The sequence below is a fragment of the Ceratotherium simum genome, chromosome 23, assembly GCF_057802395.1.
Source record: "Ceratotherium simum simum isolate JZ-2026a chromosome 23, ASM5780239v1, whole genome shotgun sequence".
Lineage (NCBI taxonomy): Eukaryota > Metazoa > Chordata > Mammalia > Perissodactyla > Rhinocerotidae > Ceratotherium > Ceratotherium simum.
The window spans coordinates 36,055,394-36,199,572 of record NC_141922.1 but is presented as its reverse complement, the minus strand read 5'-3'; the positions used below and the strand labels follow the sequence as shown (position 1 = coordinate 36,199,572).

General features: G+C 44.1%; 1 protein-coding gene across 1 annotated transcript; it reads left to right on the top strand.

The window, feature by feature from the left end:
* Positions 1-45,932: 45,932 nt before the first annotated feature.
* Positions 45,933-143,971, top strand: BAALC (BAALC binder of MAP3K1 and KLF4). Its single transcript, XM_087447116.1, has 3 exons — positions 45,933-46,119; positions 128,460-128,626; positions 142,026-143,971. Exons 1-3 carry the CDS (start codon positions 45,960-45,962, stop codon positions 142,125-142,127), a joined length of 429 nt encoding a protein of 142 aa, XP_087303242.1. The 5' UTR covers positions 45,933-45,959; the 3' UTR covers positions 142,128-143,971.
* The last annotated feature ends 208 nt before the right edge of the window (positions 143,972-144,179 follow it).

Genomic DNA, 144,179 nt, shown 5'->3' with positions numbered 1-144,179 from the left:
CCTGTGTCTAGGCTTCAAGGGGTGGCAAGGAGTTGAATCCAGAGCAAATGCTGCAGTTAGCCCTGCCCAGGAACGAGTGTGGAATGTGTCCCTCCCCGATGCCGTCAGCTTGATAGCTGTCCAGGAACCTCCTCTCTTTGAGGAAGCTTTATCTGTGTCCTGGGACATTAAAATGTAGGTTATAAAGGGTCCAAGTCTCGGGCACAGACAGGTGCTGTAGGATCCCAAAAAGGAAACCCCAACTCCAGTCTCGGGAAGGCGCAGACCCACAGACACAGAAGACCGAGCTTGATGCAAACGCAAGAGGTTTATTAAGCGGAGCTCCGGGTCGACACGTATCTCTCGCAGGAGACAGAGGAGTCGACCCCGGACCTTAAAGGGCAAATTCTTATATAGGGTTTGGAAGCACAAAGCGGGAAAAGGTTGGCGTGGTCTTACATGATTGGCTAATTTAAAACATTTAAACAGTTACATTTTATGGCGCGAATTGCTATGGCGCGAAGCGATTATCAGGTTACACACACGCGTCCCCATCTGGACCCCCTCCACCCTGACCCTCCCAAACTTATCCCTCTGGAGCACTCTCTTGTTCTCAATTTTTCCCCGAACAGTTTAGGGTGGGTCTTTCATGAATAGAGTCAGTCAGGATCGATAAACGTTCCCCCCTATACCAGGAATCCTTAGGGTGTGGAGGTGCCTGTCTCTAAGGTAGTAACTTTTTAATTTTTAATACAATTTTACTTCCTTCATTCCCCACTTCTTCTTTTGTCCCTAGTTCTAATCTTAGAACTTAGTTTTCGGTGTCTGCTATCAGTGGCTCATTGTGTGGGAGAGCTTGGTAATGGCGTTGGAGCATCATAGCATGCACTGCATTGACCCTTTTTCCTATGAAAGCAGTAATTCTATTGAAAACACACGGTCCGAAGACCAAAAGTAGACAAAGAATCAGCAAGGGTCCTGCTAGGGAGGATAGTAAGGTCGTCATCCAGGGGGACTTAGTGAACCAGGATTCAAACCAGCTCTGTTGCGCCTCCCTGCTTCGCTGCCTCATGTCTAATCTTTTCTTTAATCTTTGCATTGAATCTCGGATTACCCCTGTGGGATCTGCATAGAAACAGCAGTCTTCTTTAAGGGCCGCACAAAGTCTTCTCTCTCTTAAAAACAGCAGATCTAATCTTCTTCTATTCTGGAGCACTACTTCAGACAGGGAGGTGAGGGACTCCTCTAATTTAGAGATGGACTGTTCTAAAGTCCTGAGGTCTTCATCTATAGCATTGCTCAAGGCAGTTAATCTCCTTTCTCCTGTGACTAAGGCCGTAGTGCCAGTCCCTACGCCCGCGGCAACTCCCAGTCCCAGGAGTACAGCCAGGGTGAGGGATACTGGTTCTCTTTTCTATAATCTGGATCTCTGGTCAAATTCATCCTCGAAACTATTGGCAGTATGATAATAAATTCTAGGCACCAACTGCACAAGCACGCAAAAATCTTGTGACGAATTGAATACGCCAGTTGAGATGCAGGGGGTCAGGCCTGTGGAGCAAGCCCATCACCTCTTGGGCCCTGGTACCAAAAAATAACCAGGAGTGGTCGGAAGGCTGACTTCAGTCTTATTATATAGAGCCTGGTAGCCCGGGGGAATTTTTCCTAAGCATAGTCCTGAACCGGTCCCCGATACATCCGTTAGGGTTAGCCGCCCTTCTTTGCCCCAAGGACAAGTCGTGTGGTCTGTGGTGTTATTATAGACCCCCATGGTGGCAATTCCTTCATAATAAGGGGGGCTGACCGCTAGGCATAGCCAGCATGCTTCAGTCATTTCAGGGTTGGAGCCATTTAAGGCGTAGTAAGCTCCCCGTACTAAGTTAAACAGTCTATGCCATCTTTGCCCAGTAGGTACTGCGGGAGGTCAAATGTCCTTCAGAGAAAACAATCAAGGTAGAGAGATATATTTCAGGGTGGCCAAATCTTGATCTCCCACAGTCCCGCCTTTGAAACTAAAAGTTTCACAGTCCTTTTGAAACTTAAAGAAGTTTCATAGTCCAGAAGCTGAGTTGGTAGATTGTTTCATCTCACTGAACACATTTCATAGTCCTGATGATAGATCAGTTCAATTGAGTTCCTTTTGGAAGGTGGTGATGCAGGTGGGCTCTCAAGGTTACGCCTATATTATGGTATCAAGTCCATCAGCTTCAGTTTGTAAGGCTTCAGGAAAAAGGGCAGGTTCAGTTCTCAGTGATTCCAAATGAAAATGATGGAAAAAATCAAAACGTTAGTTTGGAGATCTGTTGCCAGATATTTCAGGAGACTGGAAGAAATCAGGATCCAGTCTAGTCAACAGATATAAAATAAAAACCTCAAAAGACAATTAACAAAACTAGGATCTAATATCTGCAAATGTATACTATAGTTTTTACTGAAATATAATTTTTTTCTCTAAAATCACCCTCATTTTTATTAAGATAGCAAAATTAAAACTAACTAGTTTGCAAAATAAGTCTAGTTCTAATAGAGTTGGCCCAATTATTAACATAAGTACAGCAAGAATAGCAATTGATCACATAGGCTCTTTTAAATCTGCTTTGCTGGAACTTTTTATAAGGAATCTCACATTGAACTTTAAAGGCCTCTTGAGGCCAGGAAAGCCAAGCCAAGGATTTTGTCACCAGACTTTGCCTGCAATACCTATAAATTTGGGTGAATTCCTCTATTCCGAGGTTTCCCCAAAATATTTCAAGGTTCCTTGTACCTGCCAGATAAGTGACATTCTTTACTTATCCTGGTAAGTGCTGCTTGGAACACAAGGTACCAGGCCAATATTTCCACGTGGCTTTATTCTATAAAGTCCAATCTTCATTCCTCAAAAGCTGTATGGTTATATCGCAAATATGATGTTCCAGTCACAACCTTGGTAATATAACCAGTGTTTCCAATTGTGTCCTGTTACAAGGAGAACAGATTCTTATTGAACTTATGCAAATAACTATATTGCCATGAAAACAACAATACTCACTAAGAGTTTCCAAATTCGAGGGATCAGATAGAGAGAAAAAGATAAATATTTCAATTTTACTTACAAAAGTATTATTTACCAAATTGCTATAAGTCATAGCTAGCTCAGGAGAAAAGAGAAAAAGTTTTCCTTAAATCTGAAAAAACAAAACATTAAAAATTCAGCAATACTTCAAATGAAAAATCATAAAAATTATAATCAGTTCATTCAGTCCTGTGTAATCCATTCTTGATCCCAATCTTTTGTTAGCAGCTTCATGAAGTTATCAGTCTCTCCAACAGATTTCTGTAATTTCTTATCAAGTTCAGTTTTATGATCAGAAAGTTTATCAGAAGCCTGTACTTCAGTGTAAATGTCAGAGTCCTTTCTATGAATTTTTCTGAAGTTGAAACATTTTGCAAAAGCATTAGAGCAAAGAAATAAGTCTGTAAAGAACAAGACCTCAAAATGGCAATTGACAGAGAAATTTGGTTAATTTTGTGACATACAACACTTTAAAATAATAATAACCAGAATTATGACTGATAATCAGGACAGATCAGCATTTCAGTAATGTTGTATCAATAACATTTACCCACATAATAGCACCTAAGCAGACTTATCATCACTTGTCTGAAAATCCTTTCCATGTAATTTAACATACTGAATCAGCCTAATAAGTTTAGTATCTTTCCCCTTATAGGAAGAGAGCAAATTTCTTTGAGAAGTTCCAGGGCCCTTTGAAAATTCTCAAAGAAAAAAGTAAAAAAAAAACTTTAAGATATGAATTTTGGGGGAGCTTGTCAAAAATATAAACAGTCAAAGCAAACATAGCATTAACAGTCCAAAAAGCCTTAATAGAGAGACCTCAGTCTTTTGAACACAGGAAATTATTTTAACAAAACATAGATTTTTTGTCTTTTAGGTAGACTTACTCAAAGGTAAAGAAAAATCTTTTGTAACCTCTTTATCAAGTTTAAGAAAATTATCCTTTTAAGAGAAATAAGACCAAATTATAATTTTGTACCAGCTTACTTTTGATATTAAAACTCATTTACTTAATTAAATTTATTTTAATCTTAGCCAACTTGACCATGTAAAAACTCTTTTTCCAGAATTCCTCTTTCATAAACTTATAACAGTCTTTTTACATTTAGAATTTGTCCCATGTCTTTCTTTTCCCTTCTAGTACTTGAGGACAAATTTATCTTTCTTAATCGACCAAACAAAACATTTCCATTCTTTGTTCCTTCTTTATACATCTTACTTTCCTTGTACACAGACATATTTTTCTTAATTTTTTTTAGTAGCTTCAATCACATATATTAATTAGAAATTTTAACCCTTATAGACTTTGACTTCTAAGTAAAAACTAAGTAAGCAGTTATAAACTTTTTTACATTAGCATTTTGTGGATTGGAAAATTTATGAACACTTCATAACTTCTAGAAATATGTTACTTTATAGTACAGTCTTTTAATAAAACACATGTTTACCAATAGACCTAAAACACCTTATAGTTTTTCTGTAATGAAAAGCCAAAAGTAGACAAATGTACATTTAGCAGTCAATGTCTAATATCTTATCTTATTTGGAAATGATGATACTCAGAGAATTTTTATCATAAAATTTAGCAAAACTCTAAAGTTTTAAGTTACCAGAAAGAGTTTGGAAGCTGTGACCACCATAACACATAATTATTGTGTAAAGTTCATCCAACGTTCATCTTTTTCACAACTATTTAGTTACTTATTCCCAATAATTATTTAGATTGCCTACAAGACTTCATAAGACTTTAGATAAAATTAGCCATCATTTAAATTACTATTTTTGTTAACCAGTTCTGTAATAGAAATAACATCAGTTTTTTCCTACAAAATTTCATGCAGTTTTCATCACTTCTTATACCTTTAAACATAGTTATCATTAAGATTTTTATCAATAGGTCTTGGTCTTATAATTTTGGACCAGGGGAGCATTCCCAGTCAGACATTTTAAAACATACTCAGGCAAGGTTGATGTAACCTCTTTATATAAAATTAGCTCAAACATTCCAACCTTTATAATCTTATCAACACTTACACTTTTACATGTTCTCAATTCAATTGTAACCTGAGTCAAGGTCTTAAGACTAGTCAAATTTTTTCTTTCCTTTTTTTAGCCTTAATTCTTAGGTACCAATTAAGCAATTATGTGAGAGCTCTCAAAACATTTCTTTTTTTTTTTCAATTTAGAAGTTTTTCCAATTTAAAGGATCCGTCGTCTGGCCATTGACGAGTAGGATCTTCACTTGTATATTTATTCCAATAGTGACTCAAACCAATAAGCCTTTTTAAGGAAAGACCCAGAGGTAACTTTCCACGCTTAGAATAAATCTTTCCCATGGACGCAAGAGGCGTCCCTGGTGAGGGCGCAGATGATGTAGCCCCCATGATCCACAGAATTCACTCCCAAAGATATTCAGACTCCCCTGAGAGCTTGGCACAGCCAGACAGAGACAGTTCGGAACCCCAGTGTACTCGACTGGCCACCAAGGTGCACCCCGGTAAATGCACCTTCCGTATGGTGGAGACCAAGGAGAATATTCTCACTGGTCACAAAGCCAAGTTTTCTCAGGACACAGAACAAGACAGAAGGAAAAACCTCATCCGGTTTTTTGTTTTTTTTTTTTTATGTGCACAATGACAGCTTTAACCACGCCACGCCTTAGGTCTCTTGGAGCCAGAATAATACCTGGGGGGGAGGTGCCGCGGGGTCGGGGACTGTGTGCTTTACAGAGTACCTCGTCGTTGCACGGACATTTTCTTGCAGTTGGCGGGGGACCTGTGTCATCTACCCCGTTCCGTGACCCAACTTATCCTGTCACGGGAGTCTTCTGAAAGTGGCGAGCGCCCTAATGGCTCTTAACTGCTCGACCCGCGCCCACTTAAATTTGCGGCCTTTTTGGCTTCCAAGATGCCCTCGGCAATGACCTTCACTTCATGTGCATAATAACCCACAGCAAAGTTTGTAGACGCCGGTCTGGTGAGACCCGCAAACTCACCAGTCTGTGGGGCCGCCTGGACAGCAGGCTAATAGGGCCTATGCCTGCGTCCTACCCTATGGTATTTCCTTCTTATGACAAAAGACACAGACAAAAGAGAAAAACAGAGACTACCTTTGGGAGGAAAAGGGATCAAGATCAAAAACCAAGAGTACTCTTCCAAATTTAAACCAAGAGTCACTAAAAGCCCAAGAAACTAGTTTCCCAAATATTTTCTCCTGCCAATCTAAATTTAGAAAGAGAAAAAATTCTCACCATTTCCTTCCGCTGGACTCCGCAGATAGAGATTCCGGGAGGCTGACGTGGTAAGAAGTCTTACCTTTTTGCCGGCTTTTGTCAGGCGTTCCCGTATCTCACCATCTGCAGTAGTCCAGGGAGAAGGCAGGTCCTCCAGCTGTAGGATCCCATCCCGTCAAATGAGGTCCACGTGATGAACAAAAACAGAACAACGAACACCAAAGACACACCAAAACATAAACAACCTTGCCCGGTTGGCGTCTCTACAAGCCAACCGAAGGCGGCTTCAGACGGGAGGGGTTTTCGTCCTCCCTGGGAAAAGGAGTGCCGTTTCTTTTCCCACCTGAAAGGGGGTGGTCAGGCTTTCCCGACTCCCCTTGTCCCTTGGGGCGTCCCCCAGGGTTGCAGCCTGCAGTTCCCAGCACGTCTGCCACTGCAGCCGCTCGGTCCTCACGGCCCGAAGCGGCAGCTGCCCAGATACGGAAACCAAAACAATGCTTCGCGGCGCCGCACACACTCACACACCCAGTCACTCAGGCTTACCTCCAAGGGGTCTTCGGAGTCTGGGGTGACCGCGCAGATCCCGGACGAGCCCCCAAATGTAGGATCCCAAAAAGGAAACCCCAACTCCAGTCTCGGGAAGGCGCGGACCCACAGACACAGAAGACCGAGCTTGATGCAAACGCAAGAGGTTTATTAAGCGGAGCTCCGGGTCGACACGTATCTCTCGCAGGAGACAGAGGAGTCGACCCCGGACCTTAAAGGGCAAATTCTTATATAGGGTTTGGAAGCACAAAGCGGGAAAAGGTTGGCACGGTCTTACATGATTGGCTAATTTAAAACATTTAAACAGTTACATTTTATGGCGCGAATTGCTATGGCGCGAAGCGATTATCAGGTTACACACACGCGTCCCCATCTGGACCCCCTCCACCCTGACCCTCCCAAACTTATCCCTCTGGAGCACTCTCTTGTTCTCAATTTTTCCCCGAACAGTTTAGGGTGGGTCTTTCATGAATAGAGTCAGTCAGGATCGATAAACGTTCCCCCCTATACCAGGAATCCTTAGGGCGTGGAGGTGCCTGTCTCTAAGGTAGTAACTTTTTAATTTTTAATACAATTTTTACTTCCTTCAGTGCCACCTGTCTAATAGTGGGTGGAGGATGGCTAATGGATGACAGCCTGGTATCAGAGAGGTTAGTCATATACTGTTGGTTGTCTCTCAATAGAGTAGTCCAGATTGCTTTTCCCTTCATACCCTGTTGGAAGAGCTTATCTCCCACAATAGAAACTGAATATGCCTGATATTGTCAGCTTCCACTGCAGCTAGAAGAGGGCACGTAACCCAGTCCTAACCAATGAGATGTAAGGAAGTTCTCCTGGAGAGAGTCTAGGAAAGATTTTCCTCCCTGCTAAAAAGCAGTATGCACAGGAAGACTCTTCTTCCCTGTCTCCTTTCATTCTGTCTTTGGATGCAGTTATATGAAGATGTGATGCTTGGAGCTCTGGCAGCTTTCTTGCATCCATGAGGTAAGAAGCCTAAGAAAAACTCCAGTTTTCTGAGATAGCAGAAGAGAGAGCCTGGGTCTTTGATGACATTAAGCTGCCAAACCAACCTTAAGACTTCTTTCTTAAGACTTCTTGTAAGATGATTAAGTGTCTCTGTTGTTAAGCTATCTTGAGACAGATGTATTACTTGCAGGCAAAAGTGTTGCAACAAGAGGTTAGTGAGAAGGACCTCTGAGAACTCGTCAGCCCTGGTGGTGTTTGGTGCTCACTGGGGTGGGGGCTGAGGATGCTGACTTATCTTCTGAACCAAAGGTTCTTTAAAGGCCCCTTGTCCTGGGCTCCTCTGACCTCTCCCTTTCTTCCTTTCATCCCTGTTGCCCTCCTAGTCTCCGCCTCCAACAGCCTGGGGAATCCTTTTCTGGGCTGAGGGTATAAAAATCTGCCCCATTTTCGTTATTTTTCTGTGCTCTGAATTTTCTCAGAGGCTAGTCTTTTAAAACTAAAAACAGACTCCTTTTTTCCTTCCACTGTAGCATTTTTTAATTTACAAAATAGTCTAGATGCTTAAATGGGGAGAAAATCCAGAAGGATGTGTGTGTGTTGTAGTGGAGGGCAGGGGTGGCACGGGGGCGGGGGTGGTGGCGGTGGAGAGGACCAGGCAAATAGAAGAAAAGAAACCAGAAAGAAAGCAGTATCAGTTAACATTTTAAGCCTTGTATCCGTTTCTCAAACTCTAGCCTTTTTTGAGATGCTTGTGATAAACACTCATAGTATTAATTTTTCGAGGAGGACAAGGGTAAAAATCATGAATACCATTTAAAAACTTGTAAACTTTGCCCCTTTGTGATCTGTGAGAAAGGTAAAGTCAACTTTCAATTCAAATAAATAATCTTCATTTGCTTCATCCACTGAAGAAATATTTTCAGAGCCTACTGTGTGCCAGGGTCTAGGTCTATGAATATTGCGTGTACAAAACAGAGAGAAACCCCTGCCCTCAGGAAGTTTACATTCTAGAGGGGAAGACAGCAAGCAAATCAAGTGAAACAGAATGTGAGAAGATGGTGAGTGCAGTGGAGAGAAACAAAGCTGGGAGAGGTTCAGGGAGGGGTTGTAGCTTTAAATAGAATGTCAGGGTTCCTGAGAAAGCGAGAGATTTGAACAGAGTTGATGAAGGAGGGAGCCATACAGATACCTGGTGTAGGAGCCTCCAGGCAGAGGGAAGAACACGTGCAAATGCCCTGAGGCAGGAGATGACTCAGCAAAGTTGAAAACAGTTTATGTCTGTGGGGCTGGAATGGAGTGAGCAAGGGGCAAACTAGGAGGAGACCGGGTTCCAGAGCTAATGGGCAGCCAGACTGGGGAGAGCCCTGCTTTGGACCAGGGGAGCTTCGAAAAATGCCTCCTCATTGATGCCCCAATAGAACTGATTGTAGGAGGTCCCACCTGCCTCGGGGCCTGTTCTATGCTGTGGTAGATGGCAAAGCAGAAGGGGGCTGCTTTTAACGTTACCTGCACAGCCTGCAGCTGATGTGTATGGATTTCTGGAAAATGCTGAAAATTCGGAAAGCATCCCCTCGGGGACTGGGCAATGGAATGTTGTTTGGCTTCATTTGAAGTCGGCCTCAGGTACGTTTCTGTCAGTGACATTCCCTCTTGCCCAAAGGCAACAGTGACATTGAATATATGACATTGAATATTTTTGCTGTTGCAGATAAAAGGAAACCAAAGTTTGCATTTTAAAAACTTGATAAAATGATATTTCATCAAAACTGTACATTTATCCTCAGTTATTTTAAAAGTGGGCCACTTCACCTGGCCTCTCCGGGGCCTTCAACTCTCTGTGCATTGACAGGGCGCCTCCATTATCCACGTGAGTTTCCCCTGGGGTGACTTCTCTCCCTCCCTTTCAAAGGCACAGGCTTTGCAGGTAACCCTGCCGCTCTCGACCTGGCTCATCTCGCCCTGTGCATTTGTCTTGTGAGCCTTTCTCTTGGGCGTGTGGGTGGCAGCTGGGGCTCTGGCTGTAGGAGATGGGTTCAGGGCTCAGCAGAGCTCGCTCTGGGGAATTGTAGGATTCCAAAAAGGAAATCCAACTCCAGTCTCGGGAAGGCGCGGACCCACAGACACAGGAGACCGAGCTTGATGCAAATGCACGAGGTTTTAATTAAGCGGAGCTCCGGGTCGACACGTATCTCTCGCAGGAGACAGAGGGGTCGACCCCGAACCTTAAGGGGCAAGCTCTTTTATAGGATTCGGAAGCATAAAGCGGGAAAAGGTTGGCGCGGTCTTACATGATTGGCTAATTTAAAACATTTAAACAGTTACATTTTATGGCGCGAATTGCTATGGCGCGAAGCAATTATCAGGTTACACACACGCGTCCCCATCTGGACCCCCTCCACCCCGACCCTCCCAAACTTATCCCTCTGGAGCACTCTCTTGTTCTCAATTTTCCCCGAACAGTTTAGGGCGAGTCTTCTATGAATAGAGTCAGTCAGGATCGATAAACGTTCCCCCTTATACCAGGAATCCTTAGGGTGTGGAGGTGCCTGTCTCTAAGGTATTAACTTTTAAATTTTTAATATAATTTACTTCCTTCAGAATCACACAGGTTTTTTTGCACAGGGAGCAGCTTCATTTATTCTCCCATCATCTGTTACTGACCCCTCAGGGGCTGCCTCTGAAATTCTGAGCTGGTGTGAAGTCCTTGAACTGACAGAGCTTCTAAAGGACAGCCCGTTTCTGCCCTTGTCTCAACACGTCTGCCCTCAAACTGTCCTTGGCGGATGGACAAAGGATTTTGTAATTCCGCCATGTCAACGTATTTCTTTTCCATGATCTCGCTACTCAGTTCTTGGTGTCAAGTTCTAGTCAGAAATGCCCACCAGCTGCGCATCAACCACGTTCTAAGCCTTGATATTCTTGAAGGGAGGCCTGACTGTGCTGAGTGGGACAGTTACATCATTCATTCATTTCCAGGGTAGGCATTTCTTGGGTGCCTGCTGTGTGTTGGTCACTGTTAGTTGTAGGAGATACAAAGGGAAGGAAAAACTGACCCTGGAGAAGCTCATGGGTTTCCTCTTTAGCAATATTGCAAGAACTCAAAATATCATTTACTCTCCAGCTCGGGAGTCCATTTCGAACCTTCCCTTGTGGACTTAGGTCTTTATGTCCTGCTGGGGCCAGAGGACAGGAAGGCAGCTGTTTAGGTTAGGGAGGCTGATGATGATCTAGAAAACTGAGGCTCAGAGAAGGGAAGTGCGGCCTCGGGGCCACCTGGTGGTCTGGAGATGGTGCTGGGGAGGAACACCAGGCGTGCAGGGAAGCAGAACGGCTGAGCTGCTATGAAGCAGGAACATCTCGGGGGAGATGGGATGGGGTTCCAAGTTTGAAGACATTCTAGAAAAGAGAAAGCTCTCGCCTTTCCTATCTCCTCTTATCTGGCTGCTTCCTTACTCTAGGACCTGGAAGGAATTCAGACTGTCCATCCTGGGGTCTGAGGACAGAACTGCAGAGTTAATGTACGTAATGTGCTTGGAACCGTGCCTGGCCCAGAGAGAGTGCTGTATAAACGTCTGTCTGTCTATTGTTGTTATGTCATTATTACAGTTCCCAGGGATCAAACAGATGGACCTGGACTTTTCATCTGAGTAGCCACTCGTCAGCGTGGGAACTCTGGTCTGAATGCTCTGCAGGCCACTTTTTGGCAGGTGGCTCATCTCTATATGCCAATGTCATGTGACTAGACCCTTTGTTGCCTGTTTTAGAACTTACTTTCTAAAGGGTAGGAGGCTGGGGGAGACTTCCAGGCCCCAGCCCTTCCTCAGATAATGAGGCTTCTGCCATGGGTAGTTCTGGTTGGTATCTATGTAGCAAGGAGCCCCAAAGAACCTCAGGCACAGACGTGCAGTGAGAGGAGGCTTGACTCTTTGTGAGGAAGTGAGGAGGATAGAGGCTCTTATGTGGGGAGGGGGCTCTAGAATAATCAAGAAACATTAAGAAATCCCAACTTACCCCACTCTTGGAGAGCATGTCCTATTACTATGTGAGGGCAGATTTTCTCATGTTCTTAGCGGTGTGGGACTTATTCTTATGGGTTAACCAATCCTTCTGAGCCTTACCAGAACTCCTAGAAGTCTCCTAGGAGTTTATCTGGAAATTGGATGGAAAAAAACTGAAAAACCAGGTAGTCAGGGCTCCCCCGACAGTAGGGGGCTCCAGTCACCCATATGACAAATGTAAAATAAATGTTTTCATCATAGGAGATTTGTTTTGGTAGCGTATTGGACATAGAATTTAAGATACATGCTTAAATATCTTTTACAAAAGAAATCTTAAAGGACCGTCATTATTGAAGGTGCTTAAAAAGACCGTAGGGGCTGGCCTAGTGGCGTAGTGGTTAAGTTTGCATGCTCTGCTTCAGCGGCCCAGGGTTCGCAGGTTCGGATCCCAGGCGCAGACCTACGCACTGCTGATCAAGCCATGCTGTGGAGGTGTCCCACATATAAAGTAGAGGAAGATGGGCACGGATGTTAGCCCAGGGGCAACCTTCCTCAGCAAAAAGAGGAGGATTGGCAACAGATGTTAGCTCAGGGCTAATCTTCCTCACCAAAAAAAAAAAAAAAGACCACAGCCATTACTTACAGTATCCAGTATCTATCAGATATGTAGCATGAGATAATTATTGAAAATGTAGAATATCATTATCATCAACATTTATAGAGGGTTTAATAAATGTCAGAGTCTGTGCTAACTGCTCTACATTCATTATCTCCGTTAATCTTCGTAACAATCCTGGGATGATGATAACCATGGTCACCTGCCCAGACAGGGCTCTTCCCAAGCCTGCCTCCGCCCCAAAGCTGTGTTCTTAGAACCACTGGAACTCACTACTTGGGAAATCATTCTTTTTTTTTTTTTTTTTTTGTAAGGAAGATCAGCCCTGAGCTAACATCCATGCCAATCCTCCTCTTTTTGCTGAGGAAGACCGGCTCTGAGCTAACATCTACTGCCAATCCTCCTCCTTTGTTTTCCCCAAAGCCCCAATAGATAGTTGTATGTCATAGCTGCACATCCTTCTAGTTGTTGTATGTGGGACGCGGCCTCAGCACGGCTGGAGAAGCGGTCCGTCGGTGCGCGCCCGGAATTCGAACCCGGGCCGCCAGCAGCGGAGCGCGCGCACTTAACCGCTAAGCCCGGGGCCAGCCCCGGGAAATCATTCTTTTCTTTATAAGTGGTCACAGGTCTTCTGGAAATCAGCCACGCCTTTTATAAGGCTTTTGTTTTGGAGTTGGAGGGGCAGGGAGTGAATATTTATCATAGTCTGAGGTGTGAGGAAAAAAAAGAAATGTTCTCATTTGTCCTGAAATCTGAAATCAAATGTCTGATGGTTGAATCATTTCAGCCAAAGTGGGTTTTTGTCTTGTTTACTTGGCCTGCGGCAAGTGCGTTTTAGGGCTCCATGTGTTCAGACTCAAAGGTCCTTTTTCCTCTCTTGTTGGTTCAGGGTTAGGCCGGGAGGCAGGAAACCTGGATTCCTGCCCAGACTGCTCTCCAACTACCTTGGATCAAGCCCCTTGGCCTCCAGAATCTTAGTTTCCTGCCTGTGAAGGGGTGGGGGTGGGTAGCAGCACTGCCTCCCTCAGAGCTCAGGTTGGGAGGGTGAAGTCTGCACAAACGGGCTGCATCACCATTGTCAGGCAGATGCAGGGGGAGAATTCAGGCACCTGATGGAGAAGGAGCTGTGTGCAAGATCCGAGCAGCTTCCTTTTATGGGGCCTGAGTGAGGGAGCAGGCACGCTGCTCGAGTGGAAAACTCCGCAGGGGTATATTTTTGAGACTGATGCAAAATCCCAGGCAGTGACATTCCAGTGACTCAGCCCAGTGGGTGGAAGTGATTTTAAATAATGACGGTATCAGCTGTCTTCCTCCTCCCTCAGTGTCACACATCACCAAACACACACCCTCCAGCCCTGCTCTCACTGAGTCAGCTACTCTACGCAGGGCTGAAGCGAACGGAGCGACGCGTGTATGTCACCGTGCGCCCCTCTGACCGGTGGGGTAAAATAACACATCTGTCCAGCAGTGTCCTTCCCACCCCCAAAAACCAAGCCCAGATAAACAAGGGGTGACAAAAAGGTCACCTTGTAAATCCCCCACTTTTAAACAGTCCTCTCCGGGTTAAGTGAGGCATAATTATAGCCACCACCACCAGGGAAGAGGCCATTTGAGTTAATTAGAAAGGGAAGCCACCCAATTTCAGTTAAAAACATTTAGAAATTGGTAGCATTTTAGAGAGAAAGAAACTGTAGTAATTGGACTGGGCAGCTTACAGATGTCTGTTTTCAGACAGAACAATAGGGGGATCAGCTCAGGAAAGAGGGCGCAGGTCATGGCCGGGTTGGATCTAAGGAGTCTCTCTGTGACAGGCAAAGAGGTTGACTCATGGAACCAAAACAGCGCCCAGCCACTGTGCGAATCTTGTGTCATCCTTGACCCTGGGCGCCTCCAGGGACTTTGTGGGGGCTTCTGAAGGATTGCAGGGACCCAAGCAAAAATCAAAGCCCTCGAGCTAGCAGTGAGTGGTCTCTTAGGAGCAGCCACTTGAATAAAAATGAGTCAGAGTTGGGAAGGGTTGGATTGAAGAGCAATGCTGAGCATGGAGTCCATCACATGAGCCAAAGGTTGCCGGGGTTGGAGCCTTTGGGTCCATCCCTCACCTTTGCTCACCCCAAAGCCTGAAGCTCCAGATTGTGATTTATTTTATTTTAAGGAACATTCATTGTGTACTGTCAGGACAAATGTAAAAACAACCAAGTTCAATTCTCCCTCTTGAAAATAAGGAAGAGATTTCTCTTTCCTTTTTCTTTGAGCATTGACTTTAGGAAACTTGTCATTGTAAGTACCTTCTCCCCTCTTTGAAAGATATATAAATCCTTTTGAAGATTAGATTGGCATTTTGTCAGCTTTTTGACCCAGGAATGTCTTCCTGGGGACCTGGGAGCCATCTCTTTGAAATACAAACATCAAAGGAGAGAGCGCCCCTGTCTCCCAGCTTGGGTGGGAGGGTAGGAGCCTGACTTCAGTGGGTGCCTCCCTCCGAGCTGCAAAATGACCTCCTGTCACGAAGTAGGAGAAGTTTGTTTTCCTCAGGATAAAGCCAATTAGCTAATACAGATGGTCACCCCAATTACCAGGTAAAGTGAGAATGAACTATGTGTGGCCAATGGTGCCGTCAGTCCCCTTACTTGAGGACTAGTCATGGTTTTTCTTGAGAACATGTATGGAATGAGTGGTATCTGTCTGGCTCTATAAGAGAGTGAGATTTCTTTCTGTCTCTGCAATTCTCAGTGAATTGCCTGTACTGTGCATCACACTCTGGTTTAATGCTTATTCAGTAATCAAACTGATTTTGCTCCCTACTACCTTTGTGAAGAGGATTTCCGGGTTGGGAGACGATTTTGTTTTTAATGATATTTCCCCAACAGTACCCACCATATGTCTGTTCTGTGTCTGTCCTTCCGCACTCAGTCCATATTTGTAAGTACAGTCTGTGCCATCTTGGCTTTTTATAGCTAAAGTTCTCTTAAAGGACTCAAACATTTTCCAAGAGATGATCCTAAAGCTCAGTGAAGTAAGAATCAGATATCACTACTTTCATTTAGTAATGTGTTGGTTCCAGAAGGTAAGGGGCTTGTCCAAGCTCATGCAGACTGCAGAAAAGCAAAGACTTGTTAAATCCCTGTACTCCAGGATGCTCTGTACCTGCTGCCGTATCGCCCATCCCACAGGAACCCACACCATTTGGATTTTCACTGTATTATAGTATAATTTTCTTTTCTAATCACCTGCAATATTCACATTTCCCCCCAAATTCCTGGTCATGGTCTGCAGCATCACATTTGATAAATTCTTAAAAATGCAGTTTGCTCTACTTCTAGGTATGTGTGCAAGAGAAATAAATGCCTATTTCCACAGAAAGACTTGTACATTAATGTTCATAGCAGTTTTATTCATGATAGCCCAAACCTGGAAATAACCTGAACACCTATCAACAGGTGAATGGACAAATCAACTGTGATATAGCCATACAATGGAATGCTACTCAGCCATTAAAATAAGTAAATGACTGATACATGCAATAACATCAGTGAATCTCAGAAACATTACATTGAGCTAAAGGAGCCAGACACAAAAGAGTGCACACTGTGTGATTTCACTTACTCCAAATTCTATAATAACCAAAGCGAATCTATAGCGATAGAAAGCAGCTCAGCGGTTGTGTGGGGTGGGAGTGGGAGACACTGACTGCACATGGGCACGAAGGAACTTTTTGGTTTGGTGGAAATGTTCCATATCTTGATTAGGGTGGAGGTTGCATGGGTACATCCATTTATCAAAACAAACTTCGTACATAAAACGGGTCTGGTTAATTGTATGTAAATTATACTTCAGTAAAGCTTATTCACGAAATAATAAATTTTTCCTTTACGCACAAAATTTGAAATAAAAATGAAATGCCATTTGCTTTCTCAGCCAAAGCGGCCTGGTTCCTATGATGATGGAAGAACCCTCTGAATACGTCTCAAGCTCAGAGCTGGCGTTGAGGTTGTCCTAGTCCGTCCCCATCTCTGAGAAAAAGTAAACAGAGGGCCGGCTCAGAGCAGCACGCAGCTGGGAGTGGCATGTTCCCAGAGTTCTTCCCTGCGGAAAGCCGGCACTGTCGGAAGAGTCATGTGCAGCCCGCAGCTGGCAGGGTTCTCGATGAATCACGATGCTTTTACAGGAACAAAAGGGCTGTGATTCACACGTGTCAAAGTTGATGGGAATATTAAGGGCTCCCTTCCCCAATGTGGGGGGAATAGAAAACTCTCTCTTTAAATATTACATTTCTTTTTTAAAAAAATGGCACTTCAGCTCCTCCCCACTGATTTCCCTTGGGAGAAATACCTGGTAGGTTTTGTGTTTGGTTAAGTCAGATCCTTCCTCAGAACAAGACAGTGTAGGGTGTAGGAAAATCACCTGACTCGTCAGTGTTTACTAAGGTGGAGAGAAAACCCACTTATCTTTTTCACAGGAGCCATCGCTCCTGCTAGGTGAAGGCAGCAACCTCGCCCTTCTCTGACTGGTTTTCCCACCTTCAATAAAGGGTCAGGCACGGGAAGATGGGCCTGAATTGTAATCAGTGTTTTAAAATAGACATCATGAAGCTGGCAGACGTCAGAGTGGGATCCTAGAGAGATTTTTAAAGAGGACTTTGTGCATCAGATTTCCATCTACCATAAGTGTGGGCTTCCTTGAAGGCTTGGGGGAGGAAAGTGACAGAGCAGAGGTTGGAGTGATGCATCTATAAACCAAGGAACATCAAGGATTTCTGGCTGTCACCGGAAGCTGGGAGAGAGGCATGGCACAGATTTGCCTCCAGAGCCCTCAGAGGAGCCAACCCTGCCGACACCTTGATTTCAGACTTCCAGCCTCCAGAACTGTGGGGGGATACATTTCTGTTGTTTCAGCACCCAGGTTGTGGCACTTGGTTCCGGTAGCCCTAGGAAGCTAATGATACAGAAGTGCCAGCAGGAGAAAGAGCTTGTAGCTCACGTTTCCACTTACCTCATCTGTAACATGGGAGGATGATCTTGACAGTGCTTGGCCTGTACCTCTCTCAGGGTGCTACCATGGAGCAGAGGAAACTGAGAGCCTGTTGTGAATCATAGGTACCAGGGTGTTAAATGCAACTTCTGTTGCTTCAGAGTTTTAGCCAAGACCCCAAAAGGAAAGAAAAATAGGTAGCTGCTTATTTATGCAGGATTAATCTCATTAAGAAATTATAAAATCATGTTTGAGGACTTTAGCTCGTCTCTTACCTGGAGACTACTTAAGAAGAGGCTGGGGGCCACAGCAAGAGCTAGGCGGAGAGGAGTTGTTTGGAGTGAGCTGTTGAGGAATGAGGTGGGTGCGTCTCCCCTTACCTCTCTGACTGTCCCCCCCACCCCCCCATCCCTACAATAATCCTAGTGAAACTTTGAGTCTCCAAAATGCCCCACAGAGAGCTCGACAGGTGCCCTCTGGAGCTGGAGGGACAGAGGGACTGGTACTTGAGCCACATTTCAAGCCATAAGGGCAGAGCCTGGTTGGAGTGGCCTGTGGTGGCGGGACGAGGAGCGCGGTCCATGGCGGTGAGCTGCAGTCACAATCACTCAAGAGGGCATTTCCCACGGCTGCATGAGGACCCCACAGAAGAGAGCTGGCACTGAGGTGCCTTGAAAGGGACTCCGCCCCAAAGGACCCTCTGCAAGCCAAGGTGGCCTCAGCAGAGTGGCTCAGGGTGGGGCAGACGTCACAAGCCAGGGGCTGGGGGGCAGTTATAAGCGAGCAGCTTGAGGAGCATCACCTGTGTCTAATATTCCCTCACAGAGGGATCTCTGAGGAATTTGCACAAGCTGCACGTGGGGGAGAGTAAGCATCTGGGCAGGCCACACCCAGAGCACTGAGTCCAGAAATTTCCTGGATTGACGAAGTACGGTATGGGAGCTTTTTACCCTCGACTGTCCCCTCTCTCTGCTCCAAGTCTGGAGGAGCCAGAACAGTATTTGAGCAAGGTAAGGAACTGGGGAGAAATCTACCGTACTCCTCCTGCCCTGTTTTCAGTTTCTTAGCCTGAGTCATGCCTGAGTTGTAAATTGGATGTGGGATTATAGCTTTGATAGTGGACTGAACTGGACTTTCCAATACCCAAGAAAGGAGACTATTCGTTAATATGTAGGGTAATTGAAAAAGCTATGGGACTTTTTTAAGAATTCATCCAAGGACAGAGAAAAACAACTTGACAGCAGTTGCTTAAAGAAGCAGTGGTCAGAAAGAATCAAGATTTATTCTGTTTGTACCACACTGAATCTTCCTCTGTTAACAGAGGTTGTGGTTAGATAAATGTTAACCTTGGAACCTCCTTTGCTAGGAATGAAAGGGTCAACAGAGCCCACTCTCCTTATTGAGCTAAATGAATATTCACATAAGGGACATATGAATATTCACATAAGGGACATATTTTAAATAATTATCAAATATGAGGTGCTAGAAACCATTGTTCTCTTTCATTAATTTTATTTAGACTGAATCCTGAGTTAGCAATAAAAAAGTGGGTCTCAATTTAAGAAATGCTATTTTCATTCAAAGAAGGAAATGAGACCATTCCTTAAATTGTACTTGGCTATGATGTTTGTGAATTGGGATGACTGGAAGAGATTACATTTAAGTTATATAGGTTTTTAGGGACTTTGAAATTGATAGGAATGTATTAAATTGTAAAATATTGTTACAACAGCTTCATAGTTTACAAAGAATCGGATGTATCTTGAGTCCCACAAATTCTAGTGCTTGAATCTGATATATAGTGCTCTCGGTGTTAGTCAGGACTTCTGTGGTTAGAAGTGACAGAAACGCAACTCAGACTAGCTTGAGCTAAAGGAGCTAAAGGAGAATCCACTGGGAAATCCAGAGGTGAATTTTGTTTCAGACATGGCTGGATATAGGGCTGCTTCTCTATCTCTCAGCTCTGCTAGTTATGCTTCACCTCATTCAACAAACTTTCCTCATGTGATGGACAAGATGTCTCCTGGTCCCCTCTGTCTCCCATACTTCCTTCTTCCGGCTCAGCAACCACAGTCTCATCAGTGTCCACATAGCCATAAACCCCAAAGAGAACTCAGGTCATATTCCTCCCCTGAACCAACCTCTTTGGCTAAGAGCTGGGAAGCTATGATTGGCCAGCTTGGGTCATGTGGCCATCTCTATAGAGGGGGGCTACTGCACAATGGTTGACAGTCCCATTAGGACCTCACAGAATGGGCAAGAACTTCCCCCAGAGGAACTAGTAGAGGGGGATGGAATAGCATGCTGCCTTAGCACACCACAAGCTCCATTTTCTTCTTTATTCACAAAGAGTATTCAGTTAGCACTTTCTAGGCCTGGAGTTGAAGTGATATCTCTTCACCCTGTGCCACTATTCTCTCCTCCACTCAGAGTCAGCTTACCTGTCTGAGCTCAAATCACGGAACTGCTGGCCTGGAAAGAGAACCTATTTTGAGTATGTGTAGCTTTCTCCTTTAGGCAGCAGAGTTTATTTTTTTAATCCACCTATCAATTTCTTTTAAATTATCTATACACTATTTGCTTCTGGAGAGGATTTAAGGCATCTTATAATAGCACAAATAGAATATAATCAGTAAGATGAAGGCAAAAACAGCAAACACCAAGTAAGAAAGGCACTGGAGAGAGAATCATAAAAAAACACTCTGGCTAAAGATGACTACTTGCAATAATATATCTGATAAAGGGTTAATATCCAATATATATAAAGAACTTATACAACTCAACAACAAAAAATCAAACAACCCAATTAAAATGGGCAAAGGATCTGAACAGACATTTTTCCAGAGAAGATATACAGACAGCCAACAGGCACATGAAAAGATATTCAACGTCACTAATTATTACGGAAATACAAATCAAAACCATAATGAGATATCACCTCACACCCATCAGAATGGCTATTATTAAAAAAGACAAGAAATAAGTGTTGGGGAGGATGTAGAGAAAAGGGAACTTTCGTACTTCTGGTGGGAATGTAAATTAGTGCAGCCACTATGGAAAACAGTATGGATATTCCTCAAAATATTAAAAATAGAACTACCATATGATCTAGCTATCCCACTTCTGGGTATTTATCCAAAGAACACAAAAACATTTAAAAAGGTGTATGCACCCCTATGTGCATTGCAGTATTATTCACAATAGCCAAGACTTGGAAACAACCTAAGTGCTCCAATCAACAGATCCAATCAACAGATGAATGGATAAAGAAGATGTGGTGTATATATATATATAATGAAATACTATTCAGCCATCAAAAAAATGAAATCTTGTCATTTGCAACAACATGGATGAAGCTTGAAGGTATTATGCTAAGCGAAATGTGAGACAGAGAAAGACAAATATCGTACGATTTCACTCACGTGAAAGACGAACAAACACGTAGATACAGAGAACAGAGTGGTAGTTACCAGGGGGCAAGGGGAGGGGGGAGGGTGGAAGAGGGATGAGGGGAGGGTGAAAGGGGTAAAGGGGGCATTTGGCAACTAGACTTTTGGTGGTTAACAGGATGTAGTCTATACAGAAATCAAAATATAATGATGTACAACTGAAATTTGTACAATGTTATAAACCAATGTGACCTCAATAAAAAAAATAATAAAACAAAAATGACTATGTGCAGTTCTGCTTCTGATAATGGTTGAGTAAGCTCTCATCAGACCAAGCCTTCCACAAATTGCACCTATAAACAATTACCTGGAGGAACTGGAAGGGAATTAATACTTGGAAGACAGTAATGGCATGGGGTTAGTTTTTGGTTTTTATGCCTTCTAGACTGAGGCCTCAGTCTGCCCCATGCAAGGTGGCTAAAATGCCAACAGAAAACCTGATGTCTTTCTGGCCTGAAGAATCAGATGATAGAGTTCAGGGCAACAACAACTCCTGGAAAGTGGGGGTGGGGAGGAAATCCAGAAATGGAGAGAGCCAGAGAGCCCAAATTCTGTACATAAATTTTTCCCAAATCTTGATTGATTCCTAAACCATGCATGCACAGGGCAGATTTCAAGCAGCCCAGTGAAGGGTATGAGAACTGAACTGAAATTTGAGCTGCAGCCCAAGAGACAGAGTTTGCAGTTTGAATCCAACCAAGTTTATTTTCCTGCTAATTGACACTGATTGAAGGAATATAGCAGACTCCGGAATCTCCACAACATAGTATTGACAATGCCTGGGATACAATCCAAAATCACTTAACACACTAAGAAATAGGAAAATGTACCCCACTCTCAAGACAAAAGATCATCAGTGGAGGCTGACCAAGAGATGCCCCAGATGTTGGAATGAGCAGACAAGCCTTACAGCAGTTATTATAATTATGCTCAAGGACATAAAGGAAAATATGCTTGTAATGATTTAAAGATAGGAAATCTCAGTAGAAAAATAGAAACAGTAGAAAGAACCAAATGGAAATCATAGAACTGAAAAATACAATATTTGAAGTAAATAAATTCGCTGATAGGCTTAACAGCAAAATGGAGATGAAAGAGGAAAAATCCGTGAATTTAAAGATAGTCCAGTGGAAACTATTTGATCTAAAAATGATTACTTCCACTTGGCAAAGTTTAGCCTAAGTTTACTGTCAACCAAATCACAAAGGGAAACCGGATGGATTATCAACTGAATTACTCACCCGAAGAGCTGTCACTTTATGTCTCAGGAGGCTCCCACAGCCAGTTTCTGCGTATCCTGAAACACACCTGTGCCAGTTATTAATCTGCAGTCCCTCAGCTCCAACGCTCTGCTCTACTCTGCTCTGTGATGCTGGGGTGGGTACTCTGCAAACTCCGTTTCTTTTTTGCCGGCTGGTTGCTTGTTAGGTTCTGCCTCTAGGGAGCACAAGAGGGAGACTGGAGGGCTGGAAGGTGGAGAAGGGACTTCATTTCTGTTTGCTCACCATTCCTGTTAGCAATTCTCCTGGCCCTTTCCCCGGGCAGTTGCAGTTTCTGGTCTCCAGCTTCTTTCAACACTTCCCCTCAGAGGCAGCAGCACCAGCTGGGTGGTGTCTCCTTCTTAGCGCCTGTTGTTCTGGCTTTATGGGGCCCCTCTTCTAAGCACTTAATTCTGATAACTCCAAACTCTTGTCTTTGTTCTCCTAACCTTAGGGATGATAGCTGCTTCCTCCATTTACTATCTCTGTGTAACCTCAGTTTTTCTTTTGAAATGTTCAGCCTTCTAATGCTTGTTTTAAATTTTCTGTAAGTACAACTCATGTGGTTTCTGTTTTCCTGACTGGCCACCAACCGATACACATCTCTTTGAGACTTACCACCACACATAGGGCTGGCTGTGAAAGATGAAGTTTGTTCTTGGATCCAGGACGCCTCCTTTCAGGGCTCTGACCCCCAGATACTGCAATTATGCAATGTCCCAGGCTCCACACCATCCTGCCAGCCTTAGACTCTTTCCTTTCCGTCACCTATACCCTCGGGGACCGCATTCTTATAGGTAGCAATGCGTAGCCATGGATTTTGATATGCTATCTAGTTGAAATGTTTCCTTACCAGATAACCTCTTCCTTGGCTTAGATAAGCATTCTTCTTAAGAAGACCTTTAGGGAATGTCAGAAATGGAAGAAATCTCAGACCCAATGACTGACCAATTGTTTTTATGCGCATGAACACGGCCATCTACTCTGTCCATGTGTAAGGCAACCTGGGGGTGCTTGGATGTTCCTTCTTCCTTTGGGTCATCTGGGCCTGTGGGAAGGTTAAAGGAACTCATGAGTGAGGGCACAATCAGACTAATGCATTCCAACATTGCTTGGTATAACAAAGAGAGGCTGCTTGAGCCTCAAAGACGCTATTCGTTAGAAATACAGCAAATCATTTTTAGCTGGTACAGATAAATTAGTTTCATTTTCTCAAGTAGTCAGTTTAAATAAAATTTGATAAGCTTCATTTGAGTAATTAAATGCAATTCGAGTTATGGGTTGTGTGTAACTCGTATATTTGATAATGAACAACTATCCCTACTTCCCCTTTGTGTGGAACAGGATTTTCTTTTCTGTGATTCTCTCAGATCCCCCATATTATGTATATTTCCATGCTCAGCTCCTAACCCTACAATCTAATCAACCAATCCAGTGCTTTCAGATGTTTCAGTATAACACGTGGAAGTCACAAGGCATATGGCAGGTGCTCAGTAAATGGTAACTATAATAATACTGTATCAGATTGTATTTTCCCCAAATGGTCATAATCTTTTCTACTCCACATATTCTTTTAGAACCTTGCCACTCCCCATCAAGAGGTGGTGTCTAGGGGCCGGGCCAGTGGCCTACTTGTTAAGTTCAGTGCACTCTGTTTCAGCGCCCTGGGGTTCACGGGTTCGGATCCTGGCGCAGACCTACACCACTCATCAGCCGTGCTGTGGTGGTGACCCACATACAAAATAGAGGAAGATGGGCACAGATGTTAGCTCAGGGCCAGTCTTCCTCAAGCAAAAAGAGGAGGATTGGCAATAGACGTTAGCTTAGGGCCAATCTTCCTCACAAAAAAAAAAAAAAGAGGTGGAGTCTATGTTCCCTCCCCTTGAGCCTGGATGAGCTTTTGTGACTGCCTTGACCAAGAGAGTACGGAGGAAGTGATGCTCTGAGACTTCTGATGCTAGGTCGTAAGAGGTCTCTCTCTCTCTTTCCATCCCTATGTCTCTATCTCTCTATCTCCTTTGTCTCCACTTTCTTTAGAGCCCTGAGCCTCCATGTAAGAAATCTGGCTACTTGAAGCCACCCTGCTGGAGAGTCCATATAGCAAAATGACGTAGAGATAGAGCATGATGCTCGAGGAACCCTACTATTTGTCCATTGGCTATTTGAGTCTTCTCAGCCCAGGTGCCAGACACATGAGTGAATCTTCAGATGGTTCTAGCCCCACTCACCATCTGACTGTAACTGCATGAGAGACCCTGAGGGAGAACCCCCAGATCCATGAGGCAATAATAAATTACTGTTATTGTTTAAAGCCACTGAGTTTTGGAGTGATTTGTTATGTTGCAATGGCTAACTGATACAATATTTAATATTTGGCAAGTACTGTCTATGAGTCAAGCAGTATGCTAAGTGCTGTATGGGGATTACCTCATTTAATCCTGACTACCCCTATGAGATAAGCATTTTTACTCTCCCTTAGAGAAGTTAAGTGATCTGTCCAAGGTAACACAACAGTGAATCTGGGATTGCAATCCAGACAGTCTGATCTAGGGTCCAAGCACCCAACAAGTGAGACCTACCACGTGCTGTGTTCCCTGATTCACGACTTTTCTGCTGGGGAATAGCATCTCCTCTGGTCCTCACACACCTATTGCTTTGTCCTCGAGCAGCAGAGAAGTGGAGGGAGTGAGCAGAGGAGGGGCCAGCAGGGCCTCACGGATCCAAGATGATCACTTCCAGCCAATACCTGAACCCCAATATTATAGTTTTATTCCTTTAACTTTAAGACTGTGCATTGTGTTTGAAAAAATCCCCACTAGCGGCGATAGGGGGTAGAGACATATTATGTCTTATCAGTCATTTATGTTTAGTGAGGATGAGTTTATAGGAAGCTTTCCTACTGGAAGATTTTAATGGCAGCTGAGGTAGAGGAGGGAAAGAAAAAGAATGAAGGAAGGAAGGGAGGGAGGAAGGGGAAGAGACTGAAGGAAGGAAGGAAAGAAGGAAGGAAGGAAAGAAAGCCAGCAGTGAAAATGTGGAACAGACACCTGGAAGGAAAAGGGTTCAGAGGAGGTTGGGGTGCCAGAGGCAAACATTCATTTGTGTACAAATGCATTCATTCACTGTCATTCAAAAATTGTGTTGAATGTCCACAACATGCCAGGCCCTGCATTAAATGCTAGGGATGGATATTTCCTACCCTCAGTTAGCTCTTAGGAATAGAGATGCAACCAGTGTATTACAGGAACACTTACTCCTCAATAGGTAGAGAGATCAGGGAAAGCTTCCTGGAAGAGGTGACATCTGAGCTGAGGCTTAAAGGACAACAGTTAACCAGGCAAACAGGAGGTGGAAGGGATCAGGTGGAGGGAACAGCATGAGCAAGGGCCTGGAATGGTGTATGTGGGGGGCCAGGAGCAGTTTTAAGGTGCTGGAAGGTAAAGTGCAAGTCAGATTGTGCTAAGAGATGAGCCTGGCCTGGAGGTCACAGAGAGGCTGCGGTGGTCATTACAGAGCTTGAATTTTGTCCTGTGGGTGATGCGGAGCCACTGAGGGTCTTCAGGGGCTGTGAGAAATAGCTTATTGCCAGCCCTCCCTCCTCACTTTTGCCAAGCTCTGCCCAGCAGGATTTGTTGTTTAAATTCTGCAAGTTGAAGAACTCCCCTTAAACCAAACCTGTTCAGATTCCAGTGACAAAATCAGAGGAGGAAATGGCCTACCAGGGTGAGAAAAACTTCCCAACAGTGTCTGCAGTCCTTATTCTGTAGGATCAGCAAACCCAGCTGGGCGTTCTCCTGTCAGAGGCGTCATTGCTGCCACCACCAGCACGAGTCTAAGGGCAGGACTTCATTGACTTGAGCAGCACTCAAATCCTTGGTTAGAAAAACAAAACAGAAGTTATTAAAAAACAGCAGCAAATGTGAGATGAGGAAGAGCTGGTCGGTGTCAGGCCAGGATGTGGATCCGGAGTTGAGCCACACACCGACACAGGGAGGGCTGGGCAGAGGGAGGGGAGGCCCTGGCTGCAGGCCCCAGCTGCTCAAGGGTCGGGAGGGAAGGAAAGGCCTAGGGTCTCAAGACTGTCAAGGCCTGAGATTGGCAAGGCCTGGTTCCCACGGGTTTAGTTGAGCAGGAGCGATCCGGCCTCCTGGAAGCAGTCTCCGTGCTGGGGTAGCTTGCCTGGCTCCTTCCCCTCCCCCTGAGGCCTGGAAGCTAGTGAAGCAGGATGGTGGCTGCAGGTTTCCTTGGCCCCCTTCCTCACTGCCCCTTCTTTGAATTCCTTTGACAACACCCCAGTCACTCCTTTGGCACCTATATCGTGTCACCTTGTATGGTTAGTTGATTTTTACTGTATAAATACTACTTTTGGACTAGACCATAAACTCCTTCAAGGTAGGAGTCTTGCTTTGAACATTTTGTGTCCCCCTTTATCATTTGTTCAAAATGAGGTGTGCCAGGTAAGGTGCTAGGGGCTGGATGTGGAGGTAAGCGACCTGGCCCACCCTCAGGGAGTTCACCGAAGGCCTGGGGAGCTGGGAATTAAACAGAAGATTTGGGCTGAGTTTGCTCTGGGCTATACGCTGACGGTTTGGGCCATCCTGTATCTGTCCGCTCACCTTTTCTCTTGGGAACGATACCTTACCTGAGAGGCTGCCTCCTCCCAACGTCAGAGGTGGCATCTGTGGTCTAGGCCACAGGTATCTGCAGTCCTGCACTCATTTCTTCAGGTATAGTGATGAGGCATGTGACCAATGAGAGGGGCCTGCTGAGGGAGCCAGGTGTCTGCTTTCCTGCTGAACGTGGACCAGGGAGGGAGTAAGGCAGGAGCTGCTGCAGCAGATGCCTCCAATGCCTGAGCCTATAAATTCTTCTTTGGCTCTAGTCAGACTGAGCTGAATTTTGTATCAACCAATAGAAAACACAGAGAGGTATTATGAGTTGGGGGGGGGAGTTATGGGATCGTATATAATTACATGTCACAAATGTGTGTGTGTGTGTCTGATGGCTTCTAGGAGGAAGTGACAACTGAACCAAATCTTGACCGACCAGCAGGAGTTAATCAAAGCTGTTCCAGGCAGCGTGGCAGGTCTGCGCTCGCATCCTGACATCAGAGTAGGTGAAGTTCCAGAAGCCTTTAGGGCCTCTGCACTCTATTCCAGTGCTTCCCCAAACGTCTGTGGAGGGAAAACTCTCTCAGAAGATGTTGCTAAATAGATGTGCAGAGAGAAAACTGTGAACACAGTTCCTAAGAACAAAATCGCTCTCCTTTCTGTATTGCTGGTTTTCTCTGAGCCTGTAATGTGCTCATATGCATCCGACAAAATCCTTTGTCTGCAGAGCACAAATTATGCTCTCTCTGTTGAACAGTTGTGGAAAGTTGATGAAGTGCACTTCTCTGTGAGGTGTGGAGTAATGAATCACTTAGTAACACTTACATCCTGCCATCCTGGGTCTAATTGTCTACACTGTCATAAAACCAAATTGCATAGTAGCAAAGACAATACAAACACAATTTATTGGGTAAACAATAGCATGATGGATTACTGTAGACTTGTCAATAGTTCCTGCATAATTCAGCCTTTCTCTGTTTTGCATATGAATGGCTCTCACCCAGGCATAAAGTTCATTGGAATACAGTATGGATGGCCTGGATCAGGGCAATGTCTGATGAGAGTATACGCATACTGGCTCAGCTAGTGGAAACCTCCGAGAGATGAGCCCATTTTTATTAATTAGGCCACGGGCATTTGCAGAGACCCAGCAGGAGATCACCTGGATGGATAGGCAGTGGCGGAACAGGGAGTTGGGATTTCATCCTCAAGGTCACAGGGAGCCTTTGGAGGCTCTTAGTCGGTAGAGTACAATGATCAGGTATAATTTAGAAAGCTCATTCACAGGGAGAGAGGATTCGAAGTGGGGTTGTTGCTAGAGACAAACTAGGCAGGAAGCTAGTTCAGCAATGGAGGAGAAATAATTTAGAGGCTGAACTAAGTGAGAGAAGGCATGATCTGAGAACCATTTAGGAGGTAGATTTGATTGACTAGGCTCTGGAGCAGCTGTGGGGGTGGGAGGTGGGGGTAGGGATGGGGCAGATAGGGGGAGGGATGACCCATGACTTCTGGCTTGTTCATCAGAGTGGACAGCTGTGGCCCTACAGTTCCCAGACAGCCTAGGACAGTGGGAGCCATGCAGAATAGCACTCAGCTTGAATCCTGGCTCTGTCAACTACTGAGTGCCATGGTCTTGTGCAAGTAAGTTAACGTCTCTGAGTAGGTTTCTTCATCTGTAAAATGGGATGACAATACCCCCCTATCTTGCCAGTGTAAAGTGACTGCCACATGGTCTGTGCTTAAGTGGAAGCTACTGCTGCTGAGATAGAGAACACAGAAGAAGCAGCTTAAGGAGAAAGAACAGTGAGTTTCATTTTAGAAACGTTGCACTTGAGCCACGTGGAGGTGTCCGGTGGGCTGTTAGATATATGGGGATGGAACTCAGGAGAAAGGTCTGGGCTAGAGAGAGAAACCAGGGGCCGTCAACCTTTTGGAATTAGAGCAAGGCGAGGAAGTACATGAGAACAACTGGAGAGAGTGCGGAGAGGGAGGGCTTGAGGGAAACATTAGGAGCATCAACATTTGGGAGCTGGGTCAGGGGGTGAGTGGCAAAGGCTAGTAGCTATGAGGAATCAGAAGGAGGAGCACGCTAGAGTCAGAAGACATGGGTTTGAGTCTCAGCTCCTTTGCTTACTGGCCATATGATCCCGGGCAATCCATGTAGCCTCTCTAAGCCTCAGTTTTCTCATATGTTAAATGGAAATTCTACTGATAATGCCTACTTCAGGAGACTTTGGTGAGCTGAGGTATGTGAAATTGTTTTTTAAGCTAGAAAGCCTTATAGGTGGTTCCATGTGATCATTTTCTCCCCCAGACTGAGTCAACCTAGATCTAAAGACAAGGTAACTTTCAGAGGGACTCCGTGACTCTAGCCTCACTTCCTTGGCGGGAATTCCAGCTCACTCCTCCTCAGAAGTTCTGGGATTCCTGGGCAGGAGGTGTTACCAAAGAGTCTATTTTGCTCCGAGCAAGGGGCTCAAGCCTCTGCTGAGGAAATGGGCCCGTATGCACAGGCCCCCCCCCCTCCCATTTTCTCCCACCTGACCCCACCACCTTGGCTACACCCCGTGGGACTAGGGGTGGGCCCTGCTCCCAGGGCAGCTGACAGGCCAGCAGCTCCCCAAGCCTGCCCAGGGAGCCATGCACTGGAGACCCTGCCCCTCTCCTGTGCAGAAGTTTGGACTCAGGTGCACCAGAGGGAGCCTGATAACTGAAAGGGGTGGGAGCCTTGGTGGCAGCGTGAGGGTAGCTGATGGTACACCTCTCAGCTGGTGGGGGGCCGAGGCGCCTGGTGCCAGGGCAGAGCCGCTCTGCCTCCTGCCTTTCTCCAGCTGTTTTCAGTTTCCTTTCTTTCCTGCCTTCACAATAAACTCCCACTGGTCAGGGTAACCTGAGAGTGTTGCCGCATCTTGCAGCTCCGAGGAGCCTAATGGTCATAGGAGAATCTCAAGATCCCTCCGGAGCGAGTGGGGTTTGCTCGGAGTAAAGCACATCGGCTACCTACTTGGGGAATGGAAATGCAATTGAGTCTATTGACCCAGGACTGGTAAACAGGATCGTGGCATCCACGCAACAGTGAAATCCTGCAGCCGGAAAACAGAACAAGGAAGCTCTTTGTGTAGTGACATGGAGCCATCCACAGGATGTCTTCCTAAGGGAAAAGTGTGAGGTTCTGAACGGTGTGTATAATCTGCTCTCACTTGGGTAGCAAAATGAAATTCATAAACTATCTCTAGAATATCACACAGAATCTAATGACGCTGGTTGTCTATGAGGAGGGGGCTGGGTGTCTGGCGGCATTGGTAAGAGAAGGAATTTTCACTGAATATCTTGTAATAACTCTTCTAAATCTCGAACTATGAGATTAAATCACCTACTTAAACAATCAAATCATAAAAAAAATCTTAAGATGAAGATAAAGTTGAGCAGTCCTGGGTTTGAGTTTGGCTCCATAATTTATTGCTGTGTAATGTCAAACAAGTTACTCAACCTCTCTGAACTTGGTTTTCTCATCTGTAAAATAATAACAGTAATGCCTGTCTAACACTCTAACTTGTGTGACCCGCAGTAGCCAGTCAACTCTGATTGTCTGTTGTTGTCACGGCTGGTTTTCTCACAAGGCATTTTCCGTTTCCCTCTTAGCCTGTCCTGTGCTCTTTAAGCTACAAAACGTCAAAGCACTGCTATCTTTTATTTGCATTTTTGCTCTTTTTTTTTTTTTTTGTCCAATATTCTCTCTAGGATAAGGGCCATGGGGGTTGGACCAAGTAAGTCAGAATCAGCCTCTGCGGGACTCAAAATTATCTCTTCTATTTGAAATGGGCTCATTGTCTTTGGACCCAGCCTCTGCCTGACTCTCTCTTCCTTCTTCCTGTAGAGTGAGCTCTTCTCCCAGCCCCTCCTGCAAAGAGTCTCCTGACAGCCCACCAATGGATTCTCTCGGCACTTCTAAGTTCCTGCTGAACACAGTCTATATTAACCTATTATGTTGGTTATTGTTATGGCCTGCACGTCCCGTCATCTTCAGTCACAGTATTTTGTACATTGTAGTCACTGAAGTGTGACCAGGATTCCAGCACAGCGATGGCTCCAGGGCACAAGGCTGGACAGACTAGGGCCATGCTGTGTTCTGACAGGAGACAGACAGCATGCAGGCCCACTCGGTTCCTATGTCTTGCTGACACTAGAGGGTGCTATCCTGTTTAGCTACTGCCTTAGTTTTGCTGTAGCTTTTGAAGGGATGGGCCTGCTGTGATGGGCCTGCTGTTATATCTCAGTGAGTAGACAGTCAAACCTACAGGAATATGATCATGGAAAGGATCGGGTCTGTGTGTCTGGTTTCCCTCTGTGGAAAGTGAGTGTTAACGCAGATTCCTAGGCTCAAACCCAGAGCCCAGTTCAGTAGATCTGGAATGGGGCCCAGGAATGTACATTCTAGTAATCATTCAGGTGATAGTGGTACGTGAGTTCCAAAGGCCAGACTTGGGAAAGAAACACAGAGGTTTTTTATTTCCATTTCCTATCTTTTCATTAAAACATGTCTGCTGACTCTCACTCATGGTGGCGTTGCCCCTCCAGGGCCTGCTCTCTCTGAGTGTGTGTTTGTATTTGTTAGATCTTCATCTGTGGGAATCTTCCAGGCTTAAATTGGGGGTGCTGTCTTCAGGGAAGATTTGCATCTGCTTCTGCCAACAGCGAGGAGGCACTGCCAACTTGGAAGTACTTAGCCCTCATCCAGGGTTGTGGCCTAATGGAATAGACTAAGGTTCCTCCCCTCCTTGCTGCTGGCCCGAGGGTGAGTGCCTGGATCAGGCCACTGCTGCCATCCTTTGCTCCCAGGGCAATTGTTCCTCCCTGCTTGATCACTGCTTCCAGCTCTATTTCCACATAGAGTTTGCTCCTTTTTGGGGAGAGGTCCCTTGGCAATTTCCCCTATTTCCTGCAAGCCCAACATTGCATTAGTAAGTATGCTTTATCTGGGATGGAGTTTTGCAGCGTGGGGGCCCCACCAGAATATTGAATCCAACATGTTTCCGGTGGAAGTCTTTGTTTTCAAACGTCGATGTGCTTACGTCTGTGAGATAAGAGGGTAATACCTCCACCCTGGGAGAGTTATTCATCAGGCAGAGGCAGTTGGACGTCCCACACTGTAGGAGGGTTGAAGGAACACGCCTGGTTATAGTTTGTGTGTTACTTCTCGTATAATTGCCAGTGTACTGCATTGTGTTCTGCTCTGGGTATCTCGTTGAGGCCTGACAAGACAAGCAGAGTCATGACAAATTCCACAATTCTATTTGTGTCTGCACCTATCTTTTCCTTCCCTCTTGTTTCAGTGAAGGAGATGTTCCTCCCATATCAAAGTCCAACTCCACCCTGTGGGTTTTAGATCCCATTCCTCTAATCTTCTCAAAGACTTTGCTTTTCCTGGAATCCTCCTTCTGCTGCACCATTGATTTCTCCCTCTTGGGTAGACAATTCTCATCCCAAATGTGCTCTATTTCCCATCTTTAAAAAACCCACATTTGACCCAAGCTACCCTAACTCACTTTTCTATTCTCCATTTAGAACCAGAATCTCAGAACATTGGTCTATACATGCCACCGTTACCTTCACTTTCCATTTACCCTTGTTTTTATTTGGTTTCTATTGTTAGCGAGGTGCTTCACACACATATTTTAAAGAGTCAAGTAATTCTAGAAGACTTGTTATGAAAAACAGCAGTCCTCTGCTCTGCTTCCCCCATCAGAGACGACTACTTATAACTCTTTTAGTTGATTTTTCTTTTTGGCGTTTAGCTCTGTGTTTTTAAATAAAATGCTAGTATTGTGCTACTTCTCAATCCCTCAGTTTGAAGTAGTATCCACTGACCTCCCCTTAGAGAGGACGAGGCTTTAACTCTCCTTTTCTCCCCTTCCCACAGCACACACTCACCTCTTCCCACCCCTTTACCCTTCCTGGACGGTTACATCAGAATTTTGCTTAGTTCAGTAATCAGTGTTTACTTTATTGATTCTATAGTGATATCGAGAGCTGGGCCATGTAGTAAATTTAAAATACTTTTCCTTTCTTATACAACTTTTAATTTTCCTTGGGAATAACTTTTTTTATTTGCTTAGTTTTCTATGTACTTATCACCAGTTCAACTTCAAATTGTCACTATTTAACTCTCCTCTCAAAATGTTTAGATTTAGCTGTCAATTTTATCCTCTAGAAGAAAGCTCTTCCAGAGCCTTCAGACTTTTTCCAGGTTAGATCTTCTCCAGTCTGCCCTCCAGACCCGGTGCAGCACTGTCTGTTAGGAGGTCCCTTCACCATCATCCTGGAGATTCTCTTCATCTTTTTCTAGGGTCCTGACTCCAAACTCTTCTTTCCTGTTTTTGTGGAACACATCTTCAGTTACTTCTTGAGAAAAGTGTATGGGAGGTAAATTTTTTGACACCTTACAAGTGAAACTGCCTTAATTATAACGTTTTACTTTATTGATGGTTGGACTGGGAATAAAAAACATCTAGGTTGAAAATAACTTCTTCAGAATGTTGAAAGCAATGTTCCACTGTGTTCTGCCTCCAGTGTTGTGATTGAGAAGTCCAAAGACATTCTGATTCTTTTTTTTTCTTTTTTGTGAGGAGATCAGCCCTGTGCTAATATCCGCCAATCCTTCTCTTTTTGCTGAGGAAGACTGGCCCTGAGCTAACATCCGTGCCCATCTTCCTCCACTTTATATGGGACGCTGCCACAGCATGGCTTGACAAGCGGTGCGTCGGTACGCACCCGGGATCCGAACCGCGAACTCCAGGTCTCCGCAGCGGAGCGCATGCACTTAACCGCTTGTGCCGCCGGGCCAGACCCAGACATTCTGATTCTTAATCCTCTGTATGTCACCTATTTTTCTCTTGGGAAGCCTATAGGAGCTACTCTTTGTCCCCAGTGTTCTGAAATGTTACAGTGATGTGCTTTGGGATAAGTTTACCTTCATCCGTTTTTGACAGTTCACTTCTAGAAAATTCTCTTGAATTATTTCATTGATGATTTCCCCCTGTATATTTTATCTCTTTCTGGAACTCCTTTTTTGGAGGGTATTGGACTTTCTAGATGGGTCCTCTAATGTCCTTGTATTTTCTTTCCTGTATTCCATCTCTTTGGCTTTTTAGCTTGTTTTACTTTTCTAGACTTTCTACTGAGTTTTTCATTTCTGCCATCATATATTTAATTTCCAAGGGCTTGTGGTGGTGGTTGTTTGTTCTCTGAAGGTCCTATTTTACTTGTATTCTGTTCTTTTTTCGTAGTTGCAATATCTCCTCTAATCTCTCTGAGGATATTAAATATAACTTTTTGGAAGTTTTCTTCCTCTTGTATAGCCTCTATTTTCTCCAAGTTGCTCTTTCATATTAAAGGCTCTCTTCAGATATAATACTTGCTGTCTGCTTATGCTTGACAGTGGGGACCAAATAGCTGATTTGAAGCTTTGTTCATGTGGAGCTTATCAATGGTGAGCCTCACAGGAGGGCAGTCTGAACAACCTACACTAGGCTGCGCTAAGGAGCATCCCTCTTTCTGACAACGAAGAGCTTGTTTTTTGAGCAAGCTTGCTTTCCCCGAATCTTCCTCCCAGGACGCTTCTCAGTCTCTCGAGTAAACAGAGCCCACCCCACCTTTGTCCAGATAAGTTGGATATATTTGAACAATTTAGCTTTAACTTGTTCCCTACCACCACTACCTACTTTTCTTCAATTCTCTAATACCTGCCCCCCACACCTTTTCCCCTAGAATGTCTGCATACATTCTTGAGGGACCAAAAGAGACACACTGTTCTTTCTGTATAGGGCTTATTCAGTAAGGAGCTGGGTTGTTTTTTTTCCCCCACACAATCCTAAAATTCTCTTCTTATTTGAGATGCTTTGATAAGAGTGAAACCACCTACTTTCTGACCTGCCTGATAGCAGCAATTCTCTGAGATTTATAAGTGAGTTGCTTGCTGATAGCTGAGGACTTGAAGTGCACATCAGTTAATTTAACCTTATGAAAGAATCTATCAGGAGGTAAAATCAACAATGCAGATAATTCAAAACGTTCTATCAGCCCACACCTAATTTTTACTAGCTCATTTCTCCCCAGCGCCACCAGGATAACACCCTATGCAACATAGATAATAAACGAAATTGAATCATCGTTCTTATATTCATGGCCTGTTCCTGGATTTGGTCATATGATTGTTCATAAGGGAGTTCTAAAGTGTAGAGGGAGTATTTTTTACCTTATTTCCAGTAACTGTTCTATTTTTCTCAATTCTGAATAGGATTACTCACAGCATAAACACTGCTTGGAACTGGAAAATTGCTCCCAAGGCCCTTAAAAATCTTCATTTTTTTCCTCCTGTGAACAGTAGGAGAGTACATGTAGATTTCCCATGATGGAGTTGCCCTTGGAGAAGACCTCACAGGCTTTCCTTCTGAGTCCGTGACACGCGCAGCTCCTTAGACGCTTGTGGGTAGCCAGTCCCAGGGGAATAGCTCTCAAATAGGAGAAATTGCATTGTGATCGATGATGTTGTATGGACTTGGGTTTAAATCCTGGCCTTGGTGTTATGGTTGACATGGGACAAGTCACTGAACCTCCCTAAGTTTCAGTGTTCTCATTATTAAAATGATGCTTTTAATAACACCTACTTCCTAGCGTTGCTGTGAAGATTAAATGAGCTAATCCATGTGCAAAGTGCTTATTATCCAGAGACTGGGACGTATAAGTGCTCCATAAATGTTAGCTATTATTCGTCATAGGGGCTGGGTGGAGGACCACTGCCTCCCTCTGGGTGTACCTGTTCCAGCCTGGGAAGCCTGTCCATGTGCAACAAAGGTCCATCTGATCCACTGTTTATCAGAAAGGGTGTCCTTGCAGGGCTGGACACCTTCCAGTGTCCCCTATTGGTTTCCATGGTCACCTCTGGGTGCAAAACCCAGCTGCATCTGTGCAGAATCCTGGTCCAGCCTGTGAGCTCTGCCTGTCTGGCCAGAAGTGGAGACACAAAGAATGGGAGAGGGGCCTCCACACTTTCGGAGCCACATTGGGGGTTAACTTAGCTTGTCCCCGCTTTCTGTCTTGCTCTGAGGATGCCAGGGATTTAAGGACATTGTGAGAAAGCTCGCATGGTCAGCCCTGGAACATCGAAATCAGGACAGAAAGAAGACCTGGCTGTCCCAGTCAGTCAAGGAATAATAAACAGTTTATTTTATTGTTATTGTTATTTTAAAAATGAAACATTCTTAAAGAGTAAAATAATAGCTACCATCTATTGAACACTTGCTGTGTGATACGACTCTGTTCAGAACTTTCCAAGCACTGCCCCCTCTTCCCAGCAACACTGTGAAGCAGGTACCATGCTTGTTTCCATGTCACAGATGAGACTGAGGCACAGAAAAGTGCCTATGGTCTCACAGTGAGTGTCAGAGCCAGAATTTGAACACAGGTTTGTTTGAGGGGGAAAAAAATGCAAAAGACTGGGCCGGCTCCGTGGCTTAGTGGTTAAGTGCGTGTGCTCCGCTGCTGGCGGCCCGGGTTTGGATCCCGTGCGCGCACCGACGCATGGCTTCTCCGACCATGCTGAGGTCGCGTCCCACATACAGCAACTAGAAGGATGTGTAACTATGACATACAACTATCTACTGGGGCTTTGGGGGAAAAATAAATAAAATTATTTCTAAAAAATGCAAAAGACATTCTAAATCATTGATTTAATTATCCACAAATACAGGCAGAGGCGGCTCAACCCCCCTAACGTGCAGTGTCCCGGGAGCCTCATGCGTGTTGACAACTTCTGCCTTCAAAATACTCTGTGGGCTGCCTCGGCTTCTTTTCCATCAGCTCCTGGGCAGCCAGCTCTCTCAGGAGGCAGTGTTATCACTGTCTGCCCTGCTCATTTTTTTTGCTTGCCCCTATTTACTGTAATCATGAAGTCATGTTTTTCATTTAGGATAAGGCAACTACTTTTCTGTTGACTGAAGACTAGCAGAAAGCAAACTGAGCCTCATTTCCGCGGTAACTTTATGGGCACAGCATTGAGAATGGCTTGACTTCCCAGCATCTCATCCCCTCTCTTCTATATCTTTACCCTATCTAATGAAGGCACCAATCACAATAGCAACAACCAAAGCATCATTGACAGTGCAAATGACTGTGGTCCTTTCCCCTCATCTGGGAAATGATGAATAAAAGTCACCACCTGCCCCCCTGAGCTTTGCTGTGGTGGGGTCTAACTTATACAGTTAACAGCCTGCCCCACTCTAAGGGTATAACAAACCTGAAAATAAATTTATATGTTTTCACTTGCCTGAGACTCATTTTTATTTGCTCTGACTGAGTAGGCAAATGACTCTTTGTAAAGAGAAATGAATAAGATACAGCACATCTCTTTAATGATGGGAGCTCCAGGTTAACTGTTGTGTAAATAAGGAAACAGCAAACAAAAATTGGCTGAAAGTGCTTTCTTTTCTTTCAAAGAATCTCAATTATCTGGCCTATTGTGTGCTACACGAACATTTCTGAGAGCCTTCAAGAGCCCCAAGAAACAGTTTGCCTCCATGCTCCAGGCCATGGAGGCAAATGAGGAGAACATTCTGTTCCACTCCTCAGGCTTTGCCTTAGAAACCCAAGCACTGCAATCCTAGGCTTCTGGCACTGTAAACTAGCAATCTTCTGCCAAAAGCATCAGCCAAAATCTATTCCATCTATTTCAGTTCTTCTCTTTTCATTAGAGTCTATCCTAACAGGTGCCTGACAGTTCTCAAACTACTATCTTCAGATTCACATGCTGTCAAAATCTTCATGGGTTCAAGGTGAAGGTACAATCAGAGAGAGCTGATGCATAGACATGGGACCTTTGGTCTTAATAAACACTGTAGAAGGCACTATTCAAATCCATAGAAAATGCTCTTTCTCCAAACTCAGGAAGAAGCAAGACTCTATGTGTATGGACTAAGAGATCTAAGCTCTAATCTTTCTCCTCCTGACATTTAGAGTAACCTTTGGCAAATTACGCAGACTTTCCTTGTTCCAGGTGAAGAGGAAGTGCAGAGGACAATATTATTAATTCACCCAGTACAACGTTATCTATGTTAGAAGACATAGATAATGATGACTCTAAAAGTCCTTATGAATATGTAATGCTAAGTGGAGGTTTTATCAAAACCTTCTCTGGATTTTCAGAATTAGTCCTATGAGAATATGCTTTTCTGGATCTGTTCTTGCCCCTACAGTTTGCAGTTGTTCTGTTATTTTAAAAAATCACCCAGCACCCTCATCATCATCAGATTTTCCTCTCTGGGCCATTTCCAGGAGAATGTGGCTCATACTGCCTCGTGAGAGTACAAATCAGTTATTCATTACATCTTATCAATGAGGTAGTACTACACCGAAGGGAAGCATAATGAAATCAGAAATTTGGAAACATCAACAACTGCTTTGTTCTGGGTTTTCATTTGGGGCATGATGAAGTGCCACAGGACGTTAATCAGGCGCTGAGAGAGATTCTGAAGCCATTGAAAGGACTTGCTGAAACTCTCTAGAATTAACCCAAAGGAGCTGACCTCTCTTCTCCTGAGAATTTTTTAAAGATTAGTGGAGGGAGCATTAACTTTATAGTGTTTAGTTTCTCATTTTAATTTCACTTTCTATATAAATATTTTGTAATAACATATCTAATTACTTTCTTTTTTTCTTTTTCTTCTGCAACATATTTTTTTCACTTTTCCTAACCTCTTAAACCAAGTCAAAAATTCATTTGTCCTCTTGTCGTTTTATTATTTCAGTTTCCCTTTATGATTTTCACCCTGGGGGTCATGTTTACCTCAACTGTCTGCAACACCTGAGTTCTAGGCAGACCACACATTTCCCCGGGTAAGGAGTCATTCTTCAAAGGTGAGAGATGCATGAATGGGCCCACGTCAAATGACACTTTCTGACTTTTTACCCCTAGATGTGGGGAATGGAATCAGATTTTGTGTATTGGGGTGCTAACTTTGAGTTCTCTTCCTTTACAGCAAAATTACAATTTGTAGATCAATGAGGAGGTGTCAGCTAGGCAAGATTGGGGACTGGGAGGGGTGCTCAGTGGAAACGGCTTTAAAATCCTCCAGAGGAAGGCACAGGGCCACAGTTCTGGATTGGCTGGAGTTAGTGCGGCTATTGCTCCTCCTTTGTATTACCTTTCCACTTGGAAAAATTGAGGCTTATAAGGCAGTGATTCTGTCTTTACTCTTTTTCATATGACTGACCCTGATGGCAGGTTTAGGATCCCACAGAGCTTCTGTTCTGTCCTGGCCCCTGCCTGCCTCACTGAAGGTCCCCTTTCTCCAGCTCACCGTTGTTGGGCAGAACCCAGTGATGCTGGGCCACAGAAATAAGACCTGGAGGTGGAACGGCTTTGGGCCCTAAAGCCCTCTGCTCCAGTTTCCACAGAAACGAGCTACGGGTGGTACCCAACACAAGGGGTCTTAAGGCCATAGATCCTTTATTTTGAGAATCCCATCATGTAACAAATACCACTCAGCAATAGTTTTTAAAGGCATAGTCTACCTCATGGCTCTGGATGGCCTTGGCTAAGGCTTTCCCATTCCCTGTTGCAACCCTCCCCACTTTAGAATAATGCAGTTTTTTGTTGCTTTCAGACTTGATAGAAAAAGATGACCAATTCATGTCAGTTGATTTATAGATTGTGAACAGATGGTTTAAGATAATTTATTACACTTTACATATTTACATTTAATTTATTACATTTATTCCTAAAGTTTTGGGAGAAAATTCAACACCAACTAGAGAGTTGTAATTGAAAGATCACAGATCCAGCAGTCAGATGCTCTGAGCTCCTGTTGCAACTTCAGTTGTGCCAGAGATAACACCTTACTCTGTGAGTTTGGGTGATTCCACAAATCTCTCTGAGCTGTGATTTCCTAGTTGGTAAAATCGAAGGACTGGATCAGCTGATCTCTAACTTTTTCGAGATTCAGAATTTCTCTGAATTTATGGTTATATAATAGCAAGAGGAGATTTCATGAAAAAATAGACTGTTGCTCTTTGGATAATGATTATCAACATTAGGCATGATGGTAAGAAATTTTATTTGCAGGAAGATCATCAGCAGTAACATCATAAAGGAACAAAGAGAGAAGGAGGGAAAAGAAAAAGACTACCATTTACCAAACTTCTGCTGTGTGCTAAGCAAACTCACAGACATTATCTCATGTGAAAGCACATAATTTCAGAGATTTCCTCTTTAAGGGAGAGAGAGAGAACACTGTTGCTCCTTGCCCCCAAAGTGCAGCGATAGCTAACACTGATTGAGGGCTGTCTATGTGCCAGGTACTCTCTCAAGCACTTGACACACACTCACACAATTATCCCCATTTACAGATGAGGAAAACTGAGGCACGGAGGTTAAGTATCTCGCCCAAAGCCAGCCAGCTGGTAAGTGGCAGAGCCAAACTCCAAACTCAGAGAGTCAGGCTCTAGAATCTACTCTCTTAACCACTTCCCCATATTGCCTCTTGTCATTCATTCATTGTGCAAACATTTGATGAGCACTGACTATATGCAGGCATTGAATTAATCCTTTTTAAGGATTCCAAGCTGAATGAGAAAATGTCCTTGTCCCTGAAAAGCTTAAAATATATGTGGTAGATGTTCAGAAATGTGTGTGGAATGAGTGACCACACTCAGCCCAAGAACTTTACAGCTATCTCGTGTATTCTGGACGTGTTCACAATTCCATTCAAATCAGTGGACAGTGCCTGGCAAGAGGGACACCTGCTCCAGGCCCCTGCTCCAGAGGCCCCACTTGGGTCCTCCCGCACTGGTCCTCTCTACGGGCAAGGAATCCAGGGGCCATAAGAGGCACCTACCTGGATTCTTGGCCCCAGCTCCTTCTAACCTCCCTGCTGGGTACCTGGGGTCTTGCAATTCCCTGCCCCAGAGTCCCTGAACCTTCTTTCAGGGCTGGCTTTGGAAGCAAGCCCTTTGAGGGCAGACCGCATCACCCAGGCACAGATTCTTGGCCAGAAGAGTGGCCGAGGTTAGCCATTTGTAGGAGGGGAGTGTAAATGGAGCTTGGACTTGTGGGCTCACAAAGACATGTGTCCGCAAGGACCCTGGCAGAGCAGGACTGACCTGCGGGCAGGAAGAGGTGTCACAGACTAGGCCAACTCTGCCAAGTCTGCCTACTCTGCCACGCTTAGCGCAGCACTCCAAAGACTCAGAGAATTCTACGTTAAAACCTGGCCTTTCAGGTTGTTATGAAGACAATTTGTCAAGGTAAGAGGAGATAACATATCTTCCTTAAGTTTGTTAACTTGGTTTATAAACTTTGAAGACGTAGATAAACGGTATGTGGGTTTCCTTTTGTAGTCTTGTCCAGGCCCCTCAGGCCGGTCCGCAGGTATCGAATGAGCAGGTGCCTGGTCTCAGCACTTCTCAGGGCTCCTTCTACATGGGGCTTCAAAGTCCTGCTGCTGCTGCTCTAGCCATCACCCCCTCTTTACGCAGCTTGCTGCCTGAGGGCCCCCGCAATGAAAGCTCCTTGACCTCCATGGGCCTCAGGACCATGGCTCTCACCACACCCTCCTGCCCCCATCAGCTCCCTCCCATCCAGCCTGGGTTCCATGTGCCACCATTTCAATCGCTTTCTGGCCCCTCTGTCCTTGCACATTATCTTCTCCCAGCCGTGGCTGAACCCCCACTCACCTGGAACTTGTACCCAGGTAGCTGAACAATGCTGCGGAATCTCCACAATCGGCAGAATGAAGTCACCGGCCTCCACTAGGCTGAAGACTGACCCCCAGATCTTACAGCTCAGTCTCCCAATCTCTGTAACAGCGATAGAATCCTTCTCTATTTCCCTCAGTCTCTGAAGCCCCCTCTCCACCTCACTTTCAATGGCTAACTTTGCTTCTTACTTCACAGAGAGCATAAAACCCATCCCTTTGGAAAACTCTCAATGTCCTAGTTATAAATCTGAAAACTCCTCCAGCCCAGCATCACACCATTCCTGTTACAATAGTGCAAGTAGAGGTGCTCTCCTCCCATGGGGGCCAATCCCGTCGCACTTCTGTGGCTCTCCCCCTCCAACTTACACACTTCAGGATCCTCACTCCCTCCCTTAGCCCTAAACGTGCTCTAGTTTCTTCAATTAAAAAAAACCCTACCTTGGCCTTTCCCTCCAGCTGCTACACTGCTGTGTAATTCCTCGCCTCTCCTTCACTCCTGAACCCACTTCAGTTTGGCCTCCACGCCCAACATTCTACTCACACCTCACCTCCCTGATGTTAGATCCCACAGCCACTTCTCAGTCCCCATGTTACGCGATCTGCATTGTGTAGATGCACAGTCGAAACTCTCTCCTCTCTTGGAGTCTTTGACACGCCACTCTCTGCTGACTGTTTCACCTCAATTTCCTTTTCTGGCCCTTTCCCTCTACTCACCTTCCGAATGTTGAACATCCTCCGTGGTCAATCCCAGCCTTCTCTTCTCATGCCATCTCCCTAGGATCTCACTGACTCCCGTGGCCCCAGCCCGGACTTCTCTTCTGTGCTCCAGCTTTATATTTATCTGACTGCTGACTTGACATCTCCTTTCGGACGTCACCTGGTCAGCTTAAAGTCAACATAGTCAAAATTTCACTGCACCCGCTCCCTAACCTGGTTGTGACGACCCACACCCTCCTGAGACTCCGTCTTTTCACACTCACCGCTCCAGCTCTCTTAGTTTCACTCTCCTCCCGGAGCCTCAGGAAGGCTGGGTTGGAAGAGTAGCTTTCTGAGGCACCAGTCCACACAGGGCGCTGGAACATCACTGGAAGAAATCAGAAACGTGGGGCAGGTTTACGCAGAGTTCCATTCCTGTCTCCTGTAACTGGCAAAATGTCAACTGGTCCCATTCCCAAGTGGCACATATATTACATATCTTGTTTTGAATTTGGATATGTGACAAGAAAAAATGATTATTTATTATCCTCCGCTGCCTGGTAATGGAGGATCTTTCATAGGTGTGCTTGGACAGTATCTTCATCCTTCAAGTCTCTGACATACTGGAGGAAAGCGTTACACAGTGGTTGGAATGTCAAACTTGGAGTCAGATGCTGGGACAGAGATAAGCTGCTTTTCCTAGGAAAAGGAGCAGATTGGGGGCAGCAGAGATTGAGCTGGAAGTGGGGAGGCAAGGAGTTGGGAAGGTTGAGCACTAGAAAACAAAACCAGGAAAAGCCATGTTATTTGGGAACAGAGACATTTCCTCAGATATCTTTCATATGCTGATGCCTCCGAAATTTATGTTTCTAGTGAGACCTCTCTCTTGAGTTCCAGACTTGGAGCCGGGTGATAACGAAAACTTGCATTTATAAAGCTACTTTTGCTACCTTCTGGCAACTAAGCTAAGTGCTTTACATATGTGAACAAAAGTCTCACAGGCATCTCAAAGTCAGCCCAAAGGGTATTCTTCATCTACCCGCCATTTCCAGACCTCTCCACCCCACCACGATCGCCTCTAGTATCCCTCTCCTCAGTATTAGCAATCCTATCCACTCAACTCCTCACGTCCTCCATCATCGCCTCTCTCTGGCCTCTCTGCCACCTGTTCTCCATCCGCCTCCTGAGTGACGGTTTAGTGATGGTTTGCTAAAGCAGATCTGATGCCGGCAGTGTGTGGCTTAAAGCCCTCCAAGGTTTCCCATTGCTTTTAGGGTAGAGACCAAATCACTTTCTATGTATGGTCCTTTCCATGAGTGCACTGGCCCAGCCTACTCCTCCACCTCCTCTCATGCTCACCTTGTTTCCTTTGCTCACCATGCTCCAGCTCCAGGGACCTTCTTTGACTTTCTAGAACTCCCTGGCACCTTCTCAACTCAGGCATTCTTTCTGTTTGGACTGCTCTTTATTTATTTATTTATTTATTTATTTATTTATTTATTTATTTATTTATTTATTTATTGCTGAGGAAGATTGGCCCTGGGCTAACATCCGTGCCCATCTTTCTCTACTTTATATGGGACACTGCCACAGCATGGCCTAATAATTGGTGCGTAGGTCAGCACCTGGGATCCGAATTTGCCAACCCTGGGGCCGCTGAAGAAATGGAGCACGTGACTTAACCACTACGCCACCAGGCCGCCCCCTGTTTGGACTGCTCTTTAGGTGATGACATTACAAAGTAGCTGGTTATGAAAGGAGCACTTCACCCTAGAACTGAGGGAAGCAGAGGCTCCGCTAGAGATGTTGAGAATTCTCTGTCCCAGAGAGCTAGTTCTTCTTAAACCAAAATATTCAGGGGGAAAGAAAAAAAGGCACAAGGCATCTGAATTCCAGTGGGCTGGGGACACTACCACATCCTGTATAACTGCACCACCTCCACCTCACACAGCTGGAACGAGGGTCAAGAGACCTGCTGTGGCCACCTTCAAAGGAGAAGCAAAGCTGCAGGGGAGGGGCCCGCCTGGGCCTGGGCTCAGCATGAGGGAGAGGAGCCCCGGGTCTTAGCTGGTGGGTCTTTGTTCACTTATGCATTACGGAATCTTTTTTTCTTTTATAATTTTATTTATTTATTTATTTTCCCCCATAGCCCCAGTAGATAGTTGTATGTCATAGCTGCACATCCTTCTAGTTGCTGTATGTGGGATGCGGCCTCAGCATGGCCGGAGAAGCAGTGCATGGGTGCGTCCCCAGGATCCCAACCCCGGGCCCCCAGCAGCAGAGCACGTGCACTTAACCGCTAAGCCACGGGGCCGGCCCTACATTACGGATTCTGATTAGTGCAGCCAGAAGGATATCTAACAGCTCTGCCCTAAACTGGATCTTCTTTAGCCCAAATTGCAATAATTAAAGTGAATTGAATTACCACAAAATGATTATTTATCATTCAGTGGATGTTTATTGAGGGCCTACTATGTGCCAGGAATGCCCTGGACTTGGCCTATCTACTGGATGCTACATACTAAATGTTATAGACAATTTTCTATGGCCTACGTCCCATACATTGTATAGGATGTAATGAATACTATACCTATCTTCTGTAGACTTTATAAGATGTATTAAACAGTACACACTACAATCTATATACAATGGGTAATACACACAACATATTAGATGGGTATTATATCTACCAGCAGTGTTTTGCCATAATAGGTACTTAGTAAACATATGTTGAATGAATGAAAACAATATTTATTCAACACCATGTTCTCTTTTGGCAGAGCCTGGTCATTGAGGATTTATTCTTCCAACCTTCTCCTTTCTTAGGTGTCTCTTTAAGGCCGTTTCCTTCTTTTACAGTGTTCTGGCTTCTTTGGGACAGGTAAATTGGTTGGCCCACCCAGGCCTGGGCTCTAGCGTGCTCACATGGAGCACAGGAGCTGAGCGTGCACCAAGGAATGAAAAGCCGCCGGCTGGGCGGTGGACCCCGGGAACGTTAAGGCCGCCCCTAGGCTCGGAGGGAACCAGCCACGCCTTCCAGCCCCATGCAGAGAGTGTGCCATGTCGGATGCCCTTTGATTCCTGGCTCTCTTTTTCTTTCTTGAGAGCAAAGTTCGAAGTCGCAGAACTGGAAAGGATGTTAGTGACAGAGAGTCAGCCCAAATCTCTCAGAAATCATAGGCCTTACTCCCTGCTCCCCAAACCAGCTAAGACGGGCATGGCTCCGATGCCCCCTTAATTCTTAAAGGGGCGTTGTCTCCAGCTTCATTGCTTTTGAAACAAGTGGCCAAAAAGCTTGGGGTCCCTTCCTAAGCGCTCCAGTTCCCCCCAGGATGGATGAATGGAACGAAGAAGGAAGAGAGGATGGATGATTGGATGAAGGTGGGGTGGGAGGTGGATGGATGGATGCGCAAGAGCCTGGGAGCGGTGACCCGGGCCGGCCGGGCCGAACCCCTCGCGGGGCTCCCCACTCCCATTTCCAGGCTGCCGCTCCGGCGACGCCCGCGGGCGCCGGCGCACCGAGGGAGGGCGCGGGGTTGCTGCGGGACTTGGGGCGGGGTGGGGGGAGCGGCGAGGGCGAGGGGAGGTGGGAAAGGAGCGGTGGGGAAGGGGAGGGCCTTGGAGGCGGAGAGGAGGGGCGCGCGGGGAGAGGGCGCGGCGCTGGGGGCGTCGGGCGCGGCGGGAGCTCGGCGCCTGGCTGCGGCGCGGGCGGTTGCGGGGACGCGATGGCGCCGCCGCCGCCTCCTCGCCGACCCGGGCCGCACTGCCGGGGCTGAGCCGCCGCCCGCGCCGCGAGCCGAGCGGCCGCCGGGCGCGCCCGCAGCGCGGGAGGATGGGCTGCGGCGGGAGCCGGGCCGATGCCATCGAGCCCCGCTACTACGAGAGCTGGACCCGGGAGACCGAGTCCACCTGGCTCACCTACACCGACTCGGACGCGCCGCCCAGCAGCGCCGCCCTGGACAGCGGCCCCGAGGCGGGGGGCCCGCACGCGGGTGAGTGAGCCCGGCTCCCGCAGAGCCCCCGGCGCTGGGAGGCCGGACGGAGCCACAGGAGGGGGAGCCGGAGGGATAGGGGGCACTAGGGGCAGCCCCATCCCTCAGAGAATTCAGGGGCAGGGAAAGGAGGGAGAGAGACAGACAGACAGACAGGACCTGCCTGCCGACAGACTGATGGAGCCAGGCGCAGGGAGCCGGGTCAGCGAGAGACCCTTAGAGACCCTAAGGCTGAGCTAATCCCCTGAGCTTCGGGGAAACCCAGCGCTCCTTTCCTCTGCCAGTGCAGGCTCATTGGCCGGGGGCCGATGGGCTAGGAGGACAGCCCACCCGGCTCGCACACCTGCCCCTCAGCCCGCCCACGTCCCCGGCCCCCCTGGGTTTGCCTCCGCCTCGCTTTGGACCATTTCCCCCTGAGGTCCTCTGGGTCATTTCTCCATCCACTGGCCGCCTGGCCCCTCTCTCCCTTGACTTATAGATACGGCGCCCTACCCAGATTGCCTGGGTGGAGACTTCCTCGTCGCTTCCCCTTTTCTCCCTGTTGGCAAGGAGTCCCCTCGCGGTCTTCGAAAACCAGAATTCTAGTTCAGGGCAAAATAAACGCCTGCTGGCCCCATCACTAGCTCTGCACTTCAGCTTACTTTTCCAGCAACTGTTTCATAGCAAGGACTCACCACCCTACCCCACGAGGCCTCGAGGCTTTATATGATGCAGGGCATAAAAGTGGATTAGGACTGTAAGTTACATATTCTGACCATTCCCCATCTAGCAGAAATCTGATAGAAGGATATGCAAAGAACTTTCTGGTCCAGTCACAAGTCAGGATTTCTTTTTTTTAAGCAGACACTAATAATTGTATGATAGAGATGAAAATAGACTAACCGTTGCCACAGACTGACCTTGAATCATAAAGGTGTTGGTGATGTTAAAAGGAAAAAAACCTCACTGCTTATTATATGGATGTTGTCAAAAGCCAGATCAATATTCAGATAAAAATGTTTTAACTATTTCCAGACCCTTTTATGTGGTTGGTATTTTTGAATAATGAAATCTAAAATAGAAAATGAGGTTAATTTGAAGCATAATGTATATTATAAGGAGGAGGAAAGAAATGTGAACTACTCTTAAGAGATTAATAATTCTAAATCCATGCCTCCTAAGAGCTGGCACTTTAATCTTGACAATAGGTCTCTCCATCTTTTAGGACAAAAACTGGCTCCTTTTTCACATTAACTCTGTGATTCCCTTTTTTTAAAAGCAAGAACAGTCAGCCAAAGCTGTGCAAAGCATAACACTATATTTGTCTTTAATTTTTCTGAGTCACAGTAGCAATCGTAATGGCTGTTTTGTGTTGCTGATGCTTTCAGCAAGTTTCCAAATGATGTGTTAGCTGAATTCAGTGTCAGAATGAGGATAAGCCATAAGCCTTCGAAAGGGACCTGCTAAATGTTAGATGTAACAGGATTTCCCAAGGAGGTGTGGTACTTCTCAGCAGAATCAGAGCCAGAGCCGCACTCCAAGGAAAGAAGGTTAAAAAGATCTAGTGTGAAAAAGGACAAAGTACAGCTTCAGGGAATGGTGGCCTTGGTGATAGAGTATATGGTGTGTGTGTGTGTGTGTGTGTGTGTGTGTGTGTGTGCGCGCGCGCGCATATGGATGGGTATGAGAGTTATTATAGGATGGCTAAATATGTACATCTTTATTCATTTCCAATGCTTATTCATTTATTACTCTGCCATCCTGAGTCATATCCCATCATGCATCATGATGGGTTCCTGCAACAGGTGGGACCCTGGACAAGTGCACTTATATGTGGTCCTCTGCCAAACATGGGACAGTCCTGCCAGGAAAGTGGTCCTGAAGACCTGCATCATTCACAGGGAGGGCTCAGCTCCAGTCCCAGGACAGTGCCCTAAAATTGGCAAGACTCTTGGATGAGAAGGACATTTCAATTCTCTAGAAATTTCCATCAGCCTCAGGGGAGAGGCACATTTCTGAAGATTGAGATGGAATTAAGGCTTCCCCTGGAGTGCATTGGCATTCCCTAGGGCCCTTAGAAAAGTGGCTTGATTCCTGCGGATTTTTCAGACTGGGAAGTGGACATCTTTAGTCAGAGTGGGTATCCGAGGAAGCTACAAATCTCCTGGGTTTCAGCCACCCTAGGAGATTAGCCAGGGTTCTTTATTCTTTTCTTCCTCCCTGCTCCCCGGCCTCACCCACTCCCTGCCAGTGCTCCACCTGTGAATTCAGTCCCAGGCTTCTGGGGGGCACCGAATGGTCCACAGTGACTGTGTTGTGATAGGAAGCCAGAATGCTACATTTTCCTGTTTCCATCAGTGCTTTTCTGATGGGGGACAAAAGGAAAGGCTGGATTCAGGAGAATCCAGATTGTGAAAGTCACAAAAATGGCTTCATTACTAGAATTCTAGAGCTGGAGAGGGAATCTGGAACCTATTCAAGGCAGGTGGAACTCAGTTAAATTGTCCCGGTCTGGACATTCTCTCAACCACTTCACAGCTCTTATTTACCCCAGTCCTCAAGAGTCCTTTCTCTCTGGGCCTGATCACTCTCCTGTAGCGTCAAATTGAAGCCACTGTTCTTCTGGCCACCCAACCTCAGGAGCTGTGAGGGCGGGGAGTGGACTAATTCATCCTCATGTCCTCTGTGCTTACACACAGTGGAGCACGTGTGACCCCCGGTTGGGATTTGATGAAGGTTTTCTGAATGAATAGGCACTCTGTCTAAACCTACCCTTCATTCCTGTCAGCTCTTCCTAGATTCTCTCCTCCTTTTCTCTTCCTTGCTATTGAAATTTTCCCACTTGAATCAGTTTAACCTAGATTCTTCCAAGTGCCGTTCTGGCACAAGCCCACGGCTTCCCTTTAAAAAGTTCCTCGATGTTTACTCCATTGAAACACTCGGCCCAGCTCAAAGATTCCATTTCTTCTGTATCACATAGCTCCCCTCCCCACCCCACAACTCCACACCCATGTCTACTGAGAAGCCCCATTTAAGCTTGTAAATCTCACTTCAGTTTCTCTTAGTCCAATCCAGATTGAGGGCATATCACCTGACAGGTGTTCAATAAATATTTGTTGGATGAATTTTGCTTTTTATTTTTTTTTTGCTGGGAAAGAGTCACCCTAAGCTAACATCTGTTGCCAATCTTCCTCTTTTTTTTTTTTTTCTCCCCAAAGCCCAGTACATAGTTGTATATTCTAGTTGTAAGTCCTTCTAGTTCTTCTATGTGAACCATGGCCACAGCATGGCTACTGACGGACGAGTGGTGTGGTTCTGTGCCCAGGAACCGAACCCGGGCCGTGGAAGAGGAGCGTGCAGAACTTTAACGACTAGGCCATCAGGGCTAGCTCTGAATTATGCATTTTACTGCAGGAAGCGGGGTGTGGGACTGGTTCTTCTACCAGTCCCACAAAAGAAAGTTTCTTGCCTCCTCCTTATTCAGTGATCCTGAGCCTCTAGTTCCTGTTTTTGGAGATCACCTCCATTAGCCAGCAGAATTCAATTAAGTTTTTATATTCAGCTATTACGTAGGCTGGAATTAAAGGCTTAACTGAAGCCACAGTATCTGATAGCCATTGCTACTCTGTGTCACTGAAGCCTGTCTCTCTGTCACAGGAGGAAATTAAATTGGTCTGGCATTATTTCATCCATGTAAAATCAGTTTGCTGGATAGATTTTTACTTCTGTGGTCTGATGGGGGTCTCCCAAGGAGAAAGGGGGTCTCTGAGGTTGCCATGCCCCAGCCTAGCTCAGCTATTCTATACATTAATAACTTCCTAGCTTCACCTCAATTTAATCACAAGTCCCTTAAATTACATCCTTAAATATCTCCTTTTGTACTATTAGTTTTTTTTCCTAATTTCTCTACAGAATAAAACATTTCAAATTTCTCTGAAGTGCTTCTACTTTATAGTTTTAAATTGCCGTAATAATTGCTTTAGTAAATGCAAGATGGAAGATTATGGAATTAGAGACTCACAGCAAAATGATTTACCTAAATAAATTGAAATATGTCAAATAAAATGAAGATCACTTAATATTACCATCAGCTAACATTTATTGATGACTTACCATGGCCAGGCGCTGTACCCAGCAGCACTTTATGTAAATCACCTCGTGAGTCCTCACAGCCGGGATGAGGTAGGAACTATTACCATCCTCCTTTAACAAGTAGGGGAATGAGGCTTAGAGTGTGCAGGAACTTTTCCTGTCCGGGACTGGGATCCAGCTCTGTCTGAATCCAAAGCCCACACTCTTAAATACTGCCTGTCTGGTCACTGGGGAGTTAACTATAGAATTCCTGATTTTACAGTTGATGGGACTCTGAGTCTAGTCTGATCTCTTGATATTCAAGGCTGGTCTCAGTCAGCATGGTTTTCTTCTGCAGCATCCCTGAGGATGGGATATCTCTTCCCTAGGGAAGGAGGCCTCCCTCTATCTTTCTGGAGCAGTTCCCTTCGTGAGAAACTCTTCCTACTGCCTTGTAATTTCTACCTGGTGAGCTCTGGGCCCTTGGCATCAAGTCTTGCACAGGCAGCTCTTTCAATAGTTGAAGACTGCTGTTGCATCTCCCCTCACCGTTGGTCCTCCAGACCAAACACATGCAATGCCTTCAGTCATTCCCTCTTGGTACAGGGACCTATGATTAGCTCCAAGCTACTCATGTCAGCCGAGCAGCGTAGGGCAACACAAGGTATATTATGATGAGGGCGCTGACCCTCTCCTGGTGCAGGTAAAACCAGGTCAGGATTTGTTTTCCTGGTGCTGTTGTTGCCATATTACCTTGATGACTCACATGAAGCTTGTGATTAAACCCTTAGATCTTTCTTTCTAGTCAAATTTAAGTTCTGTGACATCAGGGACATGTCTGTGTTTTCACTGCTATACAGCCAGCACCTGGAACAGTGACTGGAATATAGCTGTCACTCAATAAATGTTTGTTGAACGGATTTTTTCCCCCGTGAATCCTGCATTTGTACTATTGATTTCAGTAACCCAAATTTGGGATTTTTGTATTTATTCTTGTTAAAATTAATCCTGTTGGTTTCAGTTTAGTGTTTAAACTTGCTGACTTTGAGTCATTTTGATAGAACTGTGAAGACAATATTCTAGATCTTTATTTCCCTATGTTGACAGACTAAAGATAAAAGACATTTATTTGCTCTTTCGTTCACTTAATATACATTTGGCACAAAGATAATAATAATACAGAGACAGACATAAAGGTAGACGCGCTGCAGGTTAGCATGGTCCCTACTAGAACAGCATGAGGGAAAGGTGCTGAGGGAGTGCAGGGGACTGAGCAGTTGGTTCTGCCTGGGGAGGGGCCCGTGTGTGTACAGACCTCCACAGGAGCCCAGTGGAGGAAGCAGGACCGTTCCTGCAGGCCCTCGCAGCCAGGAGGGGTAAAGGAAGGTTATCCTGATTCCTTCCCTCAGGGTGAGAGGTCCTGTGGAGAGCCCACCTGGGGCTTGCTGATGGGTAAGCCTCCTCCTTCCCCCCAGCTCCTCCTATGTACCTGCTATACTTGTGGTTATATTTTCTTTTTTTTATTTAATTAATTTCTTATTTGAGGTAACATTGGCTTATATCATTATATAAACGTCAGGTGTACATCATTACATTTAGATTTCTATGTAGACTACATCATGTTTAACATCCAAAGCCTAATTGCCATCCGTCACTGTATATATGCGTTCTTTAATCCATTTGCCCTCCCCCCTCCCCCTTTTCCCTCTGGTAACCACCAATCTACTCTCTGTGTCTATGTGTTGTTGTTTTATCTTCCAAGTGTGAGTGACATCATATGGTATTTGCCTTTCTCTATCTGACTTATTTCACTTAGCATGATGCCCTCAAAGTCCATCCATGTTGTTGCAAATGGCAAGATTTCATCCTTTTTTTATGGCTGAGTAGTATTCCACTGTGTACATATATACCACATCTTCTTTATCCATTCATCCATTGATGGGCACTTAGGTTGTTTCCATGTCTTGGTTATTGTGAATAATGCTGCAGTGAACATGGTGTGCGTATATCTTTTCAAATTAGTGTTTTCGTGTTCTTTGGATAAATACCCAGAAGTGGAATTGCTGGATCATATGGTATTTCTATCTTTAATTTTTTCGAGGAATCTCCATACTATTTTCCATGGTGGCTGCACCAATTTACATTCCCACCAGCAGTGTACGAGTGTTCCCTTTTCTCCACACCCTCTCCAACACTTTTTATTTCTTGTCTTTTTAGTAATAGCTATTACTGAAGGTGAGGTGATAGCTCATTGTGGTTTTGATTTGCATTTCCCTAATAATTAGTGATGTTGAACATCTTTTCTCACGCCTGTTGGCCATCTGTATATCTTCTTTGGAAAAATGTCTGTTCAAACCCTCTGCCTGTTTTTCAATTGCATTGTTTGTTTTTTTGTTGTTGAGTTGTATGAGTTCTTTATATATTTTGGATATTAACCCTGATAAGATATATGATTTGCAAATATCTTCTCCCAATTGTTAAATCGTCTTTCATTTTGTTGATGGTTTCCTTTGCATTTTGTTGATGGTTTCCTTTGCTGTACAGAGGCCTTTTAGTTTGATGTAATCCCATTTGTTTATTTTTCTTTTGTTTCCCTTGTCTGAGGAGACATGATATTCAAAAAGATACTGCTAAGACCAATGTTGAAGAGTGTACTGCCTATGTTTTCCTCTAGGAGTTTTATGGTTTGAGGTCTTATATTCAAGTCTGTAATCCATTTTGAGTTGATTTTTGTGTATGGTGTAAAATAGTGGTCTACTTTCATTCTTTTGCGTGTGGCTGTCCAGTTTTCCCAGCACCATTTATTGAAGAGACTTTCCTTTCTCCGTTGTATATTCTTGGCTCTTTTGTTGAAAATTAGCTGTCCATACATGTGTGGGTTTCTTTCTGGGCTCTCAATTCTGTTCCAGTGATCTGTGTGTCTGTTTTTGTGCCAGTACCATGCTGTTTTGATTACTATGGCTTTGTAGTATATTGTGGCTATATTTTCAAATAATTATTGACTATTGTCTGCCCCTCTGAGGATGACAAGCTCTGTTAGTCAGGTAAGGGGTCTTTTTGCTCACCATTGTATCATGTGTCTAATGCTGTCCTGGCTATAATAGGACCTCAAGTGATCTCTCTTGAATGAATAAATCTCCTAAAACTTCTATGTGTCCATTTCTTTCTTCCTATAGTCCTTAGAGATGATATTTTCTTTTCTCAGTAGTTCCATCTGCTCATCCTTTTTGGGTTCTTGTCTACCTGATTGGTTGCATAGTAAGAAAACATCCACCTCTCTTATATCCCCTGTTGCCAAATACAAGCCTCGTTTTTTATAAGGGTTGTTTTTCAGAAATCACTACAAAAAAACAGAGGGTAACAAACCTATGCAGTTTATAAAAGTTTAGGAAGTCTCATGTTCTCATGGTCCTTGTCTCCTGGGCAGAGTTATCACATCCTGCCACAGGCTCTCGGGGTTGTTCATGTGTCTGTCTCTTCCATTAGCCTGTGAGCTCTGCCAGGTTGGGGACCACATTATTGACATTTGCATGCCTGGCATCTGCCACATGTTTGTTGAATGACTGTAAAAATGAATAGATGGATAAATGATCCAGCTATGAAAATGAAGTTTTGTGTATCTTATACCCTCTTTCCTAAGTCTTATCTTAGATGATTTTGCCTTAGACATCAGTCTACTGAATTGTGTCTTTGCTACACACTGGATAAAGCTATTCCAACACTAACCAGAGAAGAATTTAAGGTTCCAGGCTTGGGCCCCAGTGGGAGGAAGATAGTCCCCTCTCAGTAGGCCAGGAGTCTTTTCCTGGCTTATCCTGCACTCAGCAATCCCTCAGGCTTGGACCCCTGGAGGTCCTGCCTTCACCCTGGGCTCTGTGCACCTATGACCCACAGCACCTCCCTGCTGAGAAGGCCGTTCTGCCCATTGGTGAAGTTGGGTGTCTGAACCTGTTGTTCCTGGCTGTTGGTGCCTGGGCTTTTCTCTCAGGAGCTTTTCCATGTCAGGCCCACGGCCTCCAGCCACTCTCAGAAGACCATTTGGCTTGATTCTCTGGCCAGTCTGAATGCCACCTTTGCTTCCATCTGTAGAGCAGACTGGATGGGTGTACCCTGAGCCACATTGTGACCTAGACTTTTCTAGCTTAGCTACCAGCAGCATTTACTTGCTCACATGTTCTCCTCCCACTCTGCCCCCTGCCCAACCACTTCCATTTCTCTGGAGATAAAGCTCTTTTAGAATGTTGTTTTGGGCTGAATTGTGTCCCCAAAATTTATATGTTGAAGTCCTAACCCCCAGTACATCAGAATGTGACCTTATCTGCAGATAGGGTCTTTATAGAGGTAACCAAGTTAAAATGGAGTCATTCGATGGGCCCTAATCTCATATGACTGGTGTCCTTATAAAAAGGGAAATTTGGACACAGAGACAGACAGACACACAGAGAGACACCATGTCAAGATGAAGTTGGAGATCGGGGTGATGCTTCTACAAGCCAAGGAATGCCCAAGATCGCCAGCAACCACCAGAAGCCAGGAGAGAGGCATGGAACAGATTCTCCCTCAAAGCCCTCAGAAGGAACCCACCCTGTTGACACCTTAATTTTGGACTTCTAGCTGCCAGAACTGTGAGACAATAAATTTCTGTTGTTTAAGCCACCCAGTTTGTGGTACTTTGTTACAGCAGCCCTGGGAAAATAACATAAATGGGTTTATGAGCACAAACACTGAACATCTGGAAATAATAAGAGAGAGGATTTCTGTTGTCACTACCTCACACTTCCTTCTGAGATTGAGTCTATTTCCTTATCATTTAAATTCAAATAGTATTTATTGAGCATCTTCTGTATGTGAGAATTTTTCTTTTGGACATTAGTTTACATAACTCTCTAAAATAACCTTATAAACCATTGTTATCACTACTTACCAGATGAAGAAACTGAGGTTCAGTGAGATTAAGAGACTCAGCAAGGTCACCGAGCTAGGAAGGGGAAGAGCCTGGATTGGAATTCAGGTCTCTTGTTTCTAAATCCAGGGCAGCGTCCATTTTCCTGTGACTGCTAAGCATGAATTTAGTATCCTCCTCCACTCCATCTGCCTTTGGCTTTTTTGGAAATATGAAGCACCTGGAGTGGGAGCCTCCTCCCAGTGTTTACCAGGCTGAGGACACAAGTCCTTGAGGAGACGCCTGCAGCCCTGCAGCTGATGCCGCCCCTCCCTGTGCTGAGTGCCCCAGCAGGGCTGCGAGGGGTGCTCGGAGAATCACCTGCATCCCGGTCACCTGATGAGCTTGTTAAAGATGAACAGTCTTTGGGCAGAAATATTTCTTTCTGGTTTCAAATGCAATGCTTGTTCCTTATAGGAAATTTAGAAAGTGTAGAGAAGCACACAGAAAGAAATAACACTCTGTCGGCGCTTAGGTTTCATCCTTCAGGTCCTGGGTCTAGGTGTCTACGGTGCAAGCTGCATCTTCTGTTTAAAGTTTGAGCGGTATGGGGAAGATCCCTCCAGTTGCTTGGAAGCTCAAAGGCCAAGAAAAAAACAATAATTTGTTTTGTTTCTCTTTGTGTTTAGGAAAATATTAGGAGGCAGTAGCAGCCAAAGTCTAGTTTGAATGCAGGAAGAGCCGGGGGGAAAGGCCTTGGATAAGTGAAGGGATTTTTCTCCCTTTCTTTGTTTCAATACTGAGCAAATGTAGTTGAATTCAGGTAAATTACATACGAGGCAAATCGTATTGCGACTCCACTGTATATAATTCCCCCGTGTCCCCCTCCTACCTCCCGTCCACTCCCCACAACTGGCTCAGGATAAGCATGCTGTTTTATATTTTGCCCAGCTGTTATCTGGGATTTACAGTTGCTTTATGGATGTAGAAAGATGGCCCGTGTGTGTGTGTGTGTGTGTATGTGCCCGCGTGCACGCGCGTGCGCGTGTAGGGAGCAGCTCTCTGTCTGAGTCTCAAAGGCCCATGAGGTCGTGCAGGTGGGCTGCCCAGTGTTCTGGTTGGTGCAGCCCCATATGCATCCAGCTCTAGGTCTCTCTGTCGGATGGGATGGGTATGGAGTGTCGGCCTACATCTTGCTGTGTGGTTTCTGGGTAGTGAAGTAAAGCCAGAAGCCTGGGTAGATTTTTCTTAATCTAGCTCCATCTGCTTTATGAATAGTGCCAGTTTCTCCCAGATTCTGGGATTAGGTTGTCTTTTAGTCTTCATTTTGGGTGATGTTGTGAGTCTTGGTCTTTTTCTGTCTTCATAGGCATTTTAGTGGGCAGTTGGGCAAGACTGAGTCGGCGGCTCCTAGCCAGATGCCCTTCAGCCTGGAAGTCCAACCCAGAGCCTCTTGACCTTCTTCTCCAAGCCACTGCACCAGCCTGTGATACAGCCACACCCACAGGACCACCCAGCCAGACCTGGTCTCTGTTTACAACTTCATGTACTTCCTCCCCCACAGCGAGCCGGCTTCTCATGCCCATCGTGATCTCAGTCCCTGGACCTTTTCAGGCTCTCTTCATCATCATCATCATCATCATCATCATCATCTTCCTTGTTATTTTGCTTAGATATAGTATAGTTGAGTGGTTAAGGAATTAGACTTTAACAACAGACATTTACCAGTTGTGTGACCTCGAGCAAGTTTCTTAGCTTTTCCGGGTTTCAGTTTCCACACTGTAGGATGAGAATCATTACAGAATTAATGTGTTCACAAATATGAAGGGCATAGTGTTTCAATGCTGCCCATCCTAGCACCCAGGATCCCCTCGTCTCTTCAATGTTGCACTGAGCCTGCCAATTCAAAACTGGTCACCCTTCCCCTCTGCTCCCTACATCCCTGTTTCTGAGCTGCCTGGCATTGCTGGAGAAAGTCATGAGTTGGTGATTGCACCGAATAGCAATTCATGCTCTAGAACCTCAGTATTCTTACCACCTCTTGGCAATTCTGTTAATTCCTCATTAATATGCTGTGACAGTCCCTATGTAATAGCTGCCTATGCCATCCTATTCTTTCCCTCTGAATACTGAAAAAATCAAAGACTTGCTGTGAATTCTCCCATCTCTCCCTCCAAACACGTTGTACGTCCTTCTTGCCACCTCAGCAGTTTTTAAACATCTTTAGCCATCCTTTCCCCAAATCTGCCTGTTTGGATTCTAAGTGCACTGACAAGGTTGTTCCTTGTTGTGACCATATGTGAGGATGTTACAGGCAGTTCCATTAGAGTGAAGGTCTGTGCTGCGTCTCCGCTGGCCCTACCCGAGCCCAAGCTGCTGTCATCTTTTACTCGACCTCTGCAATAGCCTGCTTCCCTTCTTGTCTTTGACAAGTCATTCATTCTGTCATAGGGAGAACGATCTTTGAAAACATGTGTCAGGTCCTATCACTCTCTTGTTTAATACCCCCTGGTAGTTTCCCATTCTATTATACATAGAATAAAATTCCAACCTCTTTCCTTGGCCTACATGACCCGGTCGCTGCTGCTTCTCTTGCTTTGTTTATCCTGTTTCCTCTCTCTCTCTCAGAGTGTTCCAGCCTCGTTGGCTTCCTCTGTTCTTTGAACACCCCACCACTTCCCTGTCACCAGGACTTTGCACTTGCTAGAATGTGCTCCCCCTCTTCTCACTGTTTACATGGTTGACTCCACCTCACCCTCAGCTCTCAGTTCAGATGTCACCTCATCAGAGAGACCAGTCTTCCCCGGTTACTGTATGGTTATTTCCTTCCTAACACCACAGCTTGTCATTGTCTTGTTCATTTATTGTTTCTTTACTCAGCACGGTACCCGGCACAGAGTAGACACTCAATGAATATTTGGTGAATGAATACACTCTTCACTTTTGTATCAAGTAGGAATTGTGTTTGGTGGCATGAACAGAAACCAGAAAAATGTGGCTTAGCAAGTAGAGGTGTTTTTTTTGCACTTAACACAAAGTCTGGAGGTAGGCAGGTGCGCCACTCAAGGATGCTATCAAGGACCTGGGCTCTTTGAGTTTATTGCTTTGCCATCCTTGGTGTGTGAATTTCATCCTCATAGTTGCAAGATGCTGCAGCATTCTTATTTTATTTTATTTTTTTTGAGGAAGATTAGCCCTGAGGTAATATCTGTTGCCAATCCTCCTCTTTTTTGCTAAGGAAGATTGGCCCTGGGCAAACATCTGTGCCCATCTTCCTCTACTTTATATAGGATGCTGCCACAGCATGGCTTGAGAAGCAGTGTGTACGTCTGCACCTGGGATCCAAACCTGTGAACCCCGGGCCGCTGAAGTGGAGCACAGGAACTTAACCACTACGCCACTGGCCTGCCCCTTATTTTGTCTTTTTATAATCCATAATTTAATGTTTATTTCTTTGATGATGAAGTCAACGCACATTTGAAGAAGTATAATTTTTTTTTTTTTGTGAGGAAGATCAGCCTTGAGCTAACATCTGCCAATCCTCCTCTTTTTGCTGAGGAAGACCTGCCCTGGGCTAACATCTGTGCCCACCTTCCTCCACTTTATATGGGATGCCGCCACAGCATGGCTTGACAAGTGGTGTGTCACTGCGCGCCGAGGATCCAAACCAGCAAACCCCGGGCCGCCACCGCAGCAGAGCACGCACACTTAACGACTTGCGCCACCGGGCCGGCCCCCTTGAAGATGTATAATTTTATCTTCAGTTCAGACCTCTCTCCTGACTTGGAAATGTTTTCTTAAAATACAACACACGTCTCGCTCTTGTTACCATCATGTATCTCAGGTTACCATGAATTCAGTTCAGAAAATACAACACATTTGCATTCAAATCTAATAACAAAATAAAAAGAACACTACCTGTCTCCAAAGTTTTCCTCCTAAAGGTAGATTTCTTTTTTGCTCAATTGGTAGCAATCCAGTAGTTTACAATAAATTCTCTGTCTTTCATCATGTTTTTCCTTCCTTTTTTTTTTTTTTTAAAGTTTTTATTGTGGTAACACTGGTTTATAACATTATATAAATTTCAGGTGTACATCATTATATTTCGATTTCTGTGCAGACTACATCCTGTTAACCACCCAAAGACTGATTACCATCCATCACCATCACCATACACATGTGCCCTTTTACTCCTTTCACCCTGCCACCTCTCCCCTTCCCCTCTGGTAACCACCAGTCTGTTCTCTGTGTCTGTGTGTTTCTTTGTCATCGTCGTTGTTTTTCTCTTCCACCTGTGGGTGAGATCATATGGTATTTGGCTTTCTCCATCTGACTTATTTTGCTTACGTGGCATTCTTATTTTACATAGGAAGAAGGGAGAAAGGCAGAAAGGAGCATTCTGCCTGAGTCTGTTTCTTTTGATCTGTAAAATAATAGCTTTCCCAGAACTCAGTAAGATTTGCTTGAGTGTCATTGGCCAGAACTGTGTTACATGGCTGTCCCTGGCTGCAAGAAAGTCTGGCACATCAAGACTTTTAGCTGGGCACATGCCACCCTAAAAGTATCAGTGTTCTCTTGGCTAAGGAAAAAAGAGGAGAACAGATATGGGGTAGGCTGCCAGCAAGGTGGCTGCACCTTTAATCCTGTGTCAGAGAGGAGAGATTAGCAGGAGCAAGGGGGAAGGAGGAAAGGAAGTAGGTAGTGAGGAGGGGGAGTGGTCTGCCAAAAACCACTGGTACATAATTACTAGTATTAAGATTTTGCTATAATAATAGTTGTTAGTATTGTGTCTTGAACATTCCCGTGTGTCAATTGAGTTCATAAAGGTGAATATTTGCTGAAAAAATTACATGTGCTAAATTGAAGTAATTTTAGAAATAATGCAACAGTACCTAATATCAACAGTACCTTATATCTTTTAGAGTGGTCTTTTGACATCGGACTCTGTGCTGTGAACACGAGATGTGTGGTGGACATTCCTTTGTTTTCTGTTTCATTTTCCTGCAAAGTTAATGTCAGCAGGAAACTGATGTGCCAGCTGATATTCTGTGGTGCCAATTTCCAGTTAGTGGGGACGTTGGTGGAGGTTCACTGTGCAGGGTCACGCTGGTGCTCAGGCTGGTTGCTGGGGGGTTGGGGGGGCACTTCTGTTGGAGAAGCAGCAGACGGCAATTGGCTAATTTAAAGAGTTGACAGTATTTCCTATGGAAGTTCAAAAAAGTCACCCTGCTCTTGTCTCTAGGGCTTGTGGACTTTAGGGCATGAGGAAACCAAAAAGATTTGTAGAAAATAGCGGGCTGTTTGGGAAACCTGTCATCATAACAACAGAGCACAGCATCGGTTACAATGGAAGTGGCGATGGCCTGTGCACCCTTCCTAAGAGGGACGATTCAGGTTTAAGCACCTCAACAAACAACAGGCGTGTTTGAAACCGAGCCCTCATTAAATTATTGCATCCAAGAATCACTTTTCGAGGACAGTCTTCATAGCAGCCAGGCTCAGATTTGCTTGCTGGGGGGATAAATGATGTGTGTGCAAACACAAAAGAACACGGCCACTGCCTCATGAGCGTGGCTTCTGTTAATTGCGTGCCCAGCATGTGCCAGGCATTGCATATTTAGTACCTAATTCTATTGTCCCCATTTTACAGGTGGGGGAAGTCAGGGAGGTGAGGTGACTTGCCCAAGTGCACGCAGGTTGCAAGCTCAGTGGCTGAGTGGGGTTTGCGAGCCAGGTCAGTCTCCGTTTGAGCCCCGAGGTCTTTCCTCTATGCCAGCCCCTAACTGATCGCTAGCTCAGGTCCTCATTGCCTTTCTCCTAGACATTTGCAACAACTTTCTGACCGGTCCTCCTCCCCCCAGTCACTGCCACTCCAATCCCTTTCACACCATTGCCAGGTGAATATTCCTGAAGCCTAGCTGGGATCATTAGCCCCGTGTTATTCTCCTGCACAGAGCCTTTCATGATTTTCCTTTGCCTACTGAATGCAACTATCTTACCCTGGCATTTAGGCTTTCTCTCTAACCTCACCTTCCACTAGCTGTCTGCAAGTCCCCTCCACTTGCCTGACTCAGGGGCTGCCCTTTACCTGAAGCGCCTTATCCCACCACCCCCACCACCTCTTAAAGCCCTACAGCTCCTCCCTTCCGCCTCAGTCACGTGTTCCCTTCTGGCACACACCTTCTAGGACACTTACTCTGTTATGAATTTTCTTATTTATGGCCATGACTTATCCCTGCTATCACACTGTGTACTCTTAAAGGCTGTCAGGAAATAGACTCTGAGCTTTAGGGAACAATACGTGTGAGGGCTGAGGGAGGCGGGACTGGGCAGAGGGAGAAGTTGAATCGCTGATGCAGTGGGGGCCTCAGCTGATCCCCTGGGGAGCTCTGGAGCTGGGACAGTCCTTCAGATATTATAATGAGAGGCGTTTTCACCCTCTATCAACCAGGTATCAGATGCAGGCTGCCCCCAGCAAGGGGAAGTGACCTTGGGTGGGGCCACTTCCTTCCATGGAGGGCACTTCCTAAAGAGGCACTCAGCTGTGAGCCTTCAGCGGTCACCCCTTCTGGCAGCTGGGGGATCTGGTGTCAGTCTTGCAGGGAGATCTCACAGGGCACCACAGCGACCTCTACAGGCAGGGAGCATGCACTTTATTCATCTCCCCTAGTGGCTGCACATCAGATTCATTTAGGGAACCTAAAATAAAGGCCCCACCCCTGGGGCTTCTGATATGGTAGGGTGGGGTAGGGCAGAAAACCTGCTTGCTTAACAGGTTCTCTAGGTCAGTGCAGAGTGGAATTCCATAGGTCTGGGAGGGGGCCTGAGAGTCTGCATTTCTAACAAGCTCCCAAGTGAGGCTGATGCTGCTGGCCCATGGACCTCTCATAGAGAAGGGAGGTCCTAGATCAGAGGTTGGCAAGCCTTTTCTGTAAAGGGCCAGATGGTAAACATTTTAGGCTTTGTGGGCCACATGATCTCTTGCAATTACTCAATTTTGCTGTTTTTAAGCGTCAAAGCAGCCACAGACGACACATAAATGAAGGAACGTGGCTGTGTGCCAATGCCTGCTCCTGTCCTAGGTGGTTCTGAAGCACAGCCAGGTTTAGGAGCCACTCTCTTTAACCCTGAAGGCAGCGTGGAAGAGAGAAAAGGGCAGGGTTTGCAGTTATTAGTCTCAGCCCTCAAACACACCTCTAAACAGCACAGTACACACTGAGCTCTCAAACAACATTTGTGGAATGAACGAATAAATGGGATTAAGAGCATTTCTCACCTTGAAGGCAATTTTTAAAGGTTATTAAAGTATCTCTGATAACACTCAATCATTAAGGTATTGGATACTTTATTATGTAGATCATAATCTCAAATTGAGTGGGATTTGGGAAGAAGACAGTATCATGGCACAACCCAGAGTAAGGCGGGGGGTTCCTGGTTCTCCCAGAAGCTGTTTGAGATCCCTCTGTCCCTTCAGCACAGGTCACTGTTGATTCAGAGCTGCGAGGGCAGCTGCCATGGCCAGAGTTGTTTTTCCCAGCTGGCCCTCCATGCTTCTTCTAAGAGTGCAGAGCTGCTGCTAGGAGGTGTGAGGAATAATCATCTCCTTTGTGTCTCTTAGAGCTTCGCTCACTTTTCCCCAACTCTCAGTTACCACCACAGGCTGTAAGGCCGGGGCTGGGAGTGTTTAAAAAGTCACCACACGTCTAGTTGGTTGTGGGTCTGGGCAGCTGATGAACGGGTTGCTGTTATAATGTTTACTTTCCTGAATCAGGTGTTCCTTTGTAGAGATGGGGCTTCTAGCCATTACGTAAGGCTTCAGAAAACACTCAGTGAACTTAGAGAAAAGGCATCGTTTAAATAGAAGCTGCCAAAAATGTTAACAAAGGGACCCAGGGAGAGTGTACCCTTGCCTATTAGCCTTATTTTTTTCCTTTTGTACATGAATTCAAAATTCCAACACTTACTGTTCTTGGAATCCCCAAACCCCATAGTCATAAGCAAAAAGGCAGTGGGAAATGTAATAAAAACTTACATGAGAAGTGATTTAAACATGTGTGTAGGCACACGCACACACACATACACACATACACACACACACACCCCTCAGAGATTATATCTTCCACTGAGTGTTGTCTCTTCCCAGCAGACACCAACTGGTTGCGATTGCTCACAACAATTCTGGAGCCCCTTAATTGTAGCCTCAGGTATTTTTTAACATAACATTTCAAACATATATAGAAGTTTAAAACTTTAAAACTACACAAACACACACACATATTTCAAACATATATATAAGTTGGGAGAATAGTATAATGAACCCCCAGGTACCCATCATCCAGCTTCAACAATAATCAATGTGTGGCACCTCTATTTCATCTCTCCCTCCATTCCCTTTCACCAACTGGATTATTTTGAAGCAAATTCTAGAAGTTGTGTAATTTCATCCATAAATACTTTAGCATGGATCTCTAAAAGATAAGGACTCTCTTAAAAAAGATATTAGATAGAACCATATGAAATTGTCATTTTTGTATGTTGAAATGGTGAAAGATCAGCAATTCTGTATGTTTCAACTTAACATATAACCATAATACCATTATCACACCTAAAAATTAATGAAAATTCCTTTTTTCTCTAATATAACCAAAATTCAGTCATTGTCCCAATTTCACCCATGGTATCATAAATGCTTTTTATACAATTAGTTTGTTTGAATTGGGATACAAACAATGTTCACATATTGTATTTGGTTGATATTTTTCTTAACTCTTAATATATAGGTTTTCCATTTCCTCCCTCCCCTTTTCAATTTATTTGTTGAAGAAACTGGGTTTTTTGTTCTGTAGAGTTTCCCATTTTTTGGATTTTTCTGATTTCATCCCTATGGAGTTGTTTAAAATGTTGCTGTATTCCCTGTAAACTAGTAATTGGACTACAGGCTTGATGGGATTCAGGTTCGATTTTTTTTGGCAAGAATACTTCATAGGTGATGAGGAATGCTTCCCATTGTAGCACTTCAGGAACCACACAATATCTAGTTATCATCTCTCATTTTTGTGATGTTAAGATCATCTGAGACAACCCAATCCATCCATTATAAACTTCCTCATCAGCTTTCAGTCATTGATAATCATTGCATGCATCAATTATTTCATCAGGAATTACAAAATGGGGATATTCTGACATTTTTTCAACATTTATTAGCTGGAATTCTTTTATAAAGAATAACTTTTCTGGACGTCAGCAACATGGTGGAGTGAGCTGTTCCCTTTATCTCTCCCCCTTTGAACTGCAACTAAATGGACATTCATTGACCAACAGAGGAAACCCACACAGCAAAATCAGAGGCCTGAGAGACCCACACAGCTATACATCTGAAAGTGGATTGACTAGCCCTCTGGGAAATGGTGGAGGTAGGTGAGCACTCCCTGCCCTTCCTTGGCAGCCCTATGCACATGCACGAATGCTTTCCAGCCTGGTGCTAGTGCCCATAGTACTGCTGTGCCCCAAAAAATGGGAACGCGCCCTGGGGTGTCTGTAGGAAGAGGTGGCAGCATCCCTTAGCCTGCTCATGATAGCTTTCCTGATGGTGGGAGAGCCCACCATGTCACTGTGGCCCCAAGGAGTGGCCCTGCCTCTATCCCTGAGAGGAAGCCCTGCCCGTGAAGCACAGCAGCTGGCATGACTGCAAGAAGAGGCAGTGGCAGATCTACACACTGGAGCAAGTGCATTCCCAGCCTGCACGAGTGCCCGTAGAACAGCTGCACCCCAAAAGTGGGAACGCACCTTGGGGAGACTGAAGGAAGAGGCAGTGGCAGGCCTTAGCCGGCTTGTGATCGATTTCCTGGTGGTGGGAGAGCCTACCTTGTCACCGTGACCCCATTAGGAAGCCCCACCCACCAAGCACAGTCTACACACACACCTGAATACTCTTCAGGCCAGCACAAGCACCCATAGTACCCCCACAACTTCCAGCAGATGGAGTGGGATCAGAAACTCAGCTCCTGCTTCCCCCTAGCAGTAGCAGATGGAATCTGTGACCTAATACTACCACAAATGTGCTGACAAAAGATTAGTTCATCAAACACCATGAGAAACTACAGCAACAATTCAGACCAGAAGGAACATGACAATTCTCCAGAAACCAACCCTGAAGGCACCGAAATATATAATCTGAATGTCAGAGAATTCAAAATAGCTGTCATAAAGAAACCCAATGAGTTAAAAGAAAGCTCAAAAAGATAGTTCAATGAGCTCGGGAATAAAATTAATGAGAAGAAGGAATACTTCACCAAAGAGATTGAAACTATTAAAAAAAAAAAAAAACCCCAAGCAGAAATTCTGCAAATGAAGAACACAATTAATGAAAATAAAAAATAATCTATAATCCTTAAAAAATAGAACTGATGTTATAGAGGAAAGAATTAGTGAGCTAGAGGATAGAAATATAGAAATGCTGCAGGTGGAGGATGAGAGAGAACTAAGATTTTTTAAAAATGAAGGAATCTTCAGGAAATATCTGACTCAATTAGGAAAAGCAACATAAGGATTATAGGTATTCCAGAGGAAGAAGAGAGGGAGAAAGGAACAGAGAGTTTGTTCAAAGAAATAATATCTGAGAACTTCCCAAACCTGGAGGAGGAACCGGATTTATAATTTTTTTTCCCCCCCAAAGCCCCAGTAGGTGTTGTATGTCATAGCTGCACATCCTTCTAGTTGCTGTATGTGGGACCCGGCCTCAGCATGGCCGGAGAAGCGGTGCGTCAGTGAGCGCCCGGGATGCGATCCCGGGCCGCCAGCAGCGCAGCACGCGCACTTAACCGCTAAGCCACGGGGCCGGCCCTGGAACCGGATTTACAAATACATGAAACTAATAGAATGGTTAATTACATCAATGCTAAAAGACCTTCTCCAAGGCATATAATAGTAAAACTGGCAAAAGTCAACAACAAAGAAAAAATATTAAGGGCAGCAAGACAGAAGAAAATAACCTATCAGGCTTTCAGCAGATTTCTCGGCAGAAACCTTACAGGCTAGGAGAGAATGGAATGATATATTCAAAATACTGAAAGACAAAAACTTTCAGCCAAGAATATTCTATCCAGTGAAATTTTCCTTCAGATATGATGGAGAAATAAAAGCTTTTCCAGATCAATAAAAGCTGAGAGAGTTGATCACCACTAGACCTCACCTACAAGAAATGATTAAAGATGCCCTCACACCAGAAACAAAAAGGCAAAGGACTACAAAGCTTTGAGCAAGGAGAGAAGTAGACAGACAAAATCAGAAAACTGCAGCTCTCTATCAGAACAGGTAAGCAAATACTCAATTATAACTTAAAAGATAAAAGGAAGGAAAGCATCAAAAGTAACTATAAATGCTTCAACTTAGTCACAAACTCACAACACAAAACAGAATAATTTGTGACAACAATAACTCAGAGGGGGAAGAGGTAACAGATGGAACGAGCTTAGGCTAATGGAGATAAGAGGCAATAAGAAAATGGACTATCTCATCTATGAGGTCTTTTATACAAACCTCATGGTAACCACTAAACAAAAAAATCAGAGCAGAGCCACAATTCATAAAAAAAGAGAAAAATGAGAAGACGTCCACAGAAAACCACCAAAATGAAATGGCAGTCAGAAATACAAAGGAAGAGAAACAATGGAAACATAGAACAACTGGAAAACAAGAGACAAAATGGCAGTATTGAGCCCTCATATATCATTAATCACTCCAAATTAAATAGGTTGAATTCTCCAATCAAAAGACACAGAGTAGCTGAATGGATTGAAAACAAGACCCAACAATATGCTGCCTCCAGGAAACATATCTCAGCTCTAAAGACAAACATAAGCTCAGAGTGAAGGGATGGAAGATGATATCCCAAGCAAATGGCAAACAAAAGAAAGCAGGTGTTGCCGTTCTTATATCAGACAAAGCAGACTTTAAGTTAAAAAAGACAATGAGAGACAAAGAGGGGCAGTATATAATGATAAAAGGGACATTCCACCAAGAAGACATAACACTTATGGATATATATGCACCTAACAGAGGGGCACCAAAGTACATAAAGCAACTAGTAACAGACCTAGAGGGAGAAATTAATAGTAACACAATAATAATAGGGGACCTCAACACCCCACTTACATCAATGGACAGATCATCCAGACAGAAATTCAACAAGGAAACAGTGAATTTAAATGAAACACTTGATCAGATTAACTTAATAGATATGTAGAGAGCATTCCATCCAAAAACAGCAGAGTACACGTTCTTCTCAAGTGCACACAGATCCTTCTCAAAGGTAGACCATATAGGGCTGGCCCAGTGGCATAGTGGTTAAGTTCATGCACTCCGCTGCAGTGGCCTGGGGTACGCAGGTTCAGATCCCGGATGTGGACCGACACACCGCTTGTCAAGCCATGCTGTGGCAGAGTCCCATATAAAGTAGAGGAAGATGGGCATGGATATTAGCCCAGGGCCAGTCTTCCTCATCAAAAAGAGGAGCATTGGCAACAAATGTTAGCTCAGGGCTAATCTTCCTCACACACACACACAAAGAAAATAGACCATATATTGGGAAACAAGGCAAGCCTCAATAAATTTAAGAAGAAAGAAATCATCTCAAACAGCTTTTCCAAGCACAATGCTATGAAATTAGAAATCAACTACAAGAAAAAAACTGAGAAAGTCAGAAATATGTGGAGACTAAACAACATGCTACTGAACAACCACTGGATCAATGAAGAAATCAAAAGAGAAATTAAAAAATACCTAGAGACAAATGAAAATGAAAATACAAAATGCCAACTCTTATGGGATGCAGCAAAAGTGGCTATAAGGGGGAAATTCATAGCAATATAGGCCCACCTCAACAAACAAGAAAAGTCCCAAATAAGTAATCTTAAACTGCACCTAACAGAACTAGAAAAAGAAGAACAAACAAAGCCCCAAAACAGCAGAAGGAAGGAAGTAATAAAAATTAGAGCAGAAATAAATGAAATAGAGACTAAAAAAACAGTAGAAAGGATTAATGAAACTAAGAGTTGGTTCTTTGAGAAGATAAACAAAATTGACAAACCCTTAGCCAGACTCGCCATGAAAAAAAGAGAGAAGGCTCAAATAAATAAAATTAGAAATGAAAGAGGAGAAATTACAATGGATACCGCAGAAATACAAAGGATTATAAGAGAATACTATGAAAAACTGTATGCCCACAAATTGGATAACTTGGAAGAAATGGATAAATTCTTAGACTCATGCAACCTCCCAAAACTGAATCAAGAAGTAGATAATCTGAATAAACCAATCACAAGTAAAGAGATTGAAACATTAATCAAAAACCTCCCAAAAAACAGGAGCCAGCCCGGTGGCGTAGTAAAGTTTGCACGCTCTGCTTCCACAGCCCGGGGTTCACAGGTTCAGATCCCAGGCGTGGACCTACACCCTGCTTATCAAGCCATGCTGTGGCAGGTGTCCCACATATAAAGTAGAGGAAGATGGACATGGATGTTAGCCCAGGGCCAATCTTCCTCAGCAAAACAAGGAGGATTGGCAATGGATGTTAGCTCAGGGCTAATCTTCCTCACCAAAAAAAAAAAGAAGAAGAAGAAGAAGAAGAACAAAAAAAAAACCCTCCCAGAAAACAAAATTCCAGGACCAGATGGCTTCTCTGGAGAATTCTACCAAACATTCAAAAAGATTTAATACCTATCCTTTTCAAACTATTCCAAAAAATTGAAGAAGATGGAATGCTTCCTAATTCATTCTATGAGGCCAACATTACCCTGATACCAAAACCGGACAATGACAATGCAAAGAAGGAAAATTACAGGCCAATATCACTGATGAACATAGACGCCAAAATCCTCAACAAAATACTGGCAAACTGAATACAGCAATACATTAAAAGGATCATACCCCATGATCAAGTGGGATTTATTCCAGGGATGCAGGGTTGGTTCAACACCTGCAAATCAATCAACGTGATACATCACATTAACAAAACGAAGAATAAGAATCACACGATCATCTCAATAGATGCAGAGAAAGCATTCGAGAAGATCCAACATCCGTTTATGATAAAAACTCTCAATAAAATGGGTATAGAAGGAAAGTACCTTAACATAATAAAGGCCATATATGATAAACCCACAGCCAACATCATACTGAATGGTGAAAAACTGAAAGCCATTCCTCTGAGAACAGAACAAGATAAGGGTACCCACTCTCACCACTCCTGTTCAACATAGTACTGGAGGTTTTGGCCAGAGCAATTAGGCAAGAAAAAGAAATAAAAGGAATCCAAATTGGAAAGGAAGGAGTGAAACTCTCACTGTTTGCAGATGACGTGATTCTATATATAGAAAACCCTAAAGAATCCATCAGAAAACTATTAGAAATAATCAATTACAGCAAAGTTACAGGTTACAAAATCAACTTACAAAAATCAGTTGCATTTCTCTACACTAACAATGAACTAGCAGAAAGAGAAGTAAAGATACAATTCCATTTACAATCGCAACAAAAAGAATAAAATATCTAGGAATAAACTTAACCAATGAGGTGAAAGACACTGAAAACTATAAGACGTTATTGAAAGAAATTGAAGAAGACATAAAGAAATGAAAAGATATTCCATGCTCATGGATTGGAAGAATAAACATAGTTAAAATGTCCATACTACCTAAAGCAATCTACAGATTCAGTGCAATCCCAATTAGAATCCCAATGACAGTCTTCATGGAAATAGAACAAAGAATCCTAAAATTTACATGGAACAATGAAAGACCTCGAATAGCCAAAGCAATCCTGAGAAAAAAGAACAAAGCTGGAGGCATCAAATTCCCTGACTTCAAAATATACTACAAAGCTATAGTAATCAAAACAGCATGGTACTGGCAGAAAAACAGACACACAGATCAATGGAACAGAATTGAAAGCCCAGAAATAAAACCACACATCTATGGACAGTTAATCTTCGACAAAGGAGCCAAGAACATACAATGGAGAAAGGAAAGTCTCTTCAATAAATGGTGCTGGGAAAACTGGACAGCCACATGCAAAAGAATGAAAGTAGACCATTATCTTGCACCATACACAAAAATTAACTCAAAATGGATTAAAGACTTGAATTTAAGACCTGAAACCATAAAAATCCTAGAAGAAAATATAGGCAGTACACTATTTGACATCAGTCTTAGCTGCATCTTCCCGAATACTATGTCTACTCAGGCAAGGGAAACAAAAGAAACAACAAATGTGATTATATCAGACTGAAAAGCTTCTGCAAGGCAAAGGAAACCAGGAACAAAATGATAAGACAACCCACCAACTGGGAGAAAATATTTGCAAATCGTATATCTGGCAAGAGGTGAATTTCCAAAATATATAAAGAACTCATACAACTCAACAACAAAAAAACAAACCACCCGATCAAAAAATGGGCAGAGGATATGAACAGACATTTTTCCAAAGAGGATATACAGATGGCCAACAGACGTATGAAAAGATGTTCAATGTCATTAATTATTAGGGAAATGCAAATCAAAACTACAATGAGATATCACCTTACACTGGTCAGAATGGCTATAATTACCAAGACAAAAAATGACAAATGTTGGAGAGGATGTGGAGAAAACAGAACCCTCATGCACTGCTGGTGGGAATGCAAACTGGTGCAGCCACTATGGAAGACAGTATGGAGATCTCCTAAAATATTAAAAATAGAAATACCATACCATCCAGTTATCCCACTACTGGATATTTATCCAAAGAACTTGAAATCAGCAATCCAAAGAGAATTATGCACCCCTGTGTTCGTTGCAGCATTATTCACAATAGCCAAGACATGGAAGCAGCCCAAGTGCCCTTCCTCAGATGAATAGATAAAGAAGATGTGGTATATATATATATATACACACACCCACAATGGCATACTACTCAGCCATAAAAAAAGACAAAAAATCATCCCATTTGCAACAACGTAGACGGTGCTTGAGGGTAGGATGTTAAGCAAAATAAGCCAGACAGAGAAAGACAAATACTCTATGATTTCACTCATATATGGAAGATAAACAAATACATGGATAAAGAGAACAGATTAGTGGTTACTGGAAGGGGAGGGGGCTGGAGGTGGGCAAAAGGGGTAAAGGGGCACATCTGTATGGTGACAGACAAAAATTAGACTACTGGTGATGAGCACGATGAAGTCTATTCAGAAATTGTTAAATAATATTGTACACCGGAAATTACACAATCTTGTAAACCATTATGATCGCAATAAAATAATTGAAAAAAAAAGTGGAAAAAAAAACCCTTATTGCCCATTTGGTTTCCCTGAAAAGGTGGAGTAAATGCCTACTTCTTCCCCTTAATTATCAGTTTGTTCCCTAGTTTCCTCCAAAGGTGAAAAATGAGTATTTTTAAAACTATCATTATGAAGTCATGTATTTTAGCACATTTGATGAGTTTTAATTCATTGCACTTATTATTATTTTGTGAGTGTGTGTGCTCACATTGTCCCATCCTTGACTACTGGGAGCCCCTCAGTTTGATTCCTCACTCCTTTCTACACAGCTCCAATGGTCTTTAATAGTCCTTGCCTTCTGTATGATACATTTTCCTAGGCTCATCTTGTGTTTTTCCTGTGCTAGACTTGGAATTAGTCATTTCTTAAAGGAGTCCTGATTCCTTTATTTGAAATAGGATATTTAAAGACTACAGCCTGGGCACCTGGGATGCTCATTGCTATGGAGTTGGCTGTTTATAGACCTCTTCAGTGGACAGAGCTAGGAGTTATTTATTTTCTTTTTTAAGGACACAATATATTTGTATTGATATTATTAATTCAAAATTTTCGTTTGAAGGGCTTTTCCTTAAGTTTTTGATTTTATATTCTCTTTTTTGGATACTGAAAGTCTTGGTTCCTAACGACATTATAAGTATTTATTTGCTTTGTCTTAGATATCTAACAATGTTATTACTGAAAATATTTTAAGATTTTTGTGTGTGTTTTTGTTCTTAGGGTATATCCCAATAGGGATGTTCAGTTAGATTGTATGTTTTAAAGTCATTTGAAATAATTTCTTGCAGTGTGGGTAAGCCATCAACTTGCTGTATAGGTAGGTTCATTTGTTTCATTTTGGGGCAAAATTGTGTTTTTTTTCATTTCAGTTTAATTTTGTTTTATATTTAGGTAAAAAATTGACGTGGTTCCAATGACAAATTTACAAAACAAGCTACATTTAAGAAGTCTAACTTTGATTTCTGCCCCCTCTTCTCTGTTCCATTTGTCCTCCTATAGATAACCATTTTATTAGTTTTTGGTTTATCTTTTCATTAAAAAATATATATACACACACATATACATGTGTATGTGTATGTATGTATATATATATATATATGTATATATATTCATGCGCTCTCCCTTTCAAAGACAAAAAGTAGCATACTATACCCTCTGTTCTGTGCCTTGGACTTTTCACTTAATATATTCCAGAAGTCACTTCAAAGCAGAATATAGATGAATTCCTCATTCTTTTTTATAGCTACATAGTGCTGAATTGTGCGGATATGTCATAGTTTATTAAACCAGTCTCCTACTGGTAGCCACTGGGGTTGTTTCTAGATTTTTGCTATACAAATAAGTCTTGTTCATGTGTTTTTTCACATTTGCCAGTGTATCTTCAGGTAGATTCTTAACAGTGGGATGGCTAGGTTACAGGCTGAATGCAAATGTGATTTTGTTCGATATTGTCAAATTCCCCTCCACAGGACTTGTACCATTTTGCATTCCCACCTGCAGTATTTCAGAGTACCTATTGTCCCATAGCCTTGCCAGCAGAGTATATTGTCAAACGTAGGGGTTTTCGTCACTTTAATAGGTGAGAAAATTGTAGCTTAGTTTTAATGTGCATCTCTATGAGTGAGGTTGCTGTGTTTTCATATGATTATGAGCAAATTGCCTTTTTCCCCCCTGTATACAATCTGTTCACATCTCTGAGCCTATTGTTTTGATCATATTCATTAGTTGCAAATCTCCATCCTTTGAGGATGACTGAGATATTGTGAAGAGCCAAAAGTCCCCAAAGCTATTCGATAAATACAATTGTTGGGTTTTTGCTGTCAGATGGAGCACCAGGGGCTGGCTGGGCATCTTTCTCTCCTAGTACAGTCCCAGGGCTTCTCTGTATGGTCTTTCTGCATGGGCTGGTTTGGGCTTCATCACAGCATGGTGGCTCAGGGCAGTCAGACTGTTTATGTAACTGCTCCGAGCTCCAGCACATGTCCCAGCTGAAAAGGCAGAGGCTGTATATTGCCTCTCATGACCTAGCCTTGGAAGTCATGCAGTGTCACTTCTTCGGCATTCTGTTGGTTACAAGTGAGTCACAAGCCTGCCCAGATTCAAAGGGAGAGAATTAGACCTCAGCCCTCGATGCAGGAATGGCAAAGTTCTAGAAGAGCATGGCAGTTTTAAGAACTGCAAAGGGTTTGAGATTTTACTGGACAAGTTAGCCTGTGACAGTTTCATGGAAGCTGGTAAGACTTGAGACTCCTGGGTCAGAAACAAAGGATTTGATGTTTGTACAGCAAGCCTCACGAGCATTAGCATATTTTCACCAGTTCCCTTTTCCCCCAAGTCTCATGGGCCGACCCACATGGGTCCAGATGGATTCCTGCACTTGTTAGGAGATCGCATTATAGGAGATTTCTGTGCCTACTAATCTACTGAAACTCTTCTCACAAAGAGTGATCTTGTAAATGCAGTCAGTGCTCATTGCCCTTGACCTCTCTGCAGCTGTCAGCGCAGTTGATCTGGCTAATCTCCTCTGCCCACACCCTCCTGCCCACTTTGGAAATCAACCTTCTGCCTCAGTTTCTCTGCTCACCCCCAACCCCCACACCGGTGAGTTTCTCTTCCACCTCTGAGGATGTCTTCTCTGCCTCCTCCTCCTCTCTTGCTCCTCTTTCCTGGTCCCCCTCACTCCCACCTGTAGGTGTGTAACTTCACGTTCCTTCCCCAGCTCTTTCCTCATTCAGCATGCTGTCTCCTCGTGAACTCATCCACTCCTCTGACTTCAGTTATTGTCTAGTGATAGCGTCATGATTCTCCCTCCTGATTCCAGATCCTCATTTCCAACTGCTCGTGAGCCATCTGACTGCTGTCAGCCAGGGGCCTCAAGTTCAGCTTGCCCCAAACCAAATTAACCTCTTCTTCCACACATCGGCCCCTCCTACTGTGTGTTCCCTCTCAGTTTACCATAGTCATCCTCTGGTGGTCCAGGTGCAAGACTTTGGAGTTATTTTTGTTTTACTCTCATCTTTTTCTCTCTCTGCACATCTACTGTAGAACCAAATCCCACAGACTGTCTCTGAAATGTTTCTTATAATGCTTAGTTTCCTTCTTTCCAGTCCCGGCACTACTGCCCTAGCTCTGGCCCTTCTTAGTGCTGACCTTCGAACTGCCTCCCATTGACTTTTCTGCACGTGGGGCATCGTGTTGGGAAGCAGGCGTGCCCTTCCTCTCTCATTGCTCCATGCTTATCTACCCCCAAGCCACAAGCTCAGTTGAATTTTTTTTATTTCTCAGAGAATGCCCTTCTTTTCTTCCTCCCTTCCTTCCTTTCTACAAATATTCTTCAGCACCCACCGTGGGGTGGGCACTGTTTTAGATGTTGTAGCAGTAAAGAAGATGGACAAAACTCTGCTCTTGGAGCTTACATTCAGGTTGGGGTAATATGATGGGCAGAAAAAAATAACAGAGATAATTTCAGATATTTGTAAACACTATGAAAAAAAACAAGATAATGACGTAGGGAATAACTGGAGGTGGGCGTAGAGAGGTGGCTGGCAGATTTGGTGGGCAGAGAAGTCCTCTTTGAGGAAGTGATATTTGAGCTAAACTGTGAGTGAAAAGCCAAGGGTGGCCTTGTGAACGTTAGGGGCCGGAGTGCTTCTGGAAGAGCCACCAGCAAGTGCAAAGGCCCTGAGGCTGGAATGGGCCAGATGTGTAGGGGGATGGACTATGTAGGGCCTTGTGGGTGATGGGCAGGAGTTTGGGCTTTGTTCCACTGGCAGTGGGAAGCAGGGCTAGGATTAGGTGCCCCTGTGGAACCTCTAAGCCTCTTGTTTACTCCTGACCTTTCCTGCATTCTTCACACTCCAGCCAGAGAGTCTTTCTGGAGCATGGATGTGATCCTGTCACTCTTGAGACCAAAATCGTTCCATGACTGCTGTTTCTTTCCCGACAAACGATGAAATTTTTAGTGTGGCATTCCAGGCTCATGGCCATCTGGCCTGAGCCTTCTGTCTCTGCCGGTTCCACACTCGGAGTCCTCACTGTTTCCTAGGCCTGCCTTTTCCTTTCTTCTCTGTCTTTAGTCTTGCAATTTCCTCAGCTGGAACATTTTACCTTCACACTTGCTCATTGTACAAGTCTAACCCAAAAACTACCCCCTCTGCAAAACCTCCCTAGACTCTCCCTAAGTGGAACTAATCTCTGTTTCCCCACATCCTTATTCTGTTTTTTTTCTTCTAATCATTATTTCCACTGCTATCTGGTCAGCCTTGGGTACATGTGCACAGGTCCTCCCTTCCACAGGAAAGAGAGGTTCTGGGGGGCAGAAATTGTGTCTTGCTCATTGTCCCCTATGAAGTCTTGCATGAAATAGGAACTCCGTTAATATTTTCTGAGATTGACAAGATAGGCACACACCTACTTTTTTATTCTGTCTTGTATTTGAAGAAGATGATGAGCTGTTGGTTGGCTATAAAACTGTGGGATTTGGGGCATGGGTCCATGGACATTTAGCTGTGTGGTTACACAGCTGCCTAACTGCGTGCTCCAGGACCACACAACTGCTTTGCTGCATGACCACATAGCTGCATGACTGCATAGCTGCATAGTTGTGCAGCTGTTTAGCTGCATGAGTATATGGAAGCATAGCTGTCTGGCCATAGCTTGCATGGGTGGCTGGCTACTTTACCATCTGGCTGTGTGGCTGCATGGCCATGTGGCTCCATTGCTTTCACAGAAAAACTTCCCTTTGCTTTTCTGTGAGTTACATCATGATTTCCAGCAACATTCTGAGGTTGGTTGTGCTTTCCATAGGGGGCCATTGACATTTTGGGTGGGGCTGCTACATGCCTTATAAACATTAAGTATCCCTTGACCTTGCCACCAAATGGCAGAAGGGCTCCCTTGTCATCAAGGCAACCAAAAATGCCCCTGTACCTTTCCATACTCCCCCTCTTCCCACCTGTTAAGACCCCTAGATCATGAGCACAAGGGAGTAAGGTGAAGGAAAAGTTACAAAGAAATTGTGCTCATCAGAAAAAGCTTATAGCCAAAAGGGATCCAAACAGTCATCAAGTACAAACTCTGATGTTTTTGTGAGATCATCGAAACCTGAGAGCTTAAGGGCTTTGCCTGAAGTCTCACAGCTTGTCAGCAGCAGAACCCAAACTAGAGTGTATTTTCTTATCTATGATTTGTAAAATGGGGATTTGTTTTTATATAACACATACTTGTATATTTTACTTACATTGTGCCAGACACTGTTCTAACCATATAATGAAACTCGCTGAATACTTGTAGCAACCCTATGAGGTCAGATTACCCCTACTTTGAGGATGAGGCCCCATAGCACTTGCTCTCTTTATGCCATGGTTTTCTTATAATAAAGCACACCCCCAGAACGTTGCGGGGCAGATTGAATGGTGTAATGTATGTCGAGGACTCAGCTCTCAGTAGATGCTCAATAAAGGCTAGCCATTTACTATTATGGCTGTGACTATGTCCCCTCTGCTCCTCCCAGTGTGCTTCGCTCATCTAGGTGGTACAAGTTCAACTGATTTCAGATGTCCTAGGTCTGTCATCCCATAGGGCCTCCATTGTTTGCTTTCCCCTGAAATGACCACACATTGTGGGTACAGGACACAGATCTGACATGGGGGGAGGAGGTCATCTTCGCACAAGGTCCTTGAAGGACCCAGAGTTTAAACTTCTGCCACTCCATGTCGTGCTAGATTCTTAGAATCCACTTGCTTCTATAACCGCAGAAGCACTTGTTTCTGCCGGTCTGTGCTCCTGAAATGCTGCAGGGCTACACTCTGGTTGTTTTTGTTCCAGGCAGTGGGAGAACAAGAGGGAAGGGAGGCAGATAAAAAAGGAAGCAGAAGCGAAATATTCGTCCTTGCAAAACAGAGCAGGAGAGAGCCCTGCTTCCCCAGCCTGCTTTTTTCAGGCCTCAGGAATATTTCCTTTGTTGCCAGGGACCTCCTTGAATCAAGGCTTGAAGTGGAGATGATGTGTGGGTGGGAAGGGGGAGGGCCTGAGGGCAGACGCCATGTTTTGGAATGGGCAAGGACACTGGTAGGAGATTCTCCTGTAGCCAGCATGTGGGGGGGAGGCAGATAGTGATTTTACTGTATCCTGAAAGACCTGATTTTATTTTTTAAAAAATCTCCAGAGTGCTTAAATAAATATATTTGAATGTGTCTCTGGGTTGTTGAATTGGTTCAAACCCAGTGAACAATTAACCATTAAAGAGGTGCTTCTGCCTCTTTGAAAGCCTGGTAACAATCCTCTTAAAAGAAAATCATACCTATTTAATCTCTTTGCTTGTGTGTAATGCTAAATACAGCATCTAAACTGGGTTTATACTCCACAAGGCCCAAAGTGACTTAGCTTGCCACAGGCACAAGACACATCAGGATGCTTTAAATCTAAATGGACTCTGAACATACATATCTTACAGGTTAATTCTAATGATTGGTTCATAAGTCAAATCAAGAATCTAATTCTAAGAGTGATAATTGGGGTGAAATGTAATCCTTTTGTCTTACTGAGTCATTTAACTCCATTATTATGCCCCAGATGGTGCCAAGAGTATTTATTTATTTTGTTACCTAAGTTTTAATTTTCTTTGATGCAGGTTTTGCTGATGAGATGATACAGAAATAAATGTTATTGAAGGGCTCGAGACTGAGATAGACCAAATATTGATATTCTCCCAGTCAAGAAAGTGACCTTACTTTTTACCCTAAATGAATGAATTTATTTATTTATTTATTCAGCAGTTATTTAGGGAGCACTAACAAAGTGCTGGACATAGTCCTAGGCCTTCAGGATAGATCCATGAAGAGCCCTTGTGAGGTGCTGTCCAATAGAAATTCCTGTGATGATGGAATGTTCTAGATCTGCACTTGTCTAATACATAACTGCAGCCATGGATCACTGGAAATGGGGCTAGTGCAGCTGAGGAACTGAATTTTTCATATTCTTTAATGTTAATTTAAATTTACATAGCTCAGTGTAGCTAGTGGCTACCGTATTGGACAGCGCAGGTAGAAGAGACAGATAGCAAACTGTTTCACACAATTAATTAATTACAATTGTTACACGTGCTACAAAAGAGAAGCCAGGTACTATGGGAAAATAAAACTGGGAAATGTAACCTAATCTAAGCGTCAGCTAAGACTTCTCTGAGATATTGACATTTTGTTAAAAACTGAAGAATGTTTGGGATCCACAAGGTTGGATTTGGTGTGGGGAACATTTTTAGCAAAAAGAACAGTATGCACAAAGGCCTTGGGGCAAGAAGAGCTTGGCACTCTCCAACCAATGCAGTTGGAGCATCATGAAAACTGTGAGTGAGGAGAGGCAGGATTGGGGAGTGGGCGGGGCTGGATCACATAGGTCCTGTAGGCCATGTTAAGGATCTTGGATGTTATCCTAACAGCAATGAGAAGCCTTGGAAGAGTTTTGAGCAGGAAAGTAACTTGATCCAATTACATTTTTAAATTTTTAAAATATTTTTCAGTAATACATGCATAGACTTTAGAATCAAATAGTTTATGCAGGACTTGTTATGAAAATCAACAGTCCCCTGCTATGCTTCCCAGTTTTTCAGTTCCCTAGAGGTAACTACTTTCAACTTTTTAAGCTGATTCTCTTGGTATTTACTTCCATGTCTCTAAATAATATGCAAACCTCACTTTTTCTTGATGTTTCAGTTTAAGGCCTGATCTATTGATTACCCGCCTAGAAGGTGAGGATTTTGCTCTTTGGCCCCACCCACACCACTCCCAATATGGTTGTAACAGACTTTGGTCAGATCACTGTTCACTGTATTACTATGACTTTGTAAACACTGTGTACAGCTGAACTATATGATACATTGTGACTTACTTTTCCTTTCACACAATATATATATATTTTTTAGCTCATCACTAATTTACATTAAACTCTCCTCTGGTTGTATAAAGCTCCTTTCCACATGTTGAAGCACATTAGGAATTCTATCAGTTTTCTTCTTTTTGGGGAAATTGTCCTTGGAGCCTTCTGACCTGCTCCAGTCTGAGCTGGTAGCTCTCCAGGCTAGCTGCACAGCTCTCGCTCAGAATCAGTCTTCACCATTAACCTGAGGATCCCCTTGTCCTCTCTCTTGCATTGAATTGATCCCATATTTCCTGGATCCTATGTCATCTCCTTTCATAGTTGGTTCTTTTATTTGGCCAAGAGCATCTTCAAGTAGCTTCTTGTGTGGGAGGTAACTTCTTTTTAGACTTTGCATTTCAAAAATTTCTTTATGCCTTCTCTGTTTAATTGATAGTTTGGTTAGATGTAAAAGTTTAGGATGGAAATCATGTTGCCTTAGAATTTTGAAGATATTGCTCCATATCTTCTAGATTCCAGTGTTGCTGTTGAGGAATCTGATGTCATTCTGATTCATGATCCTTTGTATGAAATTTGTTCTTCCCTCCCCTCCCTCTGCACCCCCCTCCCGTCCTCCTGTGAGATGTTTTTTTAATCTGGAACCTAAGAGCCTTCAATTATGGAAACATTTTCTCAAGTTATTTTTTCTCCTAAACTAGTCCTCTAATTTTCTTATCTTTTCTCTCCTATTTTCCATCTCTGGTTTTTTGCTCTACTTTTTAGGAGGTTTCCTCAACATTATCTTCCAACATTTCTGTTGAATTTTTCATTCTCCTGCCTTATTTTTAATTTCCAGGAACTCTCTTTTGGTTCTCTGAATGTTCGTTTTTACAGCATCGCATTCTCATTTTTTTAGATGCAGTAATCTCTGATGATTACTTTAATTAGATTGTTTCCCCTGTATAGTCTTTGCTTCTTCACATTTATCTTTCCCCCATTTGTTTTGCTGCCTATCTCTCATTCGGAGGCTTTCCTCAAATGTCTGGTGGTCCTTGGCTATTTGCTTGTATTTAAGGAGAGGGCACAAAGATGTTGGTTGGTAGCTCTGTGCATGAGGTTGGAGCTTGAGGTCTGTCGTCTTCACTGTAGAGTGTCTGGCTGGGTCATTACTTAGAGGAACTCCTGATGTCTGTATTTTTAGGCCCTTTGTGAGGAGGGGGTGATCTGATTCAACTGAACAGATTCTTCCAATTTCCTACATGGATGGTATCTGCCTGTCTGATGTCTGGTGTCTATTTTCCCTATTTTCAGTACAATCGCTCTGACGTCAATTGTTCTAAGTGATCCTCAGTCCAGAAATTTTTACCAGAAAACAAAACTACAGCCTCTTTCAGGATAGAGGAAGGACAGTCATTTAGATCTGCTATGTTGGGGAGAGAATCTGGGGTTCTAAGTGCTTCTTAAGCAGATTTTCCACAAATCCCTTCTCTCTCACTTCCAAAAGCATCAAGTGTCTCCATTCCTGAGTTGTTTGGGGATCCAGGGATATAAACCATGTTGCTTCTCAACTTTCCCCTCTTCTGCTTAGGATTCATCTTTCTTGGTCGGCTAACCCAGTAACCACTTTCTCATCTCCTTTCCAGCTTCCAAAATTTTGTAGTATGTCTTCTCTCCCCTTCTCTTTCCCTGTGGGTTTAAACCTTTAAAAGATCCCTTACATTTGTTTTAGTGGGACTTGGGAGTGGAACAGAGCTCATTGCAATTATAAAATTTTTCATTTAAAAACTGGAATTCAATGAGAGTGTTTAAAAAAAAAAAACCTTGGTTATAGTATAGAAAATGGATTTGGTGGTTCCTGGTGGTTTTGTATTTGATGAAGTAGTGGGTAGAATTGTGTCTCCCAGAAAGATATGTTCAAGTCCTAACCTCCAGTATCTGTGAATGTGACCTTATTTGGAAATAGGGTCTTTGCAGGTGTAATCAAGTCAAGATGACATTATACTGGATTAAGGTGAGCCCTAATCCAATGACTGATGTCCTTATAAGAAGGAAATTTGGACACAGACACAAAGAGGAGAACACCATGTGAAGACAGAGGCAGAGACTGGTGCATCAATAAGCCAAGGAACACCAAGGATTGCCAGCAACCACCAGAAGCCAGGAAAGAGGCATAGAACAGATTCTCTCTCAAGGCTTCCAGAAGGAACCAACTCTGCCAACATCTTGATTTCAGCCTTCCAGCCTCCAGAACTGCGAGAGAATAAATTTCTGTTGTCTTAAGCCATCCAGTTTGTAGTACTTTATTACAGCAGTCCCAGGAACCTAATACAGATGCATATTAAGTTATGTGACTTAGTGTTCTTAGAAATGGAAGGTGCTTTGAGAAAATTTCAGTTTTCTTAGAAATTGAATGTGCTTTGAGAAATGGAAGGTGATTTTCCCTGAAATGGAAATTTGTTCTCTATATCATTTGTTATCTGGCAATTTCATTGACATGTCTTAATTTTTCTTAAACACTATAAAATTGTCATTGTGTAGCATACATCTGTTTCCATCTTATTTTTCTGGCTATCTTTATTTATTTATTTTGTTTTGTTTGTTATTTTTGGTGAGGAAGTTTTGCTCTGAGCTAACATCTGTTGCCAATCTTCCTCACTTTTTTTTTTTTTTGCTTGAGGAAGATTAGCCCTGAGCTAACATCTGTGCCAGTCTTCCTCCATTTTGTATGTGGGTTGCCGCCACTTCATGGCTGATGAGTGGTGTAGGTCCACACGCGGGGTCCAAACCCACAAACCTGAGCCACCAAAGTGGAGGGCATTGGACTTAACCACTATGCCAGAGGCCGGCCCCTAGCTAACTCTAAAAATACCTCTCTGATTTCTTTGGAAAACCATCAAGCCAACCAGAGTCAGCTGAAGTTTAGGAAAGCCAATCAAGATGGAAGGAAGGGAGGGAGGGAGGGAGGAGAGTCCAAATATATCTCCATTCATTTTGACCCAAACATAGGAAAATCTTCCAGCAACAATGAACCCAATAGGACTTCCTCCTCTCTCTCCTACTGCCTCTTCCTTTTGAGGTTACTGGGACCCTCCAGAATCCAATCTGGGTCCCCCAGATTCTTCCATGCAGTCCAGACTCTAGTCCCTCCACACAGAATCTTCTAAGGACCTCCTGTTATTTGTACTTGTTAATCCTCCCACCATAACTGAATCCCTCCCCTGGGCTGGTGGCCATCACTAGGCTTTTTCAGTTGCCCTGGGAACACTAACTCTAAAGGACACCTTAATAAATGCTGGATGACCATAGGGACCGTGGAGAGCAGAGAGCAGCAACAAGGAGAGAGGAGCCTCCAGAGATCCTGCTAGCAGACCCTCAGTCTCCCCCACCTCTGTTTACCTCTCAGGTCAGAGTGAGGACTTGGCTGAACTCAGGAAACCCAGGCAAGATGGGCTCCCTACCCAAAATCGAGATTTCACTCAAGGGAAGAACTGGCTCTCTGCAGCCCAAAGGCCAATTCTCCACAAATGAACTTGCTCATTAGTGAATCCACTCAATGCTGAAGGGCTTTCCCCCACTTTTGGTTCTGCCTCAACTTGGCTGCAGCTGCTTTATCTTGGAATTGTTAGTCCAGGAGTCTTTTGAGTATGAATGACTGGGCTTTCCTTTCCATGATTTTTGCTGTCCTAGCTCTCTCTTCGGACTTCTGCTCAGCTCCTGTTCCTGCTCCAACCCCTACCCCTGCCCTTGTCTGCTTCTGCTTCTGCAAGGGACAGCGTATAGTTCCCGCACACTTTTCTAGACTGCATTTAAAATAATTGTTTGATAGTGCTTGGGGGATAGATCGTTTGGCTTTTTCTTTTTTTCAGTGAAAAGAGTATTCAACTAATTAGCTTTTGGCAAATTGATCTTTCAGTGAATTGGTTTGGGGTGAATTATTTTTTGACAAAATGACTCAGAGGCCAGATATCCTATCCAAGGAAACATCTTTTGCTTTAGGAAGTCAGTAGAAGGCTGTGAGGATTAGGCAGGCTGAATCCTATTCTGGCTTGCTTCTTATTTGCTGAGGCAAATTTCTACATCTCCTCAGCTCCAGTTTCCCTATAAAATGGGGCTGATAATGCCAACTTCCCGGGTACAAAGATTAATTGACCCCAGAGATAATTTAAACAGATTTTTTAAAAAATATATATAATTTACTTAAAAATGTACACATTAAATTAGGTAAAGCTACTCCTTACAGCTCATAAACAGTCATAAAACAAAAAACAGTACACAAAAGAGAGATCCATAAACTAGAAAGCCAGTAACATTCTGAATAATAGCATTAATTTAGGAGATAATTTGTTTTGTAGAAACTGAATTGCAACTGTTGGTTTCAGTGGTAGAAAGATGTGTTTGCTTATTTTCTATTTCACTTTTGTCTACTTGATGCTTTTGATTTGGGAGCACAATGGACCATCACTGGGGTCGCCATCATTATCACAGTTATTTTTCATTTTAACAGTGATGCCAGCTTTTACCATCCACTATACTTACTGCAAGTCAATCCCTCTAAGGGTGGGATCTGTGTACATCTGCTTACAATGGGAATGCTATTGTTTCCAGCTCGACACCTCTGTATTTCCTTGTGTTAGGTGATAGTTCAAGTCTCTCACCTTTTCTCTATTCAAGTGACTCAGAGGTCTTCATCCATGATTCCATTTCCGCTTCGTGTACATAGTGCAGAGGTCTCTTTTATATATTCCTTTCTTTGTTCTTCAAGACTAATAGAGGAGTTGGTGCCAACACAGTCTTAAAGATAATACAAATGTGGGCACCAAATAATGGAAGTCTACTAAATCAAAATAATCTGGATGATCACAAATATGCATATAATATATATATTTTTAACAATTACCATCCAAATGGAAGCACAAGAATATATCCTCAGTCCCCCCAGGAGTCTGCTGATCCCTGCGTTTTTAGGCACATTAAACCAAATGTAGGAAAGTGTCCAGCATGTAGTGGGCACTTGGTAAAGGAAAGTCTCTATGAAATTTATGACAAAACCATCCACCAAGGTCAGAGATTTCCAACCTGTATATTTAAAGTTAAATCAATTGGATTTCAATGATCCCATGTTTCAAAAAGTTAAAAAGAGATCAGGAAAAATATTACTCAACTGAAACCTTGACAAAGTTGAATTTCAGTCTACTAACTAGTAACAGAGGTGCCAGAAGTGAGTAAAGTGATCTGCAGAATGCAAAATTAGTTATGGACCTTGGCCCACAGTCCTGCAATTTACATAGGAACCAGAAGGCCCTTGAGAAATTACTTTTAAAAACCTATCACATAAAAAAGGAAGAGGCTATAAAAAGGACACCATTGTCACAATGAACAAGAGATATCCTTGTGGGGAACACTGGTGGCCTTGATCCATAAACAATTCAGAGAATGAAAATGACGCCGCCAGAACACAGCACGGTGTTCAGAGGATTCCCACCCTAGAAACTGATGTTCATTCACCTCTGAAAGGGGACTGGATCCTGAATCTACACCTCCAGCCTCCTCCATCAAGATGGACTTCTTGCAGGAAAGGACAAATACATACATTCCAGTTTGGTCGTCAGAGAGCCCCCTTTGACATATCACCAAACAAAAAAGTGCCAGTGTGTTCTGGGAATAAAGGAGAAAGTCATTTGTGTGTTTGGTGAGAACAAACTGAAAAAAGGCCGCGCAGCTTCTCATGTCAGGCACAGCCAGGGGCCTGACAGCAAAACAAACTTCATGCCAAGACCTGGGAAGGGCTTCCTCCGCAGCACTCATGGCACAGCCGCTGCTCTTCCGAGAGCTCGGGCCTCTGCTGGAGGGATGCCAACTAGCTGGTTTTCAGGGCTCACCTCATGAACTGCAAAGATGCGGAAGAGGGCCAGAGGAAACCCTGGATGAAGGTGTTTGGAAATATGTAATGCGTAAAGGATGATTCGTAGATGTTTTGACCTGGAAGGGACCTGAGGATACAGAAAACCACGTTAGACTCACTCCAGGAAAACACCTGGACCATGCCCTGTGGTTAGACAAGCGTGGGAAATGCTCTACACCGTGAACTCCTCTTAGAGAATCACAATGTACATCAGCACATTAAAGGCTATGAGAAATCCTACGGTAAATAAACCTGTTAACCTGAATGGTGGCCCCAAAGCTAGGTCAACAGTCCTAATGCCCAGAACCTGTGAATGTTACTTTATATGGCAAAAGAGTGACGATTATCTCATATGACAAAAGATGTGATTAAATTAAGGATTTTGAGAGTAGTAGTTTATCCTGGATTATCAGGATCGGCTCTAAATGCAGTCACATGTAGCCTTAAAAGAGAGAGGCAGAGGGGCCGGCCTGGTGGCGCAGCAGCTGGGTGTGCGGGCTCCACTTCGGTGGCCTGGGGTTCACAGGTTCGGACCCAGCATGCACCCGCACCGGCTTACCGCTTGTCAGGCCATGCTGTGGCAGCGTCCCATATATAAAATAGAGGAAGATGGGCACAGATGTTAGCCCAGGGCCAATCTTCCTCAGCAAAAAAGAGGAGGATTGGGGGCCGGCCCCATGGTGTAGCGGTTAAGTGCGCCTGCTCTGCTGCTGGCCACCCGGGTTCAGACCCCGGGCGCACACCAACGCACCACTTGTCAGGCGGTGCTGTGGCGGCATCCCATATAAAGTGGAGGAAGATAGGCACGGATGTTAGCCCAGGGCCAGTCTTCGTCAGCAAAAAGAGGAGGATTGGCATGGATGTTAGCTCAGGGCTGATCTTCCTCGCAAAAAAAAAAAAGAGAGAGGCAGAGAGAGTTTCATCACTACACTGCACATAGAGGAAGAAGGTCATGTGAGGACAGAGGCAGAGATTGAAGTGTGTGGCCACCAGCCAAGGAACGCCAAGGAATGTCGGCAGCCACCAGAAGCTAGACAAGGCAAGGAAAACCGGAGAGAGGTGGCCCTACCCTGCTGACACCTTGAATTCATAATTCTGGCCTCCAGAACTGTGGGAGAATAAAGTTCTGTTGTTTTAGGCCACCAAGGTTGTCGTAATTTTTACAGTAACCTCAGCAAACAAATACACCTTTGTTTAACACAGAGTTGTCCAAACTTATAAATTTATCATAACTTTTTTCACAGAACACCAGTTATCATTCTGTGAACTTAAGGTTTTGAGGAACCCACTCTGGGACACAACACTTGAGATGAATTCATGCACAACTGATCTGCAGTCTGAGTCCACCCCTAGGCCACTGGAGTCCACAGAATGGCCACAACTCCAGGCCATGCCAAATGCCTTCCCTTGGTCCCCCTATCAAAAAGGATGGCCCCGGTATTTTTTGCTGCCTCTTACCCATCTTATCTACTCGTACTGTTTTATATCTGTGAGATGTCATGGTCAGAGCTTGCTGACATTTCCGTCTATGACACAGTGCGTAAATATTCTCACAGCTGTGCCCTCTTAGCTGCTTAAGTGTTTTTGCGATCTCCCAAGGTTGTTTGGTAGGGGGAGTCCTCTTTCTAGTGATGGACTGCACAAAGAATATCGGGATGCCTAGGGACAGAAACTAGTCAGAGGATTTCACAGTTCTTTGTTCCCTATTGAATTCAATGTGCAGACTGTTCTCAGGTATTACCTACAGTTACTTTCAACTCTGCCTGGAGGCAACTCCTTCAAGCGACTGTGTGGTCCTAAGCTCCGATGTGGTGCTGCTTTCTCCGGGGGGCATCTACACCCACAGTTGGACCTTTGCAGAGGATTTCTGGGTCACCTGCTCAGCAACTTGTCTCTTTTAATACCATTCTGTGGGCTATAAGGGCAGAGGTTTTGACTCATGACCCACCAGAGAAACGTAGATGCTTCTATTTGGAAAAATATTAGGTCACTTTTATTAACAAACTGTGTTTGTTCTAGCACAGTTTTCACCATTTTGAGTACAAGGATTGTTTTATAATGTCAAAAAAATTTAGTATTCAGTTTAATGTCCCAAACTTTCAGTATTAAATGATTGAGAAAAATTAACCCCCAAAATTGACAAAAAGCTGTTATGAATTTAGCGATGCTTTTAAATGAATTTCCTTTTTCTCCCCTACATTTAGAAAGCAGTAGTTAACATGTAAGACATAGCATTTATTCAATGTACAGGCAGCGCTTAATACGTATTTGAGTTTGCAGATCTTGCCGTAATCCTACCTGGGCAGTGGTTCCCAGACATGGCGTGTGGACCAGCATCAGGCCTGACCAAGTTACCACTGGCTTGCAGCAGAACGAGAAACAGAGCCACTGTAGCGAGCTTTTCCTAGTATCACTGCGGTGGCAGTCCTACAAGGGTAGGGGCCGTGTCTTCTTCATATGTTCCTGCTGTGTCCCCAGCCCCTGGTACAGTGCCTGCCATGTAGTAAATGCTCTGTGGTTATTGAGTGAATGAGATAAATGTATTCAATTTAAAAGACAGTTCTTTATTCTGATATTACTTTTTTTTTTTTTTTTGTGAGGAAGATCAGCCCTGAGCTAACATCCATGCTAATCCTCCTCTTTTTGCTGGGGAAGACCGGCTCTGAGCTGACATCTATTGCCAATCCTCCTCCTTTTTTTTTCCCCAAAGCCCCAGTAGATAGTTGTATGTCATAGTTGCACATCCTCTAGTTGCTGTATGTGGGACGCGGCCTCACCATGGCCAGAGAAGCGGTGCGTTGGTGCGCACCCGGGATCGGAACCAGAGCCACCAGTAATGGAGCGCGCGCACTTAACCGCTAAGCCACAGGGCCAGCCCTGATATTACTTTCTTATAACAGTTATATTTTATTACTTATTACTTTCGTATACAGTCATGTACTACATAATGTCATTTCAGTCAATGACAGACCACATATGCGACAGTGATCCCCTAAGATTAGTACCATATAGCCTGGGTGTGTAGTAGCTATACCATCGAGGTTTGTGTAAGTACACTCTATGATGTTTGCACTATGATAAAATCATCTAACAGTGCATTTCTCAGAGCGTATCCCTGTCATTAGGCAATGCATGATGTAATAGCTCACTGTTCTGCCATGAGCTTACTGCTCTGCCATGCTCTGGTGGCCTTTGAACTTATGGTCCAAGCATGACATCTACATTCCAGGTGTCAAGATAGAGGAAGAGAAAGGAGAAGGACCTGCCTCTTCTTTTAAGGAAACTTCCTAGCATCCTATATCACTTACATCTCATTGTCCAGAACTTAGTCACATGACCACATCTAGCTGCAAGGGAAGCTGGGAAATGTCTTTTAGCTGAGTGGCAATGAGCCAAGCTGAAAACTAAGATTCTATTACTAAGGCAAAAGCAAAAGTTTAACATTAGATGGCAGCTAGCAGTCTGGCCACAGTTCCCCAAACTTTTTTGGATCATTCTGAAAATATGGGAACCACTGCTGAATGCAGCTTTCCCCCTTCCATCTCCATGCATGGAATTATACAGGTTGATATCTACCCAGAATATCTCCAGGACAGAGCCTGTTAGAATGTGGCCCTCCTTAGTTACTTATCTCTCTGCCCTCCCTTCCCTGAACAGTTGAAAGCCCAGAGACTTTTCTCTTTGCTTTGACTCAGCTCTATCTTTCTCAAGGCTAAGTAAGAGAGACCTCACCTCTGTCCTCATCCCTTTGTCTCCACAACTCCTAGTTTTCCTTTATTAACACAACTCTCCCATGGCATGAGCTCCAACAAAGGGCAAGGTTGTGCTTGAAAGGAAGCAAAAAATAAAAAATTGAAAATGTGCACAAATCAAATGGCTATGAAATGATTCCTGTTTCTTTGCTTCCTTATGTTCTAATATCAGGACTGTTTCATCATCATTCATGAAGAATATCCTTTTGGCAGTGGTTCCTGACCTGATTCCTCTCTTTCCTGGTTATCCTGGGGAAAGGAATTCGTGTATAAATCTATTAATTTATGAGAGTCTCAGGAGTCACCATCCCCAGGCAAATAGACTCAGCAACTTGGAAGTGGTGCCTTGAAACCTTTTGATTTAATCATTCATATTTATAGCAAGGGAGTTGACTACTGAATTAAGATTAGCTCTTTTGAATGCCAGGAAACTGCCTCTGGGTGACCTTTGTCTGGCTTGGTCTCTGTTGTCGGCAGTGCAGCTGGAACAAAGAGTGCAAACCCCAAGAGGGCTTTTGAGACGATGCCTTGTTGGAGAAGGCCTGCCTCAACCACAGCTGAGCCACAGTGGTGAGCGTCATCTATTCATTGAACTAAACTTACTCTGCACGAGGTCCCTGCTTAAATATATCATCCCCTCAGTTACTATTCCCATTTTTTAGGTGAGGAAATGAAGGCTTAGAGATGTAAAGGAACTTGCCCAAGATCACACAGCTGGTGGAGCAGATTCAAACCAAGCCTGCCGCACTCAAAACCCTTCCCCAAGGCCACTGAGTCCCAGACTTTTAGAATTCATGAGCCAGTAAAATTAAAAAAGAAAAAAAATTGTATAAAATTAAAAAGAAAAAAAAGATGTGTGTGTGCATGCTAATATAGAGTTGCTGATTTTTTATTTTGCTATCAGGGCATGAGAAAGGCCCTTTTGCTTTTGCCATTTATTATTACTACCATTTCATAGGAAATGATATTTCACACACAGGAAAAAACTTTCTAAATTAATGCAACAAGTATTTATTGAGCACCTATTATGTGCCAGGCACTGTTCTAGGCACTGCAGAATATAATATAGTCATGTGCCACATAACAACGTTTCCATCAACGTCAGACCGACCACATATACGACAGTGGTCCCATAAGATTAGTACCATAATATAGCTTAGGTGTATAGTAGGCTATACCATCTAGGTTTGTGTAAGTACACTCTATGATGGTCGCACAACGATGAAATCACCTAACGATGCATTTCTTTTTTTTTTTTTTTTGAGGAAGGTTGGCCCTGAGCTAAAATCTATTGCCAATCTTCCTCTTTTTTTTCTTTTTTATTCCCAGTACATAGTTGTATATCCTGGTTGTAGGTCCTTCTAGTTCTTCTATGTGGGAAGCCGCCTCAGCATGGCTTGGTGAACAGTCAGCAGGTCTGTGCCCAGGATCCCAACTGGCAAACCCCAGGACACCAAAGCAGAACGCAAGAACTTAACCGCTCTGCCACCAGGCCAGCCCCCAATGCATTTTTCAGAATGTATCCCCATCTTTAAGCAACGCATGACTGTAGTGACAAAATTAACAAAAATCCCTGCCCTCATGCTTAAATTCTAAGTAAAGTGTGATGGATTAAAAAAAAAAGGAAGGTGCAAAGTATATTAGAAATGAGCACTCTAGGGAAATAATAAGGCAGGGAAGAGGGATACAAGTATGTGGGGGAGGAAGCCCTTGCTGAAGAAGGCAAGGGAGCACACCAATCTTAGTAAGAAAGCACGTGGACAGCACCCACACGCGCGCGCTATATTATCTCATTTTTCTCATTGTGCCAGCCCTGGGGAACTCGCCTCTGTGACCTGACATTGGAAACCTCTGCCCTGTGCTATCCTAGCTCCATAGAAGTTGAGATGAGAGGGACTAGTGAGGGTGGTTCAAGATCTGCTTCCTGTTCATTTCCTCCCAGCCTTTTCTAACTGTGGGCTTTCAATTCCTAGGCTATTGATTGGCTGAGGTTTTATCTTGCCTAAGACATGATCCAAGAAGTTTTTCATTATGCCTCGATGTAAATCAGTATTTCAAAGGAAGAACTGGGAATCAAAAACTTTTGCTTGGGGCCGGCCCCGTGGCGTAGCGGTTAAGTGCGTGCACTCAGCTGCTGGCAGCCCCGGTTCGGATCCTGGGCGTGCACCGACGCACCGGTTGTCAGGCCATGCTGTGGCGGCGTCCCACACAAAGTGGAGGAAGATGGGCACGGATGTTAGCTCAGGGCCAGTCTTCCTCAGCAAAAAGAGGAGGACTGGCATGGATGTTAGCTCAGGGCTGATCTTCCTCACAAAAAAAAAACACTTTTGCTTTTCGAGGGCAGAGGCCCTGGTGCCCTGTGTTGCCTTTCTACAGTGCTGCCTTCCCTTTGATAGACTCGCTAAATGAGTTTGAGCTGGTGGGTACTGCTTTCTTTCTCCCATGTGTTTCCAGCTTCATGTGGGAAGAAAATTTAGACAAAATATCCTCTCACTCATTTTACAAAGGCTTTCTTTTGAATTTTTGTTGTTGAAGTTGTTGAGAGGGATACTTCTCCAACTCTAGAAATAAGATGGTGGGGATCTTTGGATCTCAGAATTTCAGTTTCTCTTGATAGCCACCTATCCCACGCAAAATTCCCCATCTTCTCAGCAGCCTGTGTTCCTCTGGAATCTGTGTTTCTTATTTTTACTCTGAGTACAGCTGCCCAATATTCTCATGAAGTGAGTAGGGCAAAGACTCTTAGAATCAAAGAGTCCAGAGTTCTAATCCTGACTCTGCCTTTTACTAGATTTAGACTTTGGGAAAGCTTCTTAAACTTTCTGAACCCTGGGTTTCTTATCTGTTGTACTGGGATAATAAGACTACTTACCTCATAGGGTTGTTGTGGGTATTAAATGAGAGACCATCCTTAACTAAAATTGATTGAGAATTTATTCTGTGCCACACACCTTTCTAAGTGCTTTGTGTGTATTAACTAGTTGAATTCTCCTTAAACTCTTTGAAATAGGAGCTATTATTGTTTCCATTTTACAGAAGAAGGAACTGAAAGGAGGAACTGAAAGGAACTGAAGATAAGTAGCTTTCTCAAGGTCACTCTGTGTTCCTGGCACATAGAGTGATGGTTTTCATTAAAATAATCTCTGGTGGAGAAATCAGGAACCATCTGGTCTACCCTTGTCATCAGAGCTCAGCCTGGAGCTGCTACTAATAGGGTAATTTCATTAAGGCAAAGGAATATATCAAAGTATATTTCTCAAAATATTAAAAACTTAATTTTCATGCAAATAGTGAGCAACTGTCACTATCTACTTAGTTCATTAATGAGGGTCACAGCAGGTCAAAAGAGAATATGAAGGTGGGGATATAAAAGGGCAACCTGAGGGCTCCTTGTGGTGATGGAAGTGTTGTGTATCTTGACTGTGGTGGTGGATACATGAACCTACATATGTGATAAAATTGTAATAAATACAAATACACAGATGGGTATGAGTCAAATGGGGAAATCTGAATAAGATGGGTGAGTTGTACCAATGTCAACACCCTGGATGTGATCGAGTACCACAGTTCTGGGGGACACTGGTAAAGGGCATACAGATTTCTCTGTATTGTTTCTTACAACTCTGGATGAATATACACATGATATCTCAAAATAAAAAGTTTAGTTAAAAAACAAATAGTTCAGATAAAAAGAGAATATGAGAAACTGTTTTTCTTTTTTTTTAATAGGCAGTGGAAAGAAGGAAAGCTGAGATAAGATTGTTAAATTAAACACAAAACTTGTTATATCCTCTGAGGGGAAAAAAACCCACAGTCTTTGAGGTTATCTTCTCTATTAGATGGAAAAATACTCGTCACCCATCGTCAATTCAGTTCACAGAATTGTAAAATGTTTGGGTGCTAATTGAATATACAAACAAAGTTGCATACTTTGGGGCAGGGTTTCTCAATCTCAGCACTGCTGAAATTTTGGGCCCAGAAAATTCTTTGTTGTGGGAGGCTGTCCTGTGCAGTATAGGTGTGTAGTGGCATCCCTGGCCTCTACCCACTGGATGCCAGTAGCTGCACCCCAGTCGACAACCAGAACATCTCCAGATGTTTGCTGGGGTAAAGGCGCCCTGGTTGAGAACCACTATTCTAGACTCTCAGGCCCAAAGAGCCAGAAGACCTTTAGGTGGGCTTGTTAGGAAGTACTCCTAGCACGACATTAATCATCTTTTGGCATTTTCCTAAGTTTTAGATAATTGTTCTTCACAAATAAAACTACCAGTTACAGAGTTACAGTGCTGGACAGAAGCGTAATGCACTGTATCAAGAGTCACAAAAGACTTTTAGCAGAACAAGAGCCTTAGAGATTCACTAGTCTGTGTCCAACCTCCTCATTTTATGGCTGAGGAATGTGGGTGGAGATGGCTTCCCTAAAGGCATAGGGCCAGTTCATGGCAGAGTGTGTTCAGTTAAACCCTGTCTTATTCCAAAGTGGATTCAAGGCAGTCATTATGGAGTCATTAAAACTTTGTGAGCACCAATTGTGTGCCAGACACTGTACTAGGCTCCAGGCTCAGAAGATGACTAACACTGGGTTCCTGTCCTCCAGGAACTGATGGTCTTGCGGGGGAGATGAGGCTGTGGGCAAATTACTGGAGATGAATATTCAGCAGTGAGTGGAAATGGTATGGAGGTGGGGGGCAGTAGAGGGTCATGATGGCCTTAGGGTCTCAGGGCTTAGGGGAGTCTAATGAGGACTAGAACTCCTAGTTCCACGATTAAAGAGAGGTTGTTGTATCCACTACAGGAGCCCCAAGTTGTTGCTCCTGGCCCAGAGGGAATGAGAGGCCTGACAGCGAACATGCCCACAGGGCAGGCCTGGGCCAGGTTCTGGAATTACTGGCAGGCCCAGAAGGGAATAATAAGAGAGGGATGCAGAAAAGGTGAGCTGTGAAGAGCAAGGGAGCAGATTTATAGCCAAGAGGTAAGGCCAGAGAGGAGAGGGTGGGCTAGTGAGAAGACTGCACTTCCAAGATGAACGGAAGACAGCTGGAGCCCTAGGAAGAAGAAAGCAAGTGGCTTCAACCGCAGCAGTGTTTAGAGCTCAGTGGTGCCAGTGGTTCACTGTCACTCGTCATTATGGGTTCTCAGGGAGCTGACTGCACGAGCTGCGCACAGGAATCTGAGTCCAGGACTTCCAGGCTGGCTGCAACGGGGCTCGTGCTCTTGGCCTCAGGGAGGAAACAGCTTCTGGAACTGGGACTTGGGTGCTAACCTCCGAACAAAACTTGGCAGAGCATGAGTCCAGGCCTGGCTGGCACAGGAGCTGCTTCCAAGATATTTTACATGCAGTGCGTCAGCCTCACACACTGTAGCAGTTAAAGGAAGGAGGCTTCCAACTTCAGCACCCTTCAAGCCCTTGCCTCCTTCCTCGTGCTTCACTGCAGGGTCCAGGGAGGGGTAAACTGGAAAATGTGGACCAGTGGGATTTCAGGAGAGTGTCAAACAAAATAAGGGAGAGAGCAAGGTGCGAGGTGGGGTGCTGCCCAGAAGTTCTTTGGAGTTCAGCAAGCTTTCTTGGGGAAACCCTTTCCGGAAAGGAGAAAAATATGCTGAGGTGTAATCGCAATGATTATATGACGATAAAGATGGCATTGAAAATGAACCGAGACAAAGATTTTCAGATCCCCAGATTTTACCAGCCCAACTTCTTTAAGGCAAGTGACTCTGGATGTTCAAACATCTATGTCATGGCTTTTCTGCTCTCCTTTCCTTTCTGGATAATTAGGTTAGAAAACTAGCAAACCTCAGTAACAGCATTCCTGAAAGCAAAGCTTGGTAGGGAAAGGGGAAGAGAGCTGGTTCTCCCCTCTCTGGGATGTAAGTGTAGAGTTAGTTTTCCCCTCCCTGGGATAGATGTAGAGTTTGGGTTGGCCCTGGGGTTCTAAGGCCTTACTGAAATATTTCAAAGGAGGAGACACTATTCTTAGGACAAAGGGTGGAGGTGCAGTAGCCACTGGCTGTTCCGTAAGGCTCCCTCCCTGCCACTCCCTTCTGTCATATGGTGGTGTGTGGTTATGCCGTGCGGGTAGAAGGGGAGATAATTGGTTGGTGGGAAGTTGTCATTTTGGGTCTTTAATCTTTGCAAAATTTCCCTGGGTGCGTCAGGCTGTGACAGGGGATTCACACAAGTGGTTTGAGGTAACTCCATGCCACTAACTGATAAAATTCCGCATGTGCTGTAGCTAGACCATGTCTTTGTGTATGTTGACTTCCCCAGGACCTGGGGGCCACAGCTACAGGGGATTTGGACCTGATAGCCATAATAGAATAAATGAGAATTTGGTTTAGTAGCTAATATAAAAACTAACATTTCTTAGCACTTTCTATGGGCCAAGCAGGCTGCGTGGATTATTTCGTTTAATTCTCACAGCAATCCTATGAAGTAGGTGCTACGATATACTCATTTTATAGACAGGAAACTCAGGGTTAGCGAGAATAAGCACCTTGCCAAAAGGTCCCACAGAGAACCAGAGGAGCCGAAATTCAGACCCTTTAGGACCGGTGATTTCTCTGCTGCTTGGAAGAGGCCACATTCAGCTCTTGCTTTGTCCCTCTGCTGTGTGGCTTGGCCCACCGGCCCAGGATGACCCTTGTCCAGACATAGCTCTGTGCTGCTGCCCCCTGGCAGTGGGGCCCGCTTTGGTATCAGGTAAAAAGTTGTGACCCTTTAACCTGGGACTTTGCAACAAAGTGAAGTTGAGACACTCCAAACCTGCCTTGTAGAATAAAGCTTAGGCTGTTCACTAGCTGTGAGTACATATAACCCTACTTTACATACTGGATGGATTTTGCTGTGTCATTCTGGGACCCAGTCCTGATCCCTCCTCATGAAGATTGTGAGTGAAGCGCTTAGCTGCTCATGAAACATGAAATTTCCTTTCTGCTCCATCCAGAGCCTTTTCTCCTTTTGTCCTCCTCGTTCTGCATCCTTTGCTGTCTCATGTCCCACCTGGTTTGCCATAGAATTAACATCTGAGAATTCCCATTTCTTCATCTGCAATTGAGCAACATCTATACTCTACATTTGCTGAACTGCTTTGTGAGGCTCCAGCCAGCTCTCTTGTCAGTATACTGTTGTTTAGATTCACACAATGCTGGAATTTTTGAACGTTTACTCCCCCTTTGAGGTGAACTCTGCAAAGTGCCTGCTTCAGCTGCTATTAGGCCCAAATGGCTTTTCTTGCTCTCTTCCTCGCTCTGTGGCGTGCAGAAGAGGGAGAGAGAGGCTAAGCAGGTGATTATATATGGACCACCTGGGCTTGTAAGTGAGCGGGTTTGCCATTTGAAAATCAATGCTCTCTATTGAGGCTTAAATTGGGTTAAAAATTAAGTGACAAGACTCACGCAGTATTTTCACAACTTCTGGAATCCAGAGGTAAGAACAGGTAGGAAGTGGCCTCCATCCTCACAGCATTAGACTGTGAGGTCGTGAGGGTAGGAACACTGTCTCATTGACAGTGTTCATATGTCTCCCTCTGAAGGGAGCTAACTGATGAGGAATTTGTGAGGTCTGCATTAATTCCCAAATCCTTATCAGTGAGAGAGATTTCAGCTGCAAGTAACAGAATGTCCTACCAAAGGCTGCTAGACAGTAAGGAATTTGTCGTCTCCCTTAGCAAACAGCTGGGAGGCAGGGTCCCTCCAGGGTTAGTTTACTCCACAGAGCAGTGAGGTCCGGCTTCCAGGTCTTCTTCCCTGCGATGATGGGTCTTCACTCATTCCCATACAACACCACTCAGAGGCAGGAAAAGCAGTTTTCTCCTTTGTCTCTTTCCCAGAAGCCCCCTTTACATCTCATGGGACAGACCTAAATCACATGCTCACCCAGAACAAACCACTGGGAAAGAAGAAGATATTACAATAACTGTCTCCGAACAGACATGCTTCATTCCCTCGGGCTGGAGGAGGGGCTGCCGGGGAGCTGGGAGAGCCAGGGTTGGCATTTCAGCCTCTGTCACAGGAGATGGGGTCTACCGAGAAGGAAGACCCCATCTCCTGTTGGGTTGTTGGGTTAGCAACCAGCAATATGGCCAAGAGTCCTTTGGGAGAATGCCAAAGATGGTAGAAGTGGAGAAAACAGAGGATGTCTTATTTTTCTTTCAGATCCAGACCACTTCCATCACCAAATCCCCTTGTACTTATTCCTCTGGTTTTGGCCATCAGCCCTTTGCCTTCTTGCCTTCATACTCAAATAGAGAGACAATAGTGTAAGGGCTGTGCCGGTTAAGAAGTGCTGTGTAGATGGCATGGCCACACATCACATGTAGGTGAGAGAGGAGAAGATGGGAGGACTGGATCTGGGGAGGGGGCACCGGAAAGTGATACAAGGACCAGCTGATTCATACCTTGGGAGAGCCTCTGGCCTAGGTGTCACAAGGCATGTTTCTCTGCAGCAGGTGGACATTGAGGCTTCAGTACAGCTGCTACAGCATTGCTAGTGTAACAGCTAGATCTTAAGTTAGCATGAGGGAAGCCATCTTAGGGAAAGGAAGCAATATGGTAACCGTAATCCTGACTCACTAGTCTCTAAGAATGCACTCTAGCCTGCATGTAGCCTTGATGATTAAGCACCTCTCACTTTTGCAAAATACATGATCTTCTAGCTCTATGACTCTTGCTTACGTATATCTCCCAGCTGTGATAAGATGGTTACTTTGTTCTCTGAGTCCCCCAGGAACATGATGACCTCCAGAAAGAAAAACTCTGTGTTGGTACGTGTCATGAATGACAGAAGAAAGAGATAATGTGGCTCCTTGAAGTTTGTCACACTGGATGATCAACATCCCTAAACCCCCTCCTTCCCTGCCCATTTCCCCTATATAACTGCCTCAAGATTCTGTATGATTTTAAGATGGTTCTTTAGGACACTACTCCACCATCTTCCGATTGTGCTAGCTAATCGTATAAACTTTCCTTTCTCAACCACCGACTCATGTGCAATTGACTGGCACTGGATTGCTGCCCGCAGAACGAGCTCCTTTTGCTCGGTTACACTAGCAGTGCTCAGTCCTTTTCCAACATGGAGGTTGGGATGAGTAACTATCAAGCACCACCACCCGTACTCCATATTGCCTCACTAACCCAGGCATATAATTACTCACATTGGTCCCAAGCATAGAAGACCTGGTTGTGTCTTTAGAATACCTAAGTTTGCAGAGCGCTGTTAACTACTAACTGAATTCCCATGCGTGGTCCCTGAAAGCAGGATGGGAAAACTCTCATGATGCCAGGTATATTAGTTTCCTGTTGCTGTTTTAACAAATTACCACAAGTTTAATGGTTTAAACCACACAAATTTATTATCTTCCAGTTCTGTAGGTTAGAAGCCTGATGTGGTCTCACTGGGCTGAGGTGTGAGAAAGGATGCTCTAGGGGAGAATTCATTTCCTTGCCTAGTCCAGCTTCTAGAGGCAGCCCACATTTCTTGGTTTATGGCCCCTTCCTCCATCCTCAAAGCCAGCAACATTGCATCTCTCTGTGCCTTTCTTTACTAGTGACAGTGCCCTTTCATTCTTCCTCATCTGCCTCCCTCTTCCGCTTTTAAGGACTCTTGTGATTACATTGGACCCACCTGGATAATCCAGGCTAATCTACTTTAAAGTCTTCTTAAAAGAGCAACCTTAATTCCATTTGCAACCTTAATTCCCCTTTGCCTTGTAACCTAATATATTCACAGATTCTAGGGATTAAGAGTGGACTTTGGGGGGGGGGCGGTCATTATTCTACCTACCACACCATGTCACCAGTCAGAGTTGTGGTCAAAACATTGAGAGCTGCAGGGGAAGAGATCTGCCATTTATGGAACACCTACTGTGTGTCAGAAAGTAAACTAGGGCTTTATAGATTATCTCATTTATCTCTCAACATTCAATCCCTAATTTACAAGTGACAAAATGCTGGCTCACAGAGGTTTAGTGACTTACCCAAAGTCACATAGCTAGTGACCATGGAATTCTGTCTGTGTGTCCTCCTTCTGTTAGGCTTTGCTCCCTCCCGAATAGGCCCAGGGGCTTCAAAATGTATGTGAGCACATCCAAGTGTATGTGGGGGTGGCGTACAAAAACATAGTGAGAAGTCACCTTCTGAAGCTAAGGAGAATCAACTTAAAATAGATGAGAGCAGCAACCAGAAGCAGTGACTCATCCGAGGAGAATTGGTGACTGTCAGGCTGCTGACAACAGAAGGCCCTCAGGGTGCAGGCTCAGGAGACCCATCTGGAGTAAAGCACAGAGAGCCATCATTTACTCCGTTGATTCATAACTTGCCTGACGTGAGGGTACTTTTGGAGTCTGGTCAAAGCGGGCGCTGAGTAATAAGAATCTGTTTTTTCTCCAACTTTCTATAAAGAGAGGACACAGTGTAATGACGGATAGTAGAGCAATCTTCCTGTCCCCACGTCACCACTCCAAAACCTGGTAGAAGAGCCTCAAAACCTTCTAATTCTTTGTGCTCTGCTTCTGTACTCATCAAGCAACTTGCTGCCTGCGTTGGTCTTTTATAGCTGATTGGCTCCCCTGCAAAACCATGATTTTAAACCTTGGCCGGGCCCTGATTGCTGCAAGGCGATCATTTGACAATGTAGATTGGCCTCTTGCCTCCTTCCCTTCGTTTAACCGTTCCGAGCCTTCACCACCCTGCAGGCCCCCACTTGGGGGCACAACGCACCTCCCACTTCTGCTGAGAAACGGACACAGGAAATTTCACCTTCTTGTGTATTTTTTACTCCTTACTGATGTTTTCCCCCATCCTAGTTTGGAATTTCTGCATTTTGTTTCTATGCTAATCGTTATCCTAAAGTTTTAACATACATAGTTTATCAAAATCTAAAGTTTATTAATACATTTCCTTGTTCCTCTGTTAGCTTAATTCCTCCCTATAAAAAAGACACTGGTGCTTGAGAGTAACACGTGGGCTGTACCCCAGCCCTCAAAGTTCAGTGATTCCCAAGAACCCGTGACCAAAGACACCTCAGTGAATGATCTGGGGAGACTGGAGGGCCTGGGATTGTAAACTGGAGTCTCTATGATACTGTGCTTTTTTCCTTCCCCAGACAGGGCCATTTTCGTATGAGAAAGGATTCAGCCACCTGCTACCACCTCTGAATTCTACTGGTTCTTTTCTCTTCGATCACTAAGTGTATTAGTCTCCCAGGCCTACTGTAACAAAAGTACCACAAACTGGGTGGCTTAAAACAACAGGAATTTATTCTCTCCCAGTTCTGGAGGCTAGAAGTCTGCATCATGGTGTTGGCATGGTTGGTTCCTTCTGGGAGTGTGAAGGAGAATCTGTTCCATGATCTCTCCTAGCTCCTAGTGGTTTGCTGGCAATCTGTAGGGCTCCTTGGCTTGTAGAAGCATCACCTCGATCTCTGCCTGTGTGTGGTTTCTCCCCATGTGTGTGCGTCTGTGTCCAAATTTCCCCTTTTGATAAGGACACCAGCCTTCTTGGATTAGGGCCCACCCTAATGACCTCATCTTAACTAATTACATCTGCAATGACCCTATCTCCAAATAAGGTCACATTCTGAGGTCCTGGGGATTAGGACTTCAACATACGAATTTTGGTGGGGACACAATTCAACTCATTATACTAAGTAATGCTTTCTGACACATTTGTGAAAAAAAAAAACCATGGTATATCTAAAGGGTACTTTTGAATCTAAGGGTTTAACCCCAACGGTATTAATAAAGCAATATACTTTATTTTTTTCCAGTTTTATTGAGCTATGATTGACATATGACATTGTGTAAGTTTAAGGTGTACGACGTAATGATTTGATATACAAATATATTGCAAAATGATTGCCACAATAAGGTTAGTTAACACATCCATCACCTCACCTCATATAGTTACCTTTTCTGTATGTGTGGCAAGAACTTTTAAGATCTCTCTTAGCAACTTTCAAGTGTAAAATACGGTATTGTTAACTATAGTCACTAAGCTGTACATTAGATTTCCAGAACTTATTCATCTTATAACTGGAAGTTTGATTACCTTTACCCCCACCCCCCACCCATGGCAACCACCATGCTACTCTGTTTTTATGAGTTCAGTTTTTTTCAGATTCTACATATAGGTGAGATCAGACAGTATTTGTCTTTCTCTGTCTGACTTATTTCACTTAGCATAATGCTCTCAAGATTCCTCCATGGTGTCACAAATGGTAGGGTTTTTTTCTTTTTGTGGCTGAATAATATTCCTTTGTGTATATATATATATCTCACTTTTTCTTTATCCATTGATGGACACTTAGATTGTTTCCATGTCTTGGCTATTGCAAATAATGCTGCAGTGAACATGAGGGTGCAGGTATCTCTTTAAGATAGTGATTTCACTTCCTTTGAATATATCCCCAGAAGTGGGATTGCTGGATCATATGGTAGATCTATTTTTAATTTTTTGAGGAACTTTCATATTGTTTTTCATAGTGGCTGTACCAGTTTACATTCCCACCAACAATGCACAAAGGTTCCCTTTTCTCCACAGCCTCGCCAGCACTTATCTCTTGTCTTTTTGATGAGAGCCAACAGGTGTCAGGTGATATCTCATTGTGGTTTAGATTTGCATTTCCCTGATGATAAGTGATGTTGAGCACATTTTCACGTACCTGTTGGCCATCTGTATGTCTTCTTTGGAAAAATGTCTATTTAGGTCCTTTGCCCATTTTTTAACTGAGTTGTTTATTTTTTTGCTATTGAGTTGTATGAGTTCTTTGTATATTTTGGATATTATCCCCTTATCAGATATATGAGTTGAAAATATTTTCTCCCATTCCATAGGTTGCCTTTTTGTTTTGTTGATGGTTTCCTTTGCTGTGCAGAAGCTTTTTAGTTTGATGTAGTCCCACTTGATTATTTTCACTTTTGTTGCTTGTGCCTTGGGTGTTAAACCCACAAAGTCATTGCCAAAGCCAATGTCCAGGAGCATTCTCCCTATGTTTTCTTCTAGGAGTTTTATGGTTTCAGGTGTTACATTGAAATCTTTAATCCATTCTGAGTTAAGTTTCATGAGTGGTGTCAGACAAGGGTCTAGTTTCATTCTTTTGCTTGTGGATATCCAGTTGTCCCAACACCATTTATTGAGGAGACTATCTTTTCCCCTAATAGAGCATTATACTTTAGTTATGCCAAGGCCTCCCCATGCAGCTGGCCTGTACTACTGCCTCACAGGCGGTCTGGGAGGACAGAGACCCTGGTGCCCTCCATCAAGAGCCAGGTATGCACCCTCTCCTTGCTCTGTTCTTGAAGGTCAGCTGCATTTCCATGGAAGATGTCTCACCTCCAGGGAACAGCTTGGCAATGCAATTCCATAGGTACCATATATGTTTACCTGGAGGTCTGTTTTACTAGGTGCACCTGGCTTAAATTTGTGTTCGTTTCTTTCACCTTCCCAAATACATCTGTGGCAAACAGTGTCTTAGAAATGGTTGAGTGATGGGGCCTATCAATCCATAAATTTTGCTGGGCGCTAGAACTGGAATAGAAGCCCATCCGTCATCTCTAAAGGGAGGAGAGAAGACTCCAGTGGTTTATCATTCCCTGCCTGCATTGTTCAGTTACCTGGAAAACACGTTTCTGTGATTCTAAGAACTCTGCAGATTGTGAGATAGTTTTAATAACAGCTAGCTTTTAGGAGGGAAAACACGAGCAGATTAAATATGCACATCCATTTAAAAATATACTCTAGGGGGCCAGCCTGGTGGCGCAAGCGGTTAAGTGCACGCACTCCGCTGCGGCGGCCCAGGGTTCGCTGGTTCAGATCCCGGGCGGGCACTGATGCACTGCTTGTCAAGCCATGCTGTGGTGGCCCCCCATATAAAGTGGAGGAAGAAGGGCATGGATGTTAGCTCAGGTCCAGTCTTCCTCAGCAAAAAGAGGAGGATTGGCAGATGTTAGCACAGGGCGGATCTTCCTCAATAAAAAAAAGTGCTGTTTGGAATTCAGGTGTGCACTATTTCTGATTTCTTTTAAGTGCTGGTGCTAAGAGTGTCCGACAGAGTTCCTGCCCTCACAGGGCTTGTCCTCTGACACTGGAGACAAACATTAACCAGATCATTAATAAAATAGTCACAAATGTGCAAAGGGCTTTGAACTTGAGCTACAATGCACTGTGGGAGTGGACACCTGTGGGAACCTTGGGTTCACTACTTGGTCTCCTAGCCACTTAGTACCTGCCTGGAGAGTGGGGCCCAGCTTCCATTCTTTTTGTATGAGACCCTTTTCTCTTCTCTGCTTATTAGCAGGGAATTGTGTTAGTCCTTATGGTAGCCCGTGTGCCCAGTTCTATACTTACGCACAATTTAAATGTTTGTTGAATGGGATTCAAGAAGGAGATGTCAAGCTCCTTCAGGACAAGGACCAAGCCTCATTCGTCTGCGATTCCCCCACAGGGCCCATCAAGTAACAGCACCCAGTGATCATGTCCACTGGGTGAATGTCCAGGAGTCACCTCCTGCTTCTCTTTATGGAAGGTCAGCTCGCATGTGGGAAGGCACCTACTAAATGTCTGGCCTGCTCTAGCTCCTTTATCAGATGAGGAAACTGAGACTTAGAGAAGTAACTTGCCCAAGATCATATAACAAGTGGGTGATGGTGAGGGGATTGGACCCAGCTCTGTCTGTTGGCAAAGCCAATTCTCATTACACTGTAGCACCTCAGCGTCAGATATGGAGGCCAAGAAAAATATAGTGAATAAATGAATTTAGTTCCTTTTGAAAATTCCAAAACGCCTTGCTTCTTGTCGCCAAACTCCACTTCTGTTGCCCACAGGGATTATTTTCTGTCTGTCTCAAAGCCTCCTCTTCACTCAAGCTAATCCCCCTGCTCCCCTGGAGACTCTTTTTTTTTGAGGGAGATTGGCCCTGCACTAACATCTGTTGCCAATCTTCTTCTTTCTTTTTTCTCCCCAAGGCCCCAGTACATAGTTGTATATCACAGTTGTAGAGTTGTAGCTCTACTATATGAGACGCCGCCTCAGTACAGCTCAATAGCGGTCAGTAGGTCTGTGCCCAGGATCCGAACCAGTGAACCCTGGGCCACCCAAGCAGAGTGCACAAACTAAACCGCTGTGCCACCGGGCTGGCGCCTGGAGAGTCTTGATTAAATTTGCCCAGGAAACACCATGCTGCTTTCTCTGTCCCCAGTATACATACTGGAATGTCCAACCCCAGAAATAGAGTCTGGAGGTTATTACCCTGTGGCTGTGGGTAAATTTACTCGTGACTGAGAGAATGGTGGTGAGTAATCTTGAATCAAGCTATTTGATATGGTTCAAGGTTATGGGATTTTCCACATTTAATCCAAATGTCCTCAGATCTCACTGGCCTCTGGGTACAAATGGGCTCAGATGAAAAGCAAAGAGCATATTTCCCTGTTTCTTGCCATCACTTGTTCTCTCAGGACCCGAGCCCTTTGCAGTCTCCCAAAGTATTTCAGGAGGTCCCCAGGGTGTGGCTCACAAATAAGATGGGCCAGCTGCTGTTCTGCTACCATGGAGTCCCGCTTTTGCTTTTTGTTTAGTGACTTTCTGCTTGAGAAACTGGCCCCTCCCTTGCTGTCCCTCTCACTCCCGCTACACACATATCCCGGGCACAGGCATATGGTCCAAGCACATTTATTTCTGCAGCATTTATTTTGTCCACTTCCAGCGGGCACTGAAGTCCCCTCTTAGTTATTGTCACAGCCACTAATACTCTAGAGCAGTGGTTCTCAACTGGGCGATTTTGTCTCCTAGGGGACATTTGACAAGGTCTGGGGATATTTTGGGTTGTCACAACTTGGGGGGAGGGGGAACAGCTATTGGCATCTAGTGGGTAGAGGCCAGAGGTGCTGCCAAACATCCTGCAACGCTCAGGACAGCTCCCCTCAACAAAGAATTATCCAGATGTCCCCAAATGTCAGTAGTGCTGAGTTTGAGAAGCCCTGCTCTAAAGCCAGGATATCCAGAACAGCAGGGTTGTGCTATAAAGCAGGAGAGAAGAGACCTCTTTTTGTGTCATGCTGTAATTTTAGAGGGACCCCAAGTAGTGCTGTTTGTACCCTATATCTTAGATAATTTTTTGGCAAACAGCTCTTTGAGCTTTTGCTTATGGCCTCTCCTCTCCATGGCGTCAGGTTGTGGACAGAAGATAGATCTGGGGGACAAATGCTAATTCTCTTTAAAGTTACTCCTCCCCTCTGACCTTGAGGCTTGGCTCTTCTCAGTTATGGAGTGAGGCCTGCTGGGCCTGGCTCCTCTTCTCTTAGAGCTAGTTATTTTCCAGAGGTTCCTTAGTCTCTAATGTAGTTATGCTGCTAGCACCCACCGGTTTGTCTTGAGTGACTGAACTCCAGAGCAGATCCCAGTTTAAGCTCAAACAGAGAGAATCTTTTATGAATTGATGTTCAGGTACCACAGAACTTGGATGAGTGCTATCGAAGAGCAAAGCTTGGAGTTTATACTGTGTGTCAGTTAGGACTCTTTGGTGACAAGTAATAAACATACAAATCAATATCCACCAAAACAAAACTGTAAGCAAAAAAAGTGACTGTATTGGCTCAGGTAACAGAAAGGCCAAGGGTAGGGCTGGCTTGGGGTGAGGCTGGGTTCGAGCCTCCTATGATGTCAGGGACTCCCTGTCTCCCTTCCCATCTCTCAAGCCCCTTCTTCTGTGTGGGTTCCATTCTCAGAAAGACTCTCCTCTCGCAACCGCCAGACCACTGCCTCAGCCCCACCTCACAGCTCCCAGATTCAAGTCTAACGGGAAAGAGAGAGCCTCTTTTCCAGTAGTTCCTGCAGGGGTCCTGAGATTTACTGACTCCTGTCATGTGATGCCCCTGAGCCAATCGCATGGACGCTGAGGATACAGAGTGGGGTTTGGCTTTGCCCTTGGTCATTTGCTCCAACCCAGAGGGTGGGGTTACTGGGAAAAAGATACTCCAATGATGGGGGACAAGCACACTGCACGTGGTTTAAGAATCTTAGGTTCTGTGGAACGGGCTGTGGGATTATTAGGTAGGTCAGGAAGGGGATCTCTAAAGAAGAATGTATCCTTTCAAAATAAGAAAAAGGATTGATAATTTTGTGTTTAAGCAAATTGGAGATATATGGTGTGGGGAGGAGGGGGGCTGGGAAGTGTAGGGAGTTCTAAAGGGACCCCTGACAGAGAGCAAATATTGCCTGCATGTTCCTCCAGTCTACCTTTTATAGCCCCATAATTAGGCACACCCTCCTCTTCCTCAAACTTTCAATATCTGAAATTTATGAACATTTTATTTGATTTTTGCTTGATAATAAGCCAAAATGTGTTCAACTGTGATGAGTACTCATATTTTTCTATATCTCAATTTATTCCAGTTTTAGATTTTTCTAAAATTGCTTGTGAAATCTCACATCTTTATTTTAATAGGCAACTTTCTAGAACAATGTTTCATTATTTTCTTTGAAAAGTCAAAATGTGGCAACTGAAGTACTTCTAGTTTCCATTAGACTTTAAAGTGCATTTCTTCAACATCATATCCAAGTACTATTTTTAAGCATAACGTTTAAGTAAAAATCAATTTTTTTTGAGGAAGATTGGCCCTGCACTAACATCTGTTGCCAATCTTCCTCTTTTTTTTTCCTCCCTAAAGCCCCAGTACGTAGTCGTGTATCATAGTTGTAGAGTTGTAGCTTTTCTATGTGGGATGCTGCCTCAGCATGGCTTGATGAGCGGTGAGTAGCTCTGCGCCCAGGATCCAAACTGGAGAACCCCAGGCCACCAAAGCAGAACGAGTGAACCTAACTGCTACGCCACCAAGCCGGCCCTAAAAATCAATTTTTAAGGAAAAAAAAATGCCTTTGTACCTGTCTCAGTACAGTAGTGAGGCTTAAATAAAACAAAGCAACTAGTTCAGTGCCTGGCCTGTGGGGGCTCTTTATAGATAGAAACTCTTCTGTTTATTTTTAGGACCATTAAAAACTCTGATGAAGAAAAAAAGTAGGAATATATCCACTATGGTTTGTAGTGGTGTTTGTATTTGTCAAGAGGCTGAAAGACTTAAACCTAAGTTATAGTTTGACCTTAAATAAAATATATAATTTAATAATTAAAAATGAATTAGAGGACAAATTGTGTGAAAATTTGTTTAAAAGTTGTTGTTGTATTTCCCATGCTTTATTTGAGAAAAACACAGTGTGAATGAGAGCAAAAACTGAAATGCCAAAGCTTCCTTGAGATCTTTCTTCTTCCCGGGTTAGCAGAGGTCAGGGGCAAAGTGACAGATTGTTCCCGAGGGAATGAACAGCCCAGCTGGGGAGAGAAGACTGGGCACTTGGAATAAGCAAGGACTCACTTAGTGCTACATTGTGTGATGCTGACTACAATGCAGATGTTGTTGAGCAAGCGCTGATCAGTGTCGCCCCTCACCAGGTTGGAAAGTTGATGGAGGGAGGAAGAGCATTGCAGGTAGGAGATCGTCCTGAGCAGTAACACCGAGGTGGGCATGAGCCTGGCACTTGTGGGGAACATAAGGATGCCAGGCTGCTTGGAGGGTGAGGTACATAATTAGAACCAAGCCCGGATAATCACAGTGAGCCCATACGATTGAGAACTGGCCAGAGGTGTTTGGATCGGATGCAATGGGGCAATATGGTATAAGGAAGAAAGCCATACTTTGGGAAGATTCATCTTCCTGTCGTGATATGGATGTTCCAGACAATGGGAAGAGACTGGAATCAAGGAGGCCAGCTGTAGGCTATTGCAATAATCTCGAGGTGAGGTGAACTGGATCTCTCCAATGAGAGCATAAATGGACAGCAAAGAGCTATTCGGGAAGATGCGTGAAAGGAAGACGTGAACAGGGCTTGGTGACAGACTTGATTATAGGGAATGAAGGAGAAGGGAAGGGAAATGATAACTCACAAGTTTTTAAGGCCAGAGGCTAGAAAACTGTCATGCCTGACATAAATGGTAGAGTCAGGAAGGAACTGGATTGAAAGTAACATGATAAGTTCCGCTTGGACATATTGAGTCCAAAGTAACTTGAGAGGCCTCCATGTGAGAAAGTTAGACTTCAGCTGGTTCTGAGGACTGTCAACATCATTCCTGAATCTCTCTCTCTCTTGTCTCCTAACTATCTCTTGAATCCATCCTGTTCAACCCACCTCCATCCCACTGTTTGTGTTAAGGTCCTCCTCACCTCTTGACCAGAGAGTGTAATAGTCCTAACCAATTTTCTTTCCTCCAGTCTCATCCTCTTTAATCCATCCTCCTCCATGTCTTTGAACTTTTCCATATATTTTCATTATGCCCATAATTTTGTTTTCCAGATTAATAATTCAGTATTTATCTAAGGATGTTATAAAGTGTTGCAGTGGGTTATGAATGGAACTCCCCTTGCTTTTTTCTAAGAAAAGCAAGTAAAGGATTTAGATTACTTTCTAATAACTTAAGAGTGTTGAATGTTGTTTCCTTCAATCTAATGTTATTCTGATACTGGACCACAAGGATGACTTGCTTTGTAAGGAGTGCAGTCATTTCTGTTTCTGACTTTCTCGCTAGATGTGAGTACCTGCAGAATGAGCACTGTAACTTATGCCTCCATGAGTCGCCAGAGCCTGGTAAAATGACTGACATGTGTTGGGGTTCAGCGAATACTTCTTGAGATGAACTGATAGGAGCAGAGAGTTGAGTATCAGATGTGAGCTAAATGAGTGAAGATGGATGTGGTCTCTGAGGGAGGAATATATTAGAACAAAGAATGGAAAACAAGACTTTTAGAGTGACCATCTTCTCCTCAGTGATGTATGAGCCACCATGTGCTGATTTTTCTGGATAGAAACTACAAAGCCATGGGTCGGTAGTGTGGGGCCTAAGGAAGGTGCTCCCAGTACTGCATCTGTCTAAGTCCCTGCATGACCGTGGGTTCGTGAAGTTTTCCACAGGGCTACCTACCTTCTTGTTATCCCTGAGGTCGGATCTAGATATTTTGAATGGGAAACTTGAATAAAAATCAGTTTTTCTATTGTTGTACACTGAAGAAAAACTGTCTTAGAGGAAAATCCCTAAAAGGGATTTTGATTTTTCTCAGACTTCACATCCCCTGGCTCTGTTAAGCCACACCCAGCAGAACTGCTGTTTCAAAATGGACTCTGTGCATTTGGGGTGGAATCAGGTCACACCAGTAGGTTATTGACTTTAGGGAGATGTTGTCCAAACCCCTCCATTGGACAAGCCACCTCCTTCTGTAAATATCAAGAACGGTAATATGATTTAAAGCAAAACCAACTGCACTTACTCCCAGAATCTTGCAGGAACTTGTTGAAAGGGGGAAGCTTGAACTTGACTTCTCAGAAGAACAAAGTAAGCTTAAACTGCTTTTAAATATATCCAGGGAAAGCTGCAAAGACAGGAACTGGGGATTTAAGAGCAAATTACTGCATTACAGAAATACAAAATCAAAACAGCCTAAATAGAGTTTTCGTTAATGCTTCCGATAGAAAACCCACAGCACCTCTGCCTTATGTGGTTGCTATAGAAGAGATTTTGGATATCACCGACTACTTAAACATTAGTAGTGAGCTACATAGTGAGTAGGTTGCCAAGCTTAATGCTGTTCATTCTGGCTGTGTTTTTTTGAAATTGTTACTGAAACCCTTTTCGTCTAGATTGTGGCTGTAAATGATTTACCTAATTAATTTACTATTGTTTTTCTTGTTTTCCCCTTGCTTTCTAAATATTCAATCGCACTTGTCAGGTGTGTATTTTGGCAAAGGCCGTCTTTCTGAAGTGGTGTAATTTCCAGTTGCAGCCTTCTGAGAGTGGTTTCCAATTTGGTAAGTCCAGCTGGGAAGATAATCATCTCAAAAATGCACTCAGATGGCTAAGGGAAACTCGACAAGGGGGCAGAGCCCCAAAGGCCAGGCTCTCCTCGCTGGACTCCCGGCCTCCAGGCTTGAGCCCTTCAAATGGCTCCTCCACACTGTTCCAAGGCTGCTGTTGCCCTCAGGACACCATCCAAACTCCTTAACAAGGTACATATGGCCACCCATGGTTTGGCCTCTGCCTCTTGGGCCTGTTTTGTACTTTGCCACCAGCAATACTTCTTGGACATCTCTCTTCCCTGCATCCCAGACATCACTGCCAAAGGGCAAGGACTGAGTCTTTCTCCTTCACTGCTGCATCCCCAGCCCTAGAACAGAGCCTGGTACATCAGAGAAATGCAGAAAATATTCATGACTGCATGAACCACTCCCCCAGGTCTATTTTTCTCCAGCTCTGTCCATTTCTCTTCAGCACAGCAAAGGCCCAGTAGCTGGCCAAGCCCCAAATTATCTGTCCTTCTAAAGAAGGTGAGGCACAGAGAGGGCCTGTGAATACTGTATCTTTTATCCCTGTCACGTGTCACATATCTGCCCTCTGATAACGTGTAGTTTACAGCCCCTGATGTAGCATCAATCTGCTCTGTAAATCTGGGGGTCCCACATCAGCTCAAGCTTCTGATCTCTTGACTGGCTTCCTGGGGCCCCTTACTCTCTGGATCTTAGACCCTTCAAGGGTTCCTACACACTGACCAGATCTGGGACCAAGTTGTGGACTTGGCAGTGTTGATCTTTGATGGTATTCTCCTGTCCCTGTCTTTTCTCCATTTTCTTTCACCCACCTAGCACCCTCCCCTTGCTCTCAAGAAAGGATCTGAAATCAGCCATTTGCACCTGTTGTGCCTGGAGGAGGGAGGTTGTGAAATTAGCCCTGAGCTCGTGCCAGGCTCAGAGCCCAGCTCACCTACTCTTTTTTCTTTTGATCACCAATCTTTGATGCAAATATCATGATTCTCATTTTATAAGGGAAATTGAAGTTTAGTGATGCTAGATAGTGAGGCAATGACAAAGACAGTGGATGGAATAAGATGTCTTTTGAGTCACAGAGATCTAGGTTTGGAGTCCAGGCTCTACCACTAGCTGGTTGTTTGTCTTTGAGCAAGTTATTGGGCCTCTCGGAAGCACTGTGTTCTAGTCTGTAAGATGGGAGTAATCATAGCAGAGAGTTTGACACTTGATAGACAAAAAAAAAGAAATGGTAAATGTTATTATTCAGTCACTTCTAAAGTGTTGCCCATCTTCCAAAGGGCAGAGCTGGGATTTGAACTCAGGCCTGCCTGGCTCCAAAGGGAGTACCCACCCCACTGTAGCACACTCCTCGGGTGCACTCAGCGAGGTGGCCACCAATGATGCTTGTGGAAAGAACATGAATTTAAGTCATTCAACTCACAGACACTAAGGGCCCCAAGAGGTTCAGTCTAAAATGGAGTCAGACTCAGAGATATGGAATGAAGAAGAAAAAGCAATTCGAACCTTGCTCTTATAAGAAAAAATACCATAAATGAAAGAGTTTCCTTTTTCTTTCAGACTTATTGAGGTATAATTGACAAATGAAATTGTGAGATATTTAAAGTGTACAATGTGATTTGATATAATATGCATTGTGAAAGGATTCCTCCATCAAATTAACACATTCATCACCTCACATATTTACCCTCCTTTTTTGTGTGTGAGAACACTTAAGTTCTACTCTCTTAGCAAATTTCAGTTATACAATACAGTGTTATCAACTCTAGTCACCATGTTTTACATTAGATCCTCAGATCTTATTCATCTTATAATTGAAAGTTTGTACTCTTTTACCAGCCTCTCCCTATTTCCCCCACCCCCAGGCCCTGGCAACCACCATTCTATTCTCTGTTTCCATGAGTTTGACTTTTTTTTTAGATTCCACGTATAAGTGATACTGTGCAGTATTTGTCTTTGTCTGGCTTCTTTGACTTAGCATAATGCCCTCCAGTTTCATCCATGTGGTCACAAATGGCAGGATTTTGGATGGGGTTAACTTTTGATGCACAACAAAACCTCTTTGAAATTCTCTGACTCTCAAATTTTCTCCCTAAATCTCTTTCCTTCCTCTTTTTCTCCCTGACACCACTCTTCTGCTTCCTATCTCTTCTCCACCTAAACCCTATTAAATAAATCAACTTAATGTCTCTCTTTTCTTTAACTTCTTGTCCACTGGTTAATTACTTGGATTCTTCAACCCAGAAGCAATCTGTGAGGTCATTCTCATAAACAAGAATCCTTTCTGCCTTTAAAAGATTGGGAGAGGTGGAGAGAGGTGAATTTAAGTTACCATGTTCCCTCTCCTGGAAGTAACTAAATTTTAAACCTTAGTGCTAATCATAGTGTAAAAGATATTGTCCCCTGGGTAAGAAATTTCAAGCATCAGTGGAAAGGAGGGAGCATTTTGGTGGCTGGGAACCCTTCCTCTTCTGCACAAGGTTGGCCCTGTAGGCCTTCCTTCCTGGAATCAAAGGCCCAGGGGTCAGGCCCTTGGCACCTTTCCAAAGCCACATCATCAAAGCTCCCCAGTAGCGATGCAGCCATCTGTAGAGAGAGGAAAGGAAAGCCCAGTGTGACTCACTTCTCGCTTGTACCATCACCAGCCCCCAGGCAGCATTGCCCAGCCCTGTCACCAGCCCTTCCTGGAGCTGGGTTCAGGGTGACCTTCCTGAGCTGAGGTTGCTGGAGAGCTGCTTTCGCCAGAGGGCTGTGACGTTCATGATGAGAAGCTGTCCCTCCTTCCTGTAGCACAGACCCCCAAAGGGCAAATGAAATCTGGCAAGACCAACAGTCCTGTCTTCACTTCGCACTCAGTCCTGAATCCTGGATGGACACCAGCCTTGACTGGGAGCCCCTGGGAGCCACAGCAACCTGAAGAGGTGTGTGGGGTGAGTGGCTGGAGGCTTATGATAGGTCTCTGTCAGGCCGATTTCACTGTTTGTGTGAGCTCCTGCTTCGCTCCCTGATACCTCCACAGTAATGGGAACAGCAAGCATATTTGCACTTGTTTGCCCTGGAATTTCAGCCATTTGGTACATCAAGGAAGAAAACACTTAACACATAGAGGTCTACATGGCAGCTTCTTCTTGCAGTGATGATATTGGGTCTGGCAACCTGCCCAATGGTTCAAGACTCTTTCAACAAACATTTCTTGAAAGCCTCATATATGCCAGGCATGGTAGTGAAAGAGATGGTCATGGTCTTTGTCTTCATGGAGCAACCAGACTAGTGGGGCAGGCGGGCGTGGAACAAAAAATACCAACAGCGATGAATGCTCCAAAGAGGAAGCATAAGGTGCTGTGGGAGGGGAACGGGGGAACCCATCCTGGTGTGAGAGAGGAGTCTGGGAAGGTCCCCCTTTGGAAGTCATGTTAAAGTTGAGACAGAGAATTAGCCAGGCCAAGGGGAGAGCATTCTGAGTAGAAGGGACAGTGTTGTAAAGGCAGTGAAGTGCCTTTAATGTCCAATAAGGCTGAAACATGGAGAACAGTGGGGAGAGCGTAAAAAAGCCGGAAGAGGCAAGAGAGCTCACAAAGAGCCTTGCAGGGCATGTAGGGATTTGGGACTTTATCCTAAAGGCATTGAGAAGTCCATGAAGGGGTGGGCGGAGATCAGATTCATAGTTCTAAAAGATTGTTCTGGCTGCCAAGGGGAGAATGGAATCCGCAGGCAGCCATCCCTTCTCCTCTTAGTTTGGCAGCCCCTATCTGTCCCCTTGACTGGATCACCAAGTGTCTGCAACACCCTGGTTTTGTGAGCTTCCCTGGAATTATTTTCCACCCCAGAGCAAGTAGCCATGATCCTGCGTGGAGTAAAGATTGCCCAAGACCAACTGGCTGCGCTCTGACACGGGAGATGTTGAGTGCAGAAAATAAGCCTGGCAGTGGCTTCTGAGTATTAGGGGATGGATGATGAATCTTCAGTGGGTGACCCAGATGGCTGAGCACCTGGCAGGAGGTCTGAGGGGTAGAAAATGCACCTAGGTAGTTTAATTAAATACACTCATCTTCTCACTATCTGTACTTCAGTGTGACCTACTTGATTCTGCAGGCAAGTTACTTGGATTCTAAAGTATTCTAAAGATCTGCTCTACCCTGGAGGATTATCTTTAAAACAGCAAACCAAAAGCCTTTCATTTATTTAGATGACACCATACATCTCCTTGTTATTACCTAGCCCTGAAAAGGGAGAATATGATTGACTGTAGATCTTTTTTAAATGATGTGAGCAAACACAAATGCATGTGAAAGCCAAAGTTTTAGAGTCTGCCAGACCTGGGTGGAAGCCTGGAAAGACCTCAGGCAGGTTACTTAACCTCCCTGAACCGTGGTTTCTGAGGGGAAAAAAAAAAAAAAAGGAAGGTCATAACACCTACTTAACAAGGTTGGTGTGACAAAGAAGTGGAGTTGGGAATCAAATTCCAGCCCCATGCTCTTAGCTATCACTCATTTCAGGAGTCTTTCCATCTTGGTATCCTTGGCTCTGAGCAAGAGGCTGGCACTCAGCAGAAGCCCACAAATATGAGTTTCATTTCATTTCTTCTATTAACCTTCATGCCAACAATGCCTAGTCTTTCCTTTTAAACACTGCTCAAGAATCTTCTCCTCTGTGAGGACTACCCATGCCTGATTTCATTCATGTAAGTAACTCCCAGGTTCTTACAAACAACTGTAAATTGTTCCATCCACATTTAATGTTAGGGTGCCCCAGTGAATATTACTGACTGCTCTACAGAGAGCCAGATATCCCATCTCTTTATTTTAAAATGGTTGAACATTCTTTGTGGAATAGGCTAATAGCAATGTATTCTTGTGTGTCGTTCTTGTTCTTGTCTTGTGTGTCATTATGTTTGATTACTATTTTTGATAGCATATTTGATGATTAAATGTAATCTAATAACTAAAAAATACTCTGGGTGGGTCCAAAGCCATTACTAATGAGAAGAGGCAGAATATGACATAGCTCTATTTTTAAAAAATCATTTTTATTTCACAAGTAATATATTAAAAAAGGAGAAATGTTACAGATAAGGTCCCATTAACTGCCCTCTGATCTTGGTCCCCTGCCTTTTCCCCAGAGACAGACATTGTTATCAATTTGTTGTGTGTACACACACACATACAAGCATATATATATATATTTATATATATATATATATACATGCACATATATGTACATAAAGATATATATATGTATTACATACATATGTATGTATTCCCATGCAAAAAATACAACAATAATAACATAGTATGTAACGTAGTTTTTTTTCTTACGTAAATGCTATCGTTTGTACATATTTATTCTCTACTTGCTCCACTCATCATTATATATTGGGCTTCTATCTATATAAATCTTTATACTTTTAAATTGTTGTATAGAATTCCATAGTATAGGTAAAACACAATTTATTTAGTAATTACCAACTGATGAATGGCCACATTGATTCCATTTTCACTGTCACAGTGGTGGAAAGAACGTCCTCCACAGGCCTCTTTGTGCAGTGGTGAGAGGTTCTCTGAAATAGATACTGAGGGCTGGAATTGCTGAGTCATCATGGTGTGCACACTTGAAACTTGAATAGGCTCTTCCAATTGTCCTCCAAAATAGTTCTATTTGCAATCCCACCAGTAATATGTGAGAGAACCCATTAACCCACACCCTTTCAACATTTAATATTATCAGGCTTCTTAACGTTTGCCATTCTGATGGGTAAGAAACAGTATCTTGTTATTTAAATTTTTCATGGCTCTATCTTTCAGTAATTCTTAAATAAGCTATTAAATTCCCAATTAAATTACAGAAGCATAAAGGATTCCTGTAGGTAACTGTTTGATATCCCCTAATAACAGCCCAGTGCTAGGCACAGGGTAGGCACTCATAGATGCTAAAGGATTGATTGATTGCTTTGCATGATTTTTAAATTTCAAGAATTAAAACAATTCCAATGACCTAATTCTCCTAATTCTGATTGACCCAAATATACTTCCTTTATGTAATAAAGATATATTACCTAATTTCTAATGTCCACCTAGGAGAACAATCTAGTACCAGCTACAGCCAGCATGGAAAGAGCCTGCTGAAGAGGCAGGTTGTACTAAGCTCAGAAAATGTCAAGGAGTGAAAAAACAACCAGGAAAGCAGCTGCCACTTCCTTAAAGGGCTAACCACCCCAAAAGTGATTGAACCAAGGAATAACAGAAAACAAGGAGGAAAGTTGCATTGGAAGACTCTTTCCTTAAGCAAAAATTTCAGTGACTAAGCAAAAGAGTCTAAAGGGCAGGCATGAAGCCTAGCATGGGGCCAGGCACCTTTGTAGCAGTGTTAGGGTGTCACCCCCCAGGTTGTTTTTAAATCCCTGACTGATTAGATCTGTCGACTTTGTGGAAAGAAGCCAGACCACAAGCAGGATACCTTGTCTGGACACGTAAGGAAGTGGGATAAGAATAAAAGTTCACAGTAAGCCTCCCCATCCAAGCAGAAATGGGGCCATGATGGGCAGGATTGCACCAGCCCCTGGAGGGGCCTCCTCCCACCCAGCTCCTGGGACTCTCTTCCCAGGCATCGGTTCATCACTGTAGGAGAGGGCACTGCGTGTCAGGGTGCCCGGGACTGTTCAGGTAGACAATTCCCTGGAGAGGCGGTTTTAGCCTGAGTAAGAAGGTGGGCTCAGACTGGGTCACATGGAAGAGGAAGAGGGAGTTAGATACATAGATGGCTAAGATTTGTTGTCTTCTTTTTTTTATATAAATTCTGTAACTATAGACTTATTGCCAAATTTGCTTTCTCTTTCTCCACACACGCTTTTTTTTTTTTTTTTGAGGAAGATTGGCCCTGAGCTTACATCTGTTGCCAATCTTGGTATTTTTTTTTCTTCTCCCCAAAGCCCCCAGTACATAGTTGTATATCCTAGTCGTAGGTCCTTCTAGTTCTTCTCTGTGGGATGCTGCCTCAGCGTGGCTTGATGAACGGTGAGTAGGTCCGTGCCCAGGATCCCAACAAGTGAATCCTGGGCCGCCGAAGCAGAACATGCGAACTTAACCGCTGCGCCACCGGGCCAGCCCCTGTTGTCTTCTTAATATTCTCTGCCTTGCCTCACCCTCCATCTCTCACAGAGAATTGTGTCAATGGCAGTTCAAATTCTTATCTTCCTTCTCCCTCCAATGAGAGTTCAATCTTTGCCATCCATCGCCTAGTTTCCTCTCTGGTGTGGAATTTGGGGACTCAGTAGAGACTAGGAGAAGCGGGAAGAAGAGGAAGGTAGGCAGACGGAGGATTTAGCTGAGAGCCTGCGCCCCTGCTGGACTATAAGCCTTAGGTGTAGCCCCAGCACCCACTAGTGCCTGGCACGTAGTAGGCACTGAATAAATATTTTTCAAATGATTGGCTAATTGAAAGACAAATGATAAAAGAACAAGTAAGTGATCTATGATAAGGAAGAAGCAGATGAAGGAGGAATGAAGCTGAGTAGAAATCTTGATAGATAAGGGGGAAAGTGGAATAGTATTATGGTATAATCTCATTTCTTAAAATCTATATTTCTGTGTCTATGCATTGAAAGAAGTTTGAGGACACAGTAGGCCAAATGTCAACTAACAGTTATCCGTGGTTGATAAGATTATGGATAATTTTCATTTTCTTATTTTTTTATTACCAGTAAAGTTTTCTACATAAAACATCTATTTCTTATACAAGAAAAATATAAACATTATTTTATAAAAGGAAAAGCAAGGTGTTAGGGGCTGAATTGTGTCTCGTCAAAATTCATATGTGGAAATCCTAACCCCCAGTACCTCTGAATGTAACTGTGTTTGGAGATAGGCCCTTTAAAGAGGTAATTAAGGTAAAGTGAGGTCATATGTGTGGACCCTATGCAATATGACTGATGTCCTTATAAGAAGAGGCGGTTAGGACACAGATACACAGAGGGAAGACCATGTGAAGACCCAGGGAGAAGATGGCCACCTACAAGCCAAGGAGAGAGGCCTCAGAAGAAACCAGCCTTGTTGACACATTGATCTCGGGCTTCTAACCTCCAGAATGTGAGAAAATAAGCTTCTGTTGTTTAAACCACCCAGTCTGGGGGCCGGCCCGGTGGTGCAAGCGGTTAAGTGCGTGCTCCGCTGCGGCGGCCTGGGGTTCACAGGTTCGGATCCTGGGCGCGCACCGATGCACTGCTTGTCAGGCCATGCTGTGGAGGCATCCCCTATAAAGTGGAGGAAGATGGGCACGGATGTTAGCCCAGTGCCAGTCTTCCTCAGCAAAAAAAGAGGAGGCTTGGCAGATGTTAGCTCAGGGCTGATCTCCTTACCAAAAAAAACCACCCAGTCTGTGTACTTTGTTGGGGCAGCCGTGGCAAACTCATACACAGGTAGACATTTTAAAAGTTTAAAAGCATCATTCAAGGGGAGACGAAAAGGAAAGGGAAGAGCATCAGAGAAGTGTTTTGAGCAATTTGGGAGGAAGGATCTGGAAAAGCAATATTGCATACCTTCGAAACAGTAAGATAGGAAGCACATTTGGTGGGTGAGAGAGCTGAATTTTTATTACAGGGTTGGGACGGCTGCACAATAATTAACACAGAGATATGGTGGGTACCCGCCCAGGAGAATCTGCTCTGTGGTGATCTGGGGACAGAGGTGGAAGCTTCAAGGAAGGGAGGTGCCACTGAGGGGATCAAAGGGAGAAAGGGAAGGGTAAGTAAGCCCTCAGAGAAAACACACAGATTCTAACTGTATCAGTATGGAGAAGAAAAATAAGATTTTGATTTTTCCTTTTGACTGCCTCCCAGTTCATTAGCTTGTTTGTTGTCTCCTATGTGTCTCTGGGGAGAGGAGAATTCGTGCCTGATTGCACCAAGGACAGACAGGACTCTCCGTGCTTCCTCTTGTGGTCCTCCAGTTCCAGCTGTTGCTCTCAGCAGGCATCTTTCTTGCAGGCTGCTGGCTACTGTGGGGAAGCTGCTTTTACCAGCACCCCCCACAGCCAATGGCAGATGCGACAGGCTGGCGATTCACTCAGGGAGCAGTGGCCTTCCAATGCCCTGCTAGTCAGAACCCATGGCCTTTGGGGACTGCGTTGCCCTTATAGACTGTACAGGTTCATTAGTCAGTCTCTCTCCCCAGCCATTGCTGTTCAAGTCTGAATGTGCTGCTTTATTTTCTTTAGTCAGTATAACATTCCAAAATGTGTTGCTCACCATTTTTTAAATTATAGCTTTATTGAGCTATAATTCACATACCATACAATTGGCCTGTTTAAAGGGTACAATTAAATGGTTTTTCGGATATTCTCAGAGTTGGGCAACCATCCCCACAATTTTAGAACATTTTTCATCTCGTTATAAAGAAATCCTGTATCTATTAGCAGTCATTCCTCATCTCCCCCCAACAACCCTAGCTCCAGGCAACCACTAATCTACTTTTCTGTCTGTAGATTTGCCTATTTGTGGATATTTCATATAAATGGAATCATACAATATGTGACCTTCTGTAACTGGCTTCTTTCACTTAGCATGTTTCCAAGGTTTATCAGTACTTCATTTTGTTTATTGCCAAATAATATCCTGTTGTATATATAGACCATATTTTCTTTGTCCATCCATCAGTTGATGGGTATTTGGGGCGTTTCTACTTTTTGGCTATTATGAATAATGCTGTTAGGAACATTCATGTACAAGTCTTTGTGTGGACATAGGTTTTCATTTCCCTTGGGTATCTACCTCGGAGTGGAATTTCTGGGTCATATGGTAACTCTGTGTTTAACTTTTGACACAGACTGATTTCTAAAGTGGCTGCAGCGTTTTACAGTCCCACCAGCAGTGTATGAGGGTTCCAAATTCTCCACATCTTTGTCAACACTTGTTATTATCTGTCTTTTTTATTACAGCCATCCCAGTGGGTTTGCAGTGGTATCTCGTTGTGGTTTTGATTTTTATTTCCGTGCTAGCTAATGATGTTAAACATCTTTTCACGTGCTTATTGGCCATTTGCATATCTGTTTTGGAGAAATGTCTATTCCAGTCCTTTGCCCATGTCTTAATTGTACTGTCTGTTTATTATTGAGTTATAAGACTTCTTTGAGAGTAAGAGTCCCTGATCAGATATATAATTTGCAAAATTTTTCTCCCATTCTGTGAATTGTCCTTTCACTTTCTTCATGGTGTCCTTTGAAGCACAAAAGTTTTAAATTTTGATGATGTCCAATTTATCTATTTTTTGTTATTGTTGCTTGTGCTTTTGGGGTCATTTTTAAGGAACCATCGCCTAATCCAAGGTCATGAAGATTTGCACCTATGTTTTCTTTTAAGTGTTTTATAGTTTTAGCCCTTACATTTAGATCTTTGATCTATTTTGAGTTAATTTTTGTGTATGGTATGAGGTAGGGGTCCAATTTCATTCTTTTGCGTGTAGATATCCAGCTGTCTCTGCACGCTTGTTGAAAAAACTATTCTTTCCCTGTTGAATTGTCTTGGCACCCTTGCCCAAAATCAATTGACAATAAATGTAAGGGTTGCTCGCCATATTTTAAGACTTTTCTTATATTAACCATACAAAAAGTCACGTTTCAGTTTCTTACACATATTGTGTGCTCAAAAATTACTCATTATATTGAAGAAATCACAGACACCTTCCCATTCTAGTTCATTTTGAAAAATGAGGAGACAAATTCTTCGTAAGTGGCTGGGTAATTGCAGTTTATTTAATTTTATACCTCAGGCCAGACAAAATTATCATCAGCTGTGTGTTCAGGGCCTGAGCCCAGACAATGTTTGATGAGCCAGAGTTTCATCTGATGTGACATTAGGAGTTTCTTCCCAAATAGACCGCTAATGTCTTATACTTTGGTTTTTGGTCATTGAGGGAAATGACTTGCAGGGAGTTTCGGTGACTTTGGACAGACTCTGTGACGCCTTCACCAAGGAAAGCCAGGTGCTTAGGTTAAGGAGGAAGTGCCCCTTGGCCTGCTCTCCATGTGGCTTCCAGTTATCGTTTTTCATTTCTATACTCTGCCCCCCTCCCAGCTCCATTTCCAAAATAGCAAGAAACTATGGCAAGAAGTCCTTGGTTGCAATTTATCAGCAAGGTTTGGACACAGCTGTTTCCTGTCTTTTGGCAAAGTCAGTGATTTGGCTTGTCTTCTTGATGGAGTGAAAATTTGTGAAGGGTGTCATAAAAAGACATACCCTAGGGGCACACAAATGTCTCTCAATTTACTACTACAGAATTCACTGTGGAAAGAAATCTAGATGGCCATTTTGCATGCAACCGTCAAAACTAGCATGAGTGTCCATCTTTAGGTCAGGAGCCTCAAGGTGCAGTCTTTAGAATTCCCTGACTCAGAATCACTGAGGATGGAGTGGGGTGGAGGGTACTTGTGAAAATGCATATTCCTGGGCCCCTACTCACTCACAAGTTCTGGAGGTTGGATAAAGGGATCTGCATTTTAACAGACACCTCAGGTGGGTCTCGTGCACACTAAAATTTGAGAACTGCCTACTGGTGAGTTTTTCCTTGAAGCAAATGTAAATACTTGCTAAGACCATAAGCGGTGGAAACATATAGAACCTGGGTTAAACCTGTTTCTTCTGTAAAATAAGGGTGTCTCTCATCTCCCAGGTTTGAGAGGGGTGGCATGGAGTGGAGAGGCAGATGGAGCTCGGGGTCTAGTATAATGCAGCCCTCACAACAACATCCGCCGAGTCTGGGTCACTTGATGCCCAGTAGAGTTGCCAGATAAAATTCAGGACACCCACTTAAACTTGAATTTCAGAAAAACAACAATAATCTTTTAGTATAAGTGTGGCAGCAGTGCTGAGGCCAGTTTCCAGGGTCTAGGTGTTGGTGGGACAAGGTCTGTGGAAGGATTAGGACATTGTTCCTTGATAGATCGCCTCTGGCCCTCCCAGAAAGTCTAGAAGCTTCACAGATCATTTAAATGAATCACTTTTCTACGTTAATTCACTGGAGTCCATTTCTGTTGCTTGCAGCTAAGAACCCTAACTGACGCAGCATCTGTAACTCCTTCTTCAACAACTTACCATCTGTCCTGTTTCCACCACTCCTCTGAGCTCTCCCTCAAGTCATCAGGAGCCTCCTAATTGCACAACATCTTGGGCTTTTCTTGGTTCTGTACCCTCTTCTGCTGGAGGAGTGTATAGAGGACTCAGTGCACCCGTGGCAACACGGCAGGGAGGGAGCCAGAGGAATGCAGACCCCTCCTCTCTATAGCTAGTGATGCAAACTCATTGGCAAACTCAACTAGAAGCCAGTGGGCAAGGGAGCCTGTTGACATAGAGCATTCAGGTCACTATCCTGGGACACAGAGCAGGGTGGAGAGGAGGGGAGAGTGAGCGTAGAGGGGCAGAAGGAATATATGCAGCATGCAGGGTATATATGCTGTCTTAGGTTCTGTTCTCTAGAAGCAAAACCTGAGATGGGGATTTTATGCAAGTGACTCTTGGAGACACTCCTGGGAGGACAACTGTGTGAGGGAGGGAGTGAGGGAAACAGGATGGGCCAGGGGAAGGAGCTGAGCAAAGATGTGGTTTCAGAATTAGTTTAGCCTCAGCCTGATCCCATGGGTTGCTTTGGAGCAAAGAGACAGAAATTGTCCCACTCAGAGGCAAGGGGTCTGGGCTGTTGTACACACACCCCCTACACACACACACACACACAATTTTAGTCAATCATTGACCATGGGCTGCCCCTGGCATAACTGGCCAGGCTCTCCTGGTGAGAGGGCTACCTTCGGCCAAGGGCAAGCCTTAGGAGAAGGGGGCAGGTGTGAGCCATTAGCCACCAACATCCATCGCAGCTGGGGGATGGGTGCAGGGCTCAGGTCAGTGGACCTGGGTGGGCACCAGTAGCATCTGCTGGAAGGACATGCATCTCCTTGTTAACAGGGGATATCTCTGGGTGATGAGGTAAAAAAAATTTTTTTTTTTTGTAGTTTACAAGTTTTCCAGCCTTGAGTCTATGATTTCTGGAACTAGAAGATACTAGTTAAATGAAATCCGTGCAGCAAAATCACCTGGTTTATTGAAGGCAGAAGTAACAGTAAATGACCCCATACTCCTGACCCCTCCAGTGACCTCAGCACACTGCGCAGCTGACCCCTGCTCACTGTTTGGCAGTGTTAACCCCAAGCCCAGCCCTGGTTCTCTGCTTGTCATCAGAGCTTCTCTGCTTGTTTATCAGGCCCAGTGGGCCAGACGTTTAGCCCTTAACAGGTGTTGATTGTGTGACTTGTAAACCAAGAATGTAACTAATGTGGCTAATGGAGGGGGGCACCACGAGGAGACAAGGCAGCTGGTGTTGGACCATAAATAATAATAAGTACAATGTATGTGCCAAATACTGTGAACCTTTATATATTGTCTCGTTTAATCCTTACAACAGCCCCAGGCAGTAGGAATTGTTGTTCCCATTTACTAGATGAGGAAGTCCCTGGATTGGGGATTAAGAAACCTGAGTTCTAATTTTTGTTTCGCCACCAATGAAAACTGAAAACACTGGACCAAATGAGTGATTTTTCAAACTGTTTCTAGGAACCCTGAGGCTTAGCAGAGATGCTCAGGGAATGGATGGGCTGCTGAGCAGGAAGGACTGGACATTTGTACCTCAGCCACAGCAGCTCTGCCCGATCTCTAAGTGTTGGCAGGACCAGCTTCATGGGTGTGTGACAGTGCAGCCACACAGGGCCTGCTGGGCTCAGAAGGGGCCCTGTACTTAGGATTTAATGCTCTGCAGGTGCCATCTTGAAATTCTTAACAATTTTATCTTTGAATTTGTGTTTTGTAAGTGAAATCCTATGGGACAAAGGAGCATATGCCAGGGGCTTGGAGCTCTGACTCATGATCAGTTCCACTTCCTGTTGTGTATCCGCCTCCCTGGGATGTGTTCTCCACTGCTTGCTCTTGGCTTCTGGTGCCTCAACCCCTCCTTCCTGCCTTGCCACCCTCCTCCTGGCTCAGCAACTGGATTGCATTGTGGGGTGGGAAGGGAAGGGAGCTGTGTTCCCTGTCCTCTAACCCCCACAGGGTCCTGGCTGTGGGCCTGGGGAGGATTGGGGTCAGATGCATGTCTTGAAGTGTCTCAGAATGGGACAAGGTGGTGGCCATCCCCACCCAGGCTGGAAGCACCATGGTGGATTCAGTGGATGGCTCAGTAGGGCCTCTTACCCACCCTCAACCCAGGTACCAAGTCCTGACCCACATATAAAATGGTAACATTTGTATGGCCCACTGAGATAAACAGTCAAGGTAGCACCGGCTAGCCTTGAGTCCCACTCAGCAGCCCCAAGGGCTGAAGGCAGTTTCACCCTAGATTTAGGTAAGCCGGGTCTCTGCCTCGGTCTTGTACTTAGAGACCCCCTCTTCTAACCCCCCTTGGCCCCACCTTTCCCCACAGAGCAAGTTATCCAGGGGCCAAGGGGACATACCTCCCAAAGCCCCCAGCCCTCCTTCAGGACCAGTTGCTTTTCTCCCCTGTCCATCACAGACGAATATGTGGTCCTACCGTGCCAGACTCATACACAGCTCACACCACTTGTGACTTACCACGTGAGTTTGACAGCACCAGAACTGGTCTATACCCTATTCACTCAGAGAAGTTCAAACAGACAAGTTCACCCTTGGATTTCCAGCAATGTCAAGTTGCTATAGAAATTTCTAAATGCTTGTGTACTTATCCGACAGCAGACCGTAAAAACAGTTTGGTTCCTGGACCATACTGAGAAGCTCTGTTCTAGACTCTTCTGTGGGTGCTGGGACCCTGGAATTACCAGCCTAAATCACACCAAGCCTGCTTCCAGGGTCTTATAGGCCTCTTCTCCTGATCCATTCTCCAAGTGTGCACTCTCCTAGGCCAAGAGGCAGCTGTTTGCAGGGAGCAGTGGGGATGGAGATTGAATGTGTGTGCTGGGGTGTCCATACACATGCACCCCTTTTGGGATGGAGGGGGGATGGGACGAAAAGGGAGCCAGTCTGCTGACTGGTGGAGGAAGCGGGACACAAAGATTTGGGGCAAGCCCCGCTGAAGGAGTCCATTTCTCTGCACATCTGGAACCCATACACAATGCCCCAACGTAGCCTGCCAATCAGGAAGCTCTGGACCAGGCATTTTCTGTTGTGACTTTCAATGTTCGACTTCTGATTTCTATTCCATGGCACAGTTGAACGCCTCTTAGCATTTTGCAGAGCAGGTGGGTGACGTGTGGACATGTGTGTCCTTTGGATCACTGCGTCCTCAGCTGTGTTGGGACTGCAGCCTCATCAGCTCTGATTAGTCAACCACTCCTCCCTTAGTATATCAATTATACCGTGCTTCTCATGCCTGCTTCATGGCAAATAATTTCTCAACACTCTGGGAAAGGGTTTTGTTTGTTTTCCTTAAGTCTGATTAAAATCAAACCCAGGCTAACACCCCAAAGGAAGATAGGCAAATGACTTGACAATTTAAGAAAACTCCACACAATTAGCCAATAGTATAATATCTTTAGTAAATCAAGACATGTAAATCCAAGCAATGAGATACTTTATTTTACCTCTTAAATTGGCAAACATGAGAAACAAAAAAGAAAATATTCAGTATTTGTAAGTTTGGAGAATATTGCCATTTCATGTACTGTTGGCAGACAGGGAATAGGGTAATTGGAGAAAGATTTACAGAGGTAAATTTGGTAATATATTTTGGCAATAAAAGACTTTAAATGTACATATTCTTTGAAATCTTGAAGACATTGTTCCATAGTTTTCTGATAGCCAGTAAATTGGCTTTTCATCAGCCATGGGGTTGCTGATGAAAGTCTGATGTGAATCTCATTCTTGATTTTTTTCTTGCCTCTTCTGAAGCTTTTCTTGTTATCAGTGGTGTTCTGAAATTTCACTAAGATCTGTCTCGGTTAGGCTTTTATTTTTATTTATCCTGCCAAGCACTTAGTAGGCTATTTCAATCTGAGGTTTCATGTCTTGCTTCAGTTCTGAGAAATGCTATTATTTCTGTGAATATTGCTTCCCCTCAATTTTCTCTACTCTCTCTTTGTAGAACTGTTATTTGATTAAGGTATAATTTCTGGATTTTTATTCTGTGTTTCCTAATATGTTTTTCATTCATCCACTTACCCCTTTGTGCTACCTTCCAGAAGAATTCCTTGGCTTGCTTTTCCAGTTCACTAAGTTGCTCTTTATCTATCCTGCTATTCAGCTTCTTGTTGATTTTTTTTTCCCATTCATTTCAACAGTTAAAATTATTATTTCAAGTACCTCTAATTGAAACTTTTTTGGTCATTCTTGTCTTCATCTTGTGGTTATGTTATCTTTCCTCATTTTTCTGAGCAGATCAATTACGTAAAATATTAAATATTTAAAATAATTTAATTATTTAAAATTTTCTGCTGCATACCATATTAACTCCATTTCCTTTGGGGTCTCCATTGTAGAGTTTGTTGTCACTCTTTCATGGTGTTGGCCTTCCCCAATGTTTGTTTATTCTTGTTTTTGTACTAATTTTATTAACTGAAATTTTCTGTTAGAATGTTAGCTGCATCTATTTAACAAGCCCACTTGGAAGGCAGGGATGAAAACTTCTGTCGGCCTAACTCTTGGCACTGTTTTCAGAAAGCCAGCCTTCTTGGCAGGAATTTTCTCTTTCTCTCAGGTGTCACCAGCCCCTAAGAGCATTGCCCCTCTCTCTGAGTCAAGCCCTTACCTGTACTGTTTCTACTCAAAACATTTCTGATACCAAATATGTGGGATTCTTTTTTTCCTACATGAACCGATTCTCCAACCCTCCAGACACCAACTGCGTGTACTACAATTCAATTCACGTCTGACACTAACTTTGTGTAGTTAGTGCAGACCCCATAGGTTAAGGGCTCCGTTCCACAAGACTGCCCCCCACTTCAGATGCCAGTTGTGGGTCCCAGATTGCCACTTGTACTTCTGACCAACTGGCTATAAGTCGGAATTCCTGTGTCCCCTCCTCAGGGTTCGATAATTTGCTAGAATGACTCACAGAACTCAGGAACACTTTATTTAAATTTATCAGTTTATTGTAAAAGATATTATAAAAGATATAAATAAACAGCCAGATGAAGAGATACATAGGGCGAGGTCCAGAAGAGTCCCAAGTGCAGGAGCTTCTGTCCCCATGAAGTTGGGGACAGAACTCCCAACACATGGATGCTTTAACTAACATGGAAGCTCCCTAAACGTGTCATTAAGGGTCTTTTTATGGAGGTTTTGTCATGTAGGCATAATTAATTATTAACTCAGTCTCCAACCCCTCTTTCCTCCCCAGACGTTGGAAGGTGGGGATGAAAGTTCCAAGCTTCTAATCAAAGTTAGGTCTTTCTGGCCACCAGCCCCCATCCTGAAGCTATCTAGGGGCCCACCAAGAGTTGTCTCATTAGAACAAATGGTGCTCCTATCATTCACAAAATTCCAAGGGATTTAGGAACTCCATGTCATGAACTGAGAGAAAAGACCAAATATTATAACAAAAGATGCTCCTGTCACCCCAATCACTCAAGAAATTACAAGGGTTTTAGGAGCTTTGTGCCAGGGCTCCTGGCACATCAGGATGAAGACCAAATCTTCATCAGAGATGAAGAGAAAATATATATTTCTTATTGTACCATAGTATCCCACCCTCACAGACTGCTCCATCATTGCTGACTGGCCTCAGCTGGTGGAGAATGGCCAACCTGGCTCCCCCAGCCTCCCTGACTATCTCAGAGCTTCTGCCCACTTCTTATATTCCACCTGGTGCTCCTCCTCATGCTTTCTGGGCCACCTTTTCTCTTTTCATTCAGATATTCTTCATCCAAGAATTCTTCACTATAGTCTTCCTCTTGCCTTTCAGTGAGGCTATTTATATAAACTTCATTCTGTCATTTCTTAGCATTTGTTATGGGAGGGATGCATGCTCAGTCCAACACCTTGAAATGGAATTATGTAAAAAAAACTCTGTATAACCTTCAAAACAGTAATGCTGCTTCTAGGAATTTATTGTAAGGAACTAATTAAGAATAAAGCTTTAACCACAAGGAGTTTCATCACAGTAACATTTATTATGAAAAAGTGAAAACAAATATCCAATGAGAGGGGATTAGTTGAATAAATGGTGACACATCCATACAGTGACAGACTATGTGTAAAAAATAAAATGGATGGATGGGTCTGGAACGTATTATGTTAAGTGAAATAAGCCAGAAAGAGAAAGACAAACACTGTATGATCTCACTCATATGTGGAATATAAACCAACACATGGACAGAGAAAACTGTACTGTGGTTACCAGGGGCAGTGGGGGTGGGGGTGGAGGGTGGGCACAAGGGGTGAAGGGAGTCATATATATGGTGATGGACAAACAAAAATGCACAACCCAAAATTTCACAATGTTAAAAACCATTAAAACATCAATTAAAAAAATAATAATAAAATAAAATGGCACGGAGAAATATCATTGGTATATTATTAAGTAAAAATTTCAGGTAACAAAATTATTTTAAAATCTCATTTTAGTAAAAAAACACACATGTTCTTATAGAAAAGGGTAGCTCTGCATGGTGGGATTTCTGTTGACTCTTACTTCTTCCTTTTGGCTATCTTTTTTCCCACACGCCTGGGGCATGTTTCCAGCAACAGCCACGTGCAGGACTCTGGTGCCATCCTCTGCTTCCCTCCCCTAGGCGCGCTGGAAGAGGCACTGTCCTCCAGTGGTGTGCCGCGATCTACAGCCCCAGGCGGAATATCCAACCAAGAGAAGAAGATGAGCTGTGGGGCCCAGTGCCCGAATCCCCAGAGCCTCGGCTCGGGCCCTCTGACCCAGAAGCAGAATGGCCTTCGGACCACGGAGGTAAGTGGCAACCGCAGAACCGACCTGAGACCGGAGAAAGCGGGGGAAGCTTGCTTCAGGCCAGAGCCAGGCTGAGACTGTACCCAGGGAAGGAGCAGTGATGGCTTGCCTTGCCAGTGGAAATTATCCTCCCCACTCATGTAAAAGTTGTTGCCAACAAAATAGCAAGACCCCACCCCAATACTTGTCTCGAAAGTTGCTGTGTTTTGTTGAATCAGTGGAAATGGGTTCTTGATATTTGCACTCTAAAGGAAGTATGTGTTTGCTTTGTTCAAGGATCTCCCTTTTTTTTTTATTGTGAAATTTTTGTTGTACATTATTGTTTACCAGTCACCATATAAGTGCATCCCTCCACCCCTTGTGCCCACCCCCTACCCCCCTAGCCCCTGGTAACCACCAAACAGTTCTATCTGTGCTTGTGTTGGTTTATCTTCCACATATGAGTGAAATCATGCCCTGTTTGTCTTTCTCTTTCCGGCTTATTTCACTTAACGTAATACCCTCCAGGTCCATCCATGTTGTTGCAAATGGGACGATTTTGTCTTTCTTTATGGCTGAGTAGTAGTCCATGGTATATATATACCACATCTTCTTTATCAATTCAGCGGTCGAGGGACACCTAGGTTGCTTCCACGTCTTGGCTATAGTGAATAATGCTGCAATGAACATAGGGGTGCATAAGCCTCTTTGGATTGTTGATTTCAGGTTCGTTGGGTAGATACCCAGTAGTGGGATAGCTAGATCATAAGTTATTTCTATTTTTAATTTTTTGAGGAATCTCCATACTGTTTTCCATAGAGGCTGCACCAGTTTGCATTCCCACCAGCAGTGGATTGGGGTTCCCATTTCTCCACAGTCTCTCCAGCATTTGTTGCTTTTTGTCTTGGTGATTATAGCCATTCTAACGGGTGTAAGGTGATATCTTAGTGTGGTTTTGATTTGCATTTCCCTGATGACTAGCGATGTTGAGCATCTTTCCATGTGCCTATTGGCCATCTGTATATCTTCTTTGGAGAAGTGTCTGTTCATTTCCTCTGCCCATTTTTTGATTGGGTTGTTTGGTTTTTTGTTATTCAGTTGTGTGAGTACTTTATATATTATGGAGATTAATCCCTTGTCAGATATATGGTTTGCAAATATTTTTTCCCAGCTGGTGGGTTCCCTATTCATTTTGATCCTGGTTTGATTTGCCTTATAGAAGCTCTTTAATCTGATGAAGTCCCACTTGTTTATTTTTTCTTTTGTTTCCCTTGACTGAGTAAACATGGAATTCAAGAAGATCCCTTTATGGCTGATGGCGAGTAGTGTACTACCTGTATTTTCCTTGTCGGGGGAAGAGGGAGAATCTCCCTCTGCCCTTTCCCTTAAGGTTCTTCTGGCTGGCCAAATAATCAACAAGACAGGTTAGCAGGAGAAAATAATACCAAGTTTAATAACAGTATACATGGGAGAAACTCAGAAATGAGCAACTCGTCCCTCTGTCTAAGCTGCTTGCTTAAGTATTGCAGCTAAAGGCGAAGGAACGTATTGGGGGTGGGTAGTGGCCTGGGACTTCAGAGAGCAGAAGGACAATTCTTTTCAGGGTCATCTATTGATAATTTGGTCAGGGAGAGATAGAGTTTTTTGATAAAAGGGGCTTGGTGCCCCTCCCATTGCAACATCTATTTTACATTATCTTTATAGCCATCATGATAGAAGATCTGTTCCAGAAATGAGCCACCATGCCAGATTCTCTAGGCAGTTAGTGGGGGAGGTCAAATATCCTTATTGTCTTCAGCTTGAAATAATCCACATACGAGAGTGGTGCTTCCTGGGGCAGCTTGCCCTGAGCACCATCATCCTCCAGGAGTTTTATAGTTTCAGGTCTCACCTTCAGGTCTTTGATCCATTTTGAGTTAATTTTTGTGTATGGAAGGATCTCCCTTTCTGTCGCAGCTCTCACCATCTTGATAGTGAGGACTGTGCTGGTTACAGGAACCAGTCTTAGTTGGCCAGTCTCAGAGGTTGTACACGGTGAAGGAGAGAGAAGACCAGTGTGGTAGGAAACAAACTTGGCATTTTACCTGGACCCTCCAACCAAGTGGGCAGTGGGAGGGCCCCCAGGAGGGCCTCTCATTGCAGAATGTGGTGGCAGCATCACCCCCAGACTATTGCTGGTGGAAAGGAGGCAGGGCTATGGCATTCCTGGACCTAGTGGGTATCTTTTCCTGTCCTTTCTTTTCTTCCAGAGCTGTTGTTGGGAGTGCTCCTCTTGCTGCCCCTGGCTCCTCCCATGGGAACGAATGCCCTTAGTAGGCCAGGTCAAGGGTCTGCAGTCTCTTCCTCCCTCCCACTTCCTCCTCTTCCCCGTGCCCCACGTCCCTTCAAAATTCACTGCTTACCCGAAGCTCCAAACCCATATTTCCCCCTCTACTCTGTCAGGACAATGCCGCCTGCTTTCCGAGGGAACATCTGGTTATGTAATGATGGAATTCTTACTCACGTCAGTGAGCTTTGGTCAGAAAACCTGTCGCAAATTCAGCTTTAATGCTCATTAACTAAGTGGCCTTGCAGGAGTCACTTAATCTCTCAGAGTCTTAGGTTCCTTTTCCACACAATGGGAATGATACCAAAATGAGAGAACAGATGGGCCTGCTCTTTGTAAACTGAGAAGTGCTGTAAGAAAGGCAGCAAGGATTAACAGGGGATGGTTAGCACACAGCACCATAACCCAATTAAATGAAACACTGACGGTGGCCCTTCAGCACCATAGAAGGCAATGGGTGGAGGATAGATTTGAGGGTAGTGGCAGCCTTCCCAGGGTCCTGAATTCCCTACTTTGCCTGTGCATAGCTGGCCTTCTAGGGACCTAATCATTGTCATCTCCCAAGGCAGTGTGGGCCCCATAGACCTATGCTCAGAAGCCTGGTGCCTGCTCTAGTGCGGGCCCTGCCGTTTGCCCCCTAGCCTCCTCCCCACACTTGTGCCATCACCCTTTGAGCCAGCTGCACCATGGTTGGGGGGAAGCAGATTTGCCTGGTGTGTGGCATGATCCACACACTTTCTTTCCAACCTCACTTCCTGCCCCCATCATCCATCACTTTAGAATTGTGTTCTGCAATTTACAGATGGCATTTAGGTCTACTGGTTCATTAAATCCTCCCAAGAGCATTGTGAAGTGAGCATCATCCCCATTTTATAGACAAGGAAACTGAGGTCTGAGGTTCATTTGATTGTATGACATGAATAGGCTGTATAAGTGCTGCAGATGGGTGTCAGTAACTTTAATTTGAAACAGGTGACCATTAGAAAGGTGGAGCATACAGATCTTAAAATATTGTAGAATAATGTATTAATCAGCTATTGCCACAATAATGCCGCATAACAAAGCACAACGACCATTTAGTCGCTCCAGATAACAATCTTTTTTTTACCCTCTTACAGCTGCAACTTGAGTGGGCTAGGCCTGACTCAGGCTCCAGGCCCCGGGTGTAGCTCACTCTATTCCATGTGTATTATTTGGGAATCAAGCCAAAAGGGCAGCAGGTATTTCTTAGGTATATTCTTCAACATTTCTGAGGTATATTCTTCTCATGACTATGGCAGAAACCCAAGAGAGCAAAAACAAACTACTCAAACACATTTCATATCTCTGCTCACATCATACCGACCAACCTCCCATTAGCGGAAGCAAGTTGGGCAAGCCCAACAAGGACAGGGCGAGGAAGTATACTCTGTGCCCAGTGGAGAAACAGCAAAGGATTAGGGGCAATAACGCAATCTACCACATGTAACATACATACAGAAAAATGTACAAGTCAATCATAAGCTCAATGAGTTTTGAGGTGGCACAGCCGTGAACTATCTTCCATATGAAGATGTAGAACATCGTCACTACCCCACCAATCCCCCTGGTGCCCCTCACCATGGTGCCTGGGGTGTGCCAGTCACCATCCGCCCCCCACAACATAAACACTCTTCTGACATTATAGTCACTCATTCTGACACTCTTCTAGCATTATAGACCAGTTTTGTTTATTTTTGAGATTTTTGTAAATGGAAACATACAGTGTGTGCTCTCTTGTGTCTGTCTTCTTTTGCTTAACATTATGCTAGTGAGAATCATCCCTGTTGTTGTGAGTTGCAAAAACTTCCTCATTTTCTTTGTTATGTACATTCCATTATATGAATACACCATAATTTAACCATTCTACTTAAAGGACATTTGGGTTGTTTCCAATTTGGGGCTATTATGAACACAGCTATTGACATTCTTGTGTGTGCCCTTTGGTGGATATTCACTTCTTTTGGGTATATACCCAGGGATGGAATTGCTGGCTCATAAGATAGGGATGTATTCAACTTTAATAGATAGTGACAAATAGTTTTCCAAAGTGGTTATATCACTTTACAAGCTAACCGGCAGCAGATGAGTTCCAGTTATGGAACATAAGAATTTAAAGCCAATAAGTTGTGCTTAGTCCACCAGTAAGTTGTGCTTAGTCCTCCTTCCTTAGGCCTGTGATAGCAACCTTCTAGGCATGGCATAGGGTGCTAAGCACTTTGTTATATTATCTCACTTAATCCTCACGATAACTCTAAAATGTTGATATTGTTGTCTCTAGTGTAGAGATGAGAATGGAGACTCAGCGCTAAGGAAAACATCCCCCCGACACACACACACATGCACTCTTGTGTGGAAGTTAAAATGGGACCAGGTAGAGCAAGCCCCTGGGGCTCCAGCTGCAGTGGAAACTGTGTCACTGGAGAGTGAGGACCACACACACCTGACTTTAGAGCACCACAGGGCAGATAGGCATACCGATAAGCCGGCCAGCAGCTTTTGTTTTCACAATTCAATGAACAATGACTGCTTTGTAACTATTTCCAAAGTAAGATCAAGAGCAGATAACTTCAGTTGTAAGTGTTCAGACAATTGCTGAAGTGCATCAGTGGTCTTCATATCCTGAGACGTCACCAGCCAACAGACGTCCTGAATCCCTCAAAGGCCTTAGCAAAGGTTTTCTATCTAAGTTGTCCGTTTACAAGGAAAATTGATCTCTGATGGAAGCCTCTGTCAGCCAAGCCAGCTCATACCAACACAGCTCTCAGCTGCCTAGAATCTGCCCAAAGAAAATCATTTTCTTTCTGTTCCCTCCAGGGCCTTGACATACTGTCTCCTCTGAGCTCAGCTCACAGACTTGGGGCTGAAGCTTCCTACGTTCTCAGTGTCTGGCTCAGGCAGTATCCACTTGCCTCTTCCAGCCCTCCTTTGCTTCTTTAAGATGACCTATCAGCATTTCACAGCGTTCCTCTGTACATCATCAGGCCACCTGGCTGATGGTTCTCTGGCACCTTTTTAAAGCTTTCCTTCTCCAGCAGAACCTGTTCATGAAGCACACATCCCCATGCACAGGCCTACTGCAGTATTTCCATTCAGATTTACAAAACAAGTTTGTGTGCTAACGGCAATCTTGCTAGGCCTGGAAAATTTCCTCACCAGTGCCTATAAGTGCTCTTTGGATTCATTCATCTAATGTTCATTCACTGAGCACCGCCTAGGTGCCAGGCACTGTTCTGATGCCAAGGATCCAGGAGTGGAAAAGGCTTGCATGCCCTTTGCTCTGAGGCAGCTGCCAATTTTAATGGGGGTGAGGGTGGAGAGTCAGATAATATGGAATAAATGAGCAAAGCATTTATGGACTCGGAATGGTGCTGTGGAGGAAATAAAAGGCCACTAGTGGGGATAGCAACTACTCATTTGACGCAGATGCCTCCCCACAGGTCAAATCACTTTTTGAAGGGTGGTGAGGGGTGATTAATGCTGCTGTGACTGTGAGCAGCCGCATCGCATGATCTGAGCTCTTCTCTACTTCATGTCCCATCAAATAAACCATATCTTCCTTCTTTCGATTCCCGCTGGCCCCTGTCTTATACTTGGTGTTAATAGGTGCTAACTGGCAAAAAGACTGTGACAAAATGATCTTTCACAAATGGAACTGACTCACTCAGTGGGGAGCTCTTTCTTTATTGAGCCTTGACTTCCTCTAGTCACTTGGGACCTTTCCAACTCTGCAGCACCTGATAAATCATTGACTCTGTCCCCTTCCCCAGCTCCTTCCCTGACCTCAACAAAGAGCATGACAGGAGGCTCTGTAGTTGCTTGTTCTCTCCTGCTAATTAATTGTTCAGGAACTCTGGGCTGCCTCCAAATATTTACGCTCCAACCTGAATGTTTCCTCTGGCGTAGGACTCTTGTTTTTCTCCCCTAGAACTACCTCCTCAAGTGTTCAGCTAAGGGAGAAATGTCTATGTGGATATGGCTCTGAGCAGACAAAGCTCTGCGTATGTGGCTGGCCTCCCAAAGAGCCTTCATGTCTTCAGAAGCTGCATCTTTTCGGGTTGCTTTATTATTCTCAGCAAGGTGACCAGACCAGGCTAAAGGAAGCAGCCAGTGCCTGGACTGATTCTCAGCTAAGGAGCGTCCTCCTTCTGCTCTCCTTTCCCCCTCCCCACAGTGTCAGATTGCTGGTAAGGCTTGGTCCAGTCCAGGAAAGATGGATGAAGCCTCACAGGAATGGCTGGGGCCAGAGAGGAGTATAGGACCAGCCCAGAATTTCTCCCGGATGGCAGTAATATGAGATATATGAGAAGAGTTTGGAAAGTCAATATGAGTTTCTCCTAGAAAAACAGAAACATGATATTAAAAGGAGGGAGAGAATAAAAGAAACCACTGGGGAAAACCAAAGAGAAGGAGACCTCTTGGAAGGGTACTTGGATGCACTCACTAGTTCAAGCCTGGCAGTACAGGGCTGTGGGGGAGGTGTGTGTGTGCGCGCGTGCGCAGTGATTTCCGCAATGCATCTATATATTGGCTGCTTATGTAGGTGAAGAATTGCAAGACTCACTATTTATCTAAGGGAAAAACCAATTCCTTGCAGAAAAACCAATTCAATTAGAAGGTACTTGGGGCAGAAACCTCCTTGTTCTTCTTTATGGTCTTCCCTTGCCCCCTGAGCCTACTTCAGGGTTATGCACCTAGTATGTAGTCTCTAAGTACAGGTTGATGGAGTGAGACAGGCCTAGTACTTCACTAAGATTAGAAAGGTTTCCCACGGCTCCACTCCTACCCACCGCCCTGCAGCATCACCATCATATGATTGATGACTGTTCTGTGGAAGCCCAGTTGCTTTTCTAAAGCAGGTTCTACTGCCTTCCTACTGTTTGATTTATCTGAGTTTCCAGTTGAAAAGTAGCAACTCCTTTGGCACTTGATACCTGATATGATAGATACACCTGATCGATAGACACATGAGTGCATGCATGGGGCTGTGATCTGCACAGGATTTGCTCCAGGCTTGGGAGTTCTTGAGAGTTTTGCCTGAGGCATGGTCTCATCCCTGTTTTTGGAGGCTAGCATCCTGGCCCTTGGTGGAGTTGTTAAGATCAAATGTTTCCTAACTGACCTCGCATTAATGCCATAAAATTCATGAAGCAGCAGCAAATCAACTCATGGAGCTTGGGAACAGCTAGACGTTTGTTATTGTCTGTCTCCTTTTAATGGGACTTGACTGGAGAGAAGAGAAATGTCTCGAGTTACAGCGACAAGGTTCAGTGTTTAATCTCTTGGGAAGAAGGAGAGGAGGGCACTAATATTTTTGTAGTGTCTACTACAAGCCAGACACGCTATATATGGCATCATCTGTAACCCTCACCACTTTAAGTGATGAGCAGCATCATTCCCCACCTGGGAAAATAGGCTCAGAAATGTTAGATATTTGGCCACCGTGGCACAGGGGGTAGTTATGTGGCTGTGTTGGAATTTGAACCCAAGTCTGTCTGCCTCCAGACTCCGTGTTCTTCCTTCCCATTACCTGAAAAAAAGTGGTGGAGAATTTTGAGTGAGCTTTGGCAGCATCATAGGAGGCTGGATGTGGGACCTGGGGCCACTATCCTTAGTTTGACTCACCACCTATATTGACATAGGCCTTGGGCAAATTGCGATAGCCTGAGTGATGTCAGCTGCCTCACCGGGAAAGTGGACACAGTAACATTCCCAGTCATCTCTCAGGGATGGTGCAAGAACAATCAACTATAAACCTAATTGGAATCCTGTAGGAAAGTTCTGTGACGCTTAGGCAGAGCAATGCACACAGGTTCTGTTCCTAGGGATTTTTTCCTCCTCTGTTTCTGAAGATTTATCTTCACACATGTGTTCTTCATCAAATTATTTATTGGGTGTCTATTATGTGATAGGCACTAAGTTAGATTTTGGGGATACTGTGGTGAGCACAACAGACTGGGTCCCTACTTTCTTGAAGTTTATAATCCGATGAGGATGTAGAAAATAAGCAAGTAAGCAAGCAAATAAATATGTTATCCAAACCACGTTTAAAGTCCAGGAAGGAAGAAAAGAGTATCAAAAGATGGGACCCTATGCTCGTATATGTGTAGAAGATCCCTGGAACACTCAGTAAGAAATAATCAGTGGTGATTACCTCTGGGGCAAGCACGAGCATGGCCAGAGTGTGGGAACAAGGGTTACTGTTCACTGTGCCCTTCTCCATCCTCTGGATTCCTTTTACCATAATTATATATTGTTTTTATAATTAAAAAGTACTAGTTATACAGAAAAGTTGGTTCTGATAAATCATAATCTCAGTAAGCTTTGCTTTTCTTTGTTGTACGCAAGTAACTGTGAAAAGGTTCGTACAATCCCTTGTTAGGTGTAGATGTATTTGTAGAGTCAAAGTAAAGCTGAGAACATCTTTATAGTCAGGCGTTGCTTAACAATGGGGATGTGTTCTGAGAAATGCGTCATTAGGCAATTTTGTCATTGTGTGAACATCACAGAGTGTACTTACACAAACCTAGATTGTGTAGCCTACTACAGACCTAGGCTATATGGTACTAATCTCATGCAGCCACCATTGTATATGTGGTCCATTGTTGACCACAACATCGTTATGCGGTGATGCATGACTGTAGTTCCATTTTGGGGGACGGTGAGAAAAGGCTGGGCAGGTTTAGCTGCACTCCTGAGTCCAGGCCTCCACGGAGCAGCCAGGCTGCCCCCACTTCCATGGGGAATGAGCTGAATTGTTGACTTCTAAACCCCAAGAGAAACAAGTCCATCTGGGTTTGAGGCTGCCAGGAAGTTATCACAGTCAATCTGATTACCCTTGGGAAATGGCAGCCAATAAATTACTTTTAATTAAAGAGGCAGTATCAGGAGGACTAAAATCTATGATTCACAGAGTACTAAACCTGCAGAAATTAAAATGAGGCAAGGGAAGAATAGAAAAGCTGTAAAACTGGGTGAGATACAAGAGGTGGCCCATTAACAAAAGTCAATGGTGATGAAACACAAAACAAGGATTTTAGAAGTGGAGGGAGGATTGAATTAGCAGACAGCCTCAGAAGCAAAGGTGCCAAACAGGCTTCTCTCATCATTGAGTTGGAAACTATAACGTTTTTTTTTAAGCCAGTAATTGCCATAGGGACATGTTTTCTTTTCCTGTCATTAATTAAAGAGGGTGGAACGTTAAATAAAGAGGTTTGGCTGGCTGAAAACCACATCATAGAGGAAAATATCTATGTTATACAAAATGTCATAGGCCCTGAGGACCAAAATGGTACGATTGTTCTCTGTATCTATATAGCTCTTTTCTCATAGGAGGGCAAAGCAACGTATTTCTTGGGACCTCCAGAGAAAATATCAGGCATTGTAGTTCTCTTCCTCATCTTCTTTCTCCCTCTCATTTGGGCTTCAAATCTGAGGTTTCCGGGTTATAACTAGATTGCAGCGACAGCTGACCTCCTGAATATCCTTGCTGCTGTGAAAGGGGTGGGCACCTTTCCACCGAAGTCTCAGACTTGAAAGCTTCTCTTTTATAAAACTCCAAGAAAATGTGTTATCGTTCTAATTGTTTAATTTTCTAAATTTAATACAGTGTAATTATTTGAAAAGGTATTTGTTTATGGCTTGGACCCTTCCGTGCCCATCACTGGAATACAGAACTCCAGTTTGTCCTTTACCCACACACATATCTTGTAGAATTATTATTATTGTTGTTGTTATTTAGAAGTAGTAGTAGCAATAGTCTTAGTTTCAGTAGAATTAGAAGGTTTTCTATTTAAATTTGGCATGTTTTACTGACATCATTTTGCAAACAGAATTAATGTTATTAGCTATAGTTGGAGCAAATAACTGTCCTGGTTTGCAGGGGCCTGAGGAGGTTCCCTGAATGTGGGACTCTCAGTTTTAAAACAGGTCAGTCTTGGGCAAACTGGAAGAAATTGGTCACCCTGTTAATGCTAAGTGACACCCTATTAATTCTATGTTAATTATCTCAAAAAAACCTAAGAAGCCGGCATTATTTCCCCAATTTCAGGTAAGGGAACTGAGATTCAGAGGTTAAAGCAACAGGTGGTGTGACAGCTAACCCACGGCAAAGCCTTGCACTAAACCCGGCCCCAAAGCTTGTCCTCTGAACACGGTGCAAGCTTTTGATAGACAGATTTAAGAAATTGCCCCATTGTACTTGAGATTCAAACCATACATGTTCTGTGGCTGTTCTGGGAAGGAATATTTTGTAGCCCTTGACTCTTTACAGGCTAGGAAATTAAGAATCATACAACTACTGAATATTTGCTTAGATTTTTAAGCTCAGAAAAGCAGAGCATTTTCTTTGCATAATCTTTAATAACCTTTTGTGAAATCTTGCCAACAACTCTAAAGAAAAGCAGTTATGCAGTTCGGAAAGTTTACGTTTCCATTCTGGAAACCTCTCTTACTGCCCAGCAGTTTGAGGGGAATGCTGTTGTCAACTTGGCTCATTTCAAATAAGGTCCCTGTGTCTCTATTCCAGGCCCCACTCTTCAAAGTTTTTGACAATACTATCTGAAATGGAAATCAGATGGAATTAGCCTCATAATTGCCACATTTTTCTTTAGGAAACAAAATTGGTTGTGGGACTTTATGAGTCCTCTGCTTTTAGGGGGAAATAAACCCATTAAAGTCACTGCCAGCCCTTGTGCCAGTTCAGGCTTGGAAGAGCTGAGCAGAAGACTGAATCCTTAGCATTGACTGCTGATTGTTAAAGCAAGGGTAGACTGACAAATGTGGTGTGCTTATTTGTTCATTCGTCCATTTATTCAACCAAAGTTAAATTGAGAACCTACTATGTCCCAGTGCTAGGCACTGGGAACATAAAGAGGAGAACGGTAAAATGCTATCTCATGTAATCAATGGATAAAGCTAAAATTGCGTATAGTCAAAATTATTTTTAAACATCCCTCAAATCACCATGAAGCGTTATCTTAGGTCAGGTTCCCTAGAAGCAGAGGCTGGGATGAGGATTCTTGCACAAGGAAGTGATTGAAAGAGTAGTCTCAGGTGAACCCCACAAGGTAGTGGGGGAAGCAGGGTGGGGCAGGACCAAGTTCAGCAACTGTGTGAGCTCAACTGAACAGCTGCATATTGTCTCAGCCTGATCCCACAGGGAGCTCCAGAGCATGGATGGCATCATAGATTTATACCCCCTTGAGGCAAAGGGGCCAGCCTTTTGTATCCCCAACAATCAGGCATTGGCTTTGGGCTGTCTCCAGGAATTAGGGTGTGACCTCTTTGGCATTTCTGGGGGAGGTGGCTCCAATCAGATGAGGGCAATTCTCGAAAGAAGGGTGCTGCTGTGAGCAGTTAGCAGCCAAACCTCACAGCAGCTGGGGGATGGGTGCACCAGCCAAGTAAAGGGAGTCTGAGAGGGGCATGGCCAGCAGCTACCACACAGGATTTATATGACATGTTAGAAACCTACATATCATTTGTTAATAAATACAACACAGCAATTAGTTTTTCTCCAGTGGTGCAACAGTTCACCATTTTCGGATGCACTACAGATGGCTTGTGTTCAGAGACCATGTTGTATGAAAAATATGCATCTGTCAACACTAGACTCACACCCAGCATGGGGAGATGCTTACGCCGTGGGAGATGCTCCCACAGACTGAGGCTCACTGTGCTTTCCAGGCAGCAGACTCTGAGATGTCATCGTAGAGGATGTTCATTGGGAAGTGCCCTGTCAACACCCGTGGGAAGGAGGGCTGGAGGCAGAGGTGGGCAGAGGGAGAAGTTGAGCCACAATGCAGGCCTGACAACAGCCTCAGCTGACCCCACCCCGTGGGGACCTCTGAAGCTAAGTGGCTTGTCTGAGCTAGCCTGCTTTGGGCCAAATGGCCAGGCCTTTCTACCTGCATTTACCCCTTCATTGGGCCACCTCAGGGGGGCCCTGGGTGAGGTGGCTCTCTGCAGCTGAGGCCACCCTGAAGGGACAGCTGGAGGCTGTTTGCTGACTGCACTCCCTGCAGCTGGGCAGCAGGTCCTTCCTGAGGATTGGGTGACACATGTCTCCGTCCATGATGGAGATGACTCGCAAGGCCCGTCTCATGCTCACTCCAAGCGTATGATCACTGAGTAGAATGGTGCAAAATGACCTCCCGCTAGCTAAAGTTGTTTTCTCTTGAGGGGGGTCGGGGGATTGGGCACATGTGGTTGAAGAACCTACAGTTTAGTCAATGCTTTAGTATTAATATGAATTCTGAACTTTTGTCATTGGTGTATCTTCACTTAGAAGTAGGTAATCTAGCCTACTTTTTACTTATTATATTTACTGTTTTTTTTTTTTTCATTTTTAGTTAGTAACAGGCATTGTGCTAAGTACCTTACATGCATTACCTTATTTAATCCTTACAATAACCTGATGAGGTAGGTACTATTATTATTCCCCATTTTACAGCTGAGGAAACTAAGGTTAGAAAGGTTAGAAAAAACTCATCCATAGTGAAATTACACAGTCAGTATTTAAACCAAGGTCTATCTGACTCCAAAGCTCAAACCCTTAACCACTCTACTAAAACCAACTGTGAAACCTTTCACATTACCCTTTGATGGACCTCAGCTAATTCAGTCATTCATTCGACATTTTACTGAGCATTCCTTATGCCAAGCTCTGCGCTCGGTTGGTATTAGAGAGTCAACAGAAAAACCTATGAACAGGAATGTATGTGTGTGTGTTCTTGTTGGTCATTCTTCCTGCCTCTGTGTGTGTGTGTTGTGTAACAATCTCAAAAGATTAATGCAGGGCCGGCTCCGTGGCTTGGCGGTTGAGTGTGCGCGCTCTGATGCTGGCGGCCCGGGTTCGGATCCCGGGCGCGCCCCGAGGCACCACATCTCCGTCCAACCCGAGGCCGAGTCCCGCGTACAGCAACTAGAAGGATGTGAACCTACGACATACAACTGTCTACTGGGGCTTTGGGGGGAAAAAATGAATAAAAAAATAAAAAAAAAAGATTAATGCAAATGTGAAGACCTTTGGATATTTCCTGATAACTCAATTCACTGTGTTAAACTTTTTAACAGACTAAAAGAGATGCTAAGCGAATGTCTGCGAAAGAAGTCACCATTAACGTTACCGACAGCATCCAACAGGTGGACAGAAGTAGTAGAATCACGAAGAAATAGAAGCGTTCTTCTAGTTGAAGAGTGTTGAACTAGAAGGGCAGATGGACTTCTTTGGTGCCCTTCACATACTGGATCCCGTCATGGAATCTTGAAGAAGTGGGTGCCCCTTGCTGAACGTGAACACTGCTGAGTGCCTTGAGAGACTGTCTCCCCTGGCAGCCAACTGCTTCCTGAGCTGTTGGGACACTCTCAGCCTCCTATTTATCACATAAATGTATTGGCACAGTACTCACGAACGGTAATCAACTGCACGTGTGCAGTTCAGCTTGCCTTTTTGCAGCTCCTGCAATAAGGTCTGGTGTAAAAATGGTGAGCTAAAGCCACAGGCCAGTTTATGAAACACAGAGAAGTAAGAGGGGTGGGTTGATTCCCTGGGTGAAAGATTCACACGTTGGTTCTAAGGTCCCCTGGCCACAGTAGTGTGCACTGTCTCAGGCAAGCTTATTCTTGCATTCTTTCTTTTTGAAGACCACCATCACAAAGCTTACCATGTTCACTTAAAAGATGGCATTCACCCAACTCTAAACCTAGATATATGAGAAATCAAGAAACAGGAAAAGTCTTTGTTATTCTTGTTTCCCGAGCTCAGTATGAGACAGATTCAGATGCAGTTTCACACAAACTAACCCTGCCAACACCCACGGCGTGTCTTTGGGAGGTCTCTGTGATGCAGTCACACCCACTTCTCCTCTGTCTTCAATGTCCCCCCATGCTGGTCTCCATGTCAGCCTCTGAACCACAATATCACAGTCGTTGTGGTCAATGCCTCCAACCTAGGACGCCTCAGATGCATTTTTCATAGCTTTCAAGCCCCCTTTGCTTATGTTCTTCAGTGTTTTCTCTCCCCAGTTGGGTCACTTGTAATTGTTAATCAAAGACTGGACACTGCTCACAAGAGGGAGATAATCCAGGATATGTTGGCTGTTTCCTTTTGCACAGCACGTGGCTTCCTTCGGCCTCTCTGTACATAGCCCCAGGACTGTGTCATTTTGGTATCTGCAAAGGAATCACTTTAGAAAGCCAATACCTGGTTGAGGCACATTCACATTGACATTGGATTGGTATGCACTGTGTTAGAAATCAGGTAGCTGATGCAGTAGAAAAAAGTTTTGATAGGAATAAAATTTTCTAGCATTTTTTTAAACATGTTAAGGTGGAAGTATTTTCCTCCAAAGTAATGTAGCATGATTTTTAAAGGACTGTTAACATGCCTGGGATTGGGGAAGGTAGGACTGAAGTTGTACCAAACGATACCAATAAACTCCATGTTAGCAGAAATAGGCAGCCTGATGATGTGTGTTGATATCACAGAGTCCAGAGAATTGACATGAGAGAGTAAAATTCAGATGCTCGGCCTCCTTACCTGCCAACTCTGTTATTCCTCAAACACAGGTGGGCAGTGTCCTTCCTTTCCTTCCTTCCTTCCATCCTACTTTCCTTCCTTCCTTCCTTTGGTAGATTGTATATTTATTCAATAACGTTAAATGCCAACTGTGTGTCAGGAACCATGCAGATGCTGAGCGATTTGGAGTCTGGCCCGTCACGATTGTACATCCAGAATCTAACAGTGGACTTAATAACTAGGAGACTGACTTAGATGCTAAGGTATAGTGTGGTTGTGAATTGCTCTGCAGTGTAATCTCACTTTTATATCCAGGACGGGTTTCTGTCTGAAACTCCGGATCTGGATGTTTTCCTAATCACTGTACGAGACTTTACCATACACAAAACTATAGTTTTCCCAAACCTCTATCATTTTGTGATTCTTTGAAAAAGGGCTTTTAGGGAACTTCATGTTCTAAAAAAAATTTTTTAATAATAAAATAAAATAAAAGCAAAACCTGTGACTCCTGTGTCCCCACTGGCATTACTCAACAGGAGCCCCCAGCTGCCAAAGGTTGGCGTTGATGCTGCAAGTTCAAGGGCTCACTCTCCCGGGGCACGTGCGATGTGTTTTGGTAGGGTGTTCCTTCTCCAGTCGCTGTGCTGTCAGCCATGGGCTAAGCCTAGTTTCTCTTTATAACCTTGTTTTTGCATCACTTAACTGCTGCC

What these genes read in the sequence shown, in the direction of transcription:
- BAALC (XM_087447116.1), top strand. Translation starts at nt 45,960, where the DNA reads ATGGGCTGCGGCGGGAGCCGGGCCGATGCCATCGAGCCCCGCTACTAC. An exon ending in GGCGGGGGGCCCGCACGCGG is followed by an intron (nt 46,120 to 128,459) that starts GTGAGTGAGCCC and finishes TCCCTCCCCTAG; the next exon opens with GCGCGCTGGAAGAGGCACTG. An exon ending in ATGGCCTTCGGACCACGGAG is followed by an intron (nt 128,627 to 142,025) that starts GTAAGTGGCAAC and finishes ACTTTTTAACAG; the next exon opens with ACTAAAAGAGATGCTAAGCG.